At 47.1% G+C, this 114,857-nt stretch overlaps 10 protein-coding genes, 4 long non-coding RNA genes, 1 other non-coding gene and 1 pseudogene across 30 annotated transcripts; 8 read left to right on the top strand and 8 right to left on the bottom strand.

Annotated features, from left to right (window-relative positions):
• Positions 1–731: 731 nt before the first annotated feature.
• Positions 732–8,669, top strand: LOC120702859 (2-oxoglutarate-dependent dioxygenase 11-like). 3 transcript variants are annotated; one of them, XM_039986818.1, is made up of 5 exons: positions 732–1,057; positions 2,297–2,563; positions 7,360–7,607; positions 7,687–8,011; positions 8,148–8,669. In XM_039986818.1, the coding sequence occupies exons 2-5, from the start codon at positions 2,312–2,314 to the stop codon at positions 8,391–8,393; spliced, it is 1,071 nt and encodes a 356-aa protein (XP_039842752.1). In that variant the 5' UTR covers positions 732–1,057; positions 2,297–2,311; the 3' UTR covers positions 8,394–8,669. The 3 variants fall into 3 exon arrangements, with proteins under 3 accessions (XP_039842752.1, XP_039842754.1, XP_039842753.1); XM_039986820.1 differs by having other exon boundaries at positions 2,243–2,563; XM_039986819.1 differs by having other exon boundaries at positions 2,234–2,563.
• Positions 2,808–5,987, top strand: LOC120702862. Of its 3 annotated transcripts, none has more exons than XR_005686562.1 (3): positions 2,808–3,241; positions 3,724–3,904; positions 4,619–5,987. It is a non-coding gene; the product is annotated as an uncharacterized LOC120702862 (long non-coding RNA). The 3 variants fall into 3 exon arrangements; XR_005686563.1 differs by having other exon boundaries at positions 3,724–5,384; positions 5,523–5,987; XR_005686561.1 differs by having other exon boundaries at positions 3,724–5,987.
• On the bottom strand, positions 6,579–7,176 carry LOC120702863. The gene is made up of 2 exons (XR_005686564.1): positions 6,930–7,176; positions 6,579–6,840 (listed from the first exon to the last, which is right to left on the bottom strand). It is a non-coding gene; the product is annotated as an uncharacterized LOC120702863 (long non-coding RNA).
• Positions 8,670–18,016: 9,347 nt separating the features above from the next.
• On the bottom strand, positions 18,017–19,791 carry LOC120705023 (RING-H2 finger protein ATL46-like). The gene has a single exon (XM_039989566.1). The coding sequence runs from the start codon at positions 19,579–19,581 to the stop codon at positions 18,295–18,297; it is 1,287 nt and encodes a 428-aa protein (XP_039845500.1). The 5' UTR covers positions 19,582–19,791; the 3' UTR covers positions 18,017–18,294.
• A 5,621-nt stretch (positions 19,792–25,412) lies between these two features.
• On the top strand, positions 25,413–27,382 carry LOC120702857 (UDP-glucuronate 4-epimerase 1-like). Its single transcript, XM_039986816.1, has one exon. The coding sequence runs from the start codon at positions 25,829–25,831 to the stop codon at positions 27,149–27,151; it is 1,323 nt and encodes a 440-aa protein (XP_039842750.1). The 5' UTR covers positions 25,413–25,828; the 3' UTR covers positions 27,152–27,382.
• A 41-nt stretch (positions 27,383–27,423) lies between these two features.
• LOC120702858 (trimethylguanosine synthase-like) lies at positions 27,424–29,452 on the bottom strand. The gene is made up of 5 exons (XM_039986817.1): positions 28,762–29,452; positions 28,535–28,670; positions 28,231–28,322; positions 27,827–27,950; positions 27,424–27,734 (listed from the first exon to the last, which is right to left on the bottom strand). Exons 1-5 carry the CDS (start codon positions 29,235–29,237, stop codon positions 27,567–27,569), a joined length of 996 nt encoding a protein of 331 aa, XP_039842751.1. The 5' UTR covers positions 29,238–29,452; the 3' UTR covers positions 27,424–27,566.
• A 132-nt stretch (positions 29,453–29,584) lies between these two features.
• On the bottom strand, positions 29,585–36,201 carry LOC120702856 (origin of replication complex subunit 1). 2 transcript variants are annotated; one of them, XR_005686560.1, is made up of 17 exons: positions 35,402–36,201; positions 34,819–34,954; positions 34,567–34,719; positions 34,331–34,474; positions 34,109–34,260; positions 33,935–34,034; positions 33,720–33,842; positions 33,455–33,616; positions 33,283–33,340; positions 33,026–33,204; positions 32,527–32,635; positions 32,281–32,351; positions 32,088–32,183; positions 30,941–31,017; positions 30,243–30,326; positions 29,988–30,133; positions 29,585–29,892 (listed from the first exon to the last, which is right to left on the bottom strand). XR_005686560.1 is itself a non-coding variant. In XM_039986815.1 (17 exons), the coding sequence occupies exons 1-16, from the start codon at positions 36,103–36,105 to the stop codon at positions 30,070–30,072; spliced, it is 2,412 nt and encodes an 803-aa protein (XP_039842749.1). In that variant the 5' UTR covers positions 36,106–36,201; the 3' UTR covers positions 29,585–29,892; positions 30,068–30,069. The 2 variants fall into 2 exon arrangements, 1 of the variants encoding a protein (XP_039842749.1); XM_039986815.1 differs by having other exon boundaries at positions 30,068–30,133.
• Positions 34,582–34,659, bottom strand: LOC120705330. The gene has a single exon (XR_005687914.1). It is a non-coding gene; the product is annotated as a small nucleolar RNA snoR28 (small nucleolar RNA).
• A 2,561-nt stretch (positions 36,202–38,762) lies between the features above and the next one.
• Positions 38,763–40,303, top strand: LOC120701828 (annotated as a pseudogene).
• A 10,719-nt stretch (positions 40,304–51,022) lies between these two features.
• LOC120702855 lies at positions 51,023–53,682 on the top strand. Its single transcript, XR_005686559.1, has 2 exons — positions 51,023–53,238; positions 53,348–53,682. It is a non-coding gene; the product is annotated as an uncharacterized LOC120702855 (long non-coding RNA).
• Positions 53,683–60,884: 7,202 nt separating this feature from the next.
• On the top strand, positions 60,885–64,600 carry LOC120702854 (probable folate-biopterin transporter 2). Of its 2 annotated transcripts, none has more exons than XM_039986813.1 (5): positions 60,885–61,914; positions 62,536–62,795; positions 63,073–63,168; positions 63,272–63,442; positions 63,620–64,600. In XM_039986813.1, exons 1-5 carry the CDS (start codon positions 61,512–61,514, stop codon positions 64,310–64,312), a joined length of 1,623 nt encoding a protein of 540 aa, XP_039842747.1. In that variant the 5' UTR covers positions 60,885–61,511; the 3' UTR covers positions 64,313–64,600. The 2 variants fall into 2 exon arrangements, with proteins under 2 accessions (XP_039842747.1, XP_039842748.1); XM_039986814.1 differs by having other exon boundaries at positions 61,512–61,914; positions 62,529–62,795.
• Positions 64,601–65,232: 632 nt separating this feature from the next.
• Positions 65,233–70,028, top strand: LOC120702853. The gene is made up of 6 exons (XM_039986812.1): positions 65,233–65,567; positions 66,636–66,881; positions 67,260–67,433; positions 67,523–67,629; positions 68,573–68,895; positions 69,141–70,028. Exons 1-6 carry the CDS (start codon positions 65,406–65,408, stop codon positions 69,710–69,712), a joined length of 1,584 nt encoding a protein of 527 aa, XP_039842746.1. The 5' UTR covers positions 65,233–65,405; the 3' UTR covers positions 69,713–70,028.
• LOC120702851 (AUGMIN subunit 3-like) lies at positions 68,975–78,665 on the bottom strand. Of its 2 annotated transcripts, XR_005686558.1 has the most exons (20): positions 78,323–78,665; positions 77,458–77,494; positions 77,015–77,118; positions 76,222–76,417; positions 75,803–75,869; positions 75,559–75,662; positions 75,216–75,300; positions 75,031–75,091; positions 73,953–74,084; positions 73,733–73,802; positions 73,354–73,411; positions 73,212–73,267; positions 72,528–72,680; positions 72,276–72,387; positions 72,055–72,196; positions 71,470–71,545; positions 71,282–71,377; positions 70,893–71,044; positions 70,638–70,738; positions 68,975–70,467 (listed from the first exon to the last, which is right to left on the bottom strand). XR_005686558.1 is itself a non-coding variant. In XM_039986811.1 (19 exons), exons 1-18 carry the CDS (start codon positions 78,496–78,498, stop codon positions 70,916–70,918), a joined length of 1,854 nt encoding a protein of 617 aa, XP_039842745.1. In that variant the 5' UTR covers positions 78,499–78,665; the 3' UTR covers positions 70,335–70,738; positions 70,893–70,915. The 2 variants fall into 2 exon arrangements, 1 of the variants encoding a protein (XP_039842745.1); XM_039986811.1 differs by having other exon boundaries at positions 70,335–70,738.
• A 1,660-nt stretch (positions 78,666–80,325) lies between these two features.
• On the bottom strand, positions 80,326–84,455 carry LOC120701827 (the record flags this gene model as incomplete). Its single annotated transcript, XM_039985640.1, has 2 exons — positions 80,326–80,623; positions 83,453–84,455. Coding segments are annotated over 2 exons (1,104 nt in total), but the record flags the coding sequence as incomplete, so codon positions are not given.
• Positions 84,456–88,517: 4,062 nt separating this feature from the next.
• LOC120702850 lies at positions 88,518–93,086 on the bottom strand. Of its 9 annotated transcripts, none has more exons than XR_005686555.1 (8): positions 92,616–93,084; positions 92,334–92,519; positions 91,691–91,804; positions 90,972–91,055; positions 90,771–90,821; positions 89,823–90,197; positions 89,616–89,691; positions 88,518–89,057 (listed from the first exon to the last, which is right to left on the bottom strand). It is a non-coding gene; the product is annotated as an uncharacterized LOC120702850 (long non-coding RNA). The 9 variants fall into 9 exon arrangements; XR_005686551.1 differs by having other exon boundaries at positions 88,635–89,691; positions 89,823–89,955; positions 90,069–90,197; positions 92,616–93,080; XR_005686557.1 differs by having other exon boundaries at positions 88,635–89,691; positions 89,823–89,851; positions 90,069–90,197; positions 92,616–93,077.
• Positions 93,087–96,747: 3,661 nt separating this feature from the next.
• On the top strand, positions 96,748–110,712 carry LOC120702849 (serine carboxypeptidase II-2-like). Its single transcript, XM_039986810.1, has 10 exons — positions 96,748–97,148; positions 97,778–97,885; positions 99,003–99,098; positions 99,202–99,294; positions 99,405–99,490; positions 107,048–107,314; positions 108,090–108,223; positions 108,607–108,702; positions 109,026–109,134; positions 110,052–110,712. The coding sequence occupies exons 1-10, from the start codon at positions 96,860–96,862 to the stop codon at positions 110,214–110,216; spliced, it is 1,443 nt and encodes a 480-aa protein (XP_039842744.1). The 5' UTR covers positions 96,748–96,859; the 3' UTR covers positions 110,217–110,712.
• The last annotated feature ends 4,145 nt before the right edge of the window (positions 110,713–114,857 follow it).

The following is a 114,857-nucleotide window of genomic DNA, read 5'->3' as shown; positions in this document are numbered from 1 at the left end:
AGCATTTTCTCCTTCCGTCCCTGTATTCTAGCCCAAACTCGGTCCTTCAGGTATGAGAACACCTTCTTTCTATTATGCCCCACAAATACTGGCAGCCCAAGATACTTCTCATTCATCGTTTCACGCTGAATATTCAGTGCTTGCATCACCTCCTCTCGGCATTCAGTGCTCGTATTTGGACTGAACAGGACAGCAGACTTATCTCTGTTGATCTTTTGATCAGAGCCTTACTCATACATATCAAGGATACTCTGAAGCTGCAACGCGTCACTCCCATTTGCACGACACAGAATTAGGGAATCGTCAGCAAACAACAGATGTGACACGCTTGGAGCGCCCTGGCACACTTTAACCCTCTGCAATCTCCCATCTGCTTCAGCTTGATTCAGCAAGGCAGAGAAACCCTCCGCACACAGCAAAAAGAGGTAGGGTGACAGCGGATCACCCTGCCTTAATCCTCTTTCCGGGGCAAAACGGTTACTAAACTCACCGTTTACCTTGATTCGGCAAGTCACTGTCGAGACACATTTCATGATTAAATCCCTCCACCGCTGTCCGAAACCCAATTTCGCCATCATATCATCAAGAGCACGGGAGATGCTGAGCTCATGTTGACTGGACGGGGGATTTGCGGGCGGGGGGACACGAAGACCACGAGAGAGCCGCACGCTGCAGAAAACGGGTAGCTACTGCTAGCGAGCAGTGATCGTCCACCGTGTCGCAGCGTGGGCAGTTGGCTCCGGCCAAAAAAAAAACGGACCTTTTCCTGTCCACAACCCAACTCGATAGGCAGGCAGGCGATAGCGGCGCCGCCGACGGCGACGTCGTATCCCTGCCCGACCGCCGGTGCCGTGCTCCTTCTTCGTACTCTTTCCCCGGCGGCCGGTTCCTCTTCGACGCCGGCGAGTTCCCCCGCCCCGGGCCCTTCTCGCGGACGTCGTCAATCGCCTCCGCTCCGACTCTTCCCCCACTGCCGGTCTGCCACCACCGCGGCCGCCGCCGCCGCTAGGCGGGCCGGACCGGCCTCCCCGGCATCCCTCTGCACCCACCGGAGAAGGTAACTCGCAGCACAGAACTTGTTCCCTGACCGTAATCCAAATTTCTTTCTGAAATCTTGGTGGGTTATGGAGTTGCTAGATGTTTTGTGTGGAGGGAAAGTAATAGTATCTTCCAAGTCAATGTCAGGCCAAATAATCGGTGTCTCCGTTACTATTTGAGTCACATTGAAATGGGATTTGGACTTCATGTGCACCGCTCATCTCGACTCCCGGATTCACACCATGAGCAATCTGTATAATGTTTGGAATCTAAACTGCTTCTAAATTGTGCCCGCATATATGTTTGGTCGAGCGATGACGCGACATTGGCGTTGTTTCCCTCCCTGGAGGCATTGTCTTGGAAGTCCACGCTGGTGTGCAGTTGTCGTGGTGGTGGTGGTCGTTAACTCTTCATGGGTTAATTTTCTTCTGCGACTGCCTACGTTTTGATTTGTCCATCGTCGCCTTGGTTGCTTGGAATGTTGCCCTCCGGCGGATGCTTTGCCGCCACGGTTGTGCTATTTGGTGCTTTCTAGCGGATGCTTTACCGCCTAGGATGTTGTCGTTGGGTGGATGCTTTGGCACCGTTTGTTTGGGCAGATACTTTGCCGCCAGGTTGCTACTTGGGTGTCCGGCGGATGCTTTGCCGCCGTTTCTTCGAGCTTGCTCTCTTCAGGCTTCTTCGGCGATGGTGTATCCCTTTTGCAGGTTCAGTTCGTGGGTAACCTTGTTAGGGTGAGTGGGTTGGGTGTGTCCGTTCTTCTGATCTTCTTGTTGTTGTGGTTGCGGCTTCTGTCGCTTCCGGTTGTATGTTGGTTGTACCTTGCTTTAGTGTTTCTCTTTCTTTAGTCCTTTGTGTTCTTGTATTGGCCAAGCCCTGTTTGGCTACATCAAGATTTGTCTATAAACTGCTTTCTTAATGAAACACGTGCTAAGGCACGGTCGCGAAAAAAATATATAGCTAGTAATAATGATACGTATATTGTGAACGTTTTGCTAAGGAAAAAAAAGGAAAATGCAAATGACCTTACGTCATCTTGCAAATGCTTTCAGGAAGAGACGCTAGTTATCTTGTACCTCTGGGTACTGTAAACCCTCTTTTTTTTTTACCATTATAACATTGGCTCATGACCCAAATTCGATTGTACTAGTGAGAACAATTCATTGGCCGGTTATGTGACTCTGATCTTGGCCAGCATTCCTAGATATAAGAAGACATGTTATGAAGTGATGTTCAAGGTTATCACCTGCACCTGCAGAGGTGGGAGATCGCAATGGTGCACGTGGAAGCTGGAGGATCACTACCAGTGCCAAATGTGCAGGCACTTGCACAAACTTACAACAGATCAGATGAACAGATCCCTGAAAGATACATCAGGGTGGAAGAGGCCACTGAGGAGGTTATCATTGATCATGGTATCTCTTCTGCAATTCCAATCATTGATGTCAGCAAGTTGCTGGATCTGCATTCATCAAAAGAGTGTGCGAAGCTTGGATCTGCCTGTAGGCAGTGGGGCTTCTTTCAGGTGAAGCAAAGTTCTTGCAACTGCTCTTTGGGGCCGGTTTTGTTTCACAAAACATCAATAACTATAATTACTGGTGCATAGTTAGTTTGCATATATATATACACACACACCAGAGCTCATCTCTACCCTGTTATGGAATAACTATACCCGAGCAACCCAGCCACACCGTTGCCAACCCGCGCGCAACCCCCCCCCCCCCCCCCGCGCGCAACCCCCCCCCCCCCCCCCCCCCCCCCCCCGACAGCCGCTCCCGCGCGCCTCCCCGATCTGCGCGCTCACCACCACTTCCCGCGGCCCGCCTCCCACAGCGGGGAGCAGCAGCGGCGGCACAGGGGGGCACGGAGGCGGGTGGACCAGCGGCAGGCGCGGCGTGCGGCCAGCGGGCGGGCAGATGGCGGCGGTCGCGGCGGCTGGCTCCCGTACCGCCCCGACGAGGACGTCCCCCTCCACGAGCTGCGCAGCGGCGCGGCGAGGGACAGCCGCGTGCGGCGCGAGGCAGGTCCAGGCGGCTTAGCGGGCGGGGGCAGCGAGCGGCGCGCGGCACACGGGCGCAAGGAGCAGGGCAGCACGCGGATGGTCTAGGCGCGGCGCCGTCCAGGCGTCCAGCTGCTCCCGCGCCGTGACGGCGAGCTGCAGACGTCCGCGCCTGGTGCCGATCCCCGTCCTCCTGCCGTCCTGGTATTTGTCTCCTCCTGCCGCACCCCAACCTCAACCGGCTCTAATCTGAATACAGCCTGTTGAACACCCTCTGTTCAGTTGCTGAGCACCAGCACGATCCTTTCATCCCTGGTTCATTTTGTTTTAGCTCTTGCATCAGATGAATTCTGCCAACTGCTCTCATGTAGGATTATTTTTTAATTGAATACTACTTCAAGTTATGTATTAGAGGGTGGATTAGATTGTCGATCTCATTGCTTTGCTAACTGAACTAGCCTTTGGTTAGTTTTTTTAAATCTTTCTGTCAGTTTCTCTCATCTTAAATTGCATATACTGAACTTCATACTTAGGTACTTTTTTCTGCAGATCTATGCAACTGATGATAATGCTAGATTAACCACATGTTTTGATGGATTAATATTCCAGCCCACAATTGATCTAAAAGCTTCAACTTTCAGTTATACGGGTGCTTAGGCGTAATCCTTTTTTCTTGAAATTTGCAGATTAACTGTCACACGGTGACTGCGGCCGCCTCCATCTGCGGTGGCAGGTGTGCCGAGGCACATTGGAGCATGAGGGAGGGTGTTGTCGTGAGACGTCATCTCGCCAAGTACTCCGGGTTGCCACCACCGCCATGGCCGCGGCAGCCGAAGACGACGGCCGCGTGAACTAGGCTGGTTCATGGTGAGGATATTGTGCGAGTATATCTTCTGTCCTTGTCTGTATTAGGTGGACAATAGAGTAGCATATTTGGTTACAGCAGTTCTGGGATCTGGAGATGTTTGATTGCCGGAAATCGCACGCACAGGAGTGCTGTAGCCTGGAGGAGTTTCTTGCTTACTTCCGGGAGATGGTCGGTGGAACATGCTGGCATATATAGCTGGATGATTAAATTTAGAGTAGAGGGATAGAGTGGGTTTCGTACACCAAATATCAGTTGGCCAATCATACTTTGTGTTCAGTGGCTGTTCAATTTGAACAGAGCAAGGATTCAGGTTGCAGGATCACCGTCATCATCCTTTTGCTAGAGTTATAACCACTCGATCAACTAGCAAATTATTAGGCTGATTTTGATGAATTTATTGGTTATTAGTTCAACTTAATTTTTGTGACATATTATTACCGCAATCACTGTGGTTGTGATCTGCCTTCTAGCCTGCTACTGTTTGTGTGTGGTTCTTATAGTCAAACTAGGTGTTATGGTAAGCTAGTTCCCCGTAATGTTTTATTTCTATCTGCAGCTAGTACCATTGAATACTTAATCATATGGCTTATCTCGTACTTTTATTAAGAACTCCTTATTTCTGAACATTAGATGTGTTATCAGCCTACTGAATCTTTGCCTACAAAATATTCTTTGATCTGAACTGTGGTCATCTGCTGATGTGGTGCATGCAGATCAGTGACTGGAGAGGACAATTCATTTCCATGATTGCTTTGGTAATTTACCATCTGATCATCTGAATGTCAGGACCATGAGGTTCAGTTCAATATAAGAGCGTGCATTTCTTTTGTCAGAAAATTTACTGATCTATCATAATCCACCCATTTTTTTGTAATAGGATTTAAATTAAAATGGTTTTATTTGATCAACTAATAATACACTGAGTACTACTGCATATGCGCACGTTTAAATTTTTGTATAAATTCTATTGTCATTTGTTGATTTGGGTATTCTGGTTGATATATATACACCCCAACAATTTATTCCCAGGTCGATATATATACACCCCAACAACCGAGATCAGTTCTTTTAGTCAAGGGTATGCAGTACTAACTGTAGCCTATTATTTTGTTTGCTGTGGCAAAATTACCTACCAGAAAGTGTGCCAGATTCCTGGTGTTCTTGCTTGGAACTCTACACGGTCAACTCAGAATTTTGGGTTCCCCGTATCATTTGATTAGAATTTGGTTGCTATCTTGACAACATCTTAACCTTTATATGCAGAGCTACTGATGTGATATTAAAGCCAATACGCTAGCACATTTTTTTCTTTTTATTGTGCTATAATTATGTGTATACTACTCTATGTACGACCTTGTGCATTCTCACAGTTGAATGCTGATGCCAGAAAAAAATTTGAATTTTTTGCTTCAGGTTTTATATGTGCACCTTCGAAATTTTGAGTGCTACTGTTTCTTCCCTGACCAGGTTCATGCAAGTGTCAGTCACTTCTTGCCATCTTCTTGATCTTGCATGTCTATGAACTTGGGTTCATAGAAGCTATTGTCAAAGAGTTTTGTTGTTTAATATTGCTCCTTCTTGTTCTCATTTACTTGCACATGTCCTGCTGTATTTCAGTTGGGAGTATTTCTAAGGGCCCGTTCGGTTAGCCTGTTCCGGGAGTGAAACAAGGGCTGGAACTAATCCAGCTGATTGAAGGTGTGGAATTAATCCTACTATTCCAGCTGGAATTGTTCCAGGCATCGGTTCCTATGTAAACGAATGGGCCCTAAGGAGGAAAGCAGACCGGCTAACTGAGAACCACGGATCGGCCGTACTGGATCAGAGAGCCAAGCTTGTGTTGCTGAACACTGTATCTGCTGGAGGCACTGCTGTTCATCATACAAATACTCCTTGGATGTGATTATGCTTTGCCTCATTTAGCGGAGGAATTCTATGACCAAAACAACTAGAAAAGTAGGTGTGAAATTATGAGTTTTTGTGACCCATCTTCACATTTTTCATTTTTCCCTCATGGTTCTTGTTGTAAAGATTAAGTAATTTATTCCAAAAGATTGTGCTTCTGCATACTGTCACAAAACAGTTCTTTCCAGCCATGTTCCCCCGATTGCAAAACTATATTTTCCACATTCACCAATTTATATGAATTTCCTTGCGAAATTTCCATTGCAAATACAAACAGGATATATCCAAATTAAGAGAAAACATAGATGCCATGTGTTGTTGTCGTTCAACTCGTAAAGAAAATATTATGATGCCTACGATTGACGATGCTTTTCATTTCATGTTTGAGCAACACCTCCGGTTCCTTTGTGCACAAGATTATTAATTTGAGCCTAACTTTAATAAAACGTTGGAACCTTCGTGTTGCAAGAATGCACGGTCACAGGGGAACAGGAGCCACTCAAGAATAAGGTCTCCATTTAAACAGCGTGGAGGGAAATCAATACAATAAGTGAGATTTATTTTCCTGTCAGAAGGAACATTATTTGCGTTCTTCGTTCAGTGGTGGTGGGAAGGTTGAGGCCTCTCCATTGTCTCCTGAAATTGTATCAACTGATGCTAGATTTGTGCCACGCATGTTTAAGAAGGCCCCAATTTTGGACAAAGATCTCGTGCAGGGGCCGTGCTTTTTCAATCTCAAGTGGACCTCTAAAAAGAGAGAAATTCCCAGCAGAGAACAACATCGCAAACCAAGAACTCACTGCTCAATGGGTTTCAGTCTTCACATGCAACAGAACAGCATCGTTGTTATCGACAAGCTCGCTGCAAAACTGTACCCAAGCGCAGCAGAAGTGACTTCACCGGCTCCTCTTCATCTATATGACCGCCGAGAAGAGGATCTGGTTGGCATCTTTTGCCTTGTCCTCCCCTGCGAGCATGACGAGTTGAATCACCACCGGTTCCCAATCCACCATGAATCCCTAGCAGGGACCTAGACGAAAGCGAAGCCACAGATTTGAGAAATGTCTTTTCCCTTGAACAAATTGGATTTAGGATTTAGGTTGGGGGGGGGGGGGGCACCTGCTTCTGGGTGAGGAGGTCGCGGCAGAGCTCCTTGAGCGCGGCCACCTCCTCCTGCACCAGCTTCACCCGCGCCACCAGCTTCGTCGGGTTCGCCTGCAACCACCGCGGCAGATCCCGACAGCCGCGCGCCGGAAGGAGCGGTTAGGGAGGACGGTGTGGGGTGGCGACGGAGGTGTGGGACGCAGACCGGTGCGGACGGGCGGCACGCATGAGGTCGGCTCGGGTATGGAATACACTATTCCATACCCAGTCCAGGGATTAGCCTGTTATATATATATATATATATATATATATATATATATATATATATATACACACACACACACACACACACACACACACACACACACACTATTTCAAACATGCAAAAGCTTGCACATGGAAAGAAAATAAAAGAACCTTTTATCCGCACATGTTTAAACCACAGGTCATTAACCATGGAGTACCAGATGAAGTGATCAGCAACTTCAGGAACGACATAACTGAATTCTTTAAACAACCACTGGAATCAAAGAAGGTGTACTCGATGATCCCGGGCAACCTTCAAGGATATGGCCAGCACTTTGTAGTTTCTGAGAATCAAAAACTGGATTGGGCAGACTTATTCAGTCTCGTGCTCCGTCCAATAGATTCAAGGGACATGAGATTCTGGCCAAGTCACCCCCCATCTTTTAGGTTTGCATGAACCCACAGAATCACCATTTACGTCATGAATCTTTTGTATATACTACCTCATGATTTTAATTCATGATAGGAACTCCATAGATAGGTACTCTTCTGAGGCAGCAAAGTTAGTATCTTGCTTGCTGAAGTTCCTGGCCATAGACATGGGTGTTGAACCAGAGTCTTTCCTGGAGATATTCAGAGGCCAGCCTCAAAACATGCGGATGACCTACTACCCTCCATGCAGACAGGCTGACAAGGTTGTGGGCCTGTCACCACACACTGATAGAATGGGACTGACTCTACTGCTCCAAGCAAATGATGTTCAGGAGCTGCAGATCCGAAAGGATGGCAAGTGGATCGCTATAAACGCCCTTGATGGTGCGTTCATCGTCAACATCGGAGATACACTTGAGGTAAGCATATATGACTAGCCTCTGCATCATGTTGTGTTTGTGTGAGCACTGATGTTTTTTCGAGTGCTCCCATGATGCTAGTAAACTGGTTAATGATGCTGAATAGTGTTCACCATTTTCAATTAATCACTTGCAGATTCTAAGCAACGGGAGATACAAAAGCGTTGAGCACAGGGCCATGGTGCACCCAACAAGGGAGCGCATGTCAGCAGCTGTGTTCCACGCGGTATGCTGGGATGCCACGGTTGGCCCTCTGCCGGAGCTCGTGACGAACGACGGTGAGGTACGGTACAGCTCAATGAGCTACATGGATTTCATGAAGCGCTTCTTTGCGGCAAAGCTCGGTGGGAGGGGTCACATCGAGAGCCTGAAGAGTTCATAGTCAGCGGGGATAGATAATGCTTGATCTGTGTACATATAGCCTTTGTGAGACTTTTTCTGGTGTTTGTATTGTTCTGTGCTGTGTGCTTGCAGCTTGATCATCTTCTATTTCTGTTCTGTCCCCCAGACTTCCTTTGCTGATAAAGTTTTTTTTTTATTTTGCATGTAATGTATATATGGTGTTTGTTATAATTTTCATTTTCAGAATGAAAAAAAGGAGAAAATATAGCCGGTGCTGTAGTCATACTTTGCTGAAATAAAAAGTGTACTTGCATAAGGAACATGTTTATCGCCTGATGCAATTGACTTTGATCGAGTTAAAATTTAGTTTTTTTTTTCTCGAAAGACGCAGGAGAACTGCGCTTCATTATATTAAGAAGAGAGGGAAAAATTCCCCAAAAAAAAATACAAGAGAAACACACTCAGCTCAACCAGACACACACCACCACACGCAACTTAGCACCCACTCACTCACACACACACCCACTAAACCCCAGGATTCCAAAGAAACAGACTCGCCTGTGACAGGAAAGGACGACCTAAAAACTTTCTTTCTAATCTACGGATGTAGGGGCTATTAAGAATGAAATTCCTCGAGCCCCTGACATCGACCACAGCTTCCTCTCCTCGCTGGCCAGGGTAAGAGCCTGTGCCACATCAGGAGAGGCTCCATCAAAAACACATCTGTTTCGCTGAGTCCATATTGTCCAGGCCCCAAGAATTGTAAGAGAGTTGAACCCTTGTAACAGCAAACCACTTATATCATTACTAGCCCTTTCCCACCAATCAAAGAATGATGTATCAAAAAACTGGGGGGAGAAGGTTCGCAGGCCAACTTGTGAAAAGAAATGAAACCAGAATTCCCTTGCAAAGGCGCAACCCACAAGGAGATGGTTAATCGACTCTGGTGCCTGATCACACATAGGACAGCTTTCAGGATGAGGTAGGGCACGGCGCTCAAGGCGATCAGCAGTCCAGCATCGTTCATGGGCAACAAGCCACATGAAGAAAGAGCATTTACCAGGAGCCCAAGTCTTCCATATTTTTTCCCAAGAACTGAAAATAGTTGATCCCAAGAAGAAACCTTCATAAGTTGTCTTAGCAGAATACTGGCCGCTAGATGAAAAGCGCCAGATGTGTTTGTCCTCAATGCCGGGCTGCAGCTGAATGTTGGCTAAGATATCCCACAGCCGAAGATAGTCAATAAGCACTCCAACAGGAAGGCCCCCTAGAATATCAGAAACCCAAGCATGGTTGACAAGGGCCTGCTGCACAGTTCGCTTCGTGCGTCTCCATACTGGAATGATCTCCAAGAGACGTGGTGCCAAGTCAGCAATATTCTGACCATGGAGCCACCGATCTGTCCAAAAAAGGGTAGTAGCACCATCACCCACCTCAGAATAAACAGCTGTTGCGAAGAAAGCTTTGATCTGATCTGGAACATGGATATTGAAATCCGCCCATGGACGGTTCGGCTCTGTTTTTTGCAGCCATACCCAACGCATCCTTAATGACCATCCAAGGGTCTTAAGGTCGGAAATTCCGAGTCCACCAAGCTCTTTAGTTAAAATTTAGTTAACTGTTGCAATTGATTCCTGCTGCAATCATCGACCATTCAATGACCCTCACAATGACTGTCTTCAGCAATTTTTTCACCCCTCTGTTGAGGCAGCATTTAGTTCCAAAAAAATTGCACAATACTCATCACATCAAATTTTCGGACAAATGTATGGAGCATTAAATACAGTTGAAAAAAAAACTAATTATATAGTTTAACGAGACGAGATGATTTTTTTAAGCCTAATTAATCTATGATTGGATATTAATTATCAAATAACAACGAAATGTGCTACAGTACCTAAACTAACCTTTTTCACTAACCAAACACCACCTCATGTGACTGGCATTTTCTGTCTCAGCACCCAATCATCCTCATCAACAACTGCAGCAGGCAGGCATTCGCTTCTGCTAATGGAGCCCCAGCCTGAATCAGGGCTTTTAAGTTTTCCATGTGCAGGAGACTATAGTAGCAAGAAATCGAGTTATCAACAAAATGTGAGAAATGCATATGTCATGTGCATTGTGCATTTGTGCCCCAGCAAAAAAAAAACAGACTGTTGGATTGATGCAATAAAGCATTTCCCACTCCACACTACTCATGAATTAGCCGTTCCTTCATTAGAGACTAATTTACCACTATGAAATTACATGCCTTATTCAGAACAATACCAAACAATAAGAAGTACAGTATGTACCAATAAAGGGGAAAAGGAATTAAAAGGCCTGTCTAGATAGGATGGTTGGAGTCTTTTACCCTATACAAAATCAGTGATCCACATCCACTGCGACTGTTTTCAAATGTGTTTCCTCCCCAAAAAATACTCAAAGCGTCTTCATTTCATTTTCCTCAACTAAAAATCCGCAGATAACTGGTTGACCTGCATTGCTGAAACTTGAACGTTCGGTGATCTGGTCTGAATCGCTGCCAATCGGAGGTTGCCGGAAACCCACCACACTTGGAATTGGAAGTGCTCAATGCCCCATGCTGCCAATCATTGCCCAAGACCATCTACAGCTGGTCCGCTGATCTCACTCATGGCGCAGCACGTGGCTCCATCGCCAAACACGGCGACGCAGTAGGAGTATTCAACAGAGGGAGAAGAGAGAGAGAGAGAAAGAGGACACGGCAGACTGCAGGTCGCCATGGAGAGAGACGACATAGGAAACCATCTCCTGCGCATGTGGTGCGCCGAGCTTTGGCTTTGCCTTTCTGCTGCTCACCTTCTTCCTCCCGAACTCGATCTGTTCTCGAAAGCAAGCGCGAGAGACCACGCCGACAGAAGAATGTTCATGCGCGATGCGATAGCTGCGATCTGCCCCCTGACTTTTGGGGATTCTGGCCAGAGCTTCAAGGGTGGCTGGCACTCATGAAAAGGGAACTGGACTGAGGTTACAGTTTCTCTTCTCAAAAACTAAAGTTAGCACGGTTAATTACAATTGAGTGTATTCAGTGAGAACAGTGCCCATGGGTAAATTTCTTGCCTCTGTTTCTTTTGAGTCTTGCAGGGGTGCTAAATATACCAAGCTCATGAAGCAGCTTTCTTCTTCAGAAAAGATCAATGGACGCAATTCAACACACACAACTAGCGTGTCAGAAAAAGAGAGAAGAAATTAACAGTACAGCATTTGTTTCTTTTTTTTTTCAATGCATGCACATGGATAGCTTGAGTACATGTATTTTCTAATGAAAGTGCAGTAGCCGTATTTGGCTATCAGGAACGGGTACGCATGGAAAATGAGCTCGATTTATCATTTCATTGTTGACTATTTCCGTCAGCAACTCACGCGGTACTGGTACAACTAGTTCCCAATCTTTTAAGCTACTACTGTGTGACTAATTTCCTGCCTGGTCCAGATCCTTTTTCTCCTTCAAATCTCAGCCATTGAACAATTCTCTGCTACATACATTGGAGCATGAAACTCCGCCATGGCCGGTCCCAAATTCGGATAAAGGAGGAGGGTTGTGTTAAGGCTTGGCGAGCCAACGTAAAAACATCGCCACTCTTATGGAGATGAAACCCAAGAGAAAACCGTTGAGGCGTAATCCTCTTAGCGACACGCCATATCGGAACCCAGATATGGTGTAAAGTGAGCAAGGGCCGGGTCGTCACCCTTGTGGTCTGGATACGGTGTCAAGTGAGCAAGGATCGGGTCGTCGCTTCCTCAGTGGCGTGCTACATCGGCGCCCGGGGTGTAGTGAAAAGTGAGCAAGGGTCTTCGCATCTGACTCGGCGGGTGCGAAGGGCAAGGAAGTTAGTTGAGCCAACTAGGATTCGTCTAGGTAGTTGGAACGTAGGGTCCCTTACGGGTAGGTTAAGAGAGTTAGTTGATTCAGCGATTATGAGGCGTGTAAATATTCTATGCGTTCAGGAGACTAAATGGAAGGACCGGAAGGCGAAGGAGGTAGAGGATACTGGCTTCAAGCTTTGGTACACAGGAACGACTACAAATAGGAATGGAGTGGGAGTTTTGATTGATAAGAGCCTCAAGGATGATGTTGTGGATGTCAGAAGGCGAGGAGATAGGATCATCTTAGTCAAGCTCGTTGCTGGTGACTTAGTCCTGAACGTTATTAGTGCTTATGCCCCCCCCCCAAGTAGGACACGATGAGAGTGCTAAGAGACAGTTCTGGGATGACTTAGATGACATGGTTAGAGCTGTACCTATTAGTGAGAAGCTTTTTATAGGAGGAGCACATGGGGGTTTTGGTTTTGGTAGCAGAAATCTGGAAGGGGAGGAAGTCTTAGACTTTGCTGTAGCTTTTGACCTAATGCTAGCCAACACTTTCTTTCAAAAGAGAGAGTCCCACTTAGTGACCTTCAGTAGTGGCCAACACACTAGTCAAATCGACTTTATCCTCACAAGAAGAGAGGATAAACGAGCATGCTTCGATTGTAAAGTGATATCCGGAGAGTGTGTAGTTTCCCAACATAAGCTGCTGGTGGCCGACTTTCATTTTCAGATGCGTGCCCGTAGGTCTAAACAAGCCAAGATCACAAGAACGAAGTGGTGGAAGTTAAAAGGGGAGATGGCCGAGGTATTCAAGGGAAGAGTTATTGTGGAGGGCTCTTGGAATGAAGAGGGCGACGCAAACTATATGTGGAAGAAGATGGCGACCTGTATTCGGAAGGTAGCTTCAGAAGTTTTTGGGATGACCAGAGGGGGTGGGTGTAAAACTAAAGACATGTGGTGGTGGACGAGGACGTCCAGAAGGCTATTAAGGAGAAGAAAGAGTGTTATAAGCGTTTGTTTCTTGATAGGAGTGCAGATAATATAGAGAAGCACAAGGTGACAAAGAAGATCGCAAAGCGAGCTGTGAGTGAGGCGAAGGGTCGGGCTTATGAGGATATGTACCAACGACTGAATACAAAGGAAGGAGAGAAAGCCATCTATAGGATGGCAAGGGTGTGTGAGAGAAAGACGAGGGACTTCAGCCAGGTTAAGTGCATTAAGGACGATATGGATCAGCTCTTGGTGAAGGAGGATGAAATCAGACTTAGATGGCAAGAGTATTTTGACAGACTGTATAACGGGGATAATGAGAATACAACTTTTTAGCTGGACGACTCTTTTGATGACACCAACAGGCACTTTGTGAGGAGGATTCAAGAATCTGAGGTCAAAGAGGCGCTGAAAAGGATGAAAGGAGGTAAGTCGACATGCCCTGATGGTATTCTAGTCGAGATGTGGAGGTCCCTAGGTGATATAGCTATAGTTTGGCTAACAAAACTTTTCAATCGTATTTTTCGGTCGAACAAGATGCCTGAAGAGTGGAGAAGGAGTATATTGGTGCCGATCTACAAGAACAAAGGGAATATTCAAAGCTGCACCAACTACCGGGGAATTAAGTTGATGAGCCATACTATGAAGCTAGGGGAGAGAGTTATTGAGCATCGTTTGAGAGGGATGACGCGGGTCACTATGAACCAGTTTGGTTTTATGCCTGGAAGGTCAACCATAGAAGTAATTTTCCTAATAAAACATGTCAAGGAGCGGTATAGAGAGCAGAAGAAGGATCTACGCATGGTTTTCATTGACTTGGAGAAGGCTTATGACAAGATACCACGGAATGTGATGTGGTGGGCTTTGGATAGGCATAAAGTCCCAACAAAGTATGTGGCCCTCATTAAGGACATATACAATAATGTAAGGACTAGGGTCCGAACAAGTGATGATGACACAGATTACTTTCCGATTAAGATAGGACTACATCAAAAATCAGCTTTGAGCCCATATCTTTTTGCCCAAGTGATGGATGAGGTCACAAGAGACATACAAGGTGATATTCCTTGGTGTATGCTTTTCGCTGATGATGTCGTGTTAGTTGATGAAAGTCGTACGGGAGTGAATAGGAAGCTGGAGTTGTGGCGGCAAATGCTAGAGTCCAAAGATTTTCTAAAACTGAGTATATGAGGTGTGACTTCGGCGCCACTCATGAGGAGGGAGATGTTAGTTTGGAAGGCCAAGTAGTGCCCAAGAGTGATACCTTTCGATATTTGGGATCGATGCTACAGAGAGATGGAGATATTGATGAGGATGTTAGTCATAGAATCAAAGCAGGATGGATGAAGTGGCGCCAAGCATCTGGCGTCCTTTGTGACAAGAAGGTACCTCAGAAGTTAAAAAGGCAAATTTTATAGAACGGCGATTAGACCAGCAATGTTGTATGGTGCAGAATATTGGCCTACAAAAAGGCGGCACGTCCAACAATTAAATGTTGCAGAAATGCGCATGTTGCGTTGGATTTGTGGGCATACAAGGATGGATCGAGTTCGAAATGATGATATACGGGATAGGCTAAGGATAGCACCAATTGAAGAAAATCTTATCCAACACCGGTTGAGATGGTTTGGACATGTCCAACGGAGATCGACAGAGGCACCAGTGCATAGTGGTATCCTAAAGCACGACGGTAATATGAGGAGAGGCAGGGATCGGCCGAAGTTGACATGAGAAGAAACAATTAGAAGAGATAAAGACTGGAGTATACCTAGAGATTTGTCCTTGGATAGGAGTGCTTGGAAAGCCGCGATTCACGTGTCAGAACCATAAATAATGGTCTTTGTTGGGTTTCAACTCTAGATTACCTCAATTTGTTTGGGATTAAAAAGCTTTGTTGATGTTGATGTTGATACATTGAAGCATGCGGCACGCTTGCTTGCCTTTCTTTCTCAACCTTGCCATCTACTCAAGATGGTAGCATGTTGCTTGCTCCCATGCTTAAAAACATGGCCAATTCTTAACCAGCTTTTGTGCCGCTTGACCGGTCGCATTCACCTTTTCAGTCACCGGGTATGCGAAGCTAATGATGCCTGCAGCATGGAGACTCCTGGACCCAGGTTAAAGAACAAAAAGTAGGGCAAAGAATTGAAATGGTGGGCTTCACTGTAGCTGTGTGGCCCGGCCCTAACAGAGTTTGACTCACCAGCCTGGTAGCTGTGTGTCCTGTACTGTTTGTTCATAAGGAAGTAGGAGTATTATCCATGATCAAATGCTTTATCTGAGAGCATCTCCAAGAGCTCTTGTATTTTATTGGCTAAATGTAGAGATTGTATCCCTTTGTATAAAATAAAAAGCTATCTAAACTAAGTGGTAAACCAACAGACTCTCTAAAACTGTGCTCTTTGTATATTGTAGTGCTAGTGGGTCCCACACGTCATAGTCTTATCTTCTTCTTCCTCCCTCCACCTATGCATCTTGCTGCCCGACGAGCACCTTGGCATCTCGCCGCTCGCCGCCCAGTCGTGGCCTCGCGCCGGCCTTCGCTCGCCGACCCCCGCCACCCTCGCGACCTCCGCGCGCCGCCGCCCGCCGCCATCGCGCTGGCCTTCGGCAGGCCCGCCGCAACCTTCGCGCGCCGCCCCCCACCGCCTTCCCCCTCCACTGACTCGAGGCTCGACGATGGCAAGCGAGATGCAAGGCCGGCCTATTGGGGGAGCCCGTGCTCCGGCCCCGCTGCGCCGGGCCGCCGTGCCGCCGCCGTGCTTTCGCCCCGCCACGCCGGACCGCTGCGCCGCCGCCGAGCTCGGCCCCACCGTGCCGGGTCGCCGCGGAGCTCCGGCCCTGCCGCACCGGGCTACCGCGCTGCCGCCGAGCTCGGCCCTGCCGTGTCGGGCCACCGTAGTGCCCCCGCCCCGCCGCTGCCAAGCTCGGTCTCGCCGCCGGGAGGTCCCATCCTACCGCGCCGGGCCGCCGAGGAGGTCCGACGGCGGAGGGATGCGCTGGCGTGCGAGGCCTGGCGGCGGAGGGAAGCGGCGCTGGCGTGGAAGGCCCGGGAGCGCGGGACGGTGGGGCCGGAGTGGATGGCTAGCGCCGCACGTAGGGCAAAGATGCCCAGCGAAGGCGGAAGGATACAAAACGAGAATAGAAGACCATGTGGATACAATATCTGTTGGATGAGGGTTTTCGGGTCTCCTTTTCTTTTTTTAGCCAACCCACCCAATATAGAAGAGCTCTTGGAGATGCTCTGATATTGTGCCTTATTTTTTTAAAACAAAAATGCGGTTGTGTTTTTTTTCTAAGTTTGTTTTTTAGGAAAGACAGCCGCGAAGCCTTTCTTATGTCTCGAATCTGTGCCGTTTTCTTCAAAATTATAAGATTTAATTGTGGAAATTGGTAGTATGCAAGGTTTGGGGCTATATAAATGGCACGTCTTACATACCAAATGTAAGATATTTTAACTCATCCTAATTCAATTTCACATTGCACATTTGTCGACCTTATAAAAAATATCTACATTTTCAAAAAACTTTGTAGACAAAGTGCAACCGCCAAAATGACAATTATGTTCTTGATCGAAATAAAATAACATGGAAGAACATAACTATAAGGCCCTGTTTAGTTTCAAAAAAATTCCTACAGTACCCATCACATCGAATCTTTAGACACATACATGGAGCATTAAATGCAGTTGAAAAAATAACTAATTACACAGTATAAATATGTAATACGAGATGAATCTTTTAAGTCTGATTAGTTCGTGATTGGATATTAATTGTCAAATAACAATGAAATGTGCTACAGTACCAAAACTCAAACTTTTTCGCGAACTAAACACCCCATAAACTAGCATGTCGGCAATAGCTACAGACAAAAGTATGTAAAAGGCAGTGCTATAAACAAGCGCTGGACCAACGAAGAGCCAATGAGGGGCATATGTCCCAGCGTATAATTTGAAAAACAGCAATGGTGCAAAATTTTTCACAATTATTTTTTCCAGAACGGGAGAACCCGAAATTTCATTACCAGGGCAACGAAATTACAGAGGTAGTTTAGCAAGGTCACGTGCCACACAATTGTGAAAAATTGTGTTTTTCAAAATTGTTTACCTCTTTTCAAGCAAAACACGTCTATCTCACTATGATATTTTGCCAATCCGTGCTAAATTCATGAGAAGATGATTAGCAAGCTAGAAGACATTCATCCTGATACGGTGTGCAGTTAAGTTTAGACTGGCAAATATGGCTTGGCCCACTTCACTACCACTAAGAAGAACAGCTCACGGATGAAACAAAACCAACATGGGAAGAACAGGATTTGAAATGCTTCTCCAGCTTCTGAGCTTCCACTCACCTTCTCATCACATGCATATCACACAGCGTTCAGCTCGACAGCACCTGACCTGAGGCTGGCCGTTGCAAGTCAACTGTGCCAGCACCACTTGATGCTAATGGCGCCAGTGATCCATGGCCCAGTAGGCCACTAATCCCACTTTCTTATTAGGGTTAGGGACATGACGTGTCGTTTATCATATGAGAGAGGCCTGCCCTCTGTTTGTCTGCATTCACCGGTTTCTGAAAGAGTTTAATTTTTTTAGATAAAGGATTAACCCTTGGGAGTTCAGCTGAAACAGAACAAGATGCTCAGACAAATTCTCAACTAATGTCTGTCCTATATAGTCAGTAAGAAAAATCTTTCTTGATTTGATTATTTCCATCAGGGGATAGGAAGCTTCAGAGATTGAGTATTGCAATTTTTGTTTTCAAATCCATCACTATCTACCTGACAAATCAAAACAACAAATGCTTCTTTTCCTCATGAGTGGCTTCCAAGTTCCTCCAGCTCCGCTGAACTTCTAAAGCAAATCACCGAAGACCTTGTAAAGCAAAACACAAATAACTCTGCTGAACTTCTAAAGAAAACCCATCAGTTTGTAGCTGGCAAAATCAAACGAATGCAATTCCTGCAACACATTTTTCTCTTTACAGTTTCTTTCTTGCTTTGCAATCACTATAATAAATCTAAGAAACAAAACAAAAGAAGAAAAGAAATCAAACGAGAAAAAGACAATCTTGTGTGTGTGTGTGTGTGTGTGTTCAACCAACGTGCCAACCAAATGCAGATCACGACTGGCTTCCCTGCCTCCCGCCGGTAACCCAGAGCATTGCCGCCCTCGCCAACGACGGCCGGTTCTCCGCGGGATCCGGCGCGCCATTGTCGCCGCGGCCTCCTGCCGCCTCCACGTCACAGCTCGCCTCGGCCCCGCCACCGCCCCCGCGGTGCTTCTTCAAGCCGGCAGCCATGGCCGGCCACCGGAACGACGCCGCGCGCCTCTCCCCGGCCGATTCAGCTGTCCGGCGGCCGTCTTCCTCTCTCTTTGCGGCTGGCACCATCCAGATCTTGGACGTGGAGAAGCTATCCCTGTTCAGGCTCGCAGTGCCGCCGCCGCCGCAGCGCCCGGCGGCGACCTCCGTCACCGCCGTCTCCCAGGCGCCCTTGTTGGAGCCCCCGAAGTCGGACGCCGACAGCGCGTGGCGCCGGCGCGACCTTGAGCTCGCGGGGCCCCTCTTGGGCGTCGCCTTGATGGCGACGCGGAGCGCGGCGTGCTCGTCCATGACGTACTCGTAGGATCCCATGGACAGGCACCTCCTCTGTCCGAGACTTCCCCTGCCAGTGGCACTGCTGCTCCCTGTGCCATCGACGGCGAGGTCCCTGGCACTGACATTGCCGTCGAGGCACCTTAGCTTGCCAAGCTTCACCTCGACGATCTCCTCCGCATCTTTCGGTGCCTCCTCGCTGCCTCGATCTCCCGGATCGCCGCCGCCTCTGGAGACCGCCTCGTGAAGGTCCTCGGGCTCAAGCGCGAGGAACGCCGGGCTGCCCCCCGGCGAGTACTCGGCGTCGGCGAGGATGCTGCCCCGGCAGAGCGGGCACGTGGAGTGCGCGAGCAGCCAGGCGTCGATGCAGGGCACGTGGAACGCGTGCCCGCACGTCGGCAGCAGCCGGAGCTTGTCGTCCGCGGCGAACTCGCAGAGGCAGACGGCGCAGTCGAACGGGTCCTTGCCGTCGCGGCGGCCGGCGACGGCGCCGTAGGCGAAGACGGGCAGCGCGTCGATGAAGGCCTGGTCGACGCCCGCGTCGTGGAGGTGGAACAGCTGCTGCAGCTGGCCCTGGAACGCCGTGGGGCTGCCGCCGCCTCCCGCCGCCGCGTCGCCGACCCGGCGCCGGCGCCGGCGCGCCCGCCGCAGGCGCAGGAGGTTCTGCACCAGCAGGTTGAGCAGGCCGATGATGAAGAAGACCATCGCGAGGATCGCGACGAGGAGCACCAACCCCGGGCTCAGCTTCCGCTCGGCGGTGCCCGCCACCGACGGGCCGGCATCCGGCGGCGGAGGCGCGGGAGCGGCGTCCATTCCCGCGGCCGCGCCAATTGCCAGCAGCCCCGTCGCCGCGGCAACAACGACGGCGGCGGCGGCGGTGGACGAGGAGAAGAACGTGGCGTGCTTTGTATACGGGGGACGAGACCGGGACGGCGGTGGTGGAGTGCTAGTGGGCGCTCTCGCGGACTTTGTTTGGAAGAGGGTTGGTGACGGACACCGTCACGCCGACGGTGTAGGAACAGAGTGGCAGAGCGGTGGCGGGCCTGACCAGACGGCTCTGATGGTCAAAGGGTTTGGGATCCAAGGACCTGCTGTCAGTGGAAGCCTGCAGCCAGAATGCAGAAAGGAGGCGCAGCCTGCAGGCAGAAGAACTCGCAGCTGTTGCGTGTGCTGAACTCCTGATGATTGTGCGTGGCTGCAGTCAGGTTCAGGTCCTGTAAAGCTGTTCAGAACGGAGCACTATGCCAAGCAGCAGTGATCGGGCAGCAGAGGCACCGGTCGTGCTCGTACCAGAAGACAAACTGTTGGGGCGTTATCGCCGCGGCCCTACAGATCGCCGGCTGATAACACGGGAACAGTGAACGGACGCTGACCACGTTGAAGGCCAAGCTGGAGTACCGAAAGCAGAACTGGCTGGCTGATGGTTGACAGGTAAAATTGGCACCAACCGGTCTGACCGGTCTAACCAATCAGTCTGACCGGTCGAGGCACTGTGGTCTGTCCGGTAGGGACCGACCGGTCTAAGAAAGAGTCCGAGTCAAATAAGGAATTTTGTAGATCTAGATCTGTAATAGGGATTTCTTGTGGAATAAGTCCACCCCACCCTATAAATATAAAAGGTCACGGCCGATTGAGGGAATACAGTCGAACAAAATCAATACAAACTCTACTTTTTATCCTCTTCTCCAAACCCTAGCTTTTCCAACCCCATCTGCTGTTCTTCTTTCGTCTCCGCGATGTTTGAATGCGTTCTAGGTGGCCTGCCGATCCTAGAACAACCCTACGTGCGCCTACCCTGACGGGGTCCCTCCCGGGTTCGCGTTCGTCGGTCGTCGCCGATTCTCACCGGCGACCGGTCTGACCAGTTCCTTAGAACCGGTCTAACCGCTCCACGCAGGGAGAGCTGCATCGAGTTCTTTCTCGCGCCGCACGATCTAGTGCGTCCGTGTGTTGACCGAGATTTGCGTCAACATACTTTTTGGCGACTCCACCGGGAAAGAAAGATCTTAGTTAATAAAACCGATCTAATCTACTCCAAAGAAGATGGGCTCCAACACAGAAATCGACAAGGAGAACATCATCCCTTCGACATATGAGCATCTTCCGGAGGACGTTTGTCTGCTGCTGGAGGAGCGCAAGAAGAAGCGCGATGAAGAAGATCTACAAGCAGCGCTTGCAAGCATCAAGGTCGGTCGATGCGGCAAAGTCGCCAAGATCAAGGAGATCGACTTCGCTTCTACCTCCTCGGATGCATTTACTAAGGTAATACCTGCTGCAATTGCTCCACCTTCTGGTGTTACTATGGAACAAATTCAGAAATTGCTAGCTGAGCATGATGTTTATTGGGTTAATTGGCTTAGCTCTAAGGAAAGATAATCGGCTAGTAAGAAACCAGAATCAGCCGACGAACCTCCATCTGTTTCTACTTCTGAATTTTATGTTCCTCAACCATCGGCAGCATCTCCTACGAGTCAACCTCAATATGGGATGCCGATGAATTATTTCAGTGGTCAAACTGTTACACCCACGTACACTGATCCTATTGTGAGTATTCCTGGTTCGGCCATCATTAGCCGAACAAACGAGATTGTTCAGTACACACCATCAGAAATCTCCAGGAATTCAGTGTCACACACCAGTCCTATCTCCGACGAGATGTTCGACCGATATGTGCAGCGTTGGCAAAACCGGCAGAGACCGGTCAGACCGGTATATCAATTCGGTCATACCGGTTCCCCCCAACCGGTCCATCCGGTCAATTTGTTCCAAACCAGCGTGAGGTATCTACATCCATACAGCCAAATTCTTCAAATAATTTCGATAACATGCTTACTGATTATAAGAATGATTTGGTTAATCTGCTTAGAGAAAGTTTTGGAGTGGATGTTAGAAGTAAAACCCGCACATACCAAAAGTCGTATCCTACTTCGTTTGATTCGGTTGCATACCCTGCTGGTTTTAGGTTGCCTGAGTTTGTTAAATTCAGTGGAAAAGATACTAGGAGTACTTTTGAGCATATTAGTCAGTATCTTGCCCAATTAGGAGAAGCTGGTTAAATAAACGAGTTGAAAGTGTGTTTATTTTCTTTATCTCTAACTGGAACCGTTTTCTCATGGTTTTCATCTTTGGCACCTAATTCTATTGGCTCATGGGAACAATTAGAGCAGAAGTTCCATGAGCAGTTTTTCTGTGGGCATTATGAGCTTAAATTGTCTCACTTGACATCGGTTAGACAATCGCGTGATGAATCTGTCAATGATTATATAAGACGATTCCGCGATACACAAAACCGATGATTTAGTGTGAATATTGCAGAAAAGGATTTAGCTGATTTGGCTTTTAATGCCTTGCGCTCTCATATTAAAGAAAGATTAGAGGGCTATGATTTCTTTACTGTTACTCAGGTGCATCAAAGAGCTTTGACTGTAGAAAGCCGAAGCACAGAGTCTCAAGAGTCTCATAGGCATCATCGCTCTAGTGTGCATGCTTTAGAATGCAATTCAAATTGTTCGGACGATGAGTCTAATAATGTGTATGCTGCTGAGTTTGCTTGGCCATCTCAAGATAAACTATTTACTTGTTCTGCCCTTAAGCCGATTCAGAAAAATCGGCAAGATGAACGATTTACTTTTGATGTATCCAAGTGTGATGGGATATTTGATGAGTTATATAGAATTGGATATGTCCATATGTCACATACTCTACCGCCGCTTGAAGAGTTGAAGCGGCGAGCATATTGCAAATTTCATAATACTTTTTCATATGCTACTAATGATTGCAATGTGTTACGTAGACAAATTCAATCGGTCATTAATGAAGGACGATTGGTTATTCCTAATATGCAGGTTGATCAGAATTCTTTTCCAGTGCATGTGTTGGAATTGAATAATCCTAAAATGCTAGTTCAGCCGAGTCAAGCCGAATCAACCAAGGGGAAGAATGTAGTTATTGGTGATGAAAGACCTGAAAAAAAGCTGGCACAGAAGATCCCTCAAGGCGCAAAAATACTTGGGGGCAAGATAAGAAGAAGGCCGACAATAAGTCGACCGGTCTGACCGGCCACAATGGCGGTCTGACCGGTTCGACCGATCTGACCGGTGCGCCCAATAAATCTAGGAACTCCTCCAAAATCAAGACAAGGCCGAGTTTTGATGAACTCTTGGCCAAATATGAAAAGGAAGGGAGTGCTCAGAGACAGAAGGGGCCACCAAGCGAAGTCAAAAATACGGGATCATCGTCAAGACATCAAGAGCAATCGAGTCAAGGTAATTATATTTCATCTAGTGGACCGATTGCTCCATGGTATTGCTGGTGTCCTTACTTTTATACATCTATGGATTATAGTAAGATGCATATGCAATCATATTATATTCAATATCCTCCTATATATCCAAATTATGTATTACTACAAAGACTGATTGTTGCTAGCAATAATCCGGTCAAGCAAGATGTTGATTGCAGCAAAGAGAATGAGAAGAGCAAGGAGCAAGATTCAAAGTATTTACAGTCGAGGTGGTGTCCCTCAGGCTTGTCTCATACTCAGAAGCGAAGCCTGTAACGTATGCGCAAGAAGGAGGCAATGGAACAACAAGTGAAGGCCGTGCTAAAGACGTCAGCGACAATGAAGAAGGTGTGGCGGCCCAAACAAGTTGTTTCAACATCGACTTGAGCAAAATATGGTCGATAATTGTTTATCGCCTTTAGTACAAAAAATGGCTGATGTAGTGTTAATCATCGCCCTTAGACAATTTTGGCTCAGAAGAATGTTTTTTGGCAAGCAAGTTTTACCAAAAAAACAGGGAGCATATGTTGACAGTCAAAATTGGCACCAACCGGTCTGACCAAGCAGTCTGACCGGTCGAGGCATTGTCGCCTGTCCGGTAGGGACCGACCGGTCAGACCGGTCTAAGGAGGAGTACAAGTCAAATAAGGAATTTTGTAGATTTAGATCTGTAATAGAGATTACTTGCGGGGTAAATCCACCCTACCCTATAAATATAAAGGGTCACGGCCGATTGAGGGAATCCAATCGAATAAAATCAATACAAATTCTACTTTTTATCCTCTTCTCCAAACTCTGCTTTTACAACCCCATCTGCTGTTCTTCTTTCGTCTCCGCGACGTTTGAAGGCATTCTAGGTGGCCTGCCGATCCTAGAACAACCCTACGTGCGCCTACCCTAATGGGGTCCCTCCCGGGTTCGTGTTCGTCGGTCGTCGCCGATTCTCACCGGTGACCAGTTTGACCGGTTTCTTAGACCGGTCTGACCGCTCAACACAGGGAGAGCTGCATCGAGTTCTTTCTCGCACCGCACGATCTAGTGCGTTCGTGTGTTGACCGAGATTTGCGTCAACAATAGTGACCAGTTCTGTCCATATCTCTTCAAGGATCTGGTGCCGTTCCAGGCGCCGCCGCTTCATTGCCGCCGGCGACGGGTTCTGGCAGCCCACCGCGCCGCCGCCACTCTGTAGACAGCCTACGCCGCCGTCTTTCCTCTCGCGCTCGGGGAGAGGAACCAGAGCTGCCGCGGCTGGGCTGGCGGTGGGCTGTGGCCCCGCCGCCACACGTGGGCTGCGACTTTGGCCGTCGAGATTTTGCTCGGCCCAGCGGGATAAACAATTACGGCCTCCTCCTGCTGTTAATCTTTCCCTTTTCGGATTGTTTCTGTTCTTTCGTTTCGCAACTTCACAATGAGGGGAAGTTTGGCCTGTCTCCTACCTGCCGCTGAACCTCGTGGATCTGCTTGCATGCTGCCACTCTCGGGTGGCCATCCAAACCGGCAGAATCTTCACCTAAAGTCCCAGAAGCTTCCGGACCTGCTCCCATGCCGAGACCATGTGCAGATCCCGCCCTGATTGGCAACGTCAGTTAGTTGGCCTTGGCCAGAGCCAGAAGCTAGGCTAACATGGATGCAGGGACGATCCTGGTCCACCACAGGAACTGCCACCACGTTTTCCTCGGTTTAGTGTCACAAAACTACCAACAGAGAAGCACATGAGGATCCACATTGGATAAGCCAGATCCATTAGCTGAGTGCAGTGAAAGCACAACTTGAGCTTGCCCAGGTGCCTGCTCATCAACAAAAGGGAGGGCCACCCTAGTGGTAGGCAGTTGGAGACCCTTTTGTCGCAAATGCAATGGGATAGGCATGCAAGTCATGACCAATGGTGCATTGGTGCACCGGGGGGTGGGGGGGGGGGGGGTGAATTCAGGCTTGCTCTACGGGGAAATGACGGCAGCGCACACTGAAAAGGCTAGGGAATGGCGGCAGCATGATGTTACGAGGATGCAAGAATCGTGCGCGCTTTCGTTTCTGTTACGTTGCTGCTGGGCCTTGCAAGGGAAAACTGGCGTCATCATGACCGTGACCTTGGGCACGCAAATAGACAAATTAAGGGAGCTAAAATTGATTTTTCCATTGATTTGAATGGTAATAATCTGTGCACTATAGTGGGTGCATGTAGTGTAACTTATTAGGGGGAATGTTCTTGTTAACTTCATTATTTTTAGGTATTTTTACTGCTTGCATCAATATTTTTTTTGTAACTTTTTGCAGATATTTATGAAGATATATGTGATACACAATGTGAACTGCCATTACCGGGAGGTGGGAAGAAGGACGCCTCCTCCATGGCGACCGGGCATAGAAGAGGAGGCGAACCCTCTCGCTCGTGTCTTGAGCCTCCAGCGGCTAAAAATAAACGGGGCTAAAGCTAAATTACAGGGACCTCCATCAACATCGCCGAGCCCTGGAAGAAGCATGTACAGACAGCACGACTCCAATGGCTATTTATGACACCTCCCCTTCTCTCCCGTCCCCTCCTTAGCGCGCGCCGGCACCGCCATTTCCGAGGAAGCTCCGCAAGAGGGCCGGGAGCGCGATCGACAAGGAACGCGGTTACATTACATAGAGGAGACAGACGCGCGTCGAATCGGAGGTTATTTGATCTTCGCGCGAGGAAGGAGGAAGAGAGGGAGAGGGAGCAGAGGAGGCCCGGTTGATCGGCGGCGGCCGGTGGAGGAGCGAGCCGCGCTCGCTGCCCGGTCGCATGCGAGGAGGATGCGGGTGCTGGAGGAGGACCTGTACCCGTCGACGCCAGGGAAGGTGAAGGTGGAGCGGCCGGGGGCGATGAGCCGGCACGTCCACCGCTGCTTCGCGTCCACGGGGACCATGTTCCTGTGGGCGCTCTTCCTGGTGGCCATGACGGCCACGTACCTCAGCGTCCACTCCTTCGTCGACACCTCGTCGCGCTACTTCGCCGCGTCGTGGGGCGGCCTGCACTGGGAGCGGCAGATCCGGGCGTCGGCGTCGCCGCGGCGGCCGCCGGGGTCCGCCGAGGGCGCCGGGCTGTCCGTGCTGGTGACCGGCGCCGCCGGGTTCGTGGGCACGCACTGCGCGCTGGCCCTCCGCCGGCGCGGCGACGGCGTCGTCGGCATCGACAACTTCAACTCCTACTACGACCCCTCGCTCAAGAAGGCCCGCCGCGCGCTGCTCGGCTCCCACGGCGTGTTCGTCGTCGAGGGCGACATCAACGACGGCCGCCTCCTGGCCAAGCTCTTCGACGTCGTGCCCTTCACCCACGTGCTCCACCTCGCCGCGCAGGCCGGGGTGCGCTACGCCATGGAGAACCCGGCGTCGTACGTGCACTCCAACGTCGCCGGGCTCGTCTCCCTCCTCGAGGCCTGCAAGGACGCCGACCCGCAGCCAGCCGTCGTCTGGGCCTCCTCCTCCTCCGTCTACGGCCTCAACGACCGCGTCCCCTTCTCCGAGGCGCACCGCACCGACCAACCGGCCTCGCTCTACGCCGCCACCAAGAAGGCCGGCGAGGAGATCACCCACACGTACAACCACATCTACGGCCTCTCCGTCACGGGGCTCCGCTTCTTCACCGTCTACGGGCCCTGGGGCCGCCCCGACATGGCCTACTTCTCCTTCACCCGGAACATCCTCCAGGGGAAGCCCATCACGGTGTACCGGGGCAGGGACCACGTCGACCTCGCCCGGGACTTCACCTACATCGACGACATCGTGCGCGGCTGCCTGGAGTCGCTGGACACGGCAGGCCGGAGCACCGGCACCGGCGGCAAGAAGCGCGGCCCGGCGCCGTACCGGATCTTCAACCTCGGGAACACGTCGCCGGTGACCGTGCCCACGCTGGTGTCCATCCTGGAGAGGTACCTGCGGGTCAAGGCCAAGAAGAACGTGGTGGAGATGCCCGGCAATGGCGACGTGCCCTACACGCACGCCAACATCAGCCTGGCCCGGGAGGAGCTCGGGTACAAGCCGACGACGAGCCTGGAGATGGGGCTGAAGAAGTTCGTGAGGTGGTACCTCTCCTACTACGGATACACCAGGGGAACGCATACCTTCAGGAACTCATGATGGGTAAATACACCATGCATGATTCTGCCTGGGTCTTCCACACTCTGATCAGAGACTGACATTCTTTTGGTTCTGGGGAAGAATTCTGAAGTTGTTGATCAAGAGGAGGGAACGGCGATAGAGCGATGAGATGGAGGGGTGGATCCTCTTCATTCTGTATTTTCTTCTGTAAATTGTACCACTTATAGATCAATTATAGATTTATCTCTTCTCAAAACAGAAGGTGGATGTTGATACATAGTGCGAATTAACAGGTGTGGGCACGGTTCAGGTTCAGATCAACGTGTGGGATACGGTGTTTCCACATAAATTTTGCTGAAATCTTATCTGACACATTTCGATTTCAGAGGGGGATAAGGTTTTCCTCAAGAAAAAAGAGGGGGATGATAAGGAAACTCCCGGTTCTAATTTTGACTTAAAATATCTGCATAGCCCCTTTTCTTTTGCGCAAAGAGATTCTGAAGAACCAATCAGCAGGTTGTTCGTCATCCCAATTTTGGCACTGATTGCTTGGAGGTCTTGCTGTTCTTCCAAAATAGGCGGTGATTCCTTTTAGTCTGTGGTGTATGTAGTTCTCTTCACTCTGTAATGATCAGAGTTTACAGGATCATGGACTTACACTACTGTAGCCCCACAAAAAGCTCAAATCTAAAGAAGTACAGTAACATGCCATACCTCGAAATCTAATGGCGGGCAAGACAACCAGGAAAGCTCCTCTACTTGGCTGATGTCGACTGTCCTTGGCAGGAACATGATGACATTAGGAGCTATTTTCTGAGCAGCTTGGAATGTTGTGTACCTGCACGCAAAGAAGCAATGTCAAGACCCAAGTGTTGATGGGCTCTTGAATGTCATGTTTTCATCCTAACGTACTAGTGAAAACATGTCAGCAATTACTCGGAACCAACGTAAAATTTCTGGTTCACTTGGAACTATCAAAGGAAAGTTTGATACTCATTGCTAGAAAATTGCAGAGCTGCACTTGTATAGCTGCCAATAATTTGTCAGGATAAAATGTCAGTGGATGCTGCAGCTGTTCTTTCAGTAGGGAGGAAAACAAAAATCAACGAATGCCATACCCGTCTTTTGGCTTCAGCATATCAAGGGTGTAAACTGGAGCATGGATGTATGATGGCCCTCCCCAGGGTGGTGAAAGGAACACCAAATCAGCCTGGTGTCATACAGTTATCAATCAGAAAACAATTTAACAGCTGAAATTACTGCGCATTCTTCTTTACAGTGACAGAGTATGGCATGGTGCAGATCTTATGGTATGAGGTTTAGGAATCACAAGCTCAAAGCTTCAATGCTGGTCATCAGAGCTTTGACAAACTCCCATAATTTTTCAAATTGAATTCTCCCTGCGCTACTGAATAGACATACCTTGAGGAAAGGTGCGAGGCGGAAGAAGTCGCCGACGACGAACTCGATCCTGTCCTCGACGCCGTAGACCTTCGCGTTGTGCGCCGCCAGCTCCACCTTGCGGGGGTCGATCTCCACGGCGACCACGTAGCAACCCCTGCAGCACGAGACCCCGGCGGTGACCGAGTTAGTTGCTACCGCACGAAGAGAAACAGATGGCAGCGCGCGGGAGATGAGGCGGCGCGTGCCTGGCGGCGAACTGGATGGAGTTGCCGCCGCACCCGGCGAACGCGTCGACGACGAGGTCGCCGGGCGCGGCGCGGGCGGCCTGCGACGCCGCGACGGCCTCCGGGGTGGCGGAGTACCAGCCCTCGGCGTCCATGCGCACGCCGCGGTCGTACAGGGAGAAGAGGCTGTGGCGGTGCGCCCAGTACTTCCCCGCCACCATGGCCGCGTCGGCGGCGGCATCGGGGTCCCGTGCCGCCCCGAAGGCCTTCTCCTTCGGCTCCGCCGCCGCCTCCGGGCGCTTCCGCTCCGGCGCCCCCGGTCTCGCTACCCTGCGACTGTGGGTGGGCCTGGCCGTTAGGCGGCGGCGGCGCCGGGCGGTTTTCGTGGTAGTGGCGCCGAGGAGGCGGAAGAAGCGGTGCGTGGTCCTGTGGTGGAGGAACGGGAGCGCGCGGGCTCGACGCCCGGGGCCTTGTGGCGCGGCGTTTGTTTTCGCCATGTTTGGTTGGTTGGTTCGTCCTCCGTTCAGTAATCGGAGTCTTGCCGTCTCGGGGCGGAAGGCGACGAGTCGAAAAATGAATTTGGAAGGTCACCACTCACCACCAGTTTTCAGAGAGAGAGAGATGGGGGGATAGTAACTGAGAATCACATTATATTCAACAACAACAACATAGCCTATGCTGACTAGAAGACTCTCCTGAGTCGTCTCAGCATAGCCGGTCCCAAGCCCGGATAAAGGAGGAGGGTTGTGTTAGGTTTTGACAAACCAGCATAAAAATAGCCACTCTAATGGATTTGAAACCCACAAAAATCACATTATATTCAACAGGGAGGGTAAATACCTGATGTCTCAAATGCTCTTTTCTTAAAATTATGAATCACAAAAACGTCCTTACAAGCAACAAATTCCATAGTTATAAGCAGTGGAGCAACACATGAGGTGATTCAATGTGCCAAGGAAACAACAACATACTTCGAATGTGGCGAAAATCCAGACGTACAAGTTGCTTCTCGCATTGCAGGTTTTAAAATCCTGGTGTGCAACGGAGGAAAAATGTTTGTGACGCTTTCGGTGCAGTGCAGGACGTCCGTCACCGGTTACATTATACTTGCAGATCAGAGGATTCTCCATGGATCTGTATAGCTTCAAGGTTCTGCGCAAAATGTGGCGTAGCTTAGAAAGGCCGAGACATAAAAACAATGGCCACCCAACAAACATTGGTGGTGCAAGAAATTGGGGCACGCGAACCTACTGAGAGATGATGAAGCTGCGTTAACTCCCCTAGAGAACAGAATAGAATGTTACGGATACGACTACTGCAGTATGACCTTCACAAGTACTTGGACAGCCAAGGAAGATCAGGGGATTCCTTGAGTGCAAAGGTTACATCGTCACTGCCGACCAAGAAAATGAAGTATTAGATCATGAGAGATGAAAGGCACAAAACCGATATTCGCTTTTGTTTTTGAATTGGAAGTTCTGGGTGCAGTTGCATGAGCTGACCTTGGGTAGTTTAGCTGCAGCTTCTGCAACTTGTGCCTACTACCTTCTTCACAGAGGATGACCTTGCTTTCACCAAGCTTGCAGCTGCAAGTGGAATATGTAAAATTTATTGATATAGACCACCAAATCAAATAAAAGGAAACACAAATAAAAGTTAGAAGAATTCAAAATTGTATGGAAACATCAATGTTTATATCTCACTAGAATAGACAAAAATGCCACAAATGAAGATAATGTCCAAGAATAATAAAGAATGTGCACAAATAATTCCCAGCAAACTAAGAGCAACAACTGTGCCTAGTGTAAAAAAAATGAGCTACCCGAACCAACTTTAACCACCTTGAATCATGGTTCAACTTTCGAAAAAAAAAAATCCACAAAAAATTTAGCACACCAGAGACACAAGGATGCAAGAAAAGCAGAACCTGAAAGGCGATCTTTTCGCTTCAGTTTGCATCTATATTGTCTTTGCATGTAACAAGAAAATCATAATGAAATGGCATCGCAGTGTGCTAAACATACTCAAGTTGGAAGTTGGAACAAGGACATTCCAATGTAACTACATTTGCAAGAGCACAAAGAAGCAAAGGCAAAAAACAACATCACTAGATACATAATACATGATGGTATGTGTACATAACTCACGGAGTCAACTGTATGTAAAAAATACTTTTACACATTACAATGGATTAGCATACCAGATTTTCATGAGAGTGTCGTATCCAGGCAAGATTTCTCTACTAGTGTGGCACCAGGAGAGAACTGTTGTTGCTAACTGCAGAAAAGAAAAAAAATAGTAGATTTTCTTCTTCAGAAGCACGCATACTAAAACGTCATTATGTGCATGTCCCCAGACAGAAATGACATCAAAGGAGTGGCATAGTTAATATCCTGCCACCGTGAAACTTCCAAAGTAAGCATGAAACAGTTCATCTCATGCTTCAGTTCACATGGACAAAGGCAATACAGGTATGGTGATATGAGGAAACAAGGATACAATACTACATCAAGTGTACACATATTTTCCTATATCTTGGAACAAAACAGTAGTGTGTTCATAGGGTTTGGAGCAGAGCTAGTTGTGATGGTATCGGAGTGAACTGATTGGTAATGTTGAATGAAAGGTATCGAGGGTCATAGATACTAATACTGCATGTTGGTGAGTATCAGAGTAACATAGTTGTGCAGTCACAACAGTTCCATCCAGCTTAAAGATTGTAGTAGACTAGCAGGAGAACATAAAAGAGGGGAAAACAAGAAAAAAACAAGTTATTGGTAACTGGAGACTGGAGATTGCCTAAACAATTCAACAAAGGATTCTGAAGCTTGAATAAATTGTTGAATTCTCATAATAGAATGGCTGGAATAGTTTAGTCATAAAAAAAATTTACAGCAAAGCAAAGAAAACATTAAATGAACTCATCATAGATGGCACTTCTATGGTCAGTACACCCTACTGACAGCAGGGGCGGAGCCAGGTTGAAGGATTAGGGGGGGGGGGGGGGGAGGGGTGGAGGGTGGGGGGGGGGGGGGGGGGCTAAGCACGCCCCCCCCCCCCCCCCCCGGCCGCTGGCTCCGCCGCTGACTGACAGCATGGGGGCTGAAATAGCCACCGAAAGGGTCATGCCACACACAACTGGCCTGACAAATTAATGTACAAGGTAAGAGTCTTCATCCCAAGTATTGGATTCGGAACAAGACCATGGCGCATAGGCACAAGGCCTAAAGAACCAGCCATGCATACAGCTTGACACCTGGGCTTGACCAGGTAAATTTTTGTTTGCACCCACAATAATTAAAAACCAACATAGGACATAAAAGAACACCAAAACAAAATGCACTCACCTTATCAAAAGTTACTTCACCTAGTCCACTTTTGTACAATTCATGGACCATAGCAACCAAAATAACTTTTCCAAACTTTGGGCAGTTCTTCATCACCTGTAACGAGATGAAAATGTTGCAAAGTTACAAACAATATCAGTTTGACTGTGGTTACTGATCAGGCTCATGTAAGAGGCAACTATTGTCCACTTACTTGAATATGTGGTGCCTGAAAGACTTCCTGAATAGCAGCTTCTATATCACGCATGCAAACAACACCATCTCCTACAAGTGTGGGGATCCATGTTTAATGGGCTATATACAAACTTGGAATTGAGTCATAAAACTGTAGCAAAGGGTGGATTTGTATTGGTGATCAAGGTTTATGTAAGCATAGAGAGAGAAAAAATCCAATGTAAACACTTTTGGTGACTAGATCCCATACATATGTGCACAGTACCTTTATTTGCAGAAGTCTTTCCAGACTGTTTGATACGGTAGTCTGCGAACTCCACAGCCCGTCTGCAAATTTCTAAAGCTCGCCTAGCATCACCTGACATGGCAGCTACCTGTATGCAAAGGAAACATAATCAAATGAATGAAAATCCATGCCAAAATTACATTAGAAAATGGCTTAATTACAAAGAAGTTAATTAGTGATAGTAGGGTATATGAGTTGCTAGCCATTTTAAATTATTTGTTTGCACCAGACTTCTATATTGTTTTTCAGATGTCACAACTCACAAGACCTTTTTTTGTACTACTATTTGACTTTTATGCCCCATACACCTATCATGGCTTCAGCTCTGATCTACCATAACATGAACTTATCACTTCATGTGCTGCTGGCACACTTGCTGCCTCTTAGCCTCTGATTTGGTAGAATGATGGACAGAGTAACAGTGGTGGATAAAAAGGCATGACAACAAATATGTAAACATGGTATTGCGGGGACAAACCTTTCTAGAAGCAAATTCAATAGCCTGTTCCTCAAAGGCATCAATACCATTCAGACGACTAGTTATAATTTCCTGCAATTGCCTAAAATTGTATGGGCCAAAACACAGTCGTTGGATACCCATCCGACTAGATATACGAGGCAATAACTTTTCTGGGAGATCCATTGTGTTTGCTATGCCTGCGTTCATTAACAAAATAACCAAGGAGTAAATAAAAGGTAAGGCAAAAATCAAAGATAAAAATAAAGAATGGTCACCTATAACAACTAGGTTGGAATTTGGTTTGGTGGGCCAATCAAGAATGTTATAAAGAACCTGATAAAATATAGTCAACAGTCAAATAATGGGGGAAAATGAAAAATGGAAATACCATTAATAAAACCTACAAAACAAAATAAGTATGGTACTAGGTTTGTTTTGAACTATTACCGATTGGTTTCTTGTCAAAAGAAGATCAAGCTCATCAATGAGCAAAATAATTGGCTGGTTTGCTTGCTTTCCAATTTTTGAAACACCTGAAAAATGCTCTGTTAAATAGTGAAGAGCCTTTTTCCACCCAACCCTATGCCCACTCAACTGTTCATATATAACCTGCATATTTTCAACAGTATACCCATTACAATTGTTTCCTGAGGGTTTGTGCCAGCTACAGTTGAGTAGGGCAGATTTATCATTAGGTAATCAGCAGAAGTACCTTGTAGATATTCTCAGGAGAAGCTAATTTAAGACCATTAATTTCTATAAAACAATATGGCTTCAGAGTTCCAGAATCAAATTCAGACCTCAGCCTCCTCATAACAGCAAGTACACTCATAGTCTGTAGGTAGATGAAACAGAAGATAAGGTTTAATGTTTAGCCACAGATGATAAGATGAAACCTTAAAAGCAGCAAAAAAAATGACTTCTTACCTTGCCAGTACCAGGTACACCATGGATATAAAGGCAGCGTCCTAGACATTGGTCATTACAAATTGCATCCTTCACAAATGTAGATATCTCCTCCATTTCTCTGAAACAAGACTTCAGCTGAGCAGCAGTTTTGTAAGAAGCATAAGAAACATCCAATAAGATGAACAAACATACTTATCCCTGCAAGGCAATGACTTGGGAAGGGTTGCCAGTAACAGGGTTGCTTTCGCCTTCTCCAGCTCAGTCTTTTGGTGGCACCGAACATGCTCAGGAATTTTATGTATCCCAATTTTTTGTAGGCCATATGTCCTACCCTTCCTTGAATTCTGAGTAAATATTCCGTTTCAGTCAAACGATATAAAATAGCAGATGAAGGGAGAAAATAATGACTATTACCGCCGCCAACTCATGTGATTGATTCCTTCTGGCAGAGAAACATGATTTAGGCTCTTCCTCCTCGTCATATTCTGAATCTTCCTCCGTATCACTGTTATAATCATTACCGGCATTGTAAGTCTCATCATTGGGATCGTCCCTTGTCTACATGAAATGAAAAGGAAGAACGATCACTTGATAAATTTCAATGGTGTCCAAGCCCCTAAGAAGAGAATTTTGAGTTTATCTGTGTCTACCTCAGGCTCGTCGTCAATGTCAGCCAAACGCTTAAAATTATGCCAGTGTATATCATACTCATACTCACAATAAAATACATCATCCCCTCCATCGTTGGCATCCCTGAAGTCTTTGGGGCACATTACAGAACAATGTCTAAGGATTGTTTCCATCTGCACAATCCATAGGAATAAAGAACTTAAAACTACAAATGAACAGGCAAATAAAAAATTGTGAACGAGCCAACTACATACAGAGAAAAGAATGATCACCTCAGTGTCACCAAGATCATTGGTACGGTACAGTTCTCTCCGCAAATTATGTGGCTGCCTTCCTGCTGCAGTCTCTTCAGGGATAATATACCACCTTACCTTCGCCCGGAATGTGCCATCTGGCTCCCTCCATAAACTGTTGCAGACAAAAGAATCGTTGCGTAAACCACAGACAATGCAGAGAACAAGAACTATCATTACAATAAGAAGCATATCTGGAGATATATTCAAGTACTTCTACCATGACAGATCGTATTTGTAACCCTTTTTTACTTTAGGAAAAAAGTGGTGGAGCAGGCACACAGCAGTATATAGAACAATAAAGACTCTCAGAAAACCAATATTACCACTAAAAACATTAAAAAAATAACTGTTTTTATGCATCACGCGGTGTAAAACACATAAATCATGAATAGGGACTATCCAACACAGCACTAATTCACCACCTCATTTCCAATTCAGTTTCACCAACTATAGTCAATGCAAATGTCTCCAGGAAACCAAAATACTAGGCCAATTTCCATAGTTGTATGCTACACCACATTAACTTCAAAAGCCAAAGCAACGCCAAAACCTCACTGACCTCTCGATGCGCGCAGCCCACAAATCACTGGAGAGGAGTTTCTCTTTGGCGGTTCTCACGATGCGCTTCCCCTCAGGAGGCCTGGGCCGCTCGACTGCCTTGCCAGCGCGCTCAGCCTCGCAGTACGGGCACGCCCAATCCCCTTCGGGCACTCGGCGCAGCGGCGGGCGCACGCACCGCAGGTGGAACCCACCGAGGCATGCGTCGCATTCCACCATCACCCCACAGCCGGCGCGGAAGCACACGCGGCACTCCTCCTCTTCTGGGTCCTCCGCGTCCGACTCCGCCTCCTCCCGACGCTTCACGTACACGTCGTCCCCGACCTCGAACTCCCCGCCATCATACACCACCTTCCGATAGTATGCTCTCTTTCTCGGCTGCCGCCTCTGCCGTTTGGGCTCGCGCTGGGCAGGGGTTTTGGGCGACGGCGCAGCGCGCTTGCCCCTGGCGGCGGGAGTCGGCGTAGCCTTCACGGGTACCTCCGGAGCTGCCTTCGTGGGAGTTTCGAGGAGGCGGCGAGAGCGTCGGATGGTGGATGGGGTCGCCGGGGACACCGGCCCCGGCGTGGTCGCCGATTTGGACTTCCGCCTGGGCGTGGGCTTGCACGGAGTGCAGAGGTCCATCTGAGGCTCGGTAAAGGCGGCGATTGGCTTCGCCGGCGAGGATCTGAGCTTGGATTTGGAGGGGGTGGCGGAGAGATCCATCTCCGGGGTCTCGCCGGAGACGGCGAGGGAAGAAAGGAGGCGGAGGAAAGGGGGGAATGTGGATTTGAAATGGAGAGAACTGACGGATGCGGACGGCGTTAGGGTTTGGGCAGTTTGGCGCCCATTCGCACTGCAGTTTTGGTACTTTTGCAATCTGGTCCTTTGATTATGGAGATTTGGTTGTCTTGGCCAGAGGGATTTCCATGTCACTTCATTTTTATATTCCATCTTATAAGACATTTTATCGAGAAAAAAATATCCCTACACAATTTTATCGAAAAAAAGAAGACATACCTACACCAAGTGGATTCCATCAATTTTTACCAACATGGAGCCCTTAATGCAAGCTTTTATCTATGTTAGATATTCCTAACAAGTACAAACTAAGCTTCCATAAAACACAAGTAAAATAAATGGACGTTCGATTAAACCTTTTTTTTTATGCCAGTAGACTAAACTCTAAAATACATTTTTTAACACCATACTATTGTTAAGCGATAGGTCACATGTCATATCCGTTTGTCCGTTTTCTGCAGAAGTTTTGGTGTTGAAATTCATAATTTAAGAGGAGGGCTAGTGTGTTTAGTGCATGTCACGGTTCTCTCCGGCAACAAAACTCATGCCTAGACACAATCATCGTCGCCCTAGCAATGCCACGTCAGCAAGAAAGGCACTAGAGAAATGGCATGGGCCTAGAGTGCATCACTTAACAAATAGGGTTCTAAAATTGCATTTTGAGAGCTCATGAACCTAAGTGGTATATTGGTACGGATTTTAAGGATTGCGCATGTATTTTACTCTAAAAAGCATTAATAAAACACATAAATATGACCAATTGATTTTCGCTATATGCAAAATTTCTTCACAACAACTTATCGAATAAAGCATAATCCAAGCTCCAAAACAAACTTAGAATCTACTAGCATGGCTTTTAGTTCCTCCACTTAGACTAAAAATGGTAGAATTTGCTATGCACACACACATGGTAGTTTTGCAATGAAGTCGATTAGAGCTTGCGACAAAACATTTTATGGGTGAAATCTAAAAAACTAGTGACATATTGTTTTTTTCTTTCAATTTTTCCATTCTTGTTTAATTAATGCCAATGCAAGACAATTGTGCATGAGACAAGATATTTTTATTCCCGTTTCTTTTTTGGATAATCCCTTCTTTATTCGTGTGGATTGGAGAGAATAAATTCCACGCCCCATAGATAAGGAAATATCTTATTCAATTTCCCACCGATCCCAATAGCGATTGGATTAGTCGAACAGTCTCCAACAAGGATGACCTGTTACGCGCACACTACCACACTTCGACTGTCACTCGAGGACGTAGTATGGGGATGCCTAGTAGGGGTCGTGGGCTCTTGCGCTTTTATGTATGTTACCCGTGTACCTATCTCTACTACTAAAAAAGGAGTAAGTAAGACTTTTTTTTTGGTTCGTCCTCCCCTCCCCTTCACTTTGCTTCGTTTCATTTCGCTCCATCCCCCGCCTACGTCAGTTTCGCGATGATCGGTTGGCCGCTTGCGATCCTGACGCCATCCGATCAAACCTCTCCCACGCTCGCCACGCATCGCGCCCTCCCATCCGCACATCACGCGCCGCATCCACTCTGCACGCACGCACGCCCTCCTCCGCCCGCACCCGCTCGATCTCGCCCAGCGCCTAGCCATCGCCCTGACGGCCGCTCCCGCGACGATCGCGACCTCGCCCTCACGGAGAAAATGAAACTCCCACAGTGCTCACCTCGCCCTCGCCCTCACCCGACTAACCAGTGCGGCGGCGGCGCCCTCGCCACGCCGATCGCATCCAACCAGCGCGGCGGAAGGCAGCACTTGCCCTGTTCGGTTTGCTGGCTCCAGCCAGCGCTGGCTGGGGCTCCAGCGGCTGGCCGGTGGGGCCGGTGATGTCTCCCAGCTTAATGCACTGTAGCGACTGGGCGCTTCTCCCCTCACAAAAACACTGTAGCTACAGGGGAAATAAGCCAGCGCCGGCTGGTAATCGAGCGAACCGAACAGCCCCTGTAGGGAGGACTGGCAAATCGACCCCGCTAAGCTCGTCGCTCGCGGCACCTTTGGCGCCGTACACGCATCTACGACTACCACGACGGCACGACGTCGTAGGTACCATGCATTCCGCAGATATCGCCGTACCTAGCAGCTCCGATCCGTCGCCCTCGGACCCGCATTGGTGCTCGCCTCCCTCACCTGCACTTGCCTTTGCGTCCCTGGGGCGCCCCCTACGATTTGCTCTTCCTGGTTTCACCCTCGGCCCTTCCTCGCCTTTTACGAATGAATCAATAATGTTTTGCGCTGTTTGTGTTGTAGTTTCGTATGATGGTTAAATGCTTCGATTTGATGGTTTGCTATTCCGATGCATGAATTGTTTCCTTGGATTGATGCATTAGGGTTAATTTGATTGGGGGCATAATGCAGTTGAAGAACTAGAAAGAAATAATTTGATTACTGGTCAGCAAAATGTGCGACGCAGCAAAGGACATTGTGCCTAACCTGTAGACATGGTGGAAAATATGGTTTTATTCTGAACAGTGCAAGATCCTACTCCACTAATTGAAGGTGATAATTCTGCCTGCATCAGAGTGGTCTTTAGTTTGCATCATCTGCAGGTGCAAAATATTGGAAGGAAGATTGCATGGCTTTCATGGGAAGGTTAGAAGGCTGATTAATGAAAATTGCTATGCTCTTGCTGCCAATGACTTGCATAGAACTCATAAGTGAAACGGAAATATATTGCCATGTGGTCGTCATCTGATAGATGATCTGTTTGCAGTAGAGATATGAGTGCAGAAGGTAACCATTTATGTAAAGGGCACTACTGGAAAACAAGCCAAAGGTCCAGGCCAAAAGTACCAGCTCATGTTGCAACCGGTACTAATACTAGGCATTGGTACCGGTTGAAACATCAGCCGGTACTCTTGGCATGCGTCAAGCGCCGGAAAGTTACGCCGCGTTAGAAACCAGTACCAATTAAATATCAAAGATACCGGTTAATACCATGAGCCGGTTCCGATTGGTCCAAACATAAATGGAACCGGATAATAATAAGAACCGATGCCTTCGGAGCAGCCATTAGCACCGGGTCAAGTCATGACCCGGTGCTAATGCATGCCTTGTCCGATATTTTAAAGTCCTGGCCGTCGGCACTGAGCTCTCATCTCTCTACCCCCTCATTTTTCTACCTCTCATCTCTCTCTCCCTCATCCTCGGCGCGAGGGTCTCTGCGGCGGGCGAGCAACTCCCGGCCGGCGAGGGTCTCCGCGGCGGCGACCGGCTCCACCTCCCCGGTCACTCTCTCTCCTCCCTTCCTCTCTCTCCCACACGTGCCGCCCCTTCCTGCTCCGGCCCCTCCCCTGCTCCGCCCCCTCCCCTCCTCCCTCCACCGGCGAGCACCCGCGCAGCCTCCTGGAGTTCGCCGCCGTGCACGGGCTGGCGGCGGAGGGGCAGGGCCGAGGAGCGGCCTACCCCCGACGGCGGAGCGGCGGGCCGAGGAGCGGCGGCGGCCGGCACGGGCGTGGGGTGGGGCGAGCCTCCCCTGCTCCCTCCGCGCCGCCCCTCCCCTGCTCCGGCCCTGCTCGCCGCGTCACATCCACCGGTGAGGTCCCGGAGGCGGAGCAGGGGACCTCTCCTCCCTGCTAGCCGGCGGATCTCGGCGGCGGAGCACATCAAGGACACGGCGCAGCACGCCAAGGATCGAGCATCGGAAGCGGCGGGGCACGCGGCGGGCAAGGGCCACGACGCCAGCAGAAGGCGTCCGACACCGGCAGCTACCTGGGCCATAAGACCGACGAGGCCAAGCACAAGGCCGGCGAGACCACCGAGGCCACCAAGCACAAGGCCGGGGAGACCACCGAGGCCACCAAGCAGAAGGCCGGCGAGACCACCAAGGCCGCCAAGCAGAAGACCGCCGAGGCCACCGAGGCCGCCAAGCACAAGACCGCCGAGGCCCTCGAGGCCGCCAAGCACAAGTCCGGCGAGTATGCCAAGGAGAGCGCCGTCGCCGGCAAGGACAAGACCGGCAGCGTCATCCAGCAGCGTCATCCAGTGGGCGAGCGAGAAGCTGCCGCCGTGGGTGATTTTTTTCTTTTTTCTTATTTTTCTGGAATAGAGATGCATATCGAATTGTATGGATTGTATCTAGTGATCGATTCTTTGAATGATTTGCGAAATCTTTGAATTGTATCTATATTTTGTGGTTGATTTTTTGAATGATTGGTGGGGATGCGAGGGGAACGGGAGAGGATGCGAGGGAATGGGGAGTGGATGCGGAATGCCCGTGGCGGCCTTTGGTACCGGTTGCTATTTCCAACCGGTACCGAAGAAGACTTTAGGCACCGGTTAAAAAACCCGATATCCTAGACCAACGCCTTTGGTCCCGGTTTTGGGGTACTGGTTCGAAATCCGGTACCTAAGCCTCTTTCAAACCGGTGCCCATGACCCTTTTTCTAGTAGTGGGGATGAAGCGTCCCCTCATAAGAGAGAACTTAAATGTGATACAAACATCAGTCCCAGGAGGCTGACACCATATTTATTACATCAGATGGTTCATTACCATACAAACCTCCGAGGAGGACACTCGATACAGATGATAATAAAAAGTAACCAAGCTACGACATAACACCAGACCGCAACCCGCATGGGGTCTAACTCGGGCTCAGAGTACTGCGTCAGCGAAAACATCTCGGACAGGGCCGGTTCCACAGGCAAGGTTGGGTGTAGAACGATAACCCTACTCGGCGTCGTCTGGTACGAAGTATGGGTATTCTTCTGTAAAAAGTAAGAATGGGGTGAGTACAAACGTACTCAGCAAGTCCAACCACACCCACGGAGGGGGTTATATTAGAATAATATGCACAGGTAAATCAAGGGTAAGGTTACGGTTTAATTTGCAGAAAGCTAGATTTTATGCAGAGGTTTATTTAGCAGAAAGCATTTCAGAAACCAGTTTTTGTTTTGAGTAACACGGAGTTTAAGTTTTAAACTGCTACCGGACTCCCCGTCCGTCGTAGCACACGGCACAACTGCCAGATATTATTCCAAAACAATTCACACCAGCCCATCCCGATGAAACACTAGTTATGTGACCACACCATAACTCGCCCAGTACCGTGGGCACGGCTATTCGAATAGCTTTTAACTCTGCAGAGGTGTGCAACTTTACCCACAAGCGGGTACCACAACACGAGCACCGAAGTGTCGGTGTAGATCCCGACATAGCCATTACCCACCTTAGCTAAACCTGACTAGCCATCACGGGATGCACCAAGGGGGTCATCGACCGCTCACTTAGGTATAACCGGGCATAAGTCACTCGGGCTTATCCCTTCTCCTTAGTCACCCGTTGCACTCAGCTCTCCTGATGGCTATCAAATTAACTAGTGGGATTTATGCTAAACCGTTGCCCATTCAACGGTCGAGTGGATAGCACGAAAGTGGAGTTAGGTTAGATGACACACCAACTCGGTCCTTAGACACGACAAGATGGATATCTCCCTTCTTTGCCCCGCCATAAAGGCACGAGCACACCAAATGGCAAATCCGTAGAAATGCCATCCATCCCGTCCAAACTTTCTTTATAGAAACACCACATTTATCCCATCCCACATACTCACGCATTTTCTTTATAAAAATAAATCATATTATGAGTAAAGTCCTAAGCATTCTAATATCGATTAACGTCCAAGCAAAATTAGACATTAATCTAGGTGGTCAAGGAATGGTCATCACAAATCAAGGGGTGGCTATCCAACCGTGTTTTTATGCAAGCAAAACATATGTAGTTTTATAAAGCAGGCCATTGGGTTGTGTTTACGAAAACTAGGACACAAACATGTATCAAAGGATGGGATTGAACTTGCCGTCTTCGTAGCCTTCGGGGAGGTCCTGTCCTTCGGGCTCGGGGTCGCGGAACTGGTCCTCATTCACCGGCTCGCAGTACTGCTCGTCAACGGGCTCTCCTTCGTTCACACCGTGATCTACGACACATACAAATAAACACACAATCAAGAAAAAGAAATAAAAGATTTATCGTTGAGCTCAATTCAGAAATAATTAAGATATCGAGGTAGGAGTGATATTTTTGGGTGGTTTCTTAATGTCACGGCCCAAAACTATATTAAAAATCATGTGGGTGTTGCACGGTTGGGCTCAACAGGAAGAAGAAGGACTAGCAAGAAGGAAGCTAGTTGGCGTGATCATGGACTAGAGAAGAAAATAATTAGGTGATACTTAGGCCAAGGAAGGATTAGAGGCTCGATCGGAAAGGGGTTTAGGAATGACTTGAGCTCAACAATAAGAAAATTTTTGAAAGAAATGTTTTGACGCGTGATTTAATTCGGTAAATTTTTGGGATGTTACAAATCTACCCCACTTAAAATGAATCTCGTCCTCGAGATTCGGCTGGTTTCTAAACAGATGGGGAAATTCCTTTTTTAGAGCGTCTTCGCGTTCCCACGTAGCCTCTTCCACTCCATGTCTGCTCCACTGGACTCTGCATATCCGTACTTCGGAGTTTCTAGTCCTCCTAGTGTCAGTGTCTAGAATCTTGACCGGTACTTCCTGGTACCGTAGATCTGGCTGCAGATCTATCGTTTCTACTGGCACATGTTCCGCTTCGGGCACCCTCAAACACCTTCTTAGTTGCGAGACGTGGGACACCGGGCGTATATCTGACATCTCTTCTGGTAGCTCTAGGCAGTATGCTACTGCCCCAACTTTCTTCAAAACCTGGTATGGTCCAATGTATCGGGGGGCCAACTTTCCTTGTACCTGAATTCTTCGGGTTCCTCGAATGGGGGACACCTTGAGATATACGAAATCTCCTGGGTTGAAACTTATTTCCCGTCTTTTCTTGTCGGCGTAGCTCTTTTGTCTTGACTGAGCCATTTTCAACTTCTCTCTAATCTCGGCAACTCTTTCTTCTGCTTCCTTGATGAGTGCGGGCCCGACTAGGGCACGTTCTCCAACTTCTGATCACATCAGCGGTGTTCTGCACTTCCTTCCATAGAGAGCTTCGAACGGTGACATGCCCAAGCTTGCTTGGTACCCGTTGTTGTATGAGAACTCGGCGTAGGGTAGACTTTGCTCCCAATCTTTGCCATAAGTGAGGACACACGCTCTCAGCATATCTTCCATAATCTGGTTTACCCTTTCTGTCTGGCCATCTGTGTGTGGGTGATACGCGGAGCTAAAATCTAACTTGGTGCCCATGGATTTATGCAAACTTTTCCAAAATCTAGAGGTGAACTAGGTCCCTCTATCTGAGACAATTCGGCTGGGCACACCATGCAACTTCACTATGTTTTCCACATAGAGCTTGGCTAGCTTCTCTCCGCCGTAGTTGGTTCGTACTGGTATGAAGTGAGCCGCTTTAGTGAGTCGGTCCACTATTACCCATATGGAGTCATGTCCTTTCTGGGTTCTGGGCAAGCCCACCACAAAGTCCATTCCTATTTCATCCCATTTCCACACCGGGATGGGTAGGGGTTGCAGCAATCCTACTGGCTTTTGGTGTTCAGTTTTGATCCTTTGACAAGTATCGCACCGGGCGACAAATCGTGCAATATCTGCCTTCATCCCATTCCACCAATATTTTTGTTTTAAGTCCATATACATTTTGGTGGATCCTGGGTGAATGGAGTATGCCGAGTTGTGAGCTTCATCCATGATCATTTGCCTGAAGTCTCCCTTCTGGGGCACACAAATCCTATCTTTATACCACAACGTCCCCTTATTATCCAATCTAAAGTCTGGTGCCTTATTTTCTCCGGTCTGCCTCCGTATCTCCATTAGCCCCTTATCCGAACCTTGTGCCTTTCGGATTCTGTCTTCTAGCGTGGATTGAACGTTCAGCACTTGGCTGGAACCGCGAGGGACAATGTGCACGTTTAATCGTGCCATCTCTTCTCGTAAATAGTCACCCTTAGGCCCATAGGACTTCCGACTTAGGGCATCAGCTACTACGTTCGCCTTTCTCGGGTGGTAATGGATTTCCAAATTATAATCTTTAACTAATTCCAGCCATCTTCTCTGCCTTAGGTTTAAATCTGGCTGGGTGAAAATATACTTCAGGCTCTTATGGTCGGTATAGATTTCACACTTATTTCCAATCAAATAATGCCTCCAAATTTTAAGAGCGTGTACTACGGCTGCAAGTTCCAAATCATGGGTCGGATAGTTCTGCTCATGAGACCGGAGCTGGCGGGAAGCATATGCAACGACCTTCCCGTCCTGCATTAGTACACAACCTAATCCTTGCCGGGATGCATCACAATAGATGATAAAATCCCGATGAATATCTGGTAGAGTCAGTACTGGAGCGGTAGTCAATCTGCGCTTCAGTTCCTGGAAACTCTTTTCACATGACTCTGTCCAGGTGAACTTCTTCTCCTTCTTGAGCAGTTCTGTCATGGGTCGGGCTATCTTAGAAAATCCTTCAATGAATCTCCGATAATATCCGGCTAATCCAAGGAAACTTCTAATCTCACTGACGTTGGTTGGTGGTTGCCAGTTGGAGACTGCTTCGACCTTCTCGGGATCCACTGCTACTCCTTCCGCGGTCTGAATATGACCAAGGAAGGCTACTTTCTCTAGCCAAAACTCACACTTGCTGAATTTGGCGTATAGCCTATGCACCCTCAGCTTTTCCAAAACTACCCTCAGGTGCTGCTCGTGCTCCTGAATACTCTTCGAGTAAATAAGTATGTCGTCGATGAAGACTACGACAAACTTATCTAACTCATCCATAAACACCTTGTTCATGAGGTTCATGAAATAAGCAGGTGCATTTGTCAGTCCAAAAGACATCACTGTGAACTCAAACTGCCCGTATCGGGTGACAAAGGCTATCTTCGGGATATCGCTTTCCCTAATCTTGAGTTGAAAATATCCTGACCTGAGATCAATCTTGGAGAAGTACTTGGCTCCTTTTAACTGATCGAACATGTCATCGATCCTGGGAAGGGGGTACTTGTTCTTGATAGTGACTTCGTTTAGTGCCCGGTAATCTACACACAACCTCATACTTCCGTCCTTCTTCTTGACAAATAGAACTGGGGGCTCCCCAAGGAGACGAACTTGGCCTGATGAAGCCAATTCGTTGTAGTTCTTCCAGCTGTTTCTTTAATTCTGCTAACTCGGATGCTGCCATCCTATAAGGTCTCTTGGCTATAGGGGCAGTTCCAGGGACAAGGTCAATAACAAACTCTACATCCCGATCTGGTGGCATACCGGGAAGTTCTTCGGGGAAAACATCTGGGTACTCATTCACTACTGGGACTTCTTCCAAGGACTTGGCTTCCATGCTAAATACCATTGGGTTTGATCCACTTTCCCGGGTATGGCAGGTCACTCGTACTCCTTCTGGGTTTGTTAGGTGTACCACTTTGTCAGTACATCCTATGAGACCGTTATGTCGGCTTAACCAATCCATTCCAAGGATCACGTCTATCCCTTCTGACTTAAGTACTACTAGGTCCGCTAGAAATTCTACCCCACTTAAAATGATCCTTACCCGTAGACAACCCAGTTGACACCTGATGTCACCTCCGGGTGTCCGGGTTAATAGGGGTGTTTTTAGTAGTACTGTAGGTATTTTATGTTTCTCCACAAAACTTGAGGATATGAATGAGTGTGATGCTCCAGAATCAAACAGTACTGTTGCGAGGGTTGAGCTGACTAGGTACTCACCGAGTACTACGCCCTGAGCTTCTTGAGCTTCCTGTGCGTCGATGTGGTTGACGCGGGCTCGTCCAAACGACTGCTGAGGCTGCCTCATCTACTGACCATTGTTGTTGGCGCTGTTGTTGTTGCGGATGGGCACTCGGTTGGTACCGGTCAGGACTGGCTTTGGTCCGTTCACCGTGTTGGAGAAGGCTAACATAGCGGGCTTGTTCTTGGCATAGGGACAGTCGGCGATAAAATGTCCTGTCTCTCGACAGTTGAAGCAGGCCCTCACATTGCTGTTGTTGGTGGTGACCTGGCTTGCATTACTTTGCAGGGCCCTCATGGTGTTCTGGCTCCTGAGCTGGGTGTTAGGGGCCCGTGGTCCTGTCACTTGAGACTGAGTTCTGTACTGCATCGGGGCTTGGGACCTTGGTGCGTTGTAGCTGAAGCTTCTGGGCTTCTGAAAACGATCCTGCTGGCGTGACTTACTCTCCAGGAACTTGCGCTTGTTCTCTTTCCTTTCATCAATCTTAGCCTTCTCGGTGAGGATTGCCTTGTTCATCAAGGTGTTGAAATCCGGATAAATCTGAGGGTGAGCAGGGTCCTGAGTTCTGGGTTTAGTCCCTTCTTGAACATATCCTGCTTCTTCTCGTCGTCGTTCACTTCTTCTGGTGCATAGCGAGACAGCTCCATAAACTGGTGAGTATACTCTTCCACCGTCATACTCCCCTGCTGAAGTGCGCGAAATTCATCCGCCTTGTGCTTCATGGTGGCCGAGGGGATGTGATAATGGTGGAATTCCCTCACGAATTCATTCCAAGTGATGGTGGAGGCATCTCTGGCAGCAGCGCAGTAATTCTCCCACCAGGCTAAGGCAGACCCGGTGAGTTGATGTGCTGCCAGCAGAACTTTATCTCGATCCTGGCATTCGAATGGCTCAAGCTTCCTCTGGATCACATGCAGCCAATCATCTGCATCCAAAGGGTTGCTGGATCCAGCATAGGTGGGTGGCTTGGTCCTCAGAAAAGCTGTTAGTTTGTCATTCATGGTTTGTCCTCGTGGCTGCCTGTTGACAAGGGCATTGGCCAGTGTTTCTAGTATGAGGGTCTGATTGTGGATTATCTGTGCCAGATCTCCAAGGGGTGGAGGGGGTGGCAGTGGCACTTCAACATTCTCCCCTCTGCCCTGGCTCACTTCTTGTTCTACGGGCGGAGGGTTCTGTCCATCCGGCTGCACTCCCGTGCGGGAGGCCCTCGTGATGCTCCGGGAAACCATCTGTAGATCGAGTGGATTGGGACTAAGATTAGGTGATGTTTAAGTTGTTTAATTCGTATTTTTGAAAAGGCAGTATCTAACTACTGCCGAAAAGCACACAACTAACAAGCATACAAAACCAAACAACAAGCACAACAACTTTATTACAGCAAGGGAGGGTACAACACAGGGCAGGACCCAACGCGTACTACACGTCCGGGTACACAACTTCAAAGAAACGGGGGCACGGATCTTCTTTGGACCACACGGCTTCATTCCTTGACGGTCGCTAGCACTTTAGGCAAACTCATCGGCTTGAGTGGGTTCCTCCCTCGGAAGGGAACTCACGTCCTCCGGGGGGAATGAGTGGTCCTGGCTCGCTGTCCTCTAGATCTCCGTTTTCCCGGGGTTGCGTTGTGGCTTCTCTGGCGGCCGTAGACCTTCCATGGTTCTCGGGTGGGGCTTGTGGGTTTCCAAAGAGTGGTCCCCATCTTATGATGGGCATTCCGAGCAGAACATGGTCTTCTCCTATTGCCGGGACTGGGGTTCCACTACTAGCCCATTCTTGCATACGCTGGTCCCGGGCTTGCCTGAGGCTCTCCTGAGCAACTGCTTCACTGCTGACCGCGGCTGCAACTCTTGCCTCGGCTTGGGCTGCTCGGATCTGTTGCAGTCTTACCGCGAGCTCTGCCTGCTCGGCTCGATGAGTCTATTCCCTCATCAAGTTGGCTTGCTCATCAAAGAGCTGATCCAAGGAGGCTAGGTAGGTAGCCACTTGGTACAGAAGGACTTCTTCATGGCGGCGCCGTTCCAGGCTTCTCATTCGAGCTTCCCAAACTGGAGTTCTGATGGCTGGTGGAAAGAACCTCATTGGTGTGGGGGCGAGGTGTCTTTCGAAAATCCGGCACAGGTAACGAAGTGCTTTCCTGGCGGCTAGGGGATAGGTGTCCTGGTGCCTAAATCCTGTAGCGGTCAGTCGCCATGACTGGATGTCGGGGTAGCGGTCACTTCTGGCAATGACTAGGATCACTCTGCAGCGGAGAGTGCCATGATGCTCGTATTCTCTGCTGTAGTCCCTTGGGCGTTCCGTGACGCCGAGGCTTTCCAGGGCGTTGATCAAGAGGCTGGGGAAGCCAGGTGCAGCTTGGCAATCGCCCTGGGTCCATCCTTCCTCAGCCATCTGAAAGCAAAAGTAGGGTGAAAAACTTGCACAATTATTTGGGGTACATAAAGGGAGTGGGTGATATTTTATTAACACAACATGGTGGGGTACAGACTTCATGGTTACACGATTATTAGGGCAAAGGCTCTAGCTTGGGGTGCTACTCCTATCATGGAGACTCTTCCTCGATCCTAAGAGGGCGCTTCTTCAGTGGGAGATACCGATCCATCATGTCATCCTCGGTCTGAGTGCCTTTATCCCAATGGGTTTCTTCGGGTTCTTCTTCTTCGGTCTGAGTACCAATATCTCAATGGGTTTCCATGGGTTCTTCTTCTTCTTCTTCCTCCTCTATCCATCCACCTATTCCTCTGCGAGCCTCGTACTCTCGCATTCGGGCTTGGAGAGCGGCCAGGGAATTCTCAGCGCGTGTGACTCTTGCCTGTTGTTCTTCCAGTTCTGCCTCTTTTTCTTCCATTTGGACTTGGAGAGCGGCTAGGGAATACTCGGCGTGTACGGTTCTTGTCCGTTGTTCATCCAGCACTTGGGTTGCCTTCTCTGCTCTGTGGACTTGTTGCTTCAGTTGTGCCGCTTGTTCGCGGTAGAGCTCATCCAGGCCGGTGAGATAGATGGATAGGTGAGAGACCGTGTCTTCTAGGTCTTCTTCTTCTCTTCCAAGTCCTCTCATCCGGGCAATCCACGTGCGTCCTCTCCCTTCAGTCGGTGGGAAAAATCCCATAGGAGTCCGCTGGAGGTGATGCCTGTAGATCACGCGTAGACGTCGCAGGGCTTTGCGGGCGGCTTTTCGATAGGTGTCCGGGAAGCGAAAACCAGTGGTGGAGATGAACCAGGGATCCACATCTGGGTAGCGGGTGCTTCTAGCCACGAAGATCATCAGGTCACACCGAAGAGTGCCCTTGGAATCGTACTCCCGGTAGAGAAACTCTGGCGGGTCCACAACTCCGATGCGTTCCAGGCTGAGTATCAACAACTTAGGAAGGCCGGGCTCTGTGAAACAGATTCCACCGATCCATCCATTATCAGCCATCTGGAACAGGGCAAGAACCAGCGGTGAGTGCTTATGTGAAGAAAAGGTTAAGGAAGGAAATAATCCTAGTGTGAAAGGGCCTACAACAGGGTTTCGCTCCTAGGGTCACGTCCTACGGCCAACCTATGGCTCTGATACCACCTGAAGCATCCCCTCATAAGAGAGAACTTAAATGTGATACAAACATCAGTCCCAGGAGGCTGACACCACATTTATTACATCAGATGGTTCATTACCATACAAACCTCCGAGGAGGACACTCGATACAGATGATAATAAAAAGTAACCAAGCTACGACATAACATCAGACCGCAACCCACATGGGGTCTAACTTGGGCTCAGAGTACTGCGTCAGCGAAAACATCTCGGACAGGGCCGGTTCCACAGGCAAGGTTGGGTGTAGAACGATAACCCTACTCGGCGTCGTCTGGTACGAAGTCTGGGTCTTCTTCTGTAAAAAGTAAGAATGGGGTGAGTACAAACGTACTCAGCAAGTCCATCCACACCCACGGAGGGGGTTATATTAGAATAATATGCACAGGTAAATCAAGGGTAAGGTTACGGTTTAATTTGCAGAAAGCTAGATTTTATGCAGAGGTTTATTTAGCAGAAAGCAATTCAGAAACCAGTTTTTGTTTTGAGTAACACGGAGTTTAAATTTTAAACTGCTACCGGACTCCCCGTCCGTCGTAGCACACGGCACAACTGCCGGATATTATTCCAAAACAACTCACACCAGCCCATCCCGATGAAACACTAGTTATGTGACCACACCATAACTCGCCCAGTACCGTGGGCACGGCTATTCGAATAACTTTTAACTCTGCAGAGGTGTGCAACTTTACCCATAAGCGGGTACCACAACACGAGCACCGAAGTGTCGGTGTAGATCCCGACATAGCCATTACCCACCTTAGCTAAACCTGACTAGCCATCACGGGATGCACCAAGGGGGTCATCGACCGCTCACTTAGGTATAACCGGGCATAAGTCACTCGGGCTTATCCCTTCTCCTTAGTCACCCGTTGCACTCAGCTCTCCTGATGGCTATCAAATTAACTAGTGGGATTTATGCTAAACCGTTGCCCATTCAACGGTCGAGTGGATAGCACGAAAGTGGAGTTAGGTTAGATGACACACCAACTCGGTCCTTAGACACGACAAGATGGATATCTCCCTTCTTTGCCCCGCCATAAAGGCACGAGCACACCAAATGGCAAATCCGTAGAAATGCCATCCATCCCGTCCAAACTTTCTTTATAGAAACACCACATTTATCCCATCCCACATACGCACGCATTTTCTTTATAAAAATAAATCATATTATGAGTAAAGTCCTAAGCATTCTAATATCGATTAACGTCCAAGCAAAATTAGACATTAATCTAGGTGGTCAAGGAATGGTCATCACAAATCAAGGGGTGGCTATCCAACCGTGTTTTTATGCAAGCAAAACATATGCAGTTTTATAAAGCAGGCCATTGGGTTGTGTTTACGAAAACTAGGACACAAACATGTATCAAAGGATGGGATTGAACTTGCCGTCTTCGTAGCCTTCGGGGAGGTCCTGTCCTTCGGGCTCGGGGTCGCGGAACTGGTCCTCGTTCACCGGCTCGCAGTACTGCTCGTCAACGGGCTCTCCTTCGTTCACACCGTGATCTACGACACATACAAACAAACACACAATCAAGAAAAAGAAATAAAAGCTTTATCGTTGAGCTCGATTCAGAAATAATTAAGATATCGAGGTAGGAGTGATATTTTTGGGTGGTTTCTTAATGTCACGGCCCAAAACTATATTAAAAATCGTGCGGTCGGATTTGGAGGTACTCGGAGGATTTTTTGCGCATGAAATAATAGGTTAAGGAGGCGTTTAAAGGCTAAACCGTAGTTAGGGTGAGTCATAAATAGAATGAGTGGATAGTATATGATTTTAGAAGAATTTAGGAAAAAGAATTATCAACAACGGAGTTTAGATGGAGAAGTTATGGTTGTGTAGGGATTGACAGCTAATAAAAATTCAGAAAATGAGTTGACATAAACGTGTGGAAGTTTCACGAGCTTTTGGATTTCTCATGATCGATCTAGATGGGTTTTGGGCCTTTTGATTAGTACGTGGGCTGATGATTCTTGGTTGGGCTGGTGGAGGAAATAACAACAGAGAAGGGGGGGAGAGACACGGACAGAGGAACAGAGCAGGGGTTCGTGCTCCCCCGCTCGTCCGCCATGGGAGACGCCGAAGCTCTCTGGAGCTTCGCCGTACGGCGATTCCGGCCACCAATCCCAAATCCAAGGGCATGGGAAGAAAGAGGAGGGAAAGGGGATTCCGTTCAGGTGGCTCCGGTCGTAGGAGAAGGGGTCGAAGGTGGCCCTCCCCGAGCAGCTACGGCCGCGGCCATGGGAGCTCGTGGGGAGCTCACTGGTGCCATGGAGAGGGAAAGGCGCGGCTTGGGGCAGGTTGAGGAGAATTTGGGGGTGCTCACCTCGAGCGGAATCGGACCGAGATGGCCCAGGCCAGGAGATCGACGGGGGTGCTATGTTTTTGGGAAGAAACAGAGAAGCGGGGAATTGGAGCAGCGAGGAAGACGAGCAGCGGGCTGCGCAGCTTGGTGAGCTCGGTGGTGGCATGGAGCTGCACGAGGGCCTATTTATAGGCGCTGAAAGGCGGTGGAGGGAAGGTGGCAGCGGTGACTGGTCGGCCGGCGGGCTTGCAGCTCGCCTTCAATGGCGTGGGGGCGGGTTTGGACGTCGTGGAGTGGCTCGGAGCGGCGGCGCGAGCGGCGAGGCGGGATTGGACACGTCGGGCAGGCTGCGAGCGGCGCAGGCGGTGCTGTGTGGGTGTCAACGGTGAGCGGTGGCGACGTGACGCCTCGGGCAGGCGGTGCTGTGCCGAGGTCGCCGGTGCTGTGCGCGCACAGGGCGCGTGCGGCGAGGGCGGGCGACTTGGCACGGCTGTGCGAGCGGACGGCCCGGTGCTACAGCTCGCGCGGCTCGTCGCGGCGTGACAAGCGCGTGCGCAGCAGAGCAGCGGCGTGCCGCGCGGCGGCCGCGAGCGGCACGCCGTTGCGGTGTGCGCGGCGAGCGCGCGCGGGGCCAGGTTGTGAGCGAGCGGGCGGCTGGTGTGCGAGCAGGGCGCGGGCACGCGGGCAGGGAGCGGCTCGGGTGCAGCAGGGGTAGGAGGTGCGGGCCGGGGTGGAGCACGGCGCGCGGGCGAGCGAGCCGAGGCCGGGCCCGCGCGCATGTCTAGGCGGCAACGGCGGTGCAGAGCGCCAGCGGCGGCTTGGCACGGCGGGTGCGCGCGCGAGCGAGGCCGTGTCGTGGCGTGTGCGCGGGGTAAGTGGGCGTGCAGCGGGTCGGTGCCGTGCTCAGCGCATCGCGGCGCGGCGTGTTGAGGCCGCGTGCGTGTTGTAGGGGTGCGTTGCCTGGCGTGCTTTAGTTGTTTGCTTGCCTGCGTGCTGGGTGCGTGTGCGTGGGTCAAGCATGTGGGTGTTGCACGGTTGGGCTCAACAGGAAGAAGAAGGACTAGCAAGAAGGAAGCTAGTTGGCGTGATCATGGACTAGAGAAGAAAATAATTAGGTGATACTTAGGCCAAGGAAGGATTAGAGGCTCGATCAGAAAGGGGTTTAGGAATGACTTGAGCTCAACAATAAGAAATTTTTTGAAAGAAATGTTTTGACGCGTGATTTAATTCGGTAAATTTTTGGGATGTTATAGGGGAGTACCCTGCTACAAGCATACAACAATATACACAGTTGCTTTAACTGAAATTCTTTACTGTTCTTATTACATGCGCAACCATAATTACATCTAAAATTCTAGCATTTTTTAGTCTTTTCTAATTCTACTTACTTTGTCTACCTGAACTAAACTAGGATCAGTGCAATTTGCCGATGGTGCAAAATCAGAAAGAGTCATGGCAAGCATATGGATTTCTTCATGCTGCAGGAATAGCAACTTCTCTAACAAATAAACACAAGCCAACAATGGTTAGTGCCCTCTGGAACCATGCTTGATAAAATGCCACCAGGTGAAATCTGTATGAGGAAATACTTTTGTTTTGTGGTTGTTTAACAATTGTGTAAATAATCATGCAAGATTTCCCAAATGGATGGGCTCCAGTGCAGCATCTCATACCCGATGGACTGTTGCCGATCAGAAAAGGTGACAAAATTAGCTGAGGACAATGCTATGAGATGGGTGAGAACAAACTATGCCTCCTACTCCAAAGCAACCAGCACGATGCATGAGAAGTATGATATGGAGGCCTACGGAAAATCTGGAGGTGGTGATGAATACAAGCCACAGGTACGGCAAAATAGGTTCTTTGGTCCTTTCATTGTTGATGATTAGCAGTTGAGAATGTTTGGTAACTGGCATCATCATAGATATTACACGTTGCTAATAATCTCTCAAGCAATCTCCTTCACATATTCAGGTTATTTCCTTTTGCATTTTATTCTGAGCTCTCATCAGAACAAGTTATATAGTAGAAAAGTTTGTTATGTAGAGGTAATGCTATTTATCAGGTAGAAGTAATGCTAGAAAATGACCATGTAAAGGTGGAATACTAACTTATTAGAAACAAAACTTTAGAAGACATGCAACATATGGTTTTCTCCTTGAAAATAAGTTTTGAAATTTAGTAGCACAAAACTTACCTTCTAGCAGGTAATTGCGAACTGCAAAGGGGATTAAATCTCGAAGGATTAAGCCACCCCTAAGAAACTCAATATCACTACTTGTCGTGGCTCTTGGAGAGGGCCACAGCCGGGTGGCGGAAAGCACCCGCCTAGTCCCAGTGGGTGGTTACCCGGGGAAGTGCAAGCTAGTATTCAGATCTACTCATGGAGCAAGAGCACAGGAACACTCAAGGATTTAGAGTGGTTCGGGCCGCCGGAGCGTAACACCCTACGTCCACTGAGAGTTGTATTGCTCTTGGGTCAGTGGATGAGTCTATCATCTGCCTCCAAGTCCCTGTTTGGACCTGAGCCCTTCTCTAACGGGCGTCTCCCTTTTATAGAGTAAGGGGGACGCGTACACAGGCGTTGGACCCCGACAGGTGGGTTCAACAAGGATGTATAGTATAGCATAAAAAAGACATTAATGGTGCTACAATGATTGAGAATCTCTTGCCGGATACGCTTCATCGCCCTGTAGACTCTCTGACCGAGAGGGGGGTCTTCATCCGTCCCATCGGCGAGGCGCTCGTTGAGACAGTGTAGGTTGCGGCGTAGACTGTTGGGTCTACCGCGTAGGCATTATGATACTCCGTCGCCGAGCCGCTGTGTCTAACTGGTGTAGCAGACTGACACGCATGGCTTGGGTGGCACCAGCGGCTGCACTGTGCGCCTTGGTAACGCGCGGTCAACAGTACAGCCTGGCAAAAGTCACCTCGGGCTCTGCCACAGCAGAGCGCACATACGTTTTACCGCATTGAATGCGGTAGGCGGGCAAGCCTTCCTGGGGAAGCGTCGCGGCCGCGCGCGTGCCTGCACCTGCGGACAAGTGGCGGCTCCGGACCCTTCCAAGCGGGGTGTCTGTTCCCTCCCCGCTGAGCGCTCCATTCTCCGGGACACGTGGTGACACCGGACCCATCCCGAGCGGGAAGCGGGTCCGGGACTGCTGGTCCAGTGAGATGGAGTCGGACCCCAAGGGTCCGGTTGCTCAGCTCCTTAGGGCGTAGTTACGGGTAACTACGTGACTCTGGACATAGGAAGAGGGGGTACCTTAGTCCAGAGGTACCGACAGTGGCCCCCGGGCCTACCTCGGGAGAGGTACGAACCCGCAGGTGGGGCCATTATCATGACGCAATGCGGATTGCGTTGGTGTGCTCATGTCGTGAGCTGGTGCTCCGGACCCCTTCAAGGCCATAGCACTTGTTGCCAGGCTCAGGTACTAGAGCGCTTCTCGTAGGGCGGCGAAGGTGCAGGCTTAGGGTGCAGAACCGAGCTAAGCGGCTGCACAGACCTTGAATCGCCCAGGGAGCAAGCACTACTTCCCCGGACCCGGCTCCAGGCGACCGTGGCGAGCGGTCTCCACCGGAGCGGGCCACCGGAGTGGACTTGGAGCGACCGTGGCGAGCGGTCTCCGCCGGAGCGGGCCACCGGAGTGGACTTGGAGCGACCGTGGCGAGCGGTCTCCGCCGGAGCGGGCCACCGGAGTGGACATGGGCGACCGTGGCGAGCAGTCTCCGCCGGAGCGGGCCACCGGAGTGGACTTGGGCGACCGTGGCGAGCGGTCTCCACCGGAGCGGGCCACCGTAGTGGACTTGAAGCAACCGTGGCGAGCGGTCTCCGCCGGAGCGGGCCACCGGAGTGGACTTGGGCGACCGTGGCGAGCGGTCTCCGCCGGAGCGGGCCACCGGAGTGGACTTGGGCGACCGTGGCGAGCGGTCTCCGCCGGAGCGGACCACCGGAGTGGACTTGGGCGACAGTGGCGAGCGGTCTCCGCCGGAGCGGGCCACCGGAGTGGACTTGGGTCGTTGCTGACGATCCCATGGATTACACCACCGGTCTTTGCAGCAAGGCATAGGAAACCATGCCTTATACTAGAAGGGAGCCCGGGACCTCTAGGGACAGCAGTCTCGGATACTAGGGGACTCGTAACAGGGCAGTGAAGTACGTAGGCTTAGGGTACATTACCAGACTAAGCTACGCGGAGCTTCTCTACCCCTAGATACGAGCTCCACTTCTCCGAGCATGTCCCTAGGGGTCCGAACTGCCTTCCAGCTAGAAGGGGTGTCCCCCACCTGACCACAAGCCAGCAGCTCAATTTGGATCGTTAGCAACAAAAGAAGACTCCGCACAGGAGAAGGAACATGCAATCTTGAACGGATAAGTGCCATTAAGTTAATGTAAAGATAAGACTGAGGAAGTTAATCTCCTTCATTACTTGATTTGTGGTGTACATCAGAGGTCGGGATTACGAGGGCGGACCTCTACCGCTCTGGACCACTTGCTGGTGTCGCATGTTTGTGCGATGAAGCCAGAGGTCGGGTTTACAAGGGCGGACCATTACCGCTCTGGACCACACGTAGGCACCGCATCATTACAAAGGAGGAATACACACAATCTTATCTAGTGATAACCTACAGCCGTCGCCCCGTAGGGCGTGCACGTTGCTGGCCGTAGTGGAACTGTCACCTTGGGGGCTCTTCTGAGTTGTTGGGGGCGAAGGCGCCCTGGACGTGCTTGTACAGCATCATCCAACATCACCTTGGGAGCTTGCAGGGCCTTCCTTAGAACAAGAACTGTTTCATGCTTAGTTTGCATGAAAACAACTTCTTTGGCTTTGAATGGGAGTGGCCCTGCGTTGCCAGCTGCTGTCGGAAGCCAGCCTGGCCCCCTGGCGCAGCGGATGGACGGGTGCTCGTTTGGACGAGCACGGAGCGTGGAGAAGGGTGGTTGTTCGCCGGCTCCGCCTTGGTGCTGGCGCAGGCCCCCCTCACCTTGCGGTGGAGGTTGACGCCTGTCTGCAGCAGCTCCAAGGGAGGCCTGAGCCAGGCGAGGGAGAAGGCGACAGACATCCTTCTGTCCCCAGGCTCCATCTTGAGAGGGAACCTCGAGCCGATGCCACGCCGCCGCAGGAGGCCCCCGGTGGTTGCTTGAGATAAAACCTTGAGCCGATGCTAAGGTGTCGCAGGGTGACGCGCCGCAGGCGTCGCCCCCGCGCGCCACCGCGCCGGCTCTGAGGTGTCGTAGTGGCGACGCACAGCAGGCGCCGCTGTCGTGCACCACTACTCCGAGGACATTGCTGCCTTGGTGTCAGGGCCCGCTACGTAGGTGACGCCGCGCCCCTCTTCATCTTCTCGTCGTAGTTGCAGAGGATGAGCTCAACCTCAGAAAGCCAGGAGGTGAGCGAAGATCTGGCCAATGCTTGCGCGTCCCCACAGACGGTGCCAGATGTCGTGGCTCTTGGAGAGGGCCACAACCGGGTGGCGGAAACCACCCGCCTAGTCCCAGAGGGTGGTTACCCGGGGAAGTGCAAGCTAGTCTTCAGATCTACTCATGGAGCAAGAGCACAGGAACACTCAAGGATTTAGAGTGGTTTCGGGCCGCCGGAGCGTAACACCCTACGTCCACTGAGAGTTGTATTGCTCTTGGGTCAGTGGATGAGTCTATCCTCTGCCTCCAAGTCCCTGTTTGGACCTGAGCCCTTCTCTAACGGGCGTCTCCCTTTTATAGAGCAAGGGGGACGTGTACACAGGCGTTGGACCCCGACAGGTGGGTTCAACAAGGATGTATAGTATAGCATAAAAAAGACATTAATGGTGCTACAGCGATTGAGAATCTATTGCCGGATACGCTTCATCGCCCTGTAGACTCTCTGACCGAGAGGGGGGTCTTCATCCGTCCCATCGGCGAGGCGCTCGTTGAGGCAGTGTAGGTTGCGGCGTAGACTGTTGGGTCTACCGCGTAGGCGTTATGATACTCCGTCGCCGAGCTGCCGTGTCTAACTGGTGTAGCAGACTGACGCGCATGGCGTGGGTGGCACCAGCGGCTGCACTGTGCGCCTTGGTAACGCGCGGTCAACAGTATAGCCTGGCAAAAGTCACCTCGGGCTCTGCCACAACAGAGCGCACATACATTTTACCGCATTGAATGCGGTAGGCGGGCGAGCCTTCCCGGGGAAGCGTCGCAGCCGCGCGCGTGCTTGCACCTGCGGACACATGGCGGCTCTGGACCCTTCCAAGCGGGGTGTCTGTTCCCTCCCCGCTGAGGGATCCGGATAGCATGTGAGGGTCCGGGCCCCCGGCTGTTTGGCTGAGCGCTCCATTCTCCGGGACACGTGGTGACACCGGACCCATCCCCAGCGGGAAGCGGGTCCGGGACTGCTGGTCCAGTGAGATGGAGTCGGACCCCAAGGGTCCGGTTGCTCAGCTCCTTAGGGCGTAGTTACGGATAACTACGCGACTCTGGACATAGCAAGAGGGGGTACCCTAGTCCAGAGGTACCGACACTGCTGATGATATTCTGACTTTGTTTTCTAAAACTTAAAAGGGTTTTGAGTAGAAAATAGTTGATTCTTCAGTAACAAAACATGTTAGTGCAATTTCTACAATAGGGAGCTAGAAGATTGATATCGAATAGTTGATTCTTCAATATCTCTAATGCTAGAAGATTGGTGAGCTCAAGAAGTTGGAGTAGGGAACAATTACTGTATGAGCTTTTGGATGCTCCAGGGCACAATATTTCCTTTAAGAATGTAAAGAATCATAATCTTGCTACAATATCTCAAACTTTAGTTGTTTAGGATTGTTTTCACTTTAGGACAGCTACATCTCTAGCACAATATTTAGGATTGTTGTCAGCAACAAGAAGCAGCATGAGTTGTGTAAGCCTATGAAAGGAAAGTATTGTGTGAATGTTTGCGTGTGAATATCAATGGATCTGAAAACTATCATTTGTGTCCATATTGTGCGCATTGATGTGAATTTTTTTATCACCTGTAGCAACGCACGGGCACGAACCTAGTATTATTACTAAGTTGGACAAAAAGTAAATGCTTCATTTGAACCACTTTAACATTATATTAGCAGTTGTCCACTCATGTTTATTTTTTCTAGTTCCCTCCCTAATGTCACTGGTACCATAATGCTAAGATTATGGATTCCGCGTCAGTGTGTTTTGTGTGTATGTGTGACAGAGAGCTACACAATATCATGACCACAACTAAATTATGCCACATAAGATGGTGCAACTAATTAATATAAACTGGAGAGCAAGATAAAGGGAAGTCGGAACAAAGTCATCACTCAATTCAGGGTGTATAATATCCTCCAATGTTACCTCCTTTGTTACACGTCTACTCTGGCATACTAAAAAATGTGGGTGAACTCATCATCAACTTCCACAAAAATCACCTTGTTCTCTTCTCAAGTGGCAAGTAGAGTCAAACTCACAAATATAGTCGAGCTTATATTCACCATCACAAAATCTCAATGCAACATAGATAACTTTGACTATGTCAGTAACAACTTAAGCATTTTACGATACACTCTTGGCTATAGAGTAACGAGTTACACTTACCACTAGCCAATCTTAGACGGATAGACACTTTACAGTTTATAATCTCAGTACCAACTTAATTCTAATAACTTGATCGTTGCGATGGTGAAGGTCAAACCACAGATCCTCATGCATGTCTTCTCCTTGTCTGGCTTGAACTTTGCTTAAACTTTGATGCAACACTGTGAGTGCAGCCGTTGACGAGTATAGAGCAATCCTACTAGGCTACTACCATCGGGAATTCAGGACTCCAGGAGTCAGGAAAGCGTCCCGCCATTTCTCTTCGTGTGCAGCTAGGGCGTGCCCGTAGCGCTTTTCCCGCGTCCCTGGAGAGTGGGGAGGAACCATTCACCGGAGTAGCGGACCCATTTGAAGCGTCAACCATTTTATTCACTGCCCGGTGGGCCCAGGCAGAAGCGCCATTTGCCATTCCAGAGTTCAAGTGACGAGAGCTAGCAGCCTAGCCGGTGATGGGTCTATTAGGCTGCTCGCACTGGTATCCTCTACCACTTCCTCCAGGATGCAAATAGAGGAGGAAAGGTCTGCAGCGGCGTTCCGTAAATCATCCCGAACCAAAGAGGAACTCCTCATTTTCCCCAAATCTAGGGGAATAGAGGACCTCCTCTACACGGCTGCATCAGCTCGTGGGGCCCGGCAGCCCGCCCCACGCCGCCGTCTCGTTCGCCGCGCTAGAGCTCCGCCTCCTCCCACGACGGCGCCGCTCGAGCACGTCACGCCGGATCTGGCTGCCGCCTCGCGCTGTAGCCGCCATGGCCGGAGGAGGATGAGGTGCAGGAAGTGGAGGAGGGAGGGAGGAGGGAGGAAAGGCGCCGCGCGGAGCTCGAGCACGCGGCCTCCGCCCGCCACAGCCATGGCTGCCCCGCCGCGGCGAGGATGAAGGCCCTGGCGAGCGTCGCCATCGGCGCCGCCGAGATCCGGCCGCCGCGCCGCCGAGATCCGGCCGCCGCCATGGCCCTGCTCGACCCGGGAGGAGGGAGGGCGCCAAAGCCGGCGGCGGCGCGGGGATGGCGGGCGTCAGGGCCGGCGTCCGCGCGGGGACGGAGGGAGGCCGGGGAAGCGAGCGGCGATGGGAGCAGAGAGAGAGGAGGGGGAGGGCGTCGGGTAAAATTGAAAAAAAGAGAGAAAAACCGACACATGGGTCTCGCAGCGGGTAGTTGGCATAGAGGAAAAATTTAGAGAATGAATGAGTGCAGAAAAACTTAATATAGAAGAGAAAATCTGAATAACCAGGACATGAATGAATATTTAGAGAAGTGTGAACAGCCTTACGCCTCGATCTTGTCTTTTCGAATCGATTAGGGGTGTGTTTAGTTGGTGAAATTTTTTGATTTTGCTACTGTAGCACTTTTATTTTTATTTTTATTTAGTAATTAGTGTCCAATCATATACTAATTAGATTTAAAAGATTCATCTCATCATTTCTAGTTAAACTGTGTAATTAATTATTTTTTTAAACTATATTAAATACTTAATATATATGCCTAAAAATTTAATGTGACGGAAAATCTTGAAAATTTTTGGGAACTAACAGGTCCCAGCTTAACTACTCCCATACCCCGACTGTACAAGCCACCGCACGCGGTGGGGCCGGCATAGGGAGTCCCACATGACAGCGACTGCTTGTCCATTGTCCATGCCGGTGTCGGGTAGCGAGCCAGCTCATGATTTTTAAAACAAGCAAAAAAGGTCAAACGGCTAATCCCCCAATGGAATCTCCCAATTTCTTAAGGACTTCGATCTCCTGCAACAACTTTTTTTTTACCTCACGGTGTTCTTGTTTATAGTCCAGTTGTACCCGATGTCTCCAGCTAACCTCCATTCATATCTTGATGCTGAGCGGTGTTTCTTTTGGAAGCAATTGGGCACCGCTCGGCAGCCAATTTTTTCTTGACATTTTCTGTCTAGTTTTTTTTTGGCAATTTTTTGTTTTAGATTGTACCAATAGGTTGAAGCAAACCTTTGATCTGATATCTTTGCAAATAACCTGACACTCTCTTGATTTTTAAAGACCTTTTGGATCGATACAGGCGCACCTACCTCGCCCAGCTCCGATCTTGTTGCTTTCCATATAGCTTAGGATTCAAGAAACCCCAAATCTGTGCTTGGAGCATCCACCACCCAGATTCAGCATGGAGAGATTCGGCAAAACCCGGTGAGGAATCCGAGCTTTACCGCGCAATCTCCCTACCGGCCATTGGAGATCTCGCGCGGGAGCACGAGCGACCAAGAAAATGTCGCCGCAGCCGCCCCCCGACCTCGCCGAGGACAAGGAGAGGGAGACAAATGTCCTCATCGAGGCGGCCCCGGGGTCGCCGGCGAAGGCGGCTGAGGACGACGGCGCCGGCAGGCAGCTGTCGCCGGCCGCGTGGCTCCGGATGCTGGCCAGGGAGCTGCACTGGAGCTTCGTGCTCGGCGTGGCGGCCACGTACGGCGTCAGCCAGGGGCTCGGGGGCGGCATCAGCCGCGTCGCGTCCGACTACTACTGGAAGGACGTGCAGCGGGTGCAGCCATCGGTGGCGCAGGTGTACCAGGGCATCACGTCCATCCCCTGGATGGTCAAGCCGCTCTGGGGCCTGCTCACCGACGTGCTCCCCGTCGCCGGATACCGCCGGCGGCCGTACTTCATTCTTGCAGGTGAGGAGCTTTGTGCTGAGCTTTACTGGTTTTTGGTTAGAAGTAGTGCCTGATTTCTGGAACAACCAGTGCTCTTGTTCAATTAGGAACTCCAGAACTGAAAAATATCTGGCTGAAATGTAGGAGTACAAGTACAAAGTTCGGTGACTTGGTGCTGAAAAGGTAGTGACAAAGTGTGTCAATGGTGATGAGCTAGCATCAATCATGCTTACAAGCTAATATCTTACATAGGGCTGCTAATTCTTTTGTGACTATGCAATAGTTGACTTTCACTTTGTAGGTGTAGTCTAAGATCCAAACTAAACGAGAAGACAAACTTATTTACAGTATGGGGGATGAGTTTCACCATATTGTAAGTTGTAACTGTGTGTCGGCAAACTGCATATAGAGAATCTCAAATTTTTACCAAATAGCTACTTGAAGGAATCCATGTGGCTATGTGGGTGCATTTATTTTAAGCAAGCTTTGCAGCATAAGGCAGACATATAGGCCTATTCCTGAAACAATGGCATTTGCACTACTTATTCCCTTGATAGGAGATGAATGTCATTTAGCAAAAGTATAAACCAAAATGAGTATTTTGTTTGTTTTGTCCTCTCCCTGTTTCTGAGGAGTATGCAGGCTTCATCGGAGTTATTGCAATGCTTATAATCTCTCTCCACAACAAGCTTCATGCACTGTTCGCCTTGTTGGCATTGATGGCCGGAAGTGCTAGTGTGGCAATAGCCGATGTCACTATAGATGCTTGTGTGGCGGAAAACAGTATATTGTACCCTCATCTTGCTGCTGACATGATAAGCTTAAATGGATTCTGTTCATCTGTTGGAGGTCTTATTGGATTCTCAATAAGTGGTTTTCTTGTTCATGCGATAGGGGCTCAAGTGAGTATCACTAGTTCATCTCATATAATAATTTGTTAGAGCTTCATGTTTTTCAATTCTCATTGATCTGCATTGATCTTGCCATGATATTTCAACCAATATTCATTATGTTCATAAACAATCTGTTCGCTGGACTTGTGTTGCTTCTCTCTTATGTGATGTGTTGGATACAAGTTAGACAAGTCAACTGTCATTATTTTTGGATGGTGGTGGTGGTATATTTTGAAAGTTTGGTGGTGTTGGTATCTGATAACGCATATATCTTGTGTTTCTGAAGGGTGCCCTCGGCCTGTTAACTATACCCTCCGCCTTGGTCATTTTATCTGGAATGCTGCTAAAGGAGATCCATACCCCCAACTTTCCTTACGGGCAGGTTAGAAAAAAAAATGCTGTCCTTTTTCCTGTTTGACACCACATTTAAGTAATCCGTTTTTTACACTAGTTTTTCCTCTCTTTTTTTTCAATTACAAAACCAGGCTCATAAGAAGTTTGTAGAAGCAAGTGGGAAAATGTTAACAACCCTAAAATGTCCTGAAGTATGGCGGCCATGTGTATACATGTATGTGTCGCTTGCTTTGAGTGTGGACATCCAAGAAGGAATGTTCTACTGGTACACTGACCGAAAGGCAGGACTGTCTTTTCATGAGGTACATTAAGAAACCATTTAGCAATGACACGTACTTGAGAGGTTGTTATGAATTGCTCTGCATTTATTATGTTTGAATTAGCACTCCACTCATCTTGTGAACATTTAGCACTTCTGAAAATTGTTCCTTTATAGCACATAATCAAAGGGTCAAACTAACTATCTGTTACTTTACCAGGGATTTATTGGCTTTATGTTTGCCGTTGGGTCAGTTGGTTCTCTTGTTGGGGTTATACTTTATCAAAATATTCTCAAGGACCACTCATTTCGCAGCCTGCTTTTTTCGAGCCAGTTGATGTTAAGCTTGTCAGGAATGCTGGATCTGATCTTGGTTCTTCGTCTAAATCTGAAAATGGGGATACCTGATTACTACTTCGCCGTGATTGATGAGGGGGTCTCCAAAATGATCAACCGTGTCAAGTGGATGCCTCTTCTGGTGCTTAGCTCAAAGCTTTGCCCCACTGGCATCGAGGGCACATTCTACGCGTTGCTTATGTCCATTGACAATATTGGTGGATTAACTGGACAATGGGTTGGTGGACTGCTCCTTCATTTGTTGAGAATCACAAGAACAGAATTCAATAACCTCTGGGCTGCTATCATGATTCGAAATGTGATGAGGCTACTACCGTTGGCTCTGTTGTTCTTGGTGCCAAGTAGCGATCCAAACTCCACTCTTCTTCCATCTGATTTGCTGAATGATGAAGACGATGGTGAAGGTCACCGAATGCAGAATATTGAGTTAACCTTGCTTACTGTGGACAGGGGCACTTCACCTGACAAATCTCCCCAAGAGCACGGGAAGAACCAGGAGAGCCTTGATGTAGAGCAGGATGGCGACGGAGTTTCACTGCTTGCCAACAGGGGTTGATACTGGATGCATACGAAGAATTTTCTTTGTATACGAGCAAATAGTTGAAATTTAGGGGGGGAAATCTAGACATTTCATCAAAGGCATTCATTAGATATCCATGTCGTTAAATTCATTCATTTACAGTAGTGTAGCGAAGTTAGCGAAGTCTCGAGAGACATATACCACAGACACTTCGGAGTTTTGTTCTCCATTTCTCTGAACCTCCACATATGTTACAGCATTTGAATCAAGTTTTACCAAGTGTAAAAATTCTGCCTTCCGCGCAAGTTTATGTTTGCGGTGACAGTTAAGGTGCTAAGTGTCGTTGACTGAACTGTTGATTGCGCATCACTGATTGATTCGGATCATTAACACTGGAGAAAATCTTCATCCTACTGCAGCCATTATTATTTTTTCATCGTGGAGGACAGTTTGCATATATGATACTTATATATCAACGTTATTTGATCCCTCGAACCCATAAAAAAACACCTGAAACTCCATGGGCTTGAACTTTTCAACGCTAGTTCTTGATCATTGATCCCGCTACAGTGGCACTAGTATAATCGTACAGTACAAGTAGGACTAGCCGTCGGCTAGTGAGTGCCTGAGTGGAGACTGGAGGGAAGAAAAGCGTTTTCCACGTGAAGGCGGCAAAACGAAACGAGTCACGCGGCGCGCGCGTGCTCGTGCGAGTACGCCCAACCGAGCATAGCATCCGGCCCCACCGCGCGGGCCCCGCCGCGTCACCGCCGCGCGCCGCTGACAGCCGGCGCGCCCGGCTTCGAACGACCCCGCTACTTTATCCACTTGGGGACACCACCACTCGTCACCGACGAGTGGGGGCCAAAAACGCGGGTCCCACAGGTCATGGGCTGCGCGCCGTCACGCCGCGCGAGCGCGGCTATTATTTCTGGACCCTTCTCCTCGCCAAAGGCCAGCACGGCTCCTCTCCCCATTTCGCCTTCGCGCTCCCTTCCTCCCCTTCCCCACCGAATCATTCGATTCGCCTCGTCTCGTCTCGCCCCTCCCCACCCCGATTCGATTCGGCCGCCGCGGTGATCGGCGGCAGCGTTAGGGTTAGGGTTCCGGCGATCCCCACCCCACCCACATGGTGCAGCTCCCGAGCTCGGGGAAGCGGCACGCGGAGCCGGCCGAGGCGGCGGCCGTGAAGCTGGAGGTGGAGGAGCTCGGGGCCGACGACCGCGGCCCGCTCAGCAAGCGTGCCAAGGCAGCTCAGCCGACTCCCCCGACGCCCCCGCAGCAGCAGCAGGTAGATCCGGAGTTGCCGTATTTTTGCCCGAAATTTTGTGTGCTCGATTGGGACTGGGACTGAGCTGAATAGCTACTGGTGCGTCATGTTCGATGCCAACCGGGGAGTTCCGGCAGGATGTTGTGGGGATAGTTAAGCGTGATGTTTTTGGGAAGTATAGGTATAGCTTAGCTGTGAAATTCAGGCGTTCGATCCGAAAATTACCAGCGCTTGAGGACTAGAGGTGGATGTTGCAACAGTGGATGATTCTCGTGGACTTGTCTAACTGTGTATATGAGGTTACAGCTTATGTTATTCAGATAAATTTTATCTGTTGTCTGCATGCAATTTTCGCTATGAATGTCCTCTGTCCTGCTGTAAGTGCCTCAGCGAGATTGGTTGACAGTTACTGACTTGGAGCTGCAGTTCGTTGCAAACCCGTTCATTTATTTCACCTGATTTTTAACAGGGATTCTCTGTGACCCATATAACTCATATGTCATATTACTTTCCCTACATGCTCATAACACTCTGAAGCAACCAGGGAAAAAAACAATAGTCGAGTCATGCTCTTGGAGTCATCATACCATGTTGTTCAATTAGTAAGTCTTGTCATTTTACCAATCTATGATTGGAATTTGCTACTACCATCTTGACATATTAATGTGGGTCAATTAATGTTCTGTGGGTTTGGCACCTTGACAGAGAAGGTAGCATAGTGTACATGTACTCTATGTACTAAGTTAGGTTTTGTTTAGTGGATTCCAGACCGTTATTTGACCAATATACAAAGCGTCTATACTTTATGCGGGCGACAACACTTGCTGTATATTCAAAATAAACTGTGTCATTAGGAATGAAACTATAAATAACCTTATGAACATAAAACCCAGGCGAACTGTTCATTCGTAGATATTTATACGGGGCACATGCTTGTTTGCTAGAAAAAAATAATTCAAGGTGTTTGTAATGTTTTGCTTCTGTGAATGGCTAATTAACCCTTACATAATAAAATATGATTACATAGATTCATTATAGAACGGTTACCTTTAAGATTGATTGCTCTTATGTTGATATGAAAACTTTCAGGATATGTACCAAAACGTACTCGATGAACCTAGCCCGTTGGGATTGCGGCTGAAAAAAAGTCCATCTCTGTTGGATTTGATTCAGATGAGGCTTTCTCAAGCATCCAATGTAGGAGAGTCTTCTATGGACAACAGCGGTTCGGAACTTTCTAAGAAGAAAGACAACAAATCTGGCATGTCTACAGCAGGAGAACGGCTAAAAGCTTCAAATTTTCCTGCAAATATATTGAAAATTGGTACATGGGAGGTGAGGTTTTTTATTTTTTCCTTACGAGTTCTGCCAGAACCTCAATATGTATTAGGTCCATGTATCCCTTTTTTTTGCCTTTTTTATTTGTTTTAATAAGAGAAGTATTAATATTACGCTCACACAAAAGATACCATGTGGGTGAATAATGATGCTTTCTTGAGACATAGTCGACATGTTAAATACCCTTTATTTAGCTGGGTCATTGTATGAAGTCTCAGTGAAACATCAATTCATCTTTGTGTTATCCGAGCTTCTTGCAGCAGCATCTCTGAGCCAAACTCTCAGCATTCTTAATGCATCCAGTAGTTTATAATAGTTCACCTGAACAAACTTCATTCTCAATCGTAACTAAAGTTACCTCTTTCTTCTATGCAGTATGTATCACGGTATGAAGGTGATTTGGTGGCCAAGTGTTACTTTGCAAAGCATAAGCTTGTGTGGGAAGTACTGGAAGCTGGTCTTAAGAGTAAGATAGAAATTCAGTGGTCAGATATTACTGCTTTGAAGGCAACTTGCCCTGAAAATGGGCAAGGAACCTTGGACGTGGTGGTACGTTTACCTGAAATATAACTGTTCCTTTTTGTTTTCTTAGTTCACTACCTCTGTTTATGTTCTGAGAGGTTTTCCTTTTTGTGAAGTTGGCCAGACCACCTTTATTCTTTAAAGAGACAGATCCTCAGCCAAGAAAACACACATTGTGGCAGGCCACCTCAGATTTCACTGGTGGCCAAGCAAGTATGCACAGGTGAAGTGCTTTTCTTATTCACAATGGATTTCATATGATAAGAGTGTCCCATTATGGGCAATGGAATCTGTACATTGTGGTGGTACGTCATAGCATGTTACTTGCTATTGCTGTTCTGTTGGAGTATAAGCACACCAACTGATTTTGCTCCATGTTTCTATTTGCGGGCGATTTTTCTCTATGTTTTAAAGGCTTCAAGTGCAAGACTCACAATGCTTACCTGGGATTTTGTAGTACTTTGTGCATCATGATTTTTAAATTTACTTTGATGATTTTATTACCATTATTGGAAGAAAACAAAGAACTACTACTTTGTGCAGCCTTCTGGGCAGTGGGCACTTAGGTGTTGTAGCATGCACTTTTAAATTGTTTGCTTTAGTTGTGTTGCTAAGTAATTAGTTACTTAGTTGGAAATCACTTGGAGTTTGATTATATCATATGATCATATCTAGATTCGATTTGTTTAGGAGCCTCTTATATATAATAATAATAGCAACATAAGGAGACATTGCCACCCTTTTCAGCCAATCAAGAAAAATGAATAGTCTTTGTACCCCCGTGTTTGATCACCCAATCTATGGTTTCATACTATCTGCGTTTACTCTCGATGTAAATTTGTCCATCACAGGGGCTCATCCAGTCTCTTCTTGGACTCTAAAAGATCCATAGGAAATGGTCGGTGCATGCAACTCAATAGGTTTCACACTGCATTATAGAAAAAATGGGAAGCCTGCATGCGTTGTAAAGTTAGCTCTCCAGAGGCTGCTCACTATTTAGCAAGCTATGGTCCTTGGTGTCATTTGTAACCAACTTTATTTATAACAGAGTTGTATCATCTATAACACAGGATTTTGATTTATAATGGATTGCTGTTTATACTATTACTTGTTGAGCGCCTGAGCCCCTCCATTGTTCAGTACTCTGATTGTTCAAAAATATGCAGGCGTCATTTTCTGCAGTGTCCTTCAACCTTGTTGAGCAAGAATTTTGAGAAGCTTATCCAGTGTGATCAACGGCTATTTCAATTGAGCCACCAACCAGAGATCATATTAGACTCTCCATTGTTTGAACCTAGGTGTTCAATATTTGAGGACCCGGTAGAATCAAAATGTGCTGGTTTTACTAATTTGAAAGATGAACGTGAAGCTCTACCTGGGTACTCAGGTTCCTTGTCACCATGTGCTGGCTCATCTGTGTCTGCAAAGAATGAAACCAATGATTCCATTGGAATGCCAGCAGAATATCTTCCTCAGGCAGTGGGCACAGGTAATTCAAAAGCGATGATGGCATCTTCGTCACTCCTTCCCTCTGTTGCAGTCTTAGCAGTATCTTGAAGTATGATTACTTTTTTTTTGAGGACATGTGTATGGATACCTTGCACCTATATATGGTGGGCAAGCCTGTACACGCTCAAGTCCTCTCATATTGATGAATCGAAATACAAGGTCTTTCACATGATACATTAACACATATTTTGGTTAATCTTTCTAACCCCAGAGGCATTTTTACAGGAGCAGGGGCTGTAGGTGTACAAGCTATGAGCAGAAATATGAATGGTGCAGCTTCAGAGTTCAATATCCCCTACTGGTGGAGTCTATTGAAGGTGCCTGGGCTTAGGCCATCAATGTCAGTGGATGATTTGGTAAACCACCTAGGTAACTGCATCTCAGAGCAGATCACTTCAGGCAATCCAGCACTGGCCAACAACGAGGTGCCGACCAAAGAAACACTGGAGGAGATCGCTCAGTACCTTCTTGGTGACACACAAGGCCCACCTGTCTCTGCCTCCGATGAGAGATCACTGATGGCTAGGGTGGACTCCCTCTGCTGTTTGATTCAGAAAGATGCAGTGCCTGTTGCCAAGCCAAAGCCTGAGCCAAATGACAGTGATGGAATTGGCATGGAGGCCTCAGATGGTTCCGACGAAGAATTCAGTTCAGCACCAACAGGAAAAACTGCAGATGCCACCAATCCACCAACAATGTCAAGAAAGGACTCCTTCGGGGAGCTGCTGCTGAACCTCCCCCGCATCGCTTCACTACCGCAGTTCCTTTTCAAGATACCAGAGGATACTGAGAACTGAACTTGGAATAAGACTCGGGTCCTCATTCCCAGAAGTAGGGAGGTCACTGTAAAGATTGTACCCAAACAATAAGAAAGCCCCCTAGCTTGCCTCCTTCGGAAGTGAGCTCCCCGCCCTGTAAATGTGACACCCTGTAGGTTGCTTCAATTGTCTGTATGTTTCGTGACTCGTATGGGTAGTGGAAATATTGAAATGTTCATTGGTTCTTTTTAACTCAGTCATGTCCTTGTGCAAAATGAAATGCCTGTATCCACTGGTACAGTGGTACCGTACTGCCATGTATCCGCTACAGATTGAATAGAAAGTTGTTTGGATCTGCCATGTGCTCAGTTTAGGACTTTCGATGTTAATTCAGTATAGTCCTCTCGGAGCATGATGTTTAATCCTGTAGAGTTAATTTAACCTTTTTTTCTCTTGTAATCCTTTTTTTAGGAACTCTTTTGTAACCTGGAAGTGAAGCAGCAGGTAAATGGGACAACTCGGCACATGCTCGAACACAATAGCCACGGCACAGGCTGCTTCAGCTGTTCGTTAGGTTACAAACCTACAACAGAATCATCCTCTCCAAAATTTTCCCATGCTTGGATAAGTATAGCACCAATCCTTTCGGGTATGTGGACTAGAGTGAAAAAACGAGCTACTCTTTTTCTGTCAATTTCTCCCAATGGACCTATATAGGTGATCACAATGTATCCAGATTCCAAACAAGTCTCCGGTGCTCGGATAACCCATCAGCCATCACTGCATCAGACCCCCTGCAAGTGAAGGTCGATTCCATTTATCCAAACTACATCAACTAATGATCTTTGCACACCACAACCTACTCAAGTGCAATCATACACGAAAGATTGGACTCGTGGTTTCTGAAATATTTTACAACATACAGATCGCAAATAAATAATACCAAAACAGCACCATCCACTACCTGATGGTTTATACTGTTGTTCCATATCGTCCCTGCACAGCAACCCCAACTTTATGTTGGAGCAAAACTTTACACAAAACATATTGCTTGTCATGTGAGACCTGGCAGACAGAAGGCATTTGTCAGTGACTTGAAAGATTGTCAGTGACCGAAGGCAGACACAAAACATATTGCTTGTCATCGTGTGATTTGAAAGATTGTGATACAATAGGCAAGTAAGAAATTAAAGGAATCGGAATTGCATCCTGTACTTACCAGCTTAGAGAAAAAAAAAAAGTCTAGTCCTGGAGAGCTTTCACGCGGGAGGTTAGCTCTCTGACTTGATTCTTGAGGCGCTCGGGGTTGCAGAAAAAATCAATGAATATTTGCCTCTCCCTCCCCACCTCATGGGCACGATTTTCGAAGATCTACAAACTATTTCAGTCATGATGTCTTCTAAAGAACATGGAAACAGAAAGAGGGCCAATATACCCATTCTTAAATATTTCTTCTTTGATTAATGATGGCTCATGATCAAGAAAAGAAGCCAGTCATTCTGCGCGTTTGTATTGGGTGAAAGAAACTAATTTCCTTCAGTGCTATCTAGTTCACTCCAATATTCAGGAAACAATACTATAACAATAGCATATCAACAAATGAAATACCTTTATCTTTTGGGTGCGAGCCTTGGTTACTTCTTCCACAGAAACTTCAACTTGAGCGTTGGCGTTTTCCATATCATCAAGTGCCCGCATCAGTGGCTATGAGACGAACATGTTTTAGTTTAAGGTTTATTGAGCTGAAATAAAAGAGATTCAAGAAACTTAGTAATATGAGGGATCAAAAAATATACCCAAGGTGTCAATATTGGTTCTGCAGTTGTTGACGATGCAAACAGAAGCTGTTCAACTGTTTGAATCAGAGTGCATCTGCAAGAGCGGAAGAGATTGAAATGAATAGACTTTGATACCTACTGGATATTATTGGCAGACTAAAGAGTGGATTTGCAGGTTAAAACTTCAAACAGAATATTGAATAACCAACTCAACAAGCCTTTCAGCAAAGAGCTTGTAGCGCAGATAAAAAAGTAAGCATGACTTCTTACATTTGAGCTTCTTTAAATTTATGAACAGTAGATGAGGCAACTTTTTTCCATGTATAGAAAAACCAAGCTGAAACACTGGGATCGAAACCTACTAGCCAGAGTTTGGCTGCGTGCTAGACTGCTAGGAAATTATCTACTGCGTTGAATGGTCAGTTGGATATCTGAGATCAATTGTTTATACATGGGTAGATTGGTACACAGTACACAGCAGAAGAGGTCAGTACATAGCAAAGAAAAACATTAAAATAAACATCTGAAATGTTGATTTTATATATTGTGACACAGAATAAGGTAAAAGGAAACCAAGTATTGGACAGTGCTCCGTTAACTTACAGCTCATTTATACATCTTTTCCTGTCAGCTGGAAGGGTATTCTCCAGCTCAGACTGAAGAGAAAGCAAGTCAGATTGAAGTGCTGATATCTGCTGAACTAATGCATGTGCCGACATGTATGTTGGCACTGTTGCTTGGACATCTGCATAAGCGGATAGGAAACGTTAATAATATGGAAATTAAATGTCCATACAGCTAACCAAGTAGAGCTATCTGCTTACTTGAGTGAATACATAGAAGATCTCGCGCTGCATGGAGGAAAGTGTCACGATCGTCAATCGCTCCTTGTTCCCTTACTTCAGATGCAGCTTGAATTAATGAATTATAATGGCCCTGAGGATCACATTAAAATAAATAAATTAAGAATAACCCTGAAGACATAAAAATGAAAGGCCACTGAAACAGCATGTAAAATGAAAACTACCGAAGAAATGAGGACAAGAAGCAAGTTCATGACAATGGAGATTGCTTACCAAACGGGTATTGACTGCTGACAGGTAGCTCTGTAACTCAGACTCTATTACTCTAAGCAATGAGTAAGCACTAGCTATGTTCTTCCTTTCAAGTTGGCAAGCAATCTTCAGAAACTGGTGTCTGGCGAGCTGATTAACCAAGTGATTGATGAACTGTAAAATGAAGTGCCAATAATATTAGGAGAAAAATAAAAGGACATACAATACTAACATTACGAGAGCAGCTTACTTCATCTTATGAGAAAAATATAATTTTCCATTTGTAACAAGAGCATGACACCAGAGTTTTAGTGTGTAGCAGCAACGCATTGACACTACATTTTATTGAGTTGCATGCACCAACCAATTCAACCCAAAAGCTTAAGACAACCACCTTTTCTCATGCACAGTTGCACACCACTAGTAACACATGGCAGCAACCAAGTACCAGCCATGCCAATTTCTGTCTCAATTTCTTTGTTGCAAATGTGATAAACTGTTCTACAAGTCCTTGAATGATTCGAAGGCAAAACTAAAATAAGGAAGATAATGTTTACACAACTTGACAACACCTCACTAAGCATATAAAGAACATCCTATTTTTATAATATTACCAAGAATAGGACAAAACCAATAAGAAAATACAAGAAAAAAAGGATACAAAAAGGTGTCGGCATGATATGTGTAGCGTGAGAATGAGCTTACCGTCTTTTGCCTGTTAATATAGTATTCCTGGCGCATGACCTTTAAATCATAATCCCCTAAATGTTTGAGTGATCAGAAGAATGTTATGCAAACAATACAACAAAATTGCTGAGCACTAAGAAATGAAATGCTTTCTACAAACCTTGCAAAATATATGTGCCTTGAAGTTGAGCAAGTTCTGAACAGAGGCATGGTATCGTCTGCAGGGAAGAACGAGTGAATAGATGGAACAAGTAGGATGTAAGATTGTACTGTCAAACAAAGAATCAAATAATAACTGATGCACTTTGGTAAGAACTACTATTGCCATCTTAACCTCTAAAACCTAAAAGAATCTTGTACATTGTGAGATGGTGTTTCTGAAAGAAATCAAGAATTAGTCACAGCTTCAAGCTAACCCCAGCATACAATTTTTCAGGTTCCAAAACCAAGAGCAAAACCAAACTTAAACCTGAAACATGATCAACTAATCTAATAACCTGGGGATATATTGCTAAATATAAGGTTGAGCTTCCACATACCTCAGATAGAAAAGCCTGCACCTTTTGTGAAAGTGTCGAGAGTTCTCCAGCAAGCTCAGAACCTTTTCTCCTGAAGATAAATGACAAAGAAATGGGAGGTGACTGATATAAGATAAATGCTCGTTTCTGCTCCAGGCATTTACTCGTAGATATACGCTTATGTATATAGTACAAAGCTGCAAAACTGATTGATCCATGAAAAATAATCAGTAACATATACCTAAGAGAATGGATGTCCCTATGTATATGAGCCTCATCTGATGAGACTTGTGATTTTAATATTGAAAGTATTGCCTGTTGTTTAGCATTCTCAACTTGTCCTTCAATCCACTGTCTTTCACTTGTAGCAAATCTGTTGTCAAAATAGAGCAATCAGGAATACATTAAAATTTGGCTAGAAAAAGCTAAGAAGCTGGAAACAGAAATTATTAGACACCAAAGAGGCTAAAACGAGGAACAGAACATGACCCCAAAATTCACATAACAAACAGCTCAACGAATCAGTAGTAAAAATGAGATCAACACACAAAAGAAGTTGAATATTGAAATTAGTTGGCCATAGTATTCGAGAAAAATTAGCTAGCCATATCAAGATGGTATAATTGAAGGAACGTATAGGGTGCAACCCGATTTTCAGGCACAAAGATGCAAGCTTTCATGTGGACCACTGGATGATGAATAGATGATTCAGTGGACCATCAATCATGAAGAAGAGCAAGTCCTCATAATCTTTTCAACAATAATTACAGGTGGTTCTGTAAGTTTGTCCATCCACATGACCCTAAAGCTTCATGGATCTTTTCCAACCATCTTTTATGTAAGGGAGTAAGAGTTAGCAATTTAGCATATTCGGACTTTGAGTTTTACTCAATGATTAAATGCATCATGCAAAAAGATTGCATGAAATGCTAGCAGTTATGAGTTATGAAAAAAAAATCGACCTGCAAGGGGTAAGACAGCCCCCGGGCATTTGCTAAGAAACGACCTTCTCACGCAGGTCGAGAAAACCCACGAACCCTTGCCCCACCCTTACACAGCAGCACCGTAGCCCGTGTGAGATGACCGGCGACCTAGGCCGGGCCTTAGACTTGTGCTTTGGCATGGGACGGATGAGGTTTTTTTTTTAACCTCAGCCTGAAAATCGCTCCCACGGGGAGTCGAACCCAGGACCTGAGGAGTGCTACTAGAGCCACCTAACCAACCCAGTTAGAGGCCATTCGCAGCAGTTATGAGTTATGAATATAATGAATGGCTACAAATTGAAAGTTAAAACATGATATATAGCCAAATCTAATTACATGGAACGAAGTCGCTGCAACTCAGCCACACGTTGATGATGATGAGACTTTTCAGAATCTCCTGCATAATGACAACATAACACTTATATGTTATCCCAGTATTAGAATCATGCTCCTTTATTGGTTTAACTATGCCTCAATGAAAAATCAATTACAAAGAATTCGATGAAGAAAAATTGTTTTACCTCTCATCAAGCAATTAGTGATGTCATCAAGACTAACCCAGGAACATTTCGATTTCCCCTCCTCAGCAACAAGTCGAAATGGACCCTGATCGCATAACAAATGTTAATGCCAGATAAATAAGAGAACAAATTATGGAGAGCTATCCTATGGTATTGGAAGAGTACAAACGATAAAACTGTCAGCAACGATATATAACTATGCAACTACGCAGAACATTTGTTTTGGAAACCTAGAAAAGGTGAAGTCCTTAAATCTGCCGAATTACATGGTATTGCCTTGTCATAGCTTCTCAAGTTAGCCAGTCAGTTAACTGAGAACAATGTAACAACACACATTATTTACCTTCTCGAATTGCTTTGAAAACCACCGATTTAGCTCTTTTGTGCAAGCCAAGTCGCCAACAACATAAGGGTGGAAATCTGAATATGCCAAGTATATACTTTCCTCTGCATACCATAAATTTAAAATGGACTTTATTGGATACAGTATGATGTCTATACTCCATAGGATTGTCACTATTATGCATTGATGAAAGGTGAAAAGCATAACAGATATGACCAATTGACTCTAGGTAAAGAATATATACCATCCCCTGAATGATAATGGGCCAGTTCCTGAGTAGTAGTGGCGATTCTTCCAAGAACTGCATTCATCTGAAAGTTAGAAATATAACAAGTCAAACTTACTGAAAAGTTACCTTATGGAACATATTGTATCTCATTTACAGGAATAAAGAACCACAGAGTACAGATTTCCATATCTCATATTATTTGCATACAAAAAATGAGCCACATCTGCTCATGAAAAAAAATTGAGATGCAAAAGCATCAGCCACAGAATTATTCCCTTTAGAAGTGCACCAATATAAAGTGAAAAGGCTATATTGAACTGTGAGATAAATTGCAGAGCATACAAAAAGATAGGTGTCGTCATTAGATAAAACGTCATCATCAAAGCCTCAATCGTGTAATATCATAACAAGAAACGCAACTTATCAATTCATACCTCCAAGTTTCTGGAAGAAAGTATCTCATCTAATGATAGTAGATGTCCACTAACTGTAGACATAGCAGATAAACGTGCCCTTCTACCTTGAATAAGAGTAGAAGCTTGGCCTGCAAGCAAATCAAACTGTGCTTGCTGCCGTGTAAGCTGCTTCTGTAACTCAAAAACTTCAGCCCTATGTGCTAGTTTTGCTTCGCTGCAGGTGAAAAATTGAGAAGACTCTGTCAACAAAAGCACTTATAAGATGCTAAGAAAGGAAATTTCAATTAAGCAATTTGCAGCTTGGCCTAGGTAGCATTTTGCTTTGCTCCACTCGGGTTTACAGAGGAAAGTTGACGCAATAGCAGACGCTTAAACACATATGACCAGTTTAAGTCCGTTTTACAGTGTTTTTGTATATGGTTGAGTCAAAACCATTCCCAATAAATAGTTCAAGCAGCGCAAAAACACCCTTTTCGACTGGTTTGTAAACTTATATTCTAACATTGATTTTTCAGGAACCAGTTCCTACTAAAATTTGGAAAAAAGGATCCTCTGACATAACTGCACTGTGACTTGGTCACTGACATGCGGGCCCACTAAGGCGGGGGACACGTGTCAGTGACCAAGTCACAACATGCAGTTACTTTGGCACAGCTGTTTTCCTAAATTTTGAACCCATGACTACAAAAAAAATAAAAATAAAAATGGTGGCCCATGGGCCATGCTATAACTATGACAACTTAAATGTAGCAACAATTCCATTACAATTTGAGTCCAACATAGTTTATAAAAATGGAAGTTCCAAGCATACCGGATATCAAGAATGGTTTCTTCGGATCCAAAAACAGCCTCCTGGTTGTCTTTCTTGCTTGAAAAGGCTGAAATACTATCAAAGGCAGAGTCCAAATCTTCACCCTGAAAAAATGATACAGGGAACCATAAGAGAGGTATGACAGAAATAGATGTCTACAATGCAGTTGCTTGGGAGGTTTCTGATCTTTTTTGGAAATGCAACTGTTATCTGATGGAGACCATTCACCAAGAACTAACAAAATTTCAGTCCTTCCCAATATAATCTAGTGCGATCAAATAATATGCAATTTGAACACAAAATGAAATTATTTGAAGCAAATTTCCAACAATTGGAAAATCCACTTGCCACATCAGTTAAACGAAGCGCTTAAAGTATCCTATATTCTTAGTGTGTAGAAATTTTAACAATTCTACATTGTAGAAATGCATTTGTGAACATACCTCTAGCAATCTTCCCTCTTCCACGAGTTGCTCATACCTGACAGCCAAAATCTATGGAGTCATGCATGGATTGATTCAAGTTAAAACAGCAACAAGCTAAAAATTCACCTATTCAAGTTAGTTAGAAAATGAAAGTATGATAACAAAACTTTTGATATTTGATCAAAGGCATATTGAATGTATTACTACTGAATAAGCACAACACTGCAAGTTCAGAAGCATTATGCGAGTTATACAGGAAGAAACGTCATTTCTGAAAAAACGACCAGCAGATATTTGCCCTTGCCTCCCTATAAAACACACAGCAGTCACCCTTCAAATTGTTCATCCCCAAATGCATAAGGTCCAAGTTAAAACTACCAAGAGAACCATCAAACCAGTGTCCCCCCAACCCAAACAGACAATAATAGAATGCAGCTACAAATTAAGCCAACCAGAATCCATAAATTTACATCTTTATCAAAATGGGGGCAAATTCTATCACTAAAGCATCAACATAACCCTGGTATTAGCCACTAATTCCCAATATTTCGCTCCCATAGAGATACAAACCTTCGTCCTTCTCCTTCCCCTAGAACCCTAGTGCACCTAGCTCCCCGAGAATTCGCAGTAACTCCCCTCCAGATTGGCACCCCAAACTCCCCTCCAGATTGGTACCCCAGCTCCCCTAATCCCTCAACGACTAGCATAGCATCTCTCATTAACCCCCCGTAGCCTCAAATTCGACACCATTTCGTGCAAGGGACACCGAAATGAAGTTCATGACACAGCGACGCTGCAGCGAAATCTGCCTCAGCATCAATCACCAACACCACAACAGCAAAAGTGAGAGCGAAGGGAAGGGGAGTGCACCGATTTTTCTTACTGTGCGAGGTGGGATGGGGAGAGGACGTTGGAGGGGCGGAGGCAGGAGCAGATCCAGGCGAGCAGCGGGCGCGCCTCCTCGTACTGGAACGGCCACTCCAGCGCGTCCGCGTCCAGCGGGTCCTCCCCGTCGAACCCCAGCTCCGTCAGCGCCGCGCACAGCGCAGCCCCGCTCATCCTCGCCGCCTTCGTCGTCGGCGGCTGCGGCGGTGGGAGGTTGTAGTGGGTGGGCGGGGGGCCGGCCGTGCGCGGCCGGCAGCGGCGGGTGTGGAGCGAGTGCTCTGCTCGCGTTGCGTGAGTTCGAAACAAACAACGCGAGCAGAAAAAAATGGGATCTGTTGGGGAATCGGGGGTTTCGCTCGGGAACTGAGTAGTTGAGCTGTGTGGGTATGGCGCAATTGGGCTCTACGGAGGCCTAACAAGCTGGAGATTTTCAAGACCTTACATGGGCCGTGGTCCAACGATTTCCTGCAAAGTTTCTACCCCGGTGAGGCCCAGTAGAAAGCCGCCTTAGAGGGACCCACAAGCCTCTGTTCCTTTCTAGTCCATTTTACGGCGAAAATCCCCACCTCCGGTCGCATTTTTTTAATTTTAATTCTTTTTAATCTAATATTTTAATAATAATCTGTGTTGATTTAAATTTCTAAAAACTAGCCCTTTTGGTCACGCCAAAACTTGTGACGCGACTGCTTCCCTTTTGTTCCTCATGTTGCTTTTTGTTCTTACATTAATTGTGAGCTGTGCTGAAACTCTGCTGTGATTATCCCTGTCTAGCACCTCTAGCACACGGTCTATTGTCTGTTGAACTGTGAATGATGATTGGGAAGTTTCATGTTAATCAATTAATGTGAACCGACAGGAGTATATATCTTGTATTCCAGAAGATTCCTTGTTTATCTGAAGTTATTTTTCGTCTTGCCATTCCACTGCATGTCACAATACTTCCCTGACGTTTGCCTCCTCTCTCCGTGCATTTCCCAGATGTTTCTCACTTTTTTTTTCTATCTCCAAAAATCGTGGTATGTTTTTTAAAAAAAAAACACATTCAATCTCGAACCAGTATATCTCTATTTTCTGATAAGCATTAGTAGTAGAACAAAGAAATTAAACTTTTAAATTTCCTAAAACTCATCCACAGTTGTATGCCCAGCTTTTGCTATACAGTTTACGGACTATTTTTATTTGGTAACTATGACTAGCTTTGCCATACAGTTAATACAAATGTTTTTTTCTTTTATGTTATATAATTGCCAACATTGAATCCATCTACTTTGTTGCGAAAGGGCCAGTAGCCGATTACAAGAGCCTCAGTATCACCTCAGGTCCTAGATTCGACTCTCTATGGTAGCAAATATTCTAGGATTTAACGGCGTTGTGCTTTCAGTGGTAGACGACCGTCGATAGTGAGACGTATGTAGTGACTTCGTCAATTTGAAGGAGCTCAGATTTCGAAGATGCTCATAGATGTAAGGTTTGCGTACGTGTGTTCATAGGGGTGATTGTACGTGTGTTGTGAGTGTCCGAATTGTACTGTGTAATCTAAAAAAAAGAATCTATCTACTTTGTTCCGTTTGTAATCATCAAACCCAAGGCATAAGTTTGCCAAAAAAATATGCAAATTCTGATCCTGCAAAGGTAAGGGATAGTGCGTAAACGTTCAGAAGTTCTCCATGACATAAGGAGCACTCGAGACTTAAAATTGATCACCACAAAAGAAAGGTGGATCTAAGTGTGCAGAAAAAGAAAACAACCCTAAAATTCTTTGCAAGAAAATATAGGGTGCATTCTGATCCAAACTGCCAATGCCACAACCACATCATTTGTGCAATTTCTTCGATGTAACTATCCATACAAATCTAAAAGAAATATAGAAACCCATACTGGTGAATCATAACCAGAAGAGAAACAATCAGAAAGTCAGGAAATATTTATTGTGACTCAATATAACCCTCAGAAGAGGATTCCATTTGAAATAACAAAACAAGCATTCGGATGAATTATTTAAGGTTGACAATAGCATTATGAACAGGACACACAGGGATACATAAATTTCCCTAATACAAAGTATCAGAACCGAAGGAATTTCATAAGGAACTTCCTGCATTCTAGAGACTAGAGAGATGGAATGGGAATTTCATAAGGAAATTCCCACATAGTAAACCAGCCTTAAACAAACAGCATTTGTTAAGAGGACCATTAAACTACTTAAGGAAGGATTTTCTAGCACAAAACCAGGCATATGGCCTCCAATTGGTTCTGTCCTCCTTGAGCTCCTTCGGGTAAGGAATTGTTTCCACAACATTAGATTCCAAATGGAACACAGATACCCAATATGGTTTGTTACAAGGTATATCCGCATAGTAGATGCAATTCCTCTTGATCACAGGAAACTTCTTTGCCCTATCTTCACCAGCCTGTCCGTGGCCACTGTGCCGTTCCGAACCGTCGGTGCCGCGATCGCCATCAATACTCGCATCGTTTCATGATGTAGTGTGTCTTTGTGGCCACTGTGAAGGTGGAAGAACCTCTGTGTTATGATCTTTGTGTTTTCCACGTTTCTTATGATAATGAGCTAGTAGGCAGAGTCTTCAGGGGCGAGCCTAACTCCTGCATACTTGTGCCTCATACTTTTGCATGCCCTGCCTTGTGACAGTATGATCTCTTGTAATTAGACTTTTTGGTTATCGCCTCTGATTTTCTGATGAAGAGGCTCTCGAGGGAGCAGTGGGCGATTATGACCACAACCACCTACTGAACTGGAGAAGTGGACTTTACAAGAATAAGAATGACCTGTGCAACCAATCCAGTGGAACTTTTTAGCACTATACTTCCGATGGAACTTTGGTTTGAGACTGTGATCTTCACTGGTTTCGTTGCGTGGATGATTGAGAGGCCTGAAACCGACTGTACCAAGGATCAGGTATGAGACAGTTCAGCACCCCTTCATATTTTTGTTTTCTCCACTTTTGAAATCTTTTTTCATTGTCAGGTTGATTTCCTACAAGTGGTTTAGTTATTTGTCTTAGATATCATCTGCTACTCTCAAATTATTAGAAACCAGCTGTCGGAAATTGTCATGGTGATTGTTTAATCTCGAAATTGTCAGAAAAGCACATTTAATCTCGAACCAATACATTTCTATCTTCCGATAAGCATTAGAAGCGAAGGAAGAAATAAAGTGTTTAATTTCTTTAAACTCATCAACAATCTTATGCCAATGCGACCACTTGCTGTCCGCGCCCTACTTCGAATTCTCTATCAATCAGCCTTTGCCATACTGTTTACAGAGACAATTTTTATTTGGTAACTGTGACTAGCTTTGCCATACAGTGAATACGAATGTTTTTTTTTCTTTTATGTTAAATTATTGCCAGTATTGAATATATCTATTTTGTTCGGTTTGTAACCATCAAACCTAAAGCAATAGAAGGGCCATGTCTTCAACTCACAGAATGTAGTTAATTAACAGTGGATATTAAGTGTTCCAAAAATATGCAAAATCTGATCCTGCAAAGGTGACGGATAGTGTGGAAGCTTTCAGATATTCTCCATGAAGGAGCACTTGAGCCTTAAAACAGATCGCCACAAAAGAAACGCGGATTTAAGCATGCAAAACATAGAGCAAGGCTTCTCTGATCCTAATCGCCAATGCCACAACCACATCGTTTGTGCAACTTCTTCTATGTAACAATGCATTTACAAATCTAAAACAAGTATAGAAGCCAATACGGGTGAATAATAACCAGAAGAGAAACGACCAGCAAGTCAGGAAAATATTTATTGAGACTCAATATAACCCTCAAAACAGGATTTCATTTGAATTTGAAATAATAAAACAAGCATTCAGATGATCTGTGAAGGTCAAAATAGGATTATGGACAGGACATACAAGGGTACACACAGTGGCGAAGCCAGCCCAAAAAATGACCTAAGGCGGAGTTCAACATCAAAATTTTCGCACGGCCAAAGTGATGCGCCGAAGATTGCTGCCCGGTTGCAAGCGCCCGCGGCAGCGGTGCATGGGATCCGCTGACGCGGCTGGCGGGTGTCGAGTTGGGGTTGCAAGACGGACTGACGGACGGACGCGGAGCGCCATCGTGCAACGACAACAATGCGTCGGCGTGAGTGCCTGAGCGGGACTGCAGACAGGGGGGTGGATGGTGAACTGCCAAAGTCGCCAGCGGCGTCTGGTGGCAAGAAGACGCGGCGTTGGGCTGGGGCTAGGCTGAACCTCTTAAGAGGCTACAGCCCACTCGACCGGACAGCCCACGAGATCACGAAGTCCTCTCGTGCAGTGCTCCATTGGCCCAATCTGAGTCTCGCAACTCTTGGCAGTAGATGACCGTCGTCCTCACGTTTGGGGGAGGGGGGCGCCATCGCACCGTCATGAGCCCCGGTCGGAGTTGAGAACGGGGGGATATTGTCAGCACCCATGAACTGGAGGAAGCATCTACTACTATGGACAGCCCCACCAGAAAGCCTAGTGTTAGTTTTGGTGGCAGCGAATGGGTTCGCTAGATGTGCCTGCGCGCACGTATCAAGCCCAACCCATATAAATACAAGAGAGTCGCTGGTTAAAATACTGAGTGCATACGAGGAGGAGTATCGAACAACTTATATGAACTCTTACTCTTTACTCAAGTAATTTGTCCTTTGAAAGTTAATTCCTTGTTCTCCTCTGTTCTTCTTATGTTCCTCAGATCCATCATACTTCTTGTTCTCTGCTACTTTTGTTGTTAACAGTATGCTCTAGATCTCGTCTGGAAGCACCTAGGGCGGCCGCCGCTACCTTTGTTGTTAACAGTATGCTCTAGATCTCGTCTGGAAGCACCTAGGGCGGCCGCCCGGGCTCGCCCTAGTGCTGGCTCCGCCACTGGGTACACAGTAGAGAGTTTCATAAGGAACTTTCCCTAGTACAAAGTATCAGAACTTAAGGAATTTCATAAGGAACTTCCTGCATTCTGAGAGTTTGGGATAGGAATTTCATAAGGAAATTCCCACATAGTAGACAATCCCTAAACAGCTTATTCACGAAGACGACCATCAAGACTACTTAAAAAGGGTTTTCTAGGACAAAACCAGGCATATGGCATTCTGTGGAGCTCCTTCGGGTAAGGAATTGTTTCCACAACATTAGATTCCAAATGGAACACAGATATCCAATATGGTTTGTTACAAGCTATATCCGCATAGTAGATGCAATTCCTCTTGATCGCAGGAAACTCCTTTGCAGATAGGGCAAAGGTATCACCTCTTCCCACAAATAGTGAGTGGTCGCCAAGGTCTCTCACCCTCTCATGGAGCTCCAAGCGCTGGTTAGGCGTCCAAACTGGTTTGTAGACTTCAGCCGGCCACGGATGGCTTCCCCAGTACAACACCACAAGCAGCAGCTCGCCATTGCACACAGCCAGGTGGGCCCCGCGCACGGCGTGAAGCCTGTGGCACCTGCAGAGCTTGTTCACTACAAAGGAAGCATAGAAGATTGGAGTACACTTGGGAGAAGGATCAGATCCAGTGCTTAGATCACAGATAACAATGTTTCTCTGAATGTCAATGTAGTATGCTTTTCCATCATGGAACGCAATGGTGTCGATTGCGCTTGTACCTCGCTCGTTCATCATGGTCCAGGTAGCATCTCCAGGGCACCAGATGAGAGTCTTCTGACCTATCGAACCTTTTATCTGAGCGGCGATAGCAATCCAGTCCGACGATGCGAGTGGATCATCGGAGACGAAGATGCGGGTGAGGGGACTCAGACACGGGAGGGGGATCTCGGCGCCGGAGAGAGGCTCCCACAGCACGAGCCGCGTTGGGGATTGATCATCGTCCACCAGGGCCAGCCAACCCCGAGACGCGCCGCAGCAGTAGGGGAGGCCGGCCGGAGGAGCACGAACTTCCAACCTCCGTGCGTCGCCACGAGGGAGGCGGATGGAGTACTCGCCGATTGGTTCAAATCCGGCCCGAGCCGCGCGGCCGGTGACGATCCATGGGCGGCAGGCGGCTAGGAGAGAGGTGAAAGCTCGCCAGTGGGCACATACCTGGTGGATGTGGAGGTGGTCGGCGTCCGAGGACAGCCGGGCGGAGACCTCTTTGAGGAGATCGCCGGGGAGGGAGGACCAGCCGCCGCCGCCATATCAACAGGTGTGGCCGTGAGGGCCAAGGGCTAGGCCCTTTTTTTAGAGAGAAGACCGTACCGTGTATATTCTCCTCCAGCAGCGGCGGGGCATGCTTGAGTGAAAATGCCAAAATGTTAAAATATTCAATATAAGAACGAATTAAGTGAATTTTGGATAATTTAAAACTTTCGGCAGATGTAAATGCATCTATATTTTGTGTGCACGCAAACTCTCAAGTTTGAGAAAGGACCGGCACTCTTGTTAGGAGGCAACACTCTTTAGGCTGTTTGCACTGGGTACTCTATCCCTTTCTCCATCAATACTGGAGAATCGTTTTAGCAAAAAAATCGCCGCAGCGGGTAATGCATCACAAACAGTAAAATTGAGGATCCCTCTATTTTCCCCAAATCTACTAAGATAGAGGTCGTGCGCTACCTCGCCTCCGGGCTCACTCGCAATCGCTGTGCGCCCGAACCTCCACCCTAGCAGCGCGCCTGCGTCCGGCTCGCCGCGCCCTCCTGCTCCTGCTCCGCCGCCGCCGAATGGGGATGGAGCTCGAAGCCGCCGAATCTGGATTTGGGGAAGAAGGTGGCGGCGGCACCAGAGAGAGGGGAGCAAATCCAGCAGCCGTCGTGCTGCACGGCTCTCTGCCTGCGCCGGCCGCCCGCTGGAGAGGGAGAGCCTCGACGGCCGGGCGGTGGAGGGTGGAGGGAGGGAGGGCGGAGAGAGGAGCAGCCGAGCTCGAGGCAACCTTGCCGTCGCCATAGCAGCACGCCGCCACCGTGAGGACGCCTGAGCTCGGATCTGCACAGCGGATGAGCCACCGGCTCCGCCCGCTCCTCCCTCCCGCGACGGAGAGGGCTCGCCGACGTGGAGGCGCCGAGAGGAGGTGGAGGCACCCATATCCGCCCGAGCTCTACGCGGCGGAGCTCGAGGTGCCGGCGGGAAGTGCAAGGGGCCGCCGAGGCGCGGCGCGGGCAAGGCCCGCTAGAGAGAGAGAGGAGAGAAGGGGCCACGGCTATGGACGGCTGTGTGGGAAGAAGAGGGGAGAGAGAAAGGAGGGGGTGTTTAAAGAATAGAAGTGAGACTGACATATGGACCCCACGGATGGATAGTTGGTGTAGAGGATGAGTTATAGAGTATGACGGGTGCGAGAAAACTGAATATACAGGAGAGAATATCGATGACTAGGACGAAATATTCTTTTTATGGGATGAATTTAGAGTACGATGAGTGCGGACAACCTTATACCACTCGGATAATATTTTTTGAGGAGCTGTCTGTCGGTTCAGCCGCGAATGTTCAGAGTCGCGCACGTTACTGCAATACAAAACACTGTTGCTCGTTGACCGGTGGGGGCCGGCCACTGTGCTTCTTCCTCCTTGTGACGCCAACAGCTTCCTCCTCGTGACACTAGCAGATTAGGGTGGGAGGTGGGCGGACCGGCGAGGGGTGGGAGGGAGGGGGGAGTGGCCGGCGGCGAGGATTGTGGTCAAGGTGGCCTTTAGGGTTTCAGGTTGCCGGGTAGAAGCGGCTCCATGACTGTGGATATATGGGGGAGGTCCATGGTGGCGGTGGTCCAGCGGTGGTGGCAGTTCGGCCGGCGGCTAGGGTAAAGAAGGCTGGAGTTGACGGCTGGCGGCACGAAGGCGGGTGGGCAGGTGGCACGGCGGCGGAGGCGAGCTGCAGATGTGTTCCGGTCGGCTTTCTGCGACGCTCCCCATGCAGTCACATAAGTTACTGCGAATAGCGCCTGGTTCAGCTGGCTAATAGAAATACTCGGACGAATAGGACCCCTCTTTAGTCAGAGGAAGAGGGGAGCTAGCGAATGAGTTCCGTTTCCAATTAAAGATCGAAAGACACATTTTGTATGTGTTAAAAATCGTCGCTTTGTATGTATGCAAAGATGATTAGATTTAGACTTAAGATATTACGTATTTAGAACACGGATGCATCTACATCTCTTCAAGTGTTTAAATCTTTTTAAACCCGTTGTAATGCTAATCTATCCCTCGCTACTTGGTGGGCCGATTTAGGCCTGCAGTGCCTATTGGCTCATTTTTTTGCCGTTTTAACGCATAGCACGGCCCACTCTAGGAGCTCATGTCTCTCGTACCATTCTTCTTCTTCGCCGTCGCCACACGAGAAGAAAGAGAACTTTGTTGTCTTCCAAAATAATCTATACTACAAAATTGAAACCATTTTCTATCAAAGTTAGATCCACAGTATCTCTTACTGTGATCTCACTTGCTAGGTGGAAAATTTTGATGAAAAAGTTACCCATATTTTTGGACGAAGAAAAATATTTGCACCCAAAACTTATAACTTTTTACACCCAAGCTGTCCAGTGTACCCAACCTCTCCTTTCCTTAAGAACCCGGCAATCAAATTTCTACTTTTCTTATAATATGGTGGCGCAAATCAAACATCCTCGGTCGCCAATCAATCATCCTTGGAGGCCAATCAATCTGCCTCTTTCCTTTTGCAGACGCCAATCGACATTAACAATCATTGATTTTATTTTTTGGGGATATCAATTAGGTGCTGATATCTTTCCACGTACGTCATGACTTGTTTCCTTTCATGTACGTACTATGCGGCAACAAGAGAAACAACGAAAATCTATGATTATTTTGGATAGTTCTATTCTATTTTTCCCCCCTAAGGTGCTCCAATAGCGCCTACCTTCTCCTTTCCATTTATTTTATTTCTTTATCAATCATCATGGTACACTTTCCTTTACAACGGTACACTTTTCATTACCAATTGTCAATCAGATTTGCCATTAGCGTTGGTTGATACTTGCCCGAATTATGTTCCTTATCTTATAGATGTATTCCATATGCACCAAAGATTGTCAAAAGTTAGTGGGCTGAAATGATATATGCAATTAAGCATTCATACCTCTCCAAATTACTTTCCTCATTTTTTAGATGTATACCATGTACATAAAAGATTTTCAAAATTAGTGGGCTGAAATAAAAAATTTGGTTAGTGGTTTGTGCAGTGAAGGACTGACGTCTACCCTGATTACTTTCCTTATTCCTTATGTTATAGATGTATACCATATACATACCAAATGTTTTCAAAATTGGTGGGCTAAGGACAAATACATTGGTCTAGTATAATAGGCGATTTCATGAATTGCCACATCACCTTGAGACGATGTAAAATGCAATACAAACATTAGGCTGTCTTATAGTTGTCTCATAGTATTACACAATTTCATAATTTGTGCATTGAAAAAGGAAATATTGAGTTGCACGGCAACAACAACTTGTACAATGGTGAGGGCAATTCCAACCCATAGTGTCCATGAGTAGCGTCTATGATGCCATATTATCAACTTAAGAAACTACACTCTACAACCCATAATGCCTTAGTGTGGTTTCCTATAAAACTCATTCACTCTTGTCCACCTATCATATTTGTTCTCCATTTATTATGAAGACACCACCTTACTTCCAATGCACAACTTAATAGTGTCCGGTACATAGGTTTCCGTGTCAACACTAGGTCTTGCATGAGATCCAGTTTCTTCCTCTGTTCTCTCTCTCTCATTTATTATGGTGCCGCATAAGCTAAAAATTCTATGTGACATCATATTTAATGCTATGAAAACTATCCTACATGGAGGGTTGGGGATGCCCTGAAAGAGTGGTCTCATAGTTCTAAATTTTAGCCTATGAGATGGTTGTCTTGCAAAATAACCACCTTGTTCTCTCTCTCTCTCTCCCTCCCTCCCTCCCCTCCCTCCCCTGTCTCTCCGCCACCTAATCAAAAGTTTTATGTGGACTTGCATGAGATGACATATGAGACCACTGATGTGCAGCAATGTACTTGTCCTAAAATCACGAACTAGATTAGTGATTTATCTATCTCTACTAGTAACAATGCCCGCGCGGCTGCTAGAAGTTGGAATGATCATAATTGGATTGCCACTAAAAAAACATGCCGCAGGGACGTGTTTTTCGAAAATCAAGTGAAATAAAATTTATGTTTAAAGAAAATAACATATATGCATGAAAAGGATGCGTTTTTTTCAAAAAATCAATTAAGAAACTATAATTAGTATCACACGCATTATAATTATTTTTTATTGCCACATTAAAATTATTCAATAAAAAAGAAAAGTCAAGCCCCTATAACCACATAAATATAGAAGTTGAATTTCTGTAACCTCAAGACTCAACTACCTTTAAAAACAAAAATAGTATTCGATATTAATACTTTAGCTGAATTCATTTATGAAGTGTAGCATTTTGATGGTAGATCTTTTATAAGATCATTTTCACATATGCTTGTTCATATATGACACTACTATGCAACCATCTGATGGCTTGTTCGGTTGGCTGGGCTGGCTGGCTGGCAACACTGTTCCGCGAGTGAGCACGGCGGGGAGCACAGGGCCTGCGAGATCATCCACATGCCTAGCTGATCAGTATCCAGCTCAGCGGATCAGCCCTCCAAACAGGGAGTAAATGGCCAGGTCAGGTCTTGTTTGTCTTCCTTCTCAAAAAAAGGCCACATAACAGTAGATCTCATCCAAAACGATCTCTAGCGCATGCAGCACCCTCGTCTTCAAAGAATTCACCATGGGTCTGATTGGTCATCTGAATTCTGAGATAACATGAAGCTTATATTTCTTTTCAACAATAATTAGCCATCCCATAAAGTATTCCATCTCACCATGATCTTTCAAAAAACAATAGAAATAAGCACCCTAAGATGGCCATAAAAATTTCTCGCATATATTAATAATCATTTCAACTGTTAATAACTCAATGCTGCATACCCATTTTCACACTTGAATCAAGCAATGTCTATTATTGTTTTTCCAAAGGGTAATCTATGACAAGTTCAAAAGTCCAAGCTATCCTCTGTTTTAATTGTCAGCTTTGGAGAAAACACCTTCACAATATGTCTCATACCAAATACCTAAAAGGGTTTACTTGACATAAGGTGCAGAGTAAAATGGAAAACACTAAGGTTCAAGAGCTGAACTTTTTGACCATGTCATATAGTCCAGACTGGAAATAAAAACATCAACTTAATAAGATAAGGGAAATCAGAGTATTTTTTACAATAAAACTCCAACAATAGTAACCAAAATTGAAATTTTGTTAGTCATAGCCATATCAATATTTGATACAAAAGATAGAAAAGGAAACCCGGTACCATTCTGTTGTAACCATGCATCCGTCAATTGTCTCAACAAACAAATAACGGAGTACAAAGCTTGGCACGGCCTCACCTGTTCATGCAAATAAAGTCAGCGAGCATAAATTGGGAATCTTGGTAGAACTATTTGATTATTTACAAGAAGGCGATCCTTTCAAGTTATGCAGAATGACTGTATAGACAAAGTTAATAGTATTTACTAACGTACATCTGAAGCTCCTGCTGCAGTGCTGCTACAAGATGCATCACTGAATTACATTTCGATTGAATAATGTTAACCATTAAAAGGATATAGACAAGAAACACATTTTGTTAAAACAAATATATTTTAACGAGCCTGTATAAAAGAATTTAACTCGAATTAGCAAAAGGAAGAGAGATGGAATAAACTAAATCATTTTGCTTTGAAACAACAATGGAAAATACTCTAGCTGCTAAAGAAGGAAATACCTTTCCAGACTTGTGCTTGTTGGGAGCTTGTTTTTGAAAAACTGCACAGTGATACTATCCTTATCAGCTCTTGTTTCTACATCCATTCATCCAACCAGCCACTCGGACACAAGAAAGTAGTCTGCCAACCTACAATCCAATGAACAGTAGAGAACAAAGCAAAGTACCGGCTCATGTTGCAAGCAAAATTTCTGCAAAGAATCTCCCAAATTTTGCAAAATAGCTTTTGTACCCTAGAATACCCTCATGAAAATGGCAGGAGTTATCTATAATTATATATGCTAAAAAGACAGTGCTAATAAATTTATGGAAAATTCATGTAAACATCCTTATTGGATCCCAGTGAGCAAGAATCCAATTGTGGTATTAGGGGGTGCATGTGTCGTGGTGTGTAGGAAATTCACTCTGAAAAACAAATTGATGAGTAGATCATATCGATGGTGCGTGTGTGCTGTAACTGATCCCAGAAGCTAGCTGTTTCGCGGACTTCTGTATCCTATACCTATTCTACCAGATGTACCAGATGTTCTCTTTTGTTCAACACATGTTGACATGTTGTAAAGATGGCATGAGAGGGACTACTGATAAGCGGCCCCATTCAAATAGAAGTTATCAGAACCTATTATGGCGAACAAACATAATAGAAATGTACTCCACACTAATGGTTCTGACAGAAAGAGACTTCATGTATGCACATCGTACCTTGACTGCTTATTCATATTTGTGCTTGTTGCAGCCCATCAAAGTTAACAGCTGGTATTCAGAAGTCAGCATGTCCCAAGTAAGCTCAATATACGTACCACAATAGGCTTTCAAAAAAGATCATATTAAATAATACTATGGTTCACCCAAACAAATTCACATAGCTTGGTTGAAGACATGATTTCTGCAAAGAGCGGTTACCTGCATGCAACAACCTTCAAGTATGCCCTGTTATTTCCAATGCAAACACAGTTACTCACTCTCTCGTAACTCCAAAAGCATAGCCTGCAAACCATAAAAGAAAAAAAGGATCAGACACTACCAGAAACCGAAATTTCCCTGTGTGCCGAAAACCGTCAGGGATATAGGGTACAACCGTCAGGAAAATTAATTCTGACGGCAAACCGACAGGCAATTCCCGACAGGGATAAAATGACAGAGAAATTACAATTGCCTGTCGGTTTACCGACAGAAATAATTTTTCTGACGGGATTTCCCTGTGTGGTGACACACAAGAAAATTTGGCTCCGTCAGATTAAAGAATCCATCCAGAATCATTTTCCTGTAAGACATCACCGACAGGGAAATCGAATTTCCTTGTAGATTCCCCATCAGTGTTATTAATTTATCCCTGACAGTTGCGACACAAGGATAAACATATTTTCCTGTCGGTTACCACACAGGAAAACCTAACTGAACATTTTTTAAAAAAAAATAAATCAAATACACAAATTACCATACTAACATTTTCAATTCAATCACAATCAGATATTGCACATATAGCTAATTTCAATCAAACAGGCTTATATCTCTGTACAATCCATGTAAGCAATGATAATTTTTCAAAATTTCTAGCATGTACGGTGTACACATCATAACCAGCTCTCTATATTTCTTTTCATAGAAAGTGAAAAACACACATCGATGAGGCGGCACAAGCTACGGATGCAGCAGCAGGCACCCATGGATTTGTCGTGGTCCTCGTAGTCCATCCAGAACACACCATACCCGCCGCCGCCAACTGCATGCCGCATCTGCATTCAGCAATCATCCATGCAAATTGCATTGTTAGAATCAGAAACAGGCCAGGAAACAAAGAACAAGAAAAGAAACAGCTTTGAAGATTATCTGATTTTGATCCATATTGCATTTCAGAATCATGGGTTGCATAGGAATTGTGCAGATTATTAATTTATTTACTACAATATACTTTTATCTATATATATGGAACATAACATAGGAAGTCAGAAACTGAACAAATTAAAGCAGCAGGAAAGGCTGAAAGATGCTAACTGAATAAACAAGCCATGTTACTGTAAAAAGATTTCCATGAAACATGCCCAAAGATGAGGCAGATCTTACATGCATGTGTAATCGGGAAACCAAAAACATTTCGCAATCGAGGAACAACCTGTTGCCGAAATTAGCATGCAACATCATCCCCTAGCAACCACCCAGAATAACACCCCACTCACACGATCCACTCTTAGCAGAATCCCATGAAGTCTAAATCAACCAAACCTGAAAAAGGATAGGGAGCAGTAGGAAACAGAGTGTGCTCACATGGTGACAGCGGCAGCAGGACCCTGTAGATTGTGCTATTGATGGAGTTGTCGAGCACAAGCCGGCCGCCGACAGGGGCGATCTCGACGACGTGCTGCTCGATCCCCAGCGTGCTGCCGTTGAACACCGTGTCCATCGCGCACAATCGACCGCGCCCCGCCGCGGCCGTCCCTACTGCTACCGACACTAACAAAATCCCAAGAAGGTGAACCAAGAGTCGTGAAAATCAAACAAACAAGTCAAGAATAATTGCAAAGATCTGTGAGAGCCCGCTGCAATTACCCATCTTGGTGGTGGCCGATTTGAGCACCGTCGCGAGCAGGAGGACCCGCGGCCGAGAGGACCCGAGCTCCTAGCGGGACGACGGGAGCCCGACCGCAGACCGCCGACCAGGAGGAGGTACCACGCGGGAGCCGGGAGCCGGCAGCTAGCCGGGAAGAGGCGCGCCTCGCTGCCGTGCGCCTCGCGCGGACGGTGCGGTGGGCTCTGGTGGCCGAGCATGAGTGCGTGGTGGAGGTGGGGGACCTCGACGCAAGGGCGCCAGTCAGGCGCCGGCCGGCGAAGCAGGAGCTGCCAGCCGCCACAGATCTAGGGGGCGGGCGGGAGGCGGCTGATGGCTGGAGCGGAGGCGGCTGGTGGGTGGAGTGGAGGCGGCCCGGGGGAGGTGGCTGGAGTGCGGCGTGATTGACGGGAAGGGCAACGCTGATGCCGCCGAAGGCTGATTTGTTGCCGATTCTTTCCATTAGAAGAACCAATGGGCGGGCGGGTACAGACGCGCGGGTAGAAGAGGGTGCGGTGACAAAAAATGGGGCGAAGTGCGGGAAACATTTTAGAAACCACAGTTTTTTTCCTCACCATCTATATTTCCATGTTCACTTTGCTTACAGGTGGGGACAGCGAGGGGGAATGTGAGAGGTGGGTAGAAAATTTTTTGGTGGAAGGTGACTTCAAAAGTTTAGATTCTTTATAGTATAAAATAATATAGATAGATCTGTATCTATACTATAAAAGTTGAAACAATTAAATACAATTCTTTTTTTTCTCGAATACGTAGAAGAGCTACGTATCATTATATTAAGACGAAAAAGAGTTTTACAACCACATTAGCACAAAACACACACGCATAGTCACCTGCTCAGTACCTAGTGAAAGGAAAATAATACAAACCTCAAAAGACCAACCCGCCCTCGTACTACTCCCGCTTTAAACAACCCAAACGATGTGTGCCCACGTGAATCCAGAGTTGTATATCTAGCTTAATCTTGTCTTGCAACTCAATTGCGGTGCAGCTCGTTCCCTCGAACAAGCGTTTGTTTCGTTCTTTTCAGATCGCCAAAATGATGCACATGAAGAGTGAGTCGAATCCTCTCCTGCGGTCTCGGCCCTGCATGCCTCGCAGGTGTTCCCACCAAGTGTGTTGCTGAGACGGTCCCTGGAATGAGTAAGTGCAATCCATCCAGGAGATCAAGTTCCACCAAATGACTTTCGTAAAGCTGCAGCTCACAAGTAGATGGTCTACTGTCTCGGCCTCCTGATCGCAGAGCCAACAAAGGTCGTGTGCATCAAGGTTGTGTCGTCACTGACGATCAGCAGTCCACAGTCTTTTCTTTAATGCAAGCCAAGTGAAGATTTTGACCCGCAGAGGCCCCCAGTTCTTCCAAACCCGTTGGATGGCAGGGTTGCGAACCGTGCCAATGAACATTGCCCTATAAGCCGAGGAGGCAGTGTAGTCTCCACTCGTTGTCCACTTCCACCGTAACCGATCCGGTTCATCACTAAGTGCAACCCCAGTCATTGCATGCCAAAGCCGGACGTAGTCCCTGAGGGCAGCGACCGACAGCCCACCTTGAATGTTCATCCAGCGCTTTTAAACTAAAGCCTCCGCGACCGTGCGCTTTCTGGTGATTCTCGGCGAGATAAATTGGAAGAGGTGTGGCGCAATTGATCTCACCGATCGACCGTCAATCCAATTGTCAAGCCAGAAAAGTGTGCGCAATCCATTACCAATCACCGACGCATCAAAGAGCGCCTGAACCTCCGGTTCGATCTTGATCGGTAGGGACGACCAAGCTCTGTCATCATCAGTGCGTTGCATCGACAACCAACGAACTCGCAGGGCAAAACCTGATAAACGTAGATCAAAGATCCAGAGTCCACCACAGCTGGTAGGCGTGCAAACAGCCGGCCAAGCAACCAGATTTTTTCCCCGCACAGCTTGCTCTTTTCCGGGCCAAAGGAAGTTTCTCCACAAACTGTCAATCTCATGTATGACTCAGCTAGGCAGCTTGTCAGACACCATCAGATAGATTGGGAGTACAAATAGTGGGTGTGTTTAGATGCCCCAAAAACCGCCGAAAATCCAAACTTTTCATCACATCTCCATCACATCGAAACATTAAATATAGCAAATGACCCATGCATGGAGTACTAAATATAGGTAAATAAAAAAACTAATTGTATAATTTTGATGTACGTTGCGAGACGAATCTTTTGAGTCTAGTTAGGTCATAGTAGGACAATATTTATCACAAACAAACGAAAAGTGCTACAGTGTGCTACAGTGTCCGATGTGACTTTTTCTCTCACTTTTCCAGAGATCTAAACACACCCAGTGTGGATTTTACAAGGATGTGTCTGCCACTTCTGTTCAGCAACTTTCCTTGCCATGCCGGCAGCTTGGCGCCAATCCTATCAATGAGTGGTCTGTATTGGCTTTTGGGCAGGGCCGCTGTCGATAGTGGAACCCCGAGATATTTAACTGGGAAGGGAAGTATCTGACAAGGGAGCACCTCATGGAAAACTTGGATTGCAGTTTGTTCACCGTAAATAGGCGTGAGTGAGCACATGTCGACGTTCTCATCAAGATTAACGCAGCCACACCCTTATAAAACACCTCTTGAAGGCCCACATGTAAAGGTATTCGTTTGACAGCACATGACAAAAAAACGGAGCGAAGGAAAGTAATTCCGATCCGTCCAAACTGAAATTATTTTGCCACCACGATCTTCTTTAATTTACCCGCCTAATGCGCGGGGGTGCTTTGTCGAGAGGAAAGACCGAGGAAGGAAATGCCCCCGCGCTCGGAAAGGAAGGAGGGAGGTGTCGCGTGGTCCCCCAACACGCAACCTATCACGCGTTATCGTGCTCCATCCGCCAAATGCCCAAACAAGATGTCAACTTCACTGGCATTGCAGGGTCCGGAATGGGGCCAATCACTCGCTAAGTCACTATTGGTTTTTATTTTAAACATATTTCATTTGCTTAGAACAAAGCTTCAGCCGATAGTTGTTCTACTGGTATTTTGTTTATGTGTACAAATTCATATGATCATAAGTACCGCAGCGTGGCCGCGAAAGGCGTATGAATGCAAGAATTTTTTAGTGATGTAGAGTAGAGAGAGCAAGGTGAGAGAAAGAGGTAGTTGCCTCATAAAACAACTGTCTCATATATGTTAAAATTTAGGAGTACGAGACTACCTCCCACTATTGTACAATTTGTTGTTGCCATACAACTCAAATATTTCTTTATTTTATCCACAAATCAAGAGATGTGATATAACTATGAGAGGACTAAAAAGATAATCTATTATAAAAGTTGTTTGGTAGGTCGCCTCAAGATTACGTGTCACTGCATGGAACTGCTTTTAAGACGACATCAGTGTACTTGCCCTAAAGGAATGTTGTCAAGACTTGTCTTACTCTTGATAGAATAAACCGTTGGAATTGATTAGTCCATGATTTGATTAAATTATTACAGTAATATATATTAATGATGAATTAATTGGTTTAATAGATTGGTCTTGCCAATTAGCCTCTCCATTTAATATTTCTAATTGATATTAAAACTATGAATTAGTTTGATTTAATAGATTTGTCTTGCCAATTAGTCTCTACTTTTAATATTTCTAATTGATATTAAAACATCCAACGTGACGAACTAAGACTCTGTTCGGCTAGCTATGGCCGGTGACTGGGGTTAATTTATCGTGAGAGAAAAGTACTGCTGATTAACTGCGGGTGGTGGTTGGTGCTGGTTTGGTATGAGAAAAAAATACCGTTAACTGGTTGTAGCCGAACGGAATGTAAAGCTTAAAGTTCATTACGCAGGACCCAAACATCCCATCCCAAAAGAGTAGGATATGATACAACAGTGTCGTCTATTCACGTGTGCGTGTCTCCCGATCGAACCACCGAAAGTTCCCATGCGGCCATGCGGCCAGAGTTTTGCCTCTTGCGTAGGCGGAGGGGTGTCTGCGTATGATCCGAAATCATGTGCCAATGCGCCGGAGGCGGCGGCGGGTGCCTGCGCGGCGCACGTGCCGTGCCTGACTGCCTGTAAAGAAAAACGGATCCCTTGGATTGGCAGCGCTCCACGCAACGGCAAACGCAAGTACACCTGCTCCCCAGCCGACTCGTCGCGCCAGTCAGTCCACTTGCTCTGGCAAACGCAACGGCAAACGGATTCCCCTCTCCGTCTCTCGTACCGCCCGCCGCTAGCAGCCCCCCCGCGCCGGAGTAGCCGCCGCGATGGCCTCCCGATCCGCCGGGGCCGTCGGCCCCCTCCTCCTCCTCCTCCTGGCCGCCGTCGCGATCGCGGGCTCCGCCGCCTCCGCCGGGGCAGGGGAGGGGAAGTGGCGGGAGGAGCAGGCGCGGGACCGGGTGCCGCGGGTGCCGGGGCAGGGCTTCAACACCAGCTTCGCGCACTACGCCGGGTACGTCACCGTCAGCGAGCCGCGCGGCGCCGCGCTCTTCTACTGGTTCTTCGAGGCCGAGAAGGACCCGGGGTCCAAGCCCCTCGTGCTCTGGCTCAACGGAGGTACGGCTGTGTGCGATCTGTATGGTATTAAGTACTGCTCATTGTTGGAATTCAGGGGTAACATAACAGTGTGAATTGTGATGACGCGTATCAGCGTATGATTCGAGCTATTGGGAGCATGGATGACTCCGTTATTTTGGGGGAACGGGGCGGGTGATCAGCTTATTTGGGAATGGGGGGGTGATCTGGCATCCTCAGCTTATGTGGGAACGGTGACTTGAGAGTGATGCCTTGCTTGCGCAATAGCTACTGCACGACTACACGAGTACAGATATTGGCATGGTGCATTGTTCCAACCAGAGGATGCGGCATCTGGGAAATTGGCTTGGGAGCTAGAACATCCTGGTTCCTGAAAGGGTGTAATCTAGAAGATAATATATTGTGAACCTACCGATCAAGAGCTCTTTAACTATAAATAACACCTATGGACTTTTCTCCACCCTCCCTTTTAGCTATAAGTAGCAGTATTTATGATAGTTCCGTCTCTGTCTTGATACAAATGGCTGGCAGCGAGTTTGCTAAAAAGGTTACCCATGCACTATTGATAAACTCATCCAGGCTATGTTCCTCTTTACTCAAGTGTATCTATTGTCACGAAGTCAGTTAAATTACTGTGTGTAATCTTCCAGGGCCTGGATGCTCATCCATTGCCTATGGACTTGGAGAAGAAGTGGGACCTTTCCATGTTAATGCAGATGGGAAAGGGGTGCATATGAATCCTTATTCTTGGAACAAAGGTACTAGCCAATTAACAAACTTTGTTCACAAACAGTACCACCATTTTCTGTTTTCAGTTTCTCGATTTGCTGTCATGTATCTTCTCTCGAGCCTTTTGTTTATGGTCTCCACGGATTGTTTGATTCCAGATACTATCAGAAAATGGCATATTTTTTTCTAATAAACAATAAACTTTACTTGAGGCAGCAATTTACTATGTTTTGCAAAATTCAACTTCAACAATAGCATAGCATTCTTTGTTTTTGCGGTGGGCACAACATTTGTGATAGGCAAACTGGTGGGCTGGTGTATGCACTATGGGAAGGGTCACAATTGTGAATGGGGTATACTTGAAAACCTTTTTTCTTTTCCGTTGCAATAAAGAAGAAGTGGTTTTGATGTATGCATGCGAATAAATTTTTTCTGCATTTTGAATTTGACTCAGTAACTTTGGTGACATTTGCATCTTTAAATGCTGAGCTCATGTTTCTTTTAAAAGAACAAGTAAAAGAATTGAAAATCCTACTGAACTCTTCCATGTTCACTTATAAATTGATAATTTATCCATCCTTAAACGGTACGCTCAACATTCCCTTCTGTAAAATGTACTACCTCCGTTCCAAATTGTAGTTTATTTGACTTTTTTGACCCTAAGTTTGACCACTCGTCTTATTGAAAAAAATTGTGCAAACATTGCCAAATTAAGTCATTCTTGAAGATCTTGTATTGATAAAGCAACCTGCAACAAAAGAACTGATATTTTGTACAAATTTTTGAATAAGACGAGTGGTCAAACTTGGGGTCAAAAAAGTCAAACGACCTATAATTTGAAACGGAGGGAGTAACTTGATAATTATTTCCTTTAGTCGAGGAATCGATCCAGCTCTTTCAGATGCAAAGTGCAACTACACCATTGAATTCATAAACCTTTTCGAATTGCTTATAATCAGATTGAATAAAACTTCAGTTTCATTCTTATAAAACTTGTTTTTAGCAAAACTGCAAGTGCTATTTTTCTACAGCTGAACTTATCAGTTCTATTTTTTTCCCCATTGAACACTAGCTTATCAGTTCTTATACATTCTGGAGCTTTATCTCTCAATGACAGATTTATTAATAATCTCTTCTATTTTGCAGTTGCAAATTTATTGTTTGTTGATTCACCTGTTGGTGTTGGTTACTCATATTCAAACACCTCCGATGATATTTTAAGAAACGGGGATGCAAGGACTGGTACTGTAATCCCAGGAGTATATATTATCTAGCTTACATAAGATTCCTGGTCCTGAATGTAATTTCATTAGGTTTTGCTCACTGGTTCTCTCAATGTTTACAGCCAAGGATTCATTGGAATTCTTACTGAAGTGGCTTGAACGCTTTCCTCAGTATAAGGGGCGTGAATTTTATTTGACAGGGGAGAGTTATGCTGGTCAGTAGCTTTTCTTCTATAGTTCTATGAACTTCTGTTTCATTTGTATTAGCAACTTCTTTTATGAAAAAAAGGATCACAGAACTTTGATGGAACTCCAATTGGTTTAGGTCACTACGTTCCTCAACTGGCTCAAGCCATAAAAAGGTACCATGAGGCCACTGGTGACAAATCGATTAATCTAAAGGGATACATGGTATGGTTTTAGTAATTCAGCCTTTATACTACTCCAATGCCATCATGTATTTTGATAATTCATTAATATCCCTTTTTGGTGGCCAAATTAGATATTTCTAGTCATATTTGTAATGTCCTCTGCAGTTTTTGTTGTCCCTTATGTTATGCGTCTTTTTTTAAAAGAATATTGAACTTTTGATTTGCAAAACAGTACATATCAGCTGTGGTCAAGGGGAATTGTATGCAATGGTGGACTGGCCTTTAGCTGTTGCCCACTTACACGATGTTATTGATATGGTAGATAGCAGGATTAGAGGCTACCCGCCCTCACGTTGGAGGCTCTGGGAAGTATTTGTTCTAATCTTACTTGTTCTTCATTGATACAAGATAGTCTCTTTTATAGAGACGACTGACTTGACCCCTAAGCAATATGACTTGACCCCTAAGCAATATCCTAACCGAATCAATCCATCTTATCTCTTTCCTAATAAACCAAATTAACCTAATCAAATAGGATTCGGCACTGTTCACGCAAAGCGCTACAGTACTCGCGGGCCTAGATCGGCCCATAACACTTCTCACGCGTTTTTCTTCCTCCTCTCATATGTGCGGCCCACAAATGAGTCCACAACACTTCCGCCCTCCTTTCGAAACAGCTCGTCCTCGAGCTGAAATGATGGATAGCGCTCCTTGAACGACTCCAAGGGCTCCCAAGTCGTGTCGGCCGCTGGAAGGCCGAGCCACTGCACCGAAAGCTCCCACACGCCACGGTTGAGCCTTGCGCGCAGCACCTTCTGAGGAGTAGGGACAGCCCGGCCGTGGTCGATCGGCGGTAGTGGTACTGGTGCAACAGGAGGATCGCCCACATGCTTCTTGAGGAAGACCACATGGAAGACGTTGTGGATGCGGGCCGAAGCTGGAAGCTGTAGACGGTAGGCGACGTCCCCAATGCGCTCCACAACCTGAAAGGGATCATAGAACTTGTGTGCCAGCTTGGCAGCCGCACTGGATGTAATGCCTGCCGCAGCCCGATGGTTGAGGCGTAACCATACCCAATCTCCGACAGCAAACTCCACGAAACGGCGAGAGCGGTCAGCTGTCTCCTTCATGATGTCTTGGGCTTGGTGAAGGCGATCACGAATGTCGGTGAGGAAGACGTCACGCTCATAGAGCTGGCGGTCCAGGGCCACCACCCGCGCCAAACCTGGCCTGTAAGATGCCAAAATCGGTGGAGAACGCCCGTAGACCACCTCAAATGGCGTGGTCTTAAGCGCAGTCTGGTAGCTGGTGTTGTAGCAATACTCGGCCCATGGCAGCCACCGCAACCATTGCCGTGGTCGATCACCAGCGAGGCACCGTAGATAGACGCCCAAGATTCTGTCCGTGACCTCAGACTGCCCATCCGTCTGAGGGTGGAAGGCAGAGCTGAGGCGCAGCTTGACACCGGCGAGGGAGAAGAGTTCCGTCCAAAACTTGCTGATGAAAACAGGGTCGTGATCGCTCACGATGGAACACGACAATCCATGGAGCTTCACGATGTTGTCGAAGAAGGCCTGGGCGACGGAGATCGCCGTGTAGGGGTGCCCCAGCGCGATGAAGTGGGCGTATTTGGAGAAACGATCGACGACAGTGAGCACCACCGTCTTGCCGCCGATCCTGGGAAAACCCTCCACGAAGTCCATGGCAATATCTGCCCAGACCGAGCTTGGCAACTCCAGCGGTTGCAGCAGGCCTGCTGGGTGAAGATGCTCTGTCTTGCTGCGCTGGCAGACAACGCAGCTGCGGACGTAGTCGGTGACGAGTCTGGACGCGTGTGGGCTGTAGAAGGATGTCCGCAGGCGATGCAGCGTCTTCTGGGCCCTTTCGTGGCCGGTCCTGTGTGCATGTTGAAGAAGAACCGGCCACAAGGCTGAGTCGTCGGGGACGAAGATGCGTCCCTTGTGGAGCACCAGTCTGTCCCGCTCTATCCAGGCTGCTCCGGCCAAGCCGTCGGCGATCTCCTTGTGCTTGGCGATGAAGGAGGGGAGGGACGCCACCTCCTGCTTGAGCTCGTCAAAGAGCTCAAACTCTGGTCGGGACAGCGCCAAGGCGTTGATGGCGCACTGATCCTCGTCGCGCCGGGAGAGAGCATCGGCGACGACGTTCTGGCGCCCCGGCCGGTACTCCACCGTGAAGGAGTACCCGAAGAGCTTGCTGACCCACGTGTGTTGAGGGATCGTGGACAGCCGCTGGTCCAGGAGATGCTTGAGGCTGCAGTGGTCGGTCCGGACGATGAATGGGCACGTCCACAGGTACGGTCTCCAGTGACGCACCGCCTGCACAAGACCGATTAGTTCGCGTTCGTAGGCCGCCAGCTTCATGTGACGGGGCGCGACCGTCTTGCTGTAGAACGCGATGGGGCCGTCAAGCTGATGTAGCACGGCCCCGAAGCCCGAGCCGGAGGTGTCGCAGTCGACGACAAACGGCTTGTCGAAGTCAGGAAGCTGTAGCACAGGTCCTGTGGTGAGGGCGTGCTGGAGGGCGCGGAAAGCGTCCGTTGCTTCCTGCGTCCAGCAGAAGGCCTCCTTCTTGAGGAGGCCGGTGAGGGGCGCCGCGATGACGCCGTAGTTGCTGATGAACTTCTGGTAGTAGCCTGTGAGGCCGAGGAAGCCCCGAAGCGCCCGCAGTGTCCTAGGTAGCGGCCAGGCCTGAACAGCCGCTACCTTGGACTGATCCATGGCCACACCATCGCCGGTGACGATGTGGCCCAGATAGGCCATGCTCTTCTCGCCGAAAGAGCACTTAGACCGCTTCAACACCAGCCCGTGCGCCTGGAGGGTGTCGAAGACGGCACGGACGTGTTGCAGATGCTCGCTCCATGTCTTGCTGTAGATGAGGATGTCGTCGAAGAAGACAAGAACGAAGCGACGGAGAAAAGGGCGTAGTACCTCATTCATGAGCGCCTGGAACGTGGACGGCGCGTTTGTGAGGCCGAAGGGCATCACCAGGATCTCGAAGTGGCCATGATGGGTCCGGAAGGCCGTTTTGTCGATGTCGGCGGCGAACATCCGGACCTGGTGGTAGCCGCTACTCAGGTCGAGCTTGGTGAAGAATACGGCGCCGCGGAGCTCGTCCAAGAGTTCGTCAACGATAGGGATGGGGAACATATCGCGGACGGTGACGGCATTGAGGGCGCGGTAGTTGACGCAGAATCGCCATGCCCCGTCCTTCTTGCGCACCAGCAAGACCGGGGAGGAGAACGCGGACGTGCTGGGGCATATGATGCCTTGCCGCAGCATGTCCGCGCATTGGCGCTCGATCTCGTCCTTCAGCAGCTGGGGGTATCTGTACGGTCGAACCGCCACTGGAGCCGTCTCGGGCAGCAGGTGAATGTGGTGGTCGAAGCTGCGGCTCGGTGGGAGAGTTGTCGGCGGCTCGAAGAGGTCGGCAAACGAGTCGAGGAGGAGCTAGAGGTAGTCGATCGCCGCCACGGCCGCAGCAAGGCGCGGTCTAGAAGGAGCGCCCTTGCCCACGAGGCGCACCCGTCGGCCGCCGTTCCAAAAGGATAGGTGCTGGCGCGCGCAGTCCCAGTTGAAGGAGCCGAGGGAGCGCAGCCAACGGTACCCCAAGACCAGCTCGTAGCCCTCCAGTGGGATGACGAAGACGTCAATGTTGAAGGGTTCGCTGCCGATGATGACGCGGACCGCACGGCAAACCCCGGATGACTGCAGCCGCTCGCCGTTGGCTACTTTGACGTGGACGCCGCTCAAGGGCTCTGGAGATATGCCCAGGCGGTCTGCTGTGGATGACGCCATGAAAGTGTGCGTGGATCCCGAGTCGACCAGGGCGGTGATGGGGACGCCTGCGATGTCGGTCTCGAGGAGGAAGGTGTCGGTGCTGCCGAGGCCCGTCATGGCGCACATGGACACCTCGACGGCCGGCTCGGAGTCGTTGTCGGAGGCATCGTCTTCCAGGGGAGAGTCTTCGGATATCTCAATGGTGTAGACCCCCTTGCCCTTGCACACCTTGTTGTGCCCGGGAGCGAACTTCTCGGGGCAGTTGAAGCACAGGCCGCGAGTGCGGCGATCGTCCATGCGGACAACCGCCGGAAGCGTGTAAACGGCGGGGCCGCTGGCGAAGGATCCGGCGGCGGTGGAGGGACGGCCGTGGACGCAGAGGGCGCCGGCCGATGCTGGGAGGTCGCCGCGGACGCTGGGGCGGCCGGCGACGCCGCTGAAAGCATCTAGGCCCCTAATTCGAGTTTTGGTAATTAATGACAACGGTTTGTGGATTAACGATTTCATTTGAGATAATGAGTATAGGTTGATCCACGGATGAAAGAGATTTGGTTGTGAAAGTATGGAGTTTTGGAGATCATGAGCAAAGTTCGGGCTCAAGGCAAAGGTAAAATAGGGCTTTTGTATTTTACCGGTCACAAGGCGTTTAGTGGATGAAAAGTGACCGGATTTGTTGGATAGATAGCCGTACTATCAAGAGGGGTTGTGTACTCATGCTTGACGGGTCTTTAGTGCCATTTTGCTCAAAATGTCTAGTTGCATGCATGAGGGCTAACGGCGTTTTGAAAAGATTTGAAAAAGACTAAGTTTGAGAGCTGACTGAGTAACGGCGGACAGTCCGCACCCGAGGGGCGGACAGTCCGCGACCGTTCCAGAGAGCTTGCAAAGTCTCTGGTGGGCTCGCGGACGGTCCGGCCCAGGTGGGCGGACGGTCCGCCACTTTATTTCAAAAGTTGTACCAGAAAGGGTGTCTCACTGGTGGGCTTCAAAGTTGAACGGCGGACAGTCCGCCCATGGGGCGCGGACGGTCCGCCGGCTAATCTTAGATTTGTACCAGAGGTTGTTTCTCTGGTTTGGGCTGAAAAGTGAACTGCGGACGGTCCGCCCTTGGGGCGTGGGCGGTCCGCAGGCTAATCCGTTTTTGTACCAGAGAGCTTGTTTGTCTCTGGGGAGTCAGATCTCCTACTGCGTACCGTCCGCCACTGGGGCGCGGACAGTCCGCCGGGGTTTAACGGCTAGTTCTGACATGCATTAAATGCACTCTGACTCACTGGTTTATAACGGCGGACAGTCCGGTTTTTGAACCGCGGACGGTCCGCGACTTCGCAGAAAAGAGTGTAACGGCTAGTTTTTGGAGGGATGTCTATATATACCCATTGCCCGGCCTTTGGGTGGCTCTGTTGGCCTTTTGGACTGCATACTTGATATCTTAGAGCTAAGGCATCCCTCCCTCACACACACTTGCTTAGAGATTGCATTCTTGAGGGTGTGAGAGCTTCCTAGTGCATTGCATCAAGAGTTTGAGCTTTGTGGCATTAGGGAAACTTCAAGTAAGCGTCATCAACTTGTTACTCTTGGGAGTTGCCGCTCCCTAGACGGCTTGGAGAAGAGGATTTCGTGGAGCTCCTCCAAGGAGATTGTTGAGGAGCCCCGATTTCGGTTGTGAGAGGTCTTGTGCTCACCTCACCGGAGTGGTGAAGAGCAACTCTAGTGGAACCGAGGTGTGGAGCGGTTCCTTGATTCAAGCCGGCTCAAGATCAAGAGGTTCTTGATAGAGGAGCGGTTGATTCTTGGAATCCACCTCAACGTGGATTAGGGGTGACCGGCAAGTCATCGACACCACGGGATAATTTCTTGTGTCAAGCTTGGTTACTTCTCTTGCTCACTTTAATTTTTGCTTTTACTTTGAGCATTTTACTTTACTAGAGCTTGAGTTGTATCTTGTCACCCTACGTTGCAAACCCATCTAGAGATAGTAATAGCTTGACATAGGGCTTTTCTTTGTTACTAATTAAATTTCTCTAGTGTTGTTGGCTTTAGATTTTAAACCGCCTATTCACCCCCCCTCTAGTCGGTGTTCTTGATCCTACAGCCGCTGCTGACGATGATCTGGAACCCCGGGGAGGAGGGCGCCACGCAGATCGCGACTCCGTGGCCATCGAAGTCGAACGCCGCTCGTATACCCGAGCGAGATTCATGGCGTCCTCGAGGTGCTCCGGGTGCTGCATCTCCACATCGATCTGCAGTGTGCCGCCCAAACCGGCCATAAACAGGTCGGTCTGCTGCCGTTCGGAGACGTCGTCGCAGCGGGCGAGTTGAGTGAGGAACTGGTCGATGAAGTTGTCGACCGTACCCGTCCGGCGGAGCTGGGCCAGTTCGCCGAGGAGGTTGCTGCGGATGGATGGCCCGAAGCGACGGTTGATGGCCTGAACGAACTCCGGCCACGATGGAACGCCGCGATTACGCTCCAGCCGAAAGTACCATCGGGCGGCTGCCTCGTGGAGGTAGAAGGATGCCGTCCAGGTCTTGTTCTCCTCCGGGGTGCGATAGGCTTGGAAGCACTGCTCGCATTTGTGCAGCCAGATTGCCGGATCGTCCTTGCCGTAGTAGTCGGGGAACTTGAGCTTGTGCGCGGGTGATGGGTGGGGGGATGGCGGATCAGATCCCGAGGCCTCGAACTGGTTTGTGGGAAACTTCTCCAGGACCCGGGTTTGGATCCGATTGACGGCTACGTCCAGTGCTGAATACTGGTTCTTGACTTGGCCGATCTCATGGGTGTTGAGCTCGACCGCGCGGAGGAGGTCGTCAAGCTTGGTGCTAATGTCCGCTGGAACCTGGGCGTCGGCCATGGCGGACAGAGGTGGTGCCGGGTTAGGAAGTCTCTGATCCGGCGGCTGCGAGGGCAAGAGAGCGGCGGCTAGGGTTGGGATTGAGAGGATTGCGGAGGAAGAAGGGACGGCTGCTGACGCGCTACAGTACCCGCGGTGCTACAGTACCGCGGGTACTGTTCACGGGATGGCGGCTAGGGTTGGTGGTGGGGTTGGAGGCGCAGGATCGGAGGATCGTGATACCAGATGATATGGTAGATAGCAGGATTAGAGGCTACCCGCCCTCACGTTGGAGGCTCTGGGAAGTATTTGGTTCTAATCTTGCTTGTTCTTCATTGATATAAGATAGTCTCTTTTATAGAGACGACTGACTTGACCCCTAAGCAATATGACTTGACCCCTAAGCAATATCCTAACCGAATCAATCCATCTTATCTCTTTCCTAATAAACCAAATTAACCTAATCAAATAGGATTCGGCACTGTTCACGCAAAGCGCTACAGTACTCGTGGGCCTAGATCGGCCCATAACACTTCTCACGCGTTTTTCTTCCTCCTCTCATATGTGCGGCCCACAAATGAGTCCACAACAGTTATGCTAATTACTATTTTTCTCTTTGGCTCTTTCTTGAGATATCAAAGGAGATAATCTGATAACTTGCTTTCAACTTCTTTTATCCATTTATGGCTGTATAGTTTCATCAGTGGGGCTATAAAGTATGCAGGTGTAAATAATCAAGTGGCCAAACCACAAGTATATTATCTGTATAGAGATGTATTTTGAACTGTACCATGATGCTTTAAGCTCGAGCGGTGACCTCTACACATTGCACGGTGTGTGGGAAAGACCTCCCGCTAATAACCTCCCTCAGACCCCGCACAGTGCGGGAGCCTACGGCACTGGGTACCATGATGCTTTAAGCTAGGAGCCAGAATTTTAGTCTCGTTTCAGTATCTAAGGCATTTCGTGCAGGTAGGAAATGCTCTCACTGATGATTTCCATGACCACTATGGAATATTTCAATTCATGTGGACTACTGGCTTGATCTCCGATCAAACATACAAGCTGCTGAACATTTTCTGTGACTACGAGTCCTTTGTGCATACATCTCCACAGTGCGAGAAGATTCTTGATATTGCTAGCACTGAAGCTGGAAACATTGATTCATATAGCATCTTCACACCTACATGCCATGCATCTTTTGCCTCCTCAAAGAACAAAGTGATGAAAAGGCTGCATGTAAGTTTTTAACACCCGATACATAATTTCATCTTATACCTCATACTAGCACGGAGCCTATACATTGTGATGAATCTCAAATGAAATTATTTATAACTCCTAAGTGCTCATGTGACATATTCATCATACACAGTTATACATATTTGATTTAGAAATTTATGTCATAAGCAGTAATTCTTGATATCATAGATTATGCTAATTCTCTATTGAGGATCCTAATGTCATCAATATGTATACACGGATGGATGCATAGAAAATTCTCTAAGGTGGCTGTAAAACCTACCACCATGGCCACAATCAACTCTATTTGTTATTATAATAGTAAAGATATACACTGTATTTTGACTCAACTGCATATTTATATGTAAGTTGCATGACTGTTCTTTTCTCCAGAAAATGAAAAATATATTGCAGTTTGAGACTCAATGTCACTTACTCTTTTTCTTGGGATACATGTATATTGTTTTAAATGGATTGAATGGAACACTATTTATGTTAGATGAGGCAGGATGCTATTAAAACATGATAGAAATTAAAAAGGAAATAATTGGAAGTCCACTGCATTGTGGTGAGAGCTATTGGATTCAGTCTGGCATCTAGTTCTGGTCTCAACCCACAGTTTTCATTCCAATTTATGAACCCTGATCTATATAGGTGATTCTGCATGTGGTTGTGCAAATGGGTACTTATGTTATTTAAACTGTTATCGTTCATGAACTGACAGTTCCACATATCTTCGGTATATCTGATTCATAGACATAATTTGTTTTAATAGTCTGTTGGAAAAATGGGAGAGCAGTATGATCCATGCACTGAAAAGCATTCAACTGTTTACTTCAATCTAGCTGAGGTACAAAAGACACTTCATGTTAATCCAATGATTGGAAAGTCAAAATGGGAGACATGCAGGTAACTCTTTTTTATGATCGCATTTTAGACATCTGATGCTATCATTACCCCGACATGCTGGATTGTGAATTCTTGATGATGAATTAACAAGTGATTCATCTTATAATATAAATTTTCATCCTCATTGGCATAGTTCTTGTTTTTTTATTTGTAGTTATACTTTTTATTTTAGCAAGAATAAAATATTATCATTTTAGTTTTCACTGCATGATGTACGGTTAATTGGTTATTGATCTTATTACTGCCATAATATCTTTTTTTTTTTGGTCTGGGAGATTGTACTAGAAGTTCTACTGCTACATGTTTATGTTTTTCAATATGAATATGTATTACTTGGATTGGACTCTTTGAACATATTATTTTGGAACTGATATTCTCTGCAGTGAAGTTGTTAACACTCATTGGGGGGACTGTGAAAGATCTGTGCTGCATATCTACCATGACCTTATACAGTATGGTCTTCGTATATGGGTGTTCAGGTGATTCCTAACTCTGTGGACTTTTAAAAGATGGGTTGCTAACTATTCAAATGGCTCTTATATGTTCTTTAGCAAGGTTGTTTTTCTTGGATCATCTAGAAAAATGAGTAAAATATTTGTTCTGTAATACATATGCACAACTTAGTTATACCTTTATTACTTTTGGTCCAATTAACTTGGTTGCATGCTGTAACCAAGATGTAACACTTCTTTTAAAGAACTAGTGTATTTATTCATATGAAAATTTCAAAAGAAAGTACTACACAGATTAAATATAGTTATCTTTTCTCTTGTTCTAATTTTTTATTTCAAACTTTGTCCAGTGGAGATACAGATGCAGTGATTCCAGTGACATCAACTAGGTACAGCATTGATGCTCTCAAGCTTCCAACAGTAACTCCATGGCATGCTTGGTATGACAATGATGGCGAGGTAGGGCCTTCCTCACCTCAACCCATGGGTTTCAATAATAGATTAGTAGTAGCGGATTGAATTTACACAAGTTCGAATTTGGTTTGTTTGGGCAAATTTTTGTCCTTATTGTATGTGTCTGTTTAGCATCTGTCTTATCTATAAAGCTGAAACAAATTCATGCCACCAGAGTCATCCATGTCATCCGAGTTATGTTGTCCATTCTTACTAAAAAAAAGAAGGAAGGAATAATTATGTAATCCGTTGAATAGACAGCCCTCCTTTGTTTCCTATCCATTACCTCTGGTGCACATTTGTACATCTGCAACTATGGCACCTCTTCCTTGCGCAATTTATTGTATTATAAATCTTATTTATATACGAGAATCCATTTTAGTTTTGATTTCAAAAGTTTAATACTCACTCATTGATATTACAAGTTCTAACTCCTACATAAATATATCCATAGCAATGTACAGTTGTGCACAATCCATCGTAGACAGTTTTAGAGTTCGTCAGTTACATGCTACTCAAAATTTGAGATTTTGTAGACATTAACGACAGTGAAGTGAATCACTGGACGTATTACTCCTTGGAGAAGTCTCTTAATCTGCATTTGGTATTCCTAGGGCGTTTTAATTCACAGGATGCCCATCTACTTTGTTTCAGACATAACACAGGGCATGCTAACCTATCATTGAACTCATCAAGCATAAGCACATGGTCTTAAACCTAGCCTGTACATATACCCTATTTGACCACCTAAGTCAGATAGGAAATTCCCTAATCTTGGTTACATGCTACTTGTAATTTTGTCCTTTCCAATTGGGGCTCAGTGTATTTTACTGTCATTGTTAGTTTCTTGCTCCAAAATATGGTCTTCTTTGGAGAATCCATCATCCAATTCCTAATTTCTGATTTCTTATATGTTTAAACAGGTTGGTGGCTGGACTCAAGGGTACCAGGGACTCACCTTTGTGACTGTGAGGGGTGCAGGCCATGAAGTTCCTCTTCATCGGCCCAAACAGGCTCTCACACTCATCCAATCATTCTTGGCTGGGAGTCCAATGCCCGTGCAATCCAGTGCACACAGCGACATGTAACCTGTACTGCTACAACTGATTCTATAGATGGCCCTCATCAAAGTTCCATCTCAACCAAGTTCAGTTGTTCAAACCCCACCTATTCGGCAACTTGTTGCTATGGTTGTTTATGTATCAGAGCTACTGGTGCCACTGTGACAGTTACCATAGCCGTTTATTTACTGGCTCTGCTGGTGCTTGTGCCTATTATCCCCTAAGAAAACCGGGGTAAAAAACTGTAGAATAGTTTTTGCTGCCACGGAGCTGACAAACCAAGTTCATTTGATATTACTGCGAGCCTAAGAACAAGTTTGCATCAGTGTCACCATACTGTATTTGTTTACGCACAAGGTGTGATTTCTGATGTTTGCAATAATGATCTAGACTTGGTTAGCTGTAATGTAATACTCTTGTGTTGCACCTTTGTGAGATGTATTATTTCCACTTTAGAGGTCTTCATGGTTTAGAGACACATGGCTCTGATGAACTGTAGTAAATGATTATCCTACTTGCAATCTGAATGCTGATCTTTAAATCAAATACTGTAAAAGTTTCAGGAAATGGCGGGATGGAAAATCACCTTTCCAGATTGATCTTATACCGTATCCTTGCACTTGTTCTGACATTAAATTGCTTTTCTTCAGACGATTCCACTTATGGATCAGCTCAAATTGATCAAACTTTTTGAATTTGGTTTGAAAACCATAAAAAGAGTAACCCTAGTGTGTTAAGACCAAATCTTCAGCTCTTGCAACACTTTTATGTTCTGCAAGATTTACTGGTTTTATCCCTGCAGACAAATATTACTGTTGTTCATTCCTGTTATGCGCAAAATGTTGCCAGATTCGCGGAGCACTCTAGCTGTCACTATCAGCTGTAAAATCTGCACTACTTTGCTAAGCCTTTTGCAGATGAACACCTCTGAAGTGTCATCAGTCCTTTTCAGAAAGCAGCAACTATAGCTCTTAATACTACATACAAATGTATGCACACCTTATTCTGCTCTACAATCTACATGCTTGTACATATCAGTTTTAGGTTTTACTGTTACCACTTATTGAAAGTTTGAAACATCAGTACATCACCCTCCACTGATGAGAAAGGCGAGGCGCATTCTTGCCCTTTTATCTTTAGGCACCCTCCTTTTTGTTACTTTTCTTTTCCTATTAGTCGTGCATTTTGAAATGATGTATGTTTTGATTGTCAATTTCTCTCCTACCAAGATTAGCACTAAGACGTATGAAAAATCATTGTGCATAGGGAGCACTAAGCACTGATGTCGCGCACTTAATTTTCAGTAACTTCATTACCTGTATGATACATTTTAATTGGTTTCCGTCTAATACGAATTTGATAATTTCATTACAAATAGGTTGAATTCCATTTAGGAAGCGGCCATAAAACACACTAGTCCTTGATCTTTTTTTTTCATTAAAAAAGTATATTTGATAGACTTTCTGATCGGGTCCAGATCAGCCTTCGTGACAAACTGATACTTTCTACCTTGGCTGTCATTTTTCATGGAAAACAAGCAGCAAGAGCATTGACAATTCAAACTGAGAGAAGTAAGAATTGCACATTATTACTTTTAGGCTTTTAGCAAAAGATTCTTCAGAAAATGCACATTGAGAAATAGTGACCGTGACAGCTAACAGGACAGCTGCAATTTCTGCTCGTGGATACTGGCTATCTATTATTTTGGCTACTTTGCGCTACTAGCCAAGATATTTCCCTATGCTTGTTGCTGTCATTCTTGCAAGTCTGATATCCACATCTCCATGACCATTTTTCACCTTCCACTCATTATTTTTTCTCGGTCGTTTTCTGGCCTCTGTAAATATCGTTCAGCCTGTCGACACAACACCACTCCCTCCGACAAACTTAACATGCACTCTGTTCGCTTCATCTTCGCTACATCCAGCCAACAGTATTTCTCTCTCACACAAAACCAGCACCAGCCACCAGCACCAGTCAGCCAGCAGTACTTTTCTCTCACAAAAAATCAGCATCAGCCACCAGCACCAGCCAGCCGAACACAGTGCATGGAACGCGGCACTGTGGGCTCACCTAGTCTAAGAGCATGATGCGTTGACTTGCAGTTGTAACTTAAATTGACAAGTTACAAGTTACGAGTCAAGCGCTCGATACATTTTTCCCATCATATAGTTGCTCGCTTGCTGCTTGTTGTAGTGGTGATCCTCCTTGTTACGCTTTCTCACCAAATATGGTATAGCTTACTAGCCCTTCTAGACTCTAGAGTAAAAATCTTGTCCCCCGTGTCCTTCTTTGAGAGAAACACAGTACTCCATCTGTGATCTATCTCTTTTATAGGACGCATTGGAGTTATCGAGAAATTTTAGCTAACAATTAGTTGAATTATACGCGTACTTAGTACCTTGCGTTTGTACTGTGTTTCGAAAAAAAAAACGAGAGCTCCATAACTCCTTATAGCTTGGAGTAAATTGTGTCCAAATTTTGTTAAAAGGTTAAAGTATAAAAGTGGATTGTCCAGGAGTAATTAAATCTGTTATTATATTATTAAGAAAGTGTTAAAAGAAGTCATCACGTTCGCCGAGAGAGTCTAGAAATTTTCACGTTAATCTAAAAATGAGAAGGATGTACACCGTTGAATTTTATGAACATTCAACAGTCCAAAGCAACTCAAGAGTCCATATCAAATACAATTAATAAATAGCTAATTTTGGATTTAAAAAATAATAAATTTAGGACATGACCAAAGAGTCCATCCCGAAATAAGAAATAAGAAGCTAATTTTGGTCTAGACTAACACAAAGAGTCCACATTCCACAAAAGAAATAAGAAATTGTCATGTCAATCGGAAAAAGAAAACACTAGAATTTATGAGAAAGATCCCTCCATTGTTTCAACCCGGTCACTCATCCAACTCAAACACGTGCAGACACCCCAGGCCAAAACACATGGAGCAAGGCACCAAGGCAAGCACCTCTTGCATCAGCCGAGCGCCCATGAATCCATGAAGAAGCTATCCTCACCATCCCTATTCTGCACACGCAGCCGCGGATGCAGGGTGCATGAGTTGGCACGCGAAGCTGTATCGCCGGGTTGACCATCGTGAGCACTCCAGCGTGGCCAAAAGCGAGCGCGGCCTGGTCTGACAGGTGCACAGCAAGGCCCACTGTTGCCGGTGGTAGGAAAGTTGCATGGCACAAGACAAAAGAGTAGAAGGGGAGCACAATATGGTAAAAGTGGGGTCGAGGAGCAGGCCGAGATCAACAGCGGTGCGGAAATCGGCAGACTAAGTTGTACACAGTGTCGGAGCCCCAAAAATCTAGATGAAATGCTTATAGGGCCAGTTATTAGGTAAGTGCGTGAGCTTCTCTTTTCTCAAAGGTAACGTGGAATGGTAGATGCAAATAATAGAGTAACATTTTGATGTTAAAAATCTACAATACAATGTATCGTTACTATTTTTTCTAAAATTTGGATCTTTTACTAATCCAATTTTTCAAAGATTAAAATGTTCATCTAGAAAAAAGAAGAATATACTATCTAGAAAAAACTACATAGAGAGCCCTCTTGATTTACGCTATGTGGAGAGCCCTTTTGTTACTTTTATAAACACACACAAGGAAGTAACAAAAGAGAGAGAAAAATAACTCTAGGCTACACCATCTTCTCCGGCAACGGGCGGGCGGGAGGTGGGCGGGGGGCTGCCGGCGGCAGGGTCGCCACCGGCCACGGGTGGCGGCAGAGGCCGACGGATTAAGGGTTCTGGGTTTCTGGGGGTGGGGTTGTGGGGAGGCTCCATGGGTGGCAGCAATTGTCGTCCAAGCCTAAGGCAATGGTAATTGCGCGACGAGGGTCCAAGAGTGGGTGGAGGCGATGGAGTGGGGCAATCGGCGTATGCTGGAAAGCGTGAAGTGACTGGAGGAGATGGACGGTGATGGTTGCCCCACCGAGGAGGACAAGGTCGCCTTTCGTGCCCTCAAGGTCAGTGATGACTACTAGCATTTCTTTTTGCATGAAAATGTGATAAGTATTAAGGAAGAAAAATTTTCCATAGCTGCTGCTCGATCTGCAATGGCAAAATCCTTTTCGAGTGAGTCCAGTGTGTTCTTTGATCTGCTGATGCGTGGAAGACCTGGGTGATGTCTGGGACCTAATAACTGACCTATTTGATGATAACAACAAAATCAGAGCCTTCACATGCACATTGCATAAGAATGCAATCTTGGATTCTAGCATGCCCAGACTTGTAACATTTGGAGTGCATTTAGATGCAACTGAATTAACCAAATATGACAATTGCAGCCAGGATCACTTGACTGCAGAGGAGATGGAGATGGAATCGGATCATTCTAGATGTCCGGTTTGACCTCGGCATGCCATTTCGTCATGCTTGCCTTAGAGCACTATAACTCTACCAACAAGATGGTATGTACAAGCTTGCTTAACTTATGTTTACTTCAAATCACTTCTGCAATACATCTTGTGCTTACTAGCTGTTACTGAAATGACACAACACAAGTTTGAGATGGCAAGGGTCTTGCTTTGGAACTGCTTTTCTGAGCCAGATGACATGGCATTTGTCCACGTGAACTTCACTGCCACCCCCCAGCAAAGCTCTGGATGGCCAGTTTGCCCTCAGGCAAGCATGTGTTGACGGTCCTTAAGTCCTAA

The sequence above is a fragment of the Panicum virgatum genome, chromosome 4K (genome assembly GCF_016808335.1).
Source record: "Panicum virgatum strain AP13 chromosome 4K, P.virgatum_v5, whole genome shotgun sequence".
NCBI lineage: Eukaryota > Viridiplantae > Streptophyta > Magnoliopsida > Poales > Poaceae > Panicum > Panicum virgatum.
The sequence above is the reverse complement of the archived record's forward strand: the minus strand, read 5'-3'. Positions and strand labels throughout refer to the sequence as shown.

What these genes read in the sequence shown, in the direction of transcription:
- LOC120702849 (XM_039986810.1), top strand. Translation starts at nt 96,860, where the DNA reads ATGGCCTCCCGATCCGCCGGGGCCGTCGGCCCCCTCCTCCTCCTCCTC. An exon ending in AAGTGATGAAAAGGCTGCAT is followed by an intron (nt 107,315 to 108,089) that starts GTAAGTTTTTAA and finishes TTGTTTTAATAG; the next exon opens with TCTGTTGGAAAAATGGGAGA. An exon ending in TCAAAATGGGAGACATGCAG is followed by an intron (nt 108,224 to 108,606) that starts GTAACTCTTTTT and finishes TATTCTCTGCAG; the next exon opens with TGAAGTTGTTAACACTCATT.
- LOC120702858 (XM_039986817.1), bottom strand. Translation starts at nt 29,237, where the DNA reads ATGGCGAAAACAAACGCCGCGCCACAAGGCCCCGGGCGTCGAGCCCGC. An exon ending in TCCATCCAGTTCGCCGCCAG is followed by an intron (nt 28,671 to 28,761) that starts GCACGCGCCGCC and finishes CTCGTGCTGCAG; the next exon opens with GGGTTGCTACGTGGTCGCCG. An exon ending in GCCTCGCACCTTTCCTCAAG is followed by an intron (nt 28,323 to 28,534) that starts GTATGTCTATTC and finishes GTATGACACCAG; the next exon opens with GCTGATTTGGTGTTCCTTTC.
- LOC120702857 (XM_039986816.1), top strand. Translation starts at nt 25,829, where the DNA reads ATGCGGGTGCTGGAGGAGGACCTGTACCCGTCGACGCCAGGGAAGGTG.
- LOC120702856 (XM_039986815.1), bottom strand. Translation starts at nt 36,105, where the DNA reads ATGGATCTCTCCGCCACCCCCTCCAAATCCAAGCTCAGATCCTCGCCG. An exon ending in GTGTACCTGGTACTGGCAAG is followed by an intron (nt 33,843 to 33,934) that starts GTAAGAAGTCAT and finishes ATCTACCTACAG; the next exon opens with ACTATGAGTGTACTTGCTGT. An exon ending in AAAGACTTCTGCAAATAAAG is followed by an intron (nt 32,352 to 32,526) that starts GTACTGTGCACA and finishes CCACACTTGTAG; the next exon opens with GAGATGGTGTTGTTTGCATG.
- LOC120702859 (XM_039986818.1), top strand. Translation starts at nt 2,312, where the DNA reads ATGGTGCACGTGGAAGCTGGAGGATCACTACCAGTGCCAAATGTGCAG. An exon ending in AGTCACCCCCCATCTTTTAG is followed by an intron (nt 7,608 to 7,686) that starts GTTTGCATGAAC and finishes AATTCATGATAG; the next exon opens with GAACTCCATAGATAGGTACT. An exon ending in ACATCGGAGATACACTTGAG is followed by an intron (nt 8,012 to 8,147) that starts GTAAGCATATAT and finishes AATCACTTGCAG; the next exon opens with ATTCTAAGCAACGGGAGATA.
- LOC120705023 (XM_039989566.1), bottom strand. Translation starts at nt 19,581, where the DNA reads ATGGACGCCGCTCCCGCGCCTCCGCCGCCGGATGCCGGCCCGTCGGTG.
- LOC120702851 (XM_039986811.1), bottom strand. Translation starts at nt 78,498, where the DNA reads ATGAGCGGGGCTGCGCTGTGCGCGGCGCTGACGGAGCTGGGGTTCGAC. An exon ending in CCATTATCATTCAGGGGATG is followed by an intron (nt 75,663 to 75,802) that starts GTATATATTCTT and finishes TATGGTATGCAG; the next exon opens with AGGAAAGTATATACTTGGCA. An exon ending in TTTCAAAGCAATTCGAGAAG is followed by an intron (nt 75,301 to 75,558) that starts GTAAATAATGTG and finishes TTATGCGATCAG; the next exon opens with GGTCCATTTCGACTTGTTGC.
- LOC120702853 (XM_039986812.1), top strand. Translation starts at nt 65,406, where the DNA reads ATGGTGCAGCTCCCGAGCTCGGGGAAGCGGCACGCGGAGCCGGCCGAG. An exon ending in TGAAAATTGGTACATGGGAG is followed by an intron (nt 66,882 to 67,259) that starts GTGAGGTTTTTT and finishes TCTTCTATGCAG; the next exon opens with TATGTATCACGGTATGAAGG. An exon ending in TCCTCAGGCAGTGGGCACAG is followed by an intron (nt 68,896 to 69,140) that starts GTAATTCAAAAG and finishes GCATTTTTACAG; the next exon opens with GAGCAGGGGCTGTAGGTGTA.
- LOC120702854 (XM_039986813.1), top strand. Translation starts at nt 61,512, where the DNA reads ATGTCGCCGCAGCCGCCCCCCGACCTCGCCGAGGACAAGGAGAGGGAG. An exon ending in TTCATGCGATAGGGGCTCAA is followed by an intron (nt 62,796 to 63,072) that starts GTGAGTATCACT and finishes GTGTTTCTGAAG; the next exon opens with GGTGCCCTCGGCCTGTTAAC. An exon ending in CCAACTTTCCTTACGGGCAG is followed by an intron (nt 63,169 to 63,271) that starts GTTAGAAAAAAA and finishes TTACAAAACCAG; the next exon opens with GCTCATAAGAAGTTTGTAGA.